Below are 144179 nucleotides of genomic sequence, written 5' to 3'. Positions count from 1 at the left end.
GTCAGCACAGGTAACATGAAGCCACAACAGAGTTTTATGTTGTTTTACTGCAGACAGCGGGTCAGCACAGCTCTGTTGTATGCTTTATTTAATACAGTCAAAATGCCCATACAGGTCATACTGAAGCTGGACCTGTGATATACCAGCCTTTAAGAGAAAAAACAAACTAAAGAAACAGAAAACAGAACTCAACTAATAAATTAGCAGCCTGATATTACTGATCAATACTGGACTGATAGAGATATTTGATGATAGCTGCAAGATTACTGTCATGACAAAAAACAGACCATGTGTGTCCGTGGTAGTCACCTTAAATCTCAGTAAAATGGTATTCATTGTTACTGTCATCTAGTGCCTGAGCTTACTTGTTAAAGCTGATACTATATTTGAGAGTTAAAAACTGTATCAGCTGATATTTAGACATCAACACATTTAACTTATAATAACTGGTTTCTGGACCACTTCAGCAAACACAACACTGGCATATCATCATTCAGTTAATATGGTGAAAAAAAACTGTTAAATCTTTGCACAACCAACAAAAGAAGAGAACTTTCAATTTTCGGCGTGTTTCTGGCCACCTGATGAATAGAATACTGTTTCTCCTTTTAGCAGCACACCTGCCATTGATGCCTGTAATCACAGTTGTCAATAACTCCTCTAGGACTGACATTTTCAAGCTGCATTGATATCTTTCACCACTTTTGGTGGCAAAAGCAAAGCATGAATCCAAAACTGACATGTGAGCATCCACCAACACCATGATCATGACCCCGCATTTGCAGTCTGGTAGCTGATTACCAAGTGAAAAACAAAAGCATCTCTCTTTAGCTGCTACATACTTTTTCGATGTTCACCAGCTCCTTGCTAATTTCTTTTGTCTGCTGTTTGGTGTTGGCCTGGTTGGTACAGAGAGCTTATAAAAGCTTTTTCCCTGAAAACACATGCATGCTCTTTCTGGAAACAAAGCTGATGGGAGCCATGAGGAGGAAATGAAAGACTGTAAAACCAAACCAGAGAGCTGAAAGACGCTACAATAGTCCACAGGTGATAATTTGTAATATGAAGTTCCTTGTTAATGCTGAAAAATGTTCATTATTGCTACTTTAAATGTGTATTTTTGTGCTACAGGGGACATTTGACATCAGCCACTGCTCAGAAGAAGATTGCTTATAAATTGCTTTAAAAATCTACCCAAATTTTGCAGTTTCTTGTTGGTTTTTGGTAAACTCTGTATGGCAGTACTGATATGGGTGATTTTTTCCGTCAAGCTATACCATCGTCTCTGATACTAATGCTCCGCTGATGACTGGTGGGGGTGCATTGTACTTGTCTAGGCATTAGTCTGTATATATTATCAGTATGTATGTGTTGTACAGCACCTGTAAAAATCTTGAAACGTCCCTGAAAGATGCTTTCCAAAAACCTTTCCTCATAGCTGCTTAGAGTGTTTTTTTATCTTTATGGTGTAGTTATGGCCACGACTACTGATTCTCCAGTGACAAAACCTTACAGACACGTGTATATGTACTACATTTATACTGCATTTCATTTTACACTTCACTTTGAACATTTTAATGGATGAATAAACATCAGAACAGTTTTATAATGCTTTTATTTTACTTTTCAGTACTGGATAGTAGATAGAACATATCCCGTATCCCTTTGAAGATCATCTTCACCTGCATATGGTACATTTGTAGTGTTGAAGGAGGACAGGTGTGAAAATAGGTTCTGTTTAAAGCTTCAGACTGACAACAGTCGTGCATTATAACTGTAAATCAGGAAACCTCAAGCAAAGTCCCAGTCTGCAGTCTGATCATTTACATTCAGGCACGTACAACCAACTACACAATATGAAGTTCTGTCCTTCTCTCTCATGCTATACTGTCATTTACATACTTAGAAGATTTTTTTAGACTGACAACTTAACCTAGCTCTAATATTAAGTAGTAAATAAACAGAACACCACTGATGGTCATTTCGCCGCATTAGCTTACGAGACTTCTTCACGTAGCTGAAGTGTTGACATTCTCCAGCTCTGCCTTTCTGCTCCACACCGAGCATGATTCCTCTATTAAACTGAAAAGAAGATTGAAATTAGACCTAAAGCGCTCAATAAAGCAGACAGACGCACGCGTTACGTGTCAGATGTACACTGCCACATACAGATATCACACACGTCAGCAGCAAAGTTCACTCTTCAGTCTAGACATGTGGGCAGCATAATGACAGGGGAAGGCAGAGGGAAAGTGGCAGAGTGAGAAAAAGAGGGTCGGAGACAGAGCCGGAGATAATGAGAGTTAAAAAAGGCAGTGAGACGGTGGCAAACACAGAAGGAGGGAGAGGTGAGCAGACAAAGGTGGGTGGGAATGGACAGATAGGGTGGAAGGTGAGCTCTCAGAGTCTGTGTGACCTACGGCTGAACAGGTGTGTGTGTGTGTGTGTGTGTGTGTGTGTGTGTGTGTGGGGGGGGGGGGGGGGGGGGGGGGCAGACCTGTGAACTTTTGTCAGACCAGAGTGAAGACTGAGGGTTTCAACAAAAAAATAACTTCAACACAATATACAGTGGGTACGGAAAGTATTCAGACGCCTTGAAATTCTTCACTCTCTGTGTCATTGCAGCCATTTGCCAAAATCAAAGAAGTTCATTTTATTTCTCATTAATGTACACTCAGCACCCCATCTTGACAGAAAAAAACAGAAATGAAGAAATTTTTGCAAATTTATTAAAAAAGAAAAACTGAAATATCACATGGTCAGAAGTATTCAGACCCTTTGCAGCGACATTCATATTTAACTCACATGCTGTCCATTCTTCTGATCCTCCTCGAGATGGTTCTGCTTCTTTATTGGAGTCCAGCTGTGTTTAATTAAACTGATTGGACTTGATTAGGAAAGACACACACCTGTCTATATAAGACCTTACAGCTCACAGTGCATGTCAGAGCAAATGAGAATCATGAGGTGGAAGGAACTGCCCAAGGAGCTCAGAGACAGAATTTTGGCAAGGCACAGATCTGCCCAAGGTTAAAAAAGAATTTCTGCAGCACTCAAGGTTCCTAAGAGCACAGTGGCCTCCATAATCCTCAAATGGAAGAAGTTTGGGACGACCACAACTCTTCCTAGACCTGGCCGTCCAGCCAAACTGAGCAATGGTGGGAGAAGAGCCTTGGTGAGAGAGGTAAAGAAGAACCCAAAGATCACTGTGGCTGAGCTCCAGAGATGCAGTCGGGAGATAGGAGAAAGTTCCACAAAGTCAACTATCACTGCAGCCCTCCACCAGTCGGGGCTTTATGGCAGAGTGGCCCGACGGAAACCTCTCCTCAGTGCAAGACACATGAAAGCCCACATAGAGTTTGTCAAAAAAAACACATGAAGGACTCCCAGACTATGAGGAATAAGATTTTCTGGTCTGATGAGACCAAGATTGAACTTTTTGGTGTTAATTCTAAGCGGTATGTGTGGAGAAAACCAGGCACTGCTCATCACCTGCCCAATACAATCCCTACAGTGAAACATGGTGGTGGGAGCATCATGTTGGGGGGGTGTTTTTCAGCTGCAGGGACAGGACGACTGGTTGCAATTGAAGGAAGGATGAATGCGGCCAAGTACAGAGATATCCTGGAGGTAAACCTCTTCCAGAGTGCTCAGGACCTCAGACTGGGCCGAAGGTTCACCTTTCAACAGGACAATGACCCTAAGCACACAGCTAAAATAACAAAGGAGTGGCTTCAAAACAACTCTGTGACCGTTCTTGACTGGCCCAGCCAGAGCCCTGACCTAAACCCAATTGAGCATCTCTGCAGAGACCTCAGAATGTCTGTCCACCAACGTTCACCATCCAACCTGACAGAACTGGAGAGGATCTGCAAAGAAGAATGGCAGAGGATCCCCAAATCCAGGTGTGAAAAACTTGTTGGGTCATTTTCCAAGAAGACTCATGGCTGTACTAGCTGAAAAGTGTGCTTCTACTCAATACTGAGCACAGGGTCTGAATACTTCTGACCATGTGATATTTCAGTTTTTCTTTTTTAATGAATTTGCAAAAATTTCTACATTTCTGTTTTTTCTGTCAAGATGGGGTGCTGAGTGTACATTAATGAGAAATAAAATGAACTTCTTTGATTTTGGCAAATGGCTGCAATGACACAGAGAGTGAAGAATTTCAAGGCGTCTGAATACTTTCCGTACCCACTGTAACTATTGACTTCACCAACATGTTGATTTTTCATTTCCTATTAAATCAGTAATACTTCCCTGAGCCTAAAGGTTAATAACAACATTATTATTCTGTAAAGGAACATGGCTGAGCTATGTGATGATCGGCGTACGTTTGTCCATCCGTCTGTCTGTATCTGCTAGCAACATTACTTAAAAATGGACTAACGGATTTGGATGAAATTTTCAGGGTAGGTCAGAAATGACACAAGGACCAAATGATTAGATTTTGGCAGTGATGTGGCCTATAGTCTGGATCCACAGATTTGTTAAAAAATTTCTGTATTGCAAGATAGCGGCACAGCAGCCTTAGTAGAGTACAGTGCTCTGAGTGCTTTTCTTGTTAAAATTGTTCTTTAACTGACAAACTAAATTGTGCATGTTCAAAACATCAGATCCTGAAGATAAGTAGCAGAAAAACAATATGAGTCTTTGTTCTGCCCCAAATAAGTTTGTTTTTAACACTTGTGTTCAGGCACAGTACCGATTGTGTTTTTAGTCCTACACACCTTTGTTGTAATTAGTGGTATGATAGTACATGTATTGGCCCCAAATGATGCTACAGGTACTGTCAAAAGTGGGTTTTTTAAATTTATTTACACTCAAATGTGATGCACTTTTTAAGCAGTTTTTCTTCCTGCTGGTTTTAAAGTTTGAAAGTAATTATTAGTGGTGTCAAATTAGTGCATTAATTACGATTAATTAATTATAAGCTTATTTGGTGCATTATGTTTTTTAATCGCGTCAATCTAATTTTTAATCTCTAGCTGTACTATTACTGTATGGCAGTTGCCTTTCTATAAAATCCATTTTATGTGTCGGCCTACTTGTGCTTGAGTTGTTGGGGGTGGAAAGCAAAGGTCAGTCACCCCCTGAAGTGGACATTGATTGGGTGTCACTTTGTTTGGGTTTGTTTAGCATAAACTGATTGGCTCCCATTGAAGTTGGGAGGGTCAGGTGAGGGGCAGAGAGGAGACGTGAAAATGGAAGAGCATGTGAGAGTTGTTGGTCCAATGAATGGAAAATTTACATTTAAAAAACACCTCGACGGCACCATTGATAAAGGTAGAGTGTTATGCCACCTTTGTAAGAAGGAGTTTGCTTACCACCAAAGTAGCTCAAGTTTAGCCTACCACATCAATGCAAAGCATCCAGTCGTGAGTGCAGCCGCAGCTAACGTTAGCAGCGAAGATTTTAGCAGTTTAGCGACCCATAGCACAGCTCTTTGCCAAACTGAACTCCTGGAGAACACCCCACGTATGAGTAAGTCTGCAACAGACAGGCTGACAAATGTCCTTGCCAAGTGGATAGTGATGAACTGCAGGCCGATAAACATAGTGGAAGACGAGGGGTTAACAGAGGTGTTGCAAACTGCATGCAGTGGAGGAGTGGCCCAACTTTGTTGCAATAACCGGAGATCACTGGACCTCAGCTGGCAACCACAGCTATTTGAGGGTAACAGGACACTTTATTGATGGTGAGTGGAACCTCAACTCATTTGCACTGACCATCATGAAAACAGAAACCAGGCACTTCGCTGATAAATGCGCCGAACAGTTTCTCAAAGTGGCAAATGACTGGGGAATTGAAAACAAAATATCCACTATCGGTACAGGCAGCAAACATACGAGCACATCGCCTGCAATGCTCACATTCTCAAGAGGATCATCACGGTCTGCCTCGATGGTAGTGGGTTTGCTAGTGTACTAGCCAAGTGCCGCAATATTGTTGGACATTTTAAACAAAGCCCTGCAAGTACCACAGATCTTAACCAGCAACAACCAGCCCTTGGAAAAAAGAGCGAGCAACTTATACAGGACGTACCGACCAGGTGGAATTCGACTCTCGCCATGGTTTCACGCCTCCTACGCAACCGAGAAGCTGTCCAGGCTACGTTGGACCAACAGAACAACCACAGATTGGTCATGCCAACCGAAGTTGAGTGGGGGAAACTGCAGAGGCTGGAGGTCCTGCTTGAACCATGCAGGTAAGCCAAAATAAACACCTGTCCACTTCAATGAAGTAAACCACTGTCACATGTGTAATACAAAAATAATGAACATTAGGTAGCTTCTTTTAAGGACAATTATATTGAAAATCAGTTACACTTTTGTTTAAATATCCAGCTAAGTTAATTTTGCAAACCCATCCACCTCTGCAGGTATGTGACTGAGCTGCTGGGTGGTGAGGCCTACGTCTCATTTTATTTCTACTTATATGTATGTATGTTGTTAATCAATTAAAGTATTTAAAAACATATATGTGAATGTTTGGGATTCGGTGGGGGGTTTGGGGGGGGTCTTTGACGACGCCCCCCCCCACACACACACACACAACGTGAAATGTTTAAATCTAAGTCCTGAATATAAATATCATCACAAAGTGTGAGTCTATATCATTTTGCTAAACTTTCAGATCCAAATTTAATGTTAAAACAGGCAGCCAGGGGTGAAGACACATTCCCATGTATATATGCATTTGGCCATTTAAAAACCTGTACCTGAAACATGTTCATGATCAAAACTTTTTGACTCATAAAAATATTAATTTCATGTCCAATTTACCTTCTTTTCCTCCTATGTCCAATTCTTCAACCCTCACTATGTAACATATCTCACAACGGTAGCATAAACTCAACAAAAACCTCCTCTTTCTCGCTTTTCCTGATCGCAAATGACTCGACTTGTCGCACACCGTCCAGAGATTTCACTCAGTAAAAATAACATGCTTTTCTGTGAGTAGCCGAGAGCGGGTCATGACCCGGGCGCGTGATCAAGATTCGGCGTTTCGAAGAAAAAGTAAGTCGAGCCCTTTTTTGTTGCTTTTTACAAGAAAAATAGAGCGCCACTGTGGCTCACACTGTTCAGAATGACTGCGCCATCCAGCAAAACGATGCGCCAATGGCGCTGTGGTGATCCAACACGGTCTCACGGGGATTCGTGAAACTGTCACGTCAGTTTTTGTTTCGGTTTCACGAATCCCCGTGAGACCGGGCTGGATTACCACAGCGGGTTTCGCTCATGGTGAGCGGCACGAAAAACATGACGACATCGTGTTGGTGCGCACGAAACCGAAACAAAAACTGACGTGACAGTTTCACGAATCCCCGTGAGACCGGGCTGGGTGATCGGCTAGCGCAAGCCTAGTTCATGTATTAATTTATTCATTCAGGTGTGGACCAGTCTGGAGAACATGCTCCAAGCAGCAGAGCCCAGAAGAGTAGCTACTCTCCAGCCCTCCACAGAGGATGATGAACCAGCTCAAAAGAAGAGGAGGAGCGCTCTCCTACTGGGGTCTGATTCTGACTCAGAAGAAGATGGAATGGAGTCTGGAGAGCTGCGGCACTACAGAGCAGAACCCAGCATCAGTACTGATGACTGTCCCCTTCAGTGGTGGTATGCTCACTCAGGAGCCTATGAACAGCTGTCAGCCCTAGCATGCAAGTACTTGGCCTCCCCGGCAACATCCGTACCTTGTGAGAGACTGTTTAGCCTCGCAGGCCACATAGTGCAACAGAAAAGGGCCGCCTTGCTCCCAGAAAATGTGACCAAACTGGTCTGTCTGAGCGACTGGCTGAGGAGGAAATAAGAGGCATGAGGTCAGCATAGCTGCCATGTCCTCTGTAGCCTACTAGAAGTGATAGCTTGTTTTTTTCAGCACTTTATTTTGTGATGATGAGCACTGTTATTTTTGATGTGCTAACTTACAGCACTGGGATTGATCGGTCTGCTTCATTTATTTTATATTATCTGAAATAGAGGAAAAGCAAAAAGTTCTGTGTTCAATACTTGAACTGCTCACAAAAATGTTCTGTTTCTGGATGTGTTGACTAACATCACTTTATATGGACATGATGTTTTATTTTTATTTTATAATTATTTGGAGATTGGCAAAAGAACACAGCAATTCCCTCTAGTGGTCAAAACTTAAGATTTCAGGCAGCACTTTGGACTAGTCTGAAATACAGTGGAACGTAAATGGTTAGAACTACACCTGTTCAAGTCTGTTAAAAACAATAAATAACTATGTAAAGCTACTTTTTTGTTATGTATTAATCTTTTGATCTGCCACAATAATGTAATGAATTTAAATGGAAATGCTTTAATTTGAGGGCTTTTCTCAGCAATCTTTAGGTGAGATTAAAAAAAGAGATTAATTAGATTAATTAATTACAGGTCATGATTAATTAATCTCTCCTTTTTTAATCTATTGACAGCACTAGTAATTATACAGATGTACTGCACTTTTTCTGACATTAACTGAAGAGTGAAAACTATTGATGGCATTATTTTTCCCTTCACTTGTAATTTCTGAAACTTTTGCAGTCCAACATCTGTCCTCATTCACTACCCCATACTGAAAAGACACTGAAGTTTACAGTTAGCAGCAAACTAACATTTTTGAAAAGTTAACATTCACTTCCTGACAGTTTTAGAGTCACACAACAAACTGTCCAAGTAGTGCATAAGCCATGGATGATTTTTGCTTCCAGAACATTTTTTTGAGGACTTTTTGGACACTCAAATAAAATGCCTGAGAATAAATATTGTGCACCTATTTCTGGCCAAAGCCCTAAGCACAAGGGTCAGCATTTATTTTGGAAATAGAATGCAACATCCTTGAAGCACAAACTTGAAGTCCTTCCAAACATGTTTATTGAAAGGTTTGTGAGAGTTCAGGCTTTTAAAAAATATGTCTCATAATATATTTCTAGCTATTTTTTTCTATCAAACAACTTCACATTTCTTTATTCCATTTGCTTCTTTGCAGCGGAAAAAATATGCACTTATGATAGAGGTGTGTGGAAGGCTGAATACAGGATTAGCGCTTCCCGTCATCTTTGTCACTAACAGTTTAACGAATTGTTAATCATCACATGCTGAGATGTGAGTCCGGCAGGCAAATCAAGTCCACAAATACGTCTATCTGGATCAATCGTCTTCACCACACTTTCATGCAGGTTGACTCTTGATCCAGAGAGACAGAAGGACAAACAATCAGACAGAGAATCAGCTCAGTACAGCCCGTCTTAGAGAGCGAGACATGAAGAAGTACATATACAGTCAGTGAAAGAAACATTTTGACATTTAGCAGATGTAGAGTCATGTAACCATGGCATCGAAGCAATTAAATAGAGACAATGTTTGTGGTTATCTGCACTGCTACGAACACTTTTCTCTCTGATTGAAGTTCAATGCAGCCACTGTCTGTAAGTAGCTCTACTGTAGTTAATAAACTCCCACAGAAAGAGAAAGTTGAGCAGAAGATGGAAGTCCATTGATTTAACGTGATAGAGCGCACGGAGAATATGCCGAAAGAAAAAGAGCAGGAGAAAAGTGCATTTGCTCCCAGACGAAAGCCAGCTTATAGCTTGTACGCACAATTTAACCCGGCTTATCTCTGCAGGCTTTGCATCTCTCAAACACACACACATACACACACACTCACACAGACACACACACGTATATCACACTTCTATTTACATGGAACACCACAACAGGTTCTGGTTGTGGTTAATGTTAGAGTCATTTCTACATCTAACTCCCCTCAAGCAAGGAAAGTAAAGCAGTAATAGTGTGTTATGGGAGAGCGATAAGGGTGAGAGACAGAGTGAGGGAGGGAGAGACAGAGAGAAAACAGAGAAAACAGAGAGAGAGGGAGCAGAGAGGACGACATAGTGCTGCATTGCAGTAGCAGAGCCAACAAATGTTCATAGTTTGTGAAGCCGGGGCCCTGTTAGGCTGTGACGATCCTATCTGAGTTATCGAAAAGGTCCTTTCCCTCTGAAGATAATCGTGTATGACCCAGTGGAGGAAGAAGGACACTTGGTCAGACACATTATGGCCCTTTTATCAGCCTATAAGTCTGCCGTCGTATCTCAATGTCATTTATCTTTCCCTTCACTCCAGAGAATAATAATGCACGGGCAGTAGGGGAACGAGGAGACGTGCGTTTATGTGCTTTATGGGCTATCTGTCGCTCCGAGTGCTGCGTTCGCTTCCAACAACGATGAAATGTGTTTTAATCTCTTCAGGCGCACTTTAAACGTTAGACGTGATGACGGTAACTTTATTTGTATCGTACTCATTGACAAACAAAGTTTACAGAGTGCCGAAGAAAGGGAGGAAAAAAAGGATACACAGTCAAGGTTAGATGAGTAAAGAAGAAAACAAGGGGAAGAAACAAAGATCGTAGATTACAATGGGCTCCGTGTTATTCCAGAGGAAACGCTGACAATGCTGAGACCTCTCCATCCTGTGTCTGGACAACCACTGATGTACTGCTGAGACATTCAGGAGGGAGATGTGTTTACTAAAAAACAGCATCACTGGCAGCTATTTTAAAAAAAGTCAAATCACAAGTATTCTTTCTAATCTAGACCAACTTATTGCTGCATTGCTGAGAGAGAGAGAGAGAGAGAGAGAGAGAGAGAGAGAGAGAGAGAGAGAGAGAGAGAGAGAGAGGAGACAGACAGGGAGGGAGGTGGAGAGAAGGGCATAGCTGTGGGGACACTGCTGCATCCAGCCAGCCAGTCATTCAGCCAGCACAGGCAGACAGACAGACAGTCAGTAGTCAGGCTATGGCTGTCAGTCAGTAGCTGCTGCAGAGTGGCGCAGTGCCACACTCTCTCTCCCCGTCTGTGCTGCTTTCTCAATGCTCACTCTGTCTTTCCTCTCCCCAACATCCATCCTTTCTCTTAAGCTGTCCGTCCTCTGTCCAGCTCTCTCCATGCCCTCGTACCCTCTTAAAACTCCAAACCACTTTTCTTTTATACACTCCTGCCCTTCACCTTCTTCCATATTCATATCCTTTCCTGCTGCTCTCCTCCCTTTTCCACACTTGCACTCCTCCTTTCCTCTGTAGATCTCCTTTCATCTTCTCCACCAAACATTTTCTCCTCTTCTTCTCATTGCTATTCTGTCCTTGTAATCTTCCCAGTTCCCGTCAAAACTCCTCATCTCCTCCTGTCTCATCTCCCCTCTTCCACTCCTCATTTCCTGCGCCGATACAGTCATCTGAATGCCTCTTTGTTGTAGTCCTAATAATCAAACTGAGTTGCCATTTCGTTTTTTGTCATTTTTCCTTCCGTTTTGTCAGCTTACAACAGCCAACTGTCTATTTCATCCATGCTTTTCACCACTCTTGTGGCAATTGTTGTGTTGCCATTTTTCTTGCTTTTGGCACAGTTGGAAGGAGAGATTCTAGGTGCACCTGCTTCTGGAAGTTAAGGTTTGATTTATTTCTTCATTGAAATTGTAAAGTGAGTCATAGTTGTAGCACTTCCAAAGCTTGGATGGATATTAAACTAAACTGTCTGAATCCTTTGCACAAAAGATGAGCAACTGTGTTAGAAAATATCTGGTTCCTTGAGGCAGTAATTGCGTTTCATCTACCTGTTTAATTCAAATGTACAAAGGAGATAAGTGTCACAATATTATGCAAAGTTATTATCTTTGACTGGGGAAGTCAGTTGCTACCCTGATGACAAGAAAAATGGTGGAAGAAGAACACATTGGATCTGTTTTTACCAACTGAGAGACTGAAACTGTAAAACTTCTGACATGCACCATGTTTTCTACATTATTTTTAACTGTCTGAGATTCGACTGGAGCTAACAAAACTTGCTATGTGGTCTTTTTCTGCAACAGCTGAATGGCACCAAACAGTAGACTTGGCACCATCAACTGTTTATGAGTATGAATAAAATCAATATTCACAGTAGTGGATGGACATGGGCATTGATGCACATTTCTTCTCCGATTTTAAAAACATTGATTTTCTCTACTACAAAAGTTGTCAAACTGACTGACAAAGTTGTTGCATCCAGGAATGATTCAACGCAAAGTAACACTGAGGAGATTGCTTAACCCTTTGATGCCCAACATGGGTCAAAAGTCACCCAAATTCAATGGAAAATGGGCATCTCCTGACCTACACTCTGCATCAAAGGGTCAAAAATATATACCAGTGAGAAAAGAGGAAGGCCTTCCCCACAACTCTGCAGGAATGTTGATGATAAATTAACGTTAAGTGATTAATGATTCTGTTATAAAACATTAGAAAACTGCCAAAATGTCCATTAGAGTTTCAGTAGAGGCCATGGCTACATATTCAAATTACTTACTTTGTTCAACTAATAATCCAAACCCAAAGACCAAAGCAGCAGAGCTTCATACATGAGGAACAGAAAGAAATACACATTTTCGCTTCACAAAGGACTGACATTGATTCCCAAAACTGGTGAACTTTAATTTTCTGTTGACTGGTTTATTTAAATCATTGCTAAAATATATCTGAAATGTGGACAGTAAGTTAGAAGTCTAAAGTCAGGTCCCTCCTCCCTCTTTTGTCTCCTCCCAATCATTTTCTGTTCGTCTCTTTTTTGTTGAGCTTCATTCTTCTGCGACCTTCTCTCCCTCCTTTATCCCATCATCTTCCTCTTGCCTCTCCACAAAACTCCTCTCGTCTTCTTTCCACATTATTTTCTTTTCATCTCATCTCCCCTCCACTCCTCCCTCTCATCCCTCTCCACATTATTCTGTTGAAAAAACTCCTCATTTGCCCGCTCGTCTCTCATACCCTGTTATTCTGTCCTTTCGCTCTCCTCGTCTTTCCATTCCCCTTTTTTCCCACCTCATGTCCCTTCTGCATCTCTCCTTTTTTTCTCCTTCCCTGCCCTCCTCTTCAGAGAGCCGCTCTCATCTCGTGTGCTGAAACACTCTCGTTTCTCCTCTCCCAGGGCAGGGATCAACCACAGCCCATTTCACACATGACAGAGTGTGCTGTATGCCAGTGATGTATGTATGCTGCTAGAGGTGGCGCTACTGATGGGTAGCAATGGAGATAGGGTAATGAGCAGGGAGCCCTGTATGTGCACGCAAAGTGTGTGGGAGTGTGTGAGTGTGTGTGACTCAATGACAGGAGGCTGACTGGAGTCTATCTGAATTTCAATTCTCTATGCCAAATAAACGCATTGAAATTCCACTCATACATTTAGAAATATTCAACAAAAAAAGAATCTGGAATATAACTCTCCGTTCTGACTGAATTGAAAACACCAGACAGAGCAAGCTGATATGCTCATTTACCTCATGCCAGCAAGAAAGAGGAGAAGTGAGTACGGAGTCATGAAGCTGTATGAGAGGAGAAGCAAACCAAGAGGAGAAAAAGGAAAAAGAGAGGGAGAGAAAACACAGCATTTCTTATAGAGGGCAGGAGGTGAAGACAGAATGGGAGACAGGTTACACCGCTCAATCACACATGAATCAAATGGATCAGTTCTGCTACAGGGCGGAAAAAAAACACCTTTGTGTGAGAGCAAGTTCAGTAGTTGGAGAAATGTGAGCGTGTTTTGAGAGTGCATGCAGTCAGTGTCGAACTTTAAGATTGATTCTGTTCCTCTGTTGAGTGCAAAGACAAAGTCTTTGTGTTGCAGCCTAACCACACAGTGAGAGAGGCGAGCAGTTATTTGACAGTGCCGAGAATTCACTCAGGTCTTTTTACAGTGGAGGAGTCCTTGAGCTTGAGCTCATCTGTACGCTGCAGCACGTAACCAAACTAGCTGAAAGGACTGGATTTCTGCTGGCTGAACTATGTGCTCTCTGTGCAGTTCCACAAGACATGAGCACATTCACATTATTATTATTCGATGAGCATGGGTCCTAGAAGCAAACTGTATTTGGACCTCAGGCTTGTAAATGTAGTACAAGTGTAGCTACTTGTACTCACTTTCAGACTAGAGCAATATTCATTTTTCATAAGCAGCAATGGCTCATTATTACCTTCCAAAAATCTGAATATTTAGAAGCAGAAAGGTTAACCGATACACAGTGCAACACTGGTACAAGGGTCAGAGATTTGGTTTCAAAATGTTTTACAACTACAAAACTGATGTTAGAGTGAGAGAAACCCCGACTAAACAGATACGCAGTTTTGTAGTGTGTACAGAGCAGGGGTGTAACACCACATAAACATCAGGGTTTGATATGAATCTCTCCTCTGGAGTCATGGTTTGCTACATTTTCATGTATTCTTCAGTTATTTTTGTCAGGTTTTTTTTTTAAAAGTGAACATTCCAGAGTAAATGCTACAGTCTGTGCACAGTTTGTTCATTAAGACGTGTGTCATACTGAGAACTAACATAAATTAACCATTAAGGACAGCAGCACAGTTTCAGCTTAAGAAAAGCACAATGAAGTCTTTTTGCCAACACTGATGACACAGTCATGTTGTTTGAATAATTTTTTCTGGAACTTGCAGTGGAAAAAAACATCAGCTTTCAACCATACCAGCATGCTATGACAACAACGGACAAACTGTGAAAACATGGAACTAGCACTCTAGAACATGAGTTCTGTCAGTGCTAGTACATTGATATAGACTCTTGAGAGTAATTATTTGGCAAACAGAAGGTACTGAACCTCCTTCTTAACTGCAGTTCTGCACCGAACAGCTCAGGACAAATATACACTACCGTTCAAAAGTTTGGGGTCACTTAGAAATGTCCTTATTTTTGAAAGAAAGGCATTTTTCTATGAAGATAGCATTAAATGAATGATAAATTCAGTCTAGGCATTGTTAATGTGGTAAATGACTGTTCTAGCGGGAACCAGCTGATTTTTAATGGAATATCTCCATAGGGGTACAGAGGAACATTTCCAGCAACCATCACTCCTGTGTTCTAATGCTACACTGTGTTAGCTAATGGTGTTGAAAGGCCATAGACTGTATATGAGTAAAAGGCAAGTTTTTGACAAGTTTTTGATGGAAAAAAGTTCACTTTTTTCCGTCAGAAAGTAACATACATAAGCGTAATTTTGGAAACTTGATAGGCCATTTGTCAAAAACGAGCCTAGTTTATTATCTTTTCATATGTTTCTATTGTTAAGGCAATCATCAAAGTGTAATATAATGTCCTTTGATTAATCAATAAAAGAATTTGAATCTCTAGATGATTTGTTACACATTATTACTCCTTCGCTGATTTTTACTGATATAAAGATGGACGTAGCATCTGGCTCCAGAATTGAAGCCAACCCGGAAATGTCAAAAACTTGCAATATCACGCCGTCCGCTAGGGTTGGCTCCAAAAAGCTTTTTCTCCATAGATCCCAATTCATTTTTGGAAAAAATAAAATTTAATAGACTGATGTTCTACAGCTCAGGATTTTTTTCCTGTTAGTTTTCATGGTTAAAATGAGAGATCAGGTGGCCGATCTTAAAATACTGAATTTTAAATAAATCGTTAAAGTTGGCGGAGCCAGGGGGCGTGGCTATACTTGATAGACAGTCTTGTCTGGAATGATTGACAGATCCTTTAGGGCGAGGCTTTCAGCAGTCTGGCTTCAGTCTGGCCCGCCCATAGACTGGTCCTGCCCCTAGTTGTTCTCCGGTCCAGCCTGTTTAATGACGCTTTTTACGTCACTGGCTCCAAAATATCCAAAATGACAACCAGGAAGTAGCAAAATCCGGGCTTCATTTTCTCGGCGTTGAAACCAACAGGTGACGTCACGGTTAGTTCACGCCTGTGAAAGACTAATTGATGATTAGAAAACCCTTGTGCAGTTATGTTAGCACATGAATAGAACTGTGAGTTTGTATTGAAAACATGACATTGTCTGGGTGACCCCAAACTTTTATCTAGTTCCGTCTTTTTTTAAAATTAACTTATATTTAATTTTACCTTATATTTATTCTTAACTTTTTTTTTACCATTACCCTCATTTTTGCACTGTGAATGGATGTGAGAAACATCATTCCGTTTAACTCTGTACTACGTATATTGCTGAATGACAATAAAGCTGAAATTGAACTTTTGAACGGTAGTGTAAATACTGTTATACTATGAGCAGAATAGGGTTGGACCCGAATATCCGAATATTCAGTCATTGTGATGGTATCTGAATATTAATTTTGTGATCCGAATACTTGGACCTACCAACTCTGACGTCACGCTTCACTTCGCCTGTGTTAGTCAACAGAAGAGAAAAGCTGAAGATGGAGATATCCTTGCTAACGCTACTGCTGTCAGACTCTGATGATGAACACCCTGAGAAACAAGATCAGAGTTCTCAAAAGTGCTTCACACCCCCCAGCCGACGAGCTGAACATTCGGATATTTGTCATTAATTGGGACCAAATATCTGGACCATTCCTACTGCAGACATGGTGTTAGACACTGCTGCGAAGCCGACACAAGGGAAAGAGAAACAGCGACGAAAGTGTTACAAGAGTAGAAGAAACAGCTACAGAACAAATAAAAGCATCAGTGAGGCTGCAACAAAACTGACAGTGAAGATTGAGCTATAAACCAATCTGACGCGACATTAAAATAACTGACAGGTTAAGTGTGTAATATCGATCCTCTCCTTACGTTGCATTGTTCTGCTGAGAACCCTTGGGTGAGTTCATTCGTGTACATGCTATTCTGACACGTACCCTGGACGGCAGCAGTGCCCCCCAGCAGGATAAATCGCCCCACTACACTGTGAGAAGTACTTGCGGAACACGACAAAGAGCCCAAGGTGCTGACCCGGCCTCTAAACTCCCAAGATCCCAATTTAATCAAGCATTTACAGGACGCACAGTAACAAGCTCGATCCACAGGGGTCCCACCCTGTAACCCACAGGACCCAAAGGATCCAGCTTCCCAGTGCCACAAAACACAGGAAACCCCCGAGGTCAGAGCTCTTCAGGCAGCACAAGAGGGATTTACAGGATATTAGGCGGGTGGTTCTAATGCAGTGGCTGATCGACGTAAGCACTTAGCACTAATAATAATCCTCAGAGTTGTCTTTCAGAATATTTAAGTGTGTCGTCAAGTGTTCATAATGTTTGTTTTATGTGTTTATGTAAAATAACAGTCTGCAGCAGTGTGCCCAAGACAAAGTGCCCCTAGTGGGGCAGTGAAGTTTAATTTACTGATAAGAGTCAGTGGCACAGATACAAAGCCACTACAGCTAGAAAACCTATACAAGAAATGGAGTTATACTACAAAATGTCAAGATGCAGCTACAAAAATAACAAACCTGCAGATCCATCAAAAATTATCAGTGAATTCATCAAAATCTGTATGACTAATGAAACCTTCAAATACATGTGTGTCATATTTTTAAGTTGCATCTGCAGTCAAATCTTAAAACCTGCTGATATCACCAAGAATCAAGAGCATGTAACACGATTAATCAAAATACAGTCGAAGAAAATCAGTTGTTTTTTATTTAATGAGCAAAAACTTCTGCGTTCTCTAAGTTTGGATGATAACTTCATAGAACTCACGAGGCTTGTGCTGATTTGCCAAAGAAATACAGCTCCAGCTGAAGTGGAACCGCCTGCCAGGTGATTATTTATCTTTTCAAACAGTTGAACCACAACCAACGATGTATTTGGATGGTATTTTTCAGCAAGCATTTGTAGTCTTTACAGCAGAGCTACTATAAACAGTCGACTGAGAAGGCAGATTTAAATATATGAGCGCCACAGACGGGCCTGTCTATGCTCTGAAGATACTGAGGGTGTGATCACAGCAGTAGGTTCGGGTTGGCCCATTCCCAGCAAAACCAGGGATTGTAAACAAAAACACGGCAGCTCACAAATAACATGTCTACTGTGGTGCTATATCATATCAATTTAACAGCCAGTAGGGATGGAAGATAAGGCTGAATTTAATGATCATGTCTATTTTCCACAGGCAAATTACATGTTTCAAATGTTTTAAAATCCAATATCTTTCAAAATTAAAATTGCGGCATTTCAGTGCCTCACGCTGCAGCATAGCGCAGTACAGCAATGCAGCTACACTTCTCACATTTTAATATGTGTTGCCATTACTCTTCATTAAGTCCTGAATCGTTTTATCATCGGCAGACTCTTTGCAGCCTCGGGTGAGTGAATAAACCGAGATAATGTGTAAATGTTGTGATTTTGAGGTAATTTTCCTAAATTCTTCCTTTCCCATTCAGCTTGGATGGAAATCCAATTAAATCAGGGTCCACCAGCATACAGAAGAGTTTTGGCATGTGAGCAGGCACCATGGGAAAAGAGGCCACCAGGCAGCAGGAAGAGCCAAGGTAAGAGGACGGAGTGGGACGGGTATCTTGAGCAGCACAGTTGCTCGTCGGGGCCCAGTGAGCCGCCATCTGTCCCGGGGCTGGGGTGGCCAGGCCAGGAGACAAGCTCCCCTGACAGCATGCTACCACCATATGCTGCTGGAGCATGTACATGCACAAACTGGCACGGCTGAGAATGGCATGGGATGGTATGGTATGGTCTGCACCAAACGGAGCTGACCTTATCTGCCACGGTCTGATTTGCATGAGAGAAAACAATGCGATGAGATGAGCCTGCTGCATGATCTATGCCGGTCCTCCAAGTAGCTTGGACTATAATGGGACTTTACTGTTGCATTTGTTATTGGGCCTTGACTGAATAATATTAAACCTTAAGTGAATATCTCAAGTTGTTAACTCAAACCTTTTTTTTCATACCGGCCTTGCTGCATTGGCTTCCTGTTAATTTTCAAATTATTGTCAATGTTTGAGCTTTGACACCACCAAGTATCAAGCATCTTAACCTCAAATAATCCCCAGTGGTTAGATCAGGTAGTAGTAGATGTTTGGTTGTTTCCAGAGCCTAATTAGTGACTGAAATCTGTTTTTCTGTTGCAGTGCAGTTCCCCAAACTCTGAATTTTCAAACCTGTTGAGATTGGGCTTGCTAAATCAGCCACTGCTTGTAATGATCTTCTTAAAACATTATTTTAGAATAAAAAATTTAATTTCTCTATGAACCTTAATTCGTCTCATTTATTTATTTTTGTTGTTATATGACCCTTTTGTGAAGCATTTTGTAGCCTGTACTGTCATGTATGTATAAATGTAACTGCCAAAGAAAAGTTTGAGGTTCATGCTGTCATATTTACAAAGAGCCTGAGGTATGTGACAATGAATAATGCTGTAATTTACAAGTTGCAGTGTTGTCTCACTGTTGGAATGTTTAAACTCAGACACAATGATACAGAAAAGTGTCTGTTGGGCTTATTGTTAGAATAAAGCATTAAATGCCCATGTGTACAGGGTGAAAAGCGGACGACAAACACTGGATGCTCTGTTCACAACAGGTCCTCAGCAGTCTGTGCAGAAAAACACATAATGCAGTCTTTACAGGATATTCAAATTACTTAAAAATTTGGTCTATGGCAATAAGTCAATAGATATTCCTGAGGTGTGTCATAGCAAGGGACAGGATTTTTCTGGCACTGCAGGTGGGTACAGAACTGCATTTGCTTTGATACTAAAGGGTTTTAATGGCAATGGGTCTACAGATGAACACATACCAGAGGTTGCTGAGGACAGAGAATGACTATCTGCCAATCACCAGTCATATGAAAGCAGAACTGGAGCATGAAACTGACAAAGCCACCAAATGGCTCAATCGTCAAAACACATCCAATGCAGAAGTTCTGCTAAAATAGTTTTATATCGTTCATTCAACTGCTGAGACCCTGCTGCTGTACATGCATAATAGCTTTGCAGGCTAAATTGGCAACTTTGCCAGAAAAACACGCACTCTCCTAGAAAACGTTGGCCTTCTGCAGCCGTGGCAACAATTTGAGGAAAGGAAATATGAACCATGACTTCCAAAAGCTCATGGCTGCTCTAAATCTTCAACAGAACACCACAGACGCCTCATCTGCAGAAGCCAAGTCCGAGCACACAACTGTGAAAGGCGTTTTTTTTTTTGAAGCAGCCATCTTGACTTGCCGCTGCTGGGAGCACAGGTGTGTTAATGACAGCTTCATTCCACCTACGAGGGGTCCTGCTTGGTACATTGCTGGTTCATTGCCATGACTTACTGGGACACTCACTGTAACTGAGTCATCATCCCACCTGTGTTTTTCCATGTGTTGCAAGTCAAAAAAACCTCCATAAAAAAGGTCTATTAGTAAGTACTGCGCTGACTTGGTAGATGTCACTCTAGAATAAAAACATGAAATATTTCTCTACATTGAAAGGTAATGAAATATTACTGTGTAAAATTACATATAGAATAATTACATGTATAATATATACACCCCCTGTCAAATGTTTTGAGACGGGTTCTAATTTATTTGAATGAGAAAGTGTCTCAAAACTTTTGATGGGGGGTGTAAATATGGGTTTCTAGCCTCTCAAGATATGTAACAGTGCTAGAAAATTATCAGCGATTTTGAAGGCGTACAGAGCTGAAATGTTTCCACTGAAATAGAAGGCACACACCAGGAGTTTGCCAATTAGCAATTAGAAAGGTTAATCAGCCAGTCACATATGGCAGAAAACTTGACTGCACTCTTTGGACTAAAGCCACGGAAGCTTCACTCAACTGGAGCCTGTCAGCTTCTAAAACAGTAAGAAGAAAAGCTGCTAAAGTGAAAATATTTTCAGTGTGACTGGGGTGTGGCTCCACTGCAACAGGGTTAAAGCTCGAGGGGGGCGTGAAGCATTTATTTTCTGCCCTGTGTCAGTGGTGATGTGAAAGAACTGTCTGTCACAAGACAGAACAAGAACTTTCTGCTCAAAATGCCCCACACTCCACCAGATCCATCAAATGGCTACTACCATGCATACAGTGAAGCATGAAGCACTGTGCTGTGGGGATGTTCCTCAGTAGCAGAGAGCAGAAGACTGGCCATAGCTGAGGAACATACAAAAACAGCCAAATACAGAGATCCTTGAGGAAAAACGTGCAGAACTGCACATGGCCAAGATTTACATTTTAACACAGCAGCGGCAATCAAGACAGAGTCCAGCTCTCTCATAAGAATGTGAGAATAATCTGATGTTTAAGAAGAACTGATGTGCAGAAAGGTGAGGAAGAGGTACAGAGACATGCAGACAGCTAACATAGACATGAGGGAAGCAGGGTAAACAGATACAGAGAGACAGATGGACACACAAACAGCTAGACTAGATGGAGAGTTCTGGAGGCAGGTAGACAAACAAACAGATCAGAGGAGGTGACTGCCAGGTAACCAGACTGCTCGGCCTTATGATCTGCAGACGTCACACACAGTGTGAGACAGGAAGACTGCCTCCTTCCTGCTCTGCAGCACTGCCACTGCTGATATACACACCAATAACAAATCCCTCCCTCCCTCCTCCATTATATCGGTCTTCTTTATGTCCCATACATCAGAGTGCTTTATTTCAACTTTTGCCACGGTGCATTTTCCTCCTCTCATGTTTTATTCTGCTTCCTAAATGGCACGATGTTTTAACACACAATGTGAAATATCAAACAAGGACATACAGTATACATTAACCCCCTCGCCTTTACCACTTTCACTACCCATCTCTGTCTTTTATTGTCCCCAATCTATTTTTATGTCTTGCTTTTCAGGGCAAAAGCAGCATTTCACCCCAGTCCAGAGGAACATGTTAAAAGTTTCATCAGCATCCTTCTTTCTCTTCCGTATTAAAACCCAACTGCTGCAGCCCTGTAGGGGTAAACAGAACTTGACAGATTACACACTAGAAGATTAACAACTAACAGTCGGATCTACTCAAGAGGCAAGTGCCCATGATTTACTGTGTCGTGGCTGTCAAGGACAGGAAGATATGAGCGTATAAGTGAGGATGAAATGAAAAACAAAGATAAAAGAAAGAAAATGAAAACAATACAAATCTTTTCAATTTCTCATCAGCTTCTTTGAAACTCTGGCGTTTCTGATCACTGTGTTGCTATAGGAGCATATTTTTATGAGCGGGTTGTCACTTTGATTGTGAGAATGCATATAAACCTGCCTGAGCGTGCATTTAAACAACACACATTCCTGCCAATGGTTTCATTGTATCCACAGCTGGCTCACAATAAAGCAACAAGAAAGGAGGAGAAATATGCCAGCGAAGCTAAAACTGAATATTGATGTAAATGGTGCACATTACAGGGCATCATGATGGACAAGTTGTGAACCTTTGTGGCATTCGTTACCCCGCCCTCTCTATTTCTCATTGCATCACTTCTACTGTCAACTATATTTATGTCATCCAATATTTTAAAAACTACTTTCGACCCCTTCTATCCATAGACTATCAATTCAGAAAAGGAAACAATTCCACAGAAAAGAAAATGTAAGAAAGGCCAACAAAAGCGGGATCCCTCCCATGCACCATTATAATGCGTACAGAACAGAGGAACAGTGAAATGACAGTACGGACAATCAGGATGACAAAATGACAAACAAGATTGTAAACAAACACAAATATATTCTTGTCTGTCTTCAATCCGGGCTTTAAAAAGAAAAACAAAATCACACGATGCATGTTTGAGTGAGAAACTGTGAATGTAAACCTAATTTTTATTTAGTCTGCAAGAAAATGACTGGTTCAACTTGTGAAATGTGTTTTTCAGCGGCAGGCTGAACAATGATCAGGATTTTAACCCTATGAGCTGTTGTCAGGTTGCTGTCACTACCTTTACTTTTAAGGTCTTATCTGGGCCATTATAAGGATGAGCCAAACAGACACAATCAAAAGCTATCCAGATCTTCCATCACTACCATATTTGCAGATTTCAGCCTTTCAATCAAGGATGAAAACATTTTGTATACTGATTTTTTTAATAAGCTGTTCTTACATAGCCTAGCCGCACTAGACCTGGCTCTTAAGACACAAGGGTCTAGGGAAGCTCGACAGGGAGGGAGGCGGGCTAAAAGGTTGTCTTTCAAATCACTCTGCAGCAATTGGGTAGGTATACAACCAATCAGCACAACGAATAAGCTGACGTAGTTCCTAGAGCACCGGATTGTGGCTAAGTCCCATTAGCTTCCCAACCAGCGGAGCCAACTGGTATATTAAGGATTTGCCATATCCCGTCGGCATAAGTCCAGATACGTCTTTCTTCTCAATGAAACACTTAAGTGCCGTCCTTTGTTTATCTTTCAAGTTGAATTTTAGCTTCAAATCTTTAAGGGCTGTGGCCAAAGCCGAGTCGAAAGATAACTGTTTATTGTGCGCCGGTTGTTTCTGTCAGAATCGTCACGCCTCTGTCGTCACGCCCGCCTTCTGACTCTACACTTCATGGTGATTGGTCCGGCCAGTTTTAGGAGCATCCAGCCTCGAGCCTTATGGAGGGTAACTAGACCCACCCTGGCAGAGAATTAAATTCGTTGCCGTGGGTTGTCTAGCGCGGCTAGGCTAGTTCTTACATTTATTTCACCGTAAATGCAGGCAGCAGAAATATTTTTAATGATTGTGCAGAGGAGATTCCCTGGAATCCTGGAATTACTCCTGAGCAGTTTTTGTGGTGTGTCGTGGTACATTGACCTGCTGAGGGTGGAAACTGGCATCAAGGACTGCTGCTGCTATGGGAGGTTAGGGAGACTGCATGACAGGACTCAACATTTCCCAGCAGAATGTTGCATTAGAACAGGATGATCGCTGTTGTTCACGTCATCTCCCAGTGGTCATAATGTTGTGGCTGATCAGTGTACGCTAATATTATTTCAGTGACTTCATGGTATAATTTCAGCAAAAGTAATTGGTTGGAGATGGAGGCTATGACTATATTTACATTTAATGTAAATGTCTAAACTATTTTCTCTCATTCTGTACTTTATTGCACTGACAAACAAAACAGCCTAGTTGGAAAAGTCGAGACAGGCTTTGTTTGATTTAGAAGAAGAAATACCTTAAAGCTGCTGTCCGGAGTTTGAATCGCAGCGTCTCCCAAAACACTGTTGGTCCCTCCCTCTGATTTCGCCCCTTTATTTGTGCACGCGCGCAGTACCTGAGGAGTTCCCGGAGTGCTGCAGCATCTTGCCTGTTTTGCTGTTTTCCACTCTTCTACATTTAGTACATTTAGTAAATAATAAAGGAATTACGTTAGAATGCTGTATTGAGTCTAACTTGTCCTAATACCAAAATGACATGAATCTGCTAGGACGAACGAGTAAAGTTTCAATATGTGATTACACTCGTGTATCCCTCTCGATGACGTTGTTTATCAAACTTAGTGCATTTACGCGTGTATATGTGTTACATTGTTTATTTATTTCTATCGAGAGTTCAGAATTGCATGACTCCTCTGACGAAGAGTATGTCCCAGACGCCCCAACATCTTCCTCCAGAGGTCGGGCATCTAAACGAAGCCGTCAGGCGGGCTATGGAGGCCGTGGTCGGGGAGCGAGGCGAGCACCCCGAGCCAAAAAACGTCCTGCAGTCTCTTGGCCTGACAAGCCGTGGGATTGGTAACTTTTCTGGAAGTTGCTGAGCCCTGATGCTCTCTCCTCCACAAGCAAAACAAATGTGCGCGCGGTTGCGTAGTGCGTAGCTCGCCCACCTCTGCATGGGCTTGCTTGCTGTGCGCGTAACCGTTGATTGACAGCATGACAAAGCTGAAGCTCGAACTTGATTGGTCGGCAGCGACCGGCGCTTTTTGGAATAACATGGGGGTCTATGAGAGGAAGGCGGAGCTCAGGAATAAATTTTCATATCGCGTTATACTAACTTTATATTATAGTATCGAACTAGACTAACACATTTAAGCTTTGTTAAAAAATGATACATAAATTGAAAACAAACAGATACTCCGGACAGCAGCTTTAAGAGCAACTCAAGTTCAAAGAAGGGTTGTAAAAACAGACGCAATGTGTTTCCTTTGGAATTAAGGGTTAATTAGTCATTGAAGCTCAAAAAGACTTTGTGTTTGGATGAATCATGATCAATCTCCTTTGAGTACATTTCTCCAGAAACTAAAAGAGGTGTTGACTAAATCCTGGCTTCAAAATGTTCAAAATGTGCCCCAAAATGTTCCCACATTGTGATCCTAGAGTAATGTAAAGTTATACTTCAGTAATCACTTCTAACTCTGATCTATATCAGGACAATCAGGAGTACCTGGCATGACTGCTGAGCAAATTACGAAGCAGCTTTGGATCGTTCCTCTAATTTTAGTCAAGATCCTGACAGTCATGTATGAAAAGTGATGTATGACAGATGGAGAGACAAACGGATCCTAATCCTCACACTGTGGAGGGGTAAGGTGAATTAGCTTCCATCTGCTGGATTAAAATGACTAACAATATGCACCAGCTAATGGCCATGCCACCTCATCACACCAACTGTATGTGTCTGCCACGTCACATCTGACATTCTGGTCAAAGATTTTACATTTTACTACATGCCAACAGTTGGGATCTGCTCTAAAACTATGGCTGCATCATTACAACAAGTTAGACTGTTTGACTGCCTGTGAGGATTTCTTCATCAGCAAAAAACTCCTCTGACTCAAACAGGCATAAAAACTTCCAAGGAAATTTGTCATTTCCTATCAGCTGCTACAATTTGATATATCATGATTTACATAATAATACTTGGATGAAAACTCAACTACAGAGAGAAACAGACTGAGAGCAAAATAGAAAGATAAGACGGAAAAAGAAGCTACAAAACAAAGACAAAGTCAGATGGTGAGTGTGTGTGTGTGTGTGTGTGTGTGTGTGTGTGTAAGGGATATTTCCAGAACATGTTGTATGTGCAGACAAAGATGTACACACACAGTTCCACGCGACAGATCGGCTTCTATAGTCCTTGGGATTTTACTGTGCACACGTCGCTGAAGAGCACACACCCCCCTGGTGGCACTAAGCTCATTTCAGCCTCACTGACAGATTTATGGCATTTCCATCACCTCATGTGTCTGAATGGAAGTGTGTGTGTGTGTGTGTGTGTGTGTGTGTGTGTGTGTGTGTGTGTGTGTGTGTGTGTGTGTGTGTGTGTGTGTGGTGTTCGACTTGACGCCCCAGAAAGTACTGTCACAGTTGGCCAGGTGCCAACTTCTGAACAGTTGGCAAGACAAGACTGCAGTGCTCTGCACAAACCAGTGACACACACAGACACACAGACACACAGACACACAGACACACACACACACACACACACACACACACACACACACACACACACACAATGCAGAGGTGATACAATTCTTGCTAAAGAATGGATGTTTCCCAGTGATGTAGTAAGTCTGCTGCATTGTTTTCAGGTCTTAGAAGCTACAACACGGTGAGTCACTGCTTAAGCCAGAGAGAGATTCAACATTTGGGAAAATTAGCTTTCATTGCGGCAGTGAGACGAGACGGTCAACATCATTCCCAAGCTGCATGTTTAAATATGAAACCTGGTGTCGAGAAGTGGGCTGGTGTATCCTGTGGGTGCTACAAATAATCGGCACAGTCGACTAAAACTGATGATCAAATGAAATGTCGGTTAGTTGGTGATGCCACTGTGAGTTTTTCTCGCTGAGTCAAAATGCTCTGACATGCAGGCATTACTACTTACTACACTGAAGTGCGTCAGTGCCTGATGTGAGTCACTTGGACCACCTTCTCACAGTCTGGGGACACTGTTGATCTCAGCACAGGAGAAGTGAAGGAACACTGACGATAGTTTCTGTCAGTGTACTGCACAGCCAACAGCCCACCAGGCCTAAGCAATATGTTTCATAAACTTTGTTACAGTGGCGCTGCCCGGCTGGAAAGCTCTCCAACAACAGCTAAACATTCACATTCCACCGGGTCCGTTAAGTTAGCTAAGATATTTTTGACCATGATGGGCCATTTTAATACCGTCCACATCAGCAGTTACTCAGAAATCTTACCTCAGCGAGCACAAACAGGTGGCATGTTCAGCTTATATGTGCTAAATCACACATCCTCGTGTCTCGTCGATACACTGAGGTATACTTCTTTAAAGACTTAAATGAGTGCACTGCAGGCTGATGAGGCGAAAGAACAATTCAGCCAACAACACAATAGAAATGTGAAATGTGAATCGCCTCCAATTCACTGTCATAATGACTCCAGAGTGCTGCTGACCGCACCACCCACCTGCCACCACCAAGTTAAGGATGTAAACACACCCAGACTCTTTGATAGGACAAGAAAGGAGAAAGGAACATGAAAAGAACAGGGAGAGAGAGACAGAGTGAGACTAGAAGAAAGGGAGTGAGTTAGTGCTATCCCTTGGTATTCACAAAGACTCCCAGCAATTAAAGCTGTGGATTCAGAGCCAGGGAAACTTCCTTGAAGGTCTTGGCAGTGGCTCTGAGGCTATTCCTCCTCCACTTCAACACACACACACACACACACACACACACACACACACACACACACACACACACACACACACACACACACACACACACACACACACACACACACACACCAGCCGGTAACCTGAACTAACCTCCAGCAGCCTCTACCGGCCCACAGTAACCAACCCGGTCTCACATTAACACACACAAAGCGATCCTACCCGGGCCTACATGAGCCTACACAAACCCACACCGACTGACTCATTACACAGCATTAGCAGACAGAAACGCACACATACACTTAATTTAGTTCAGCTGCCTAGTAACAGGTAGGATATTTTTACCTTTTGAATAATCTGTAAAAAAAGAAAAAAAAAAAGAAAATGTAGCTGTTTTTAGTCCTAATTGAATTTCACAGTCAAATTCGTTTAAAAAAGATTTATTTTAAATTGAGTAACTTTATTGATGATACATTAATTCAATTTCGTCAATTAATCACCGGCAGATTTAGAATGTAATTTAACATACGCTGATGGTAAGATAGAGCAAAACCTGAGTTCAACCTTGGGTTAGGAAAATGTTTAGAAAAAACCTCCAAAATGTAGATACTTCACATATGTAAGTCCATGTTAATGTAACATACACAATATTCTGAGACCAAAGATAATTTTTTTATCATTATGTATCATGTGCTGTATTACATAGCACACACACTGAGTTAAATCATTAGGTCACATGTATGGTAGCTAAAAAAATGGCTGGACTGCGTATAACATTTATTAGAAGCAAATATATTCTACAAACCTGGTCTTATTCCAAGTTTGGGGCCACATTTCCTATCAGTCATGACAGCAATTTACTCACCAACTTCACTGCCAGCACAGCACTTTGTGATGACATCTTTTCAGACGATAGGTTTCCATCCAAAAGTAGTGAAAATTTCAGTCCAATTTCCAGGAAATCTGCAAAAGAAAATGGGATCTACTGTGTGTTTCCATTTATGACTGTAAAGATGGTTTATTGAGATAAACTACCGGCCCAGATTGTCCAGGTTAGGTGCCAGGAAACCAGTCGAACCTCACAGGAAGGAAAACTGTGTGGAAATCATGGTTGATGTGAGTACGTTTACATCGCTCCACACAGACGCGATGTGTTCATCTGCCACAGTTCATCTCATCAGTGGAGTAGAAGTCTGAGTGACACAAAAGTCAAATGCTTCATGGATGTCATAATTAACTATAATATAAAACTCGTGCACCATTGCACTTTATGGGGTTTGTTAACCAATAAACCAATTATGACACCTCAGCCAAGCATTCTAGCATACAATAATTGTGTCTTGTTGAACAATAAATAACATGCATAAATAAACAAAAGTGACACGTTCTGGTACAAAGTTAAAGTTTGACGTCTGCACAGCTATTTTCAGTTATCACTGCTTAGACCTCTGCTCAGCCTGGCAATGGTCGGAGACATGAAGAGAATTAAGTGCAACAAGGATCTAAATAAAGTGACAGTGATGTGGTGGGCCCAGTAAAACAGCAGGAAACAGTAATGACACTGACTCCCTCCAGTAGTGACGGTGAACTTCTGTATCTAGCAAGCTAACCACTAATCCAGAGCTTCTCTATTTAACTTTACTTTAACCTTCTGTTCTGCTCACTGTTGCAGAAGCTGAATAAGAAGTTAATGTAAAGAGAAAGTAAAGTTCTATGAGCAAACAAGACTGCTAAAAGTCAGTTAAAAAGCACACTGTCTCATTTGCTTAGCTCAGTTGAAAGTTGGACAATAAGTCCCATTTATTCAGAAGGCACGTCTCTGATTCCTGTCTGGAAACCTTTGCTCTTTTGTGGAACAGTTTGCATTTGCAGTATCAGACTCTCCAGTCCCTCACTTGTCATCAATGAAACATGTTTACTTTTGGAAAATGACACAAATTTGTTCCCAAAACTTGAATTATATGCAGCACATTTGTAGTGATATTTTTTGTAATATTTCACCATTTTGCACTCCGGTCTGTCCAGATCTTTAAAAGCTCAATTCACAGCTTGCAGCAGAGTCATTAGAACACATCAGTAGTTTTCTAGGTAGTCTAAGGGTTTAAAGAGATGTTTGGGCAGCGTGGTTTAGCACAGGGATGACTAGCTAAGGAGAAGTCAGTGCTGCTTGATCCTGATCTAGTAGACCAGAGGTAATGGTAAAGCAGGTTAAGATGTGTGAGACTGGGCCACACATACACACTCGTGTTAATTTTGGCATCTGATGTGAAGTTTATATTTAGATCTACATGCACTTACTCACAAGACCACAAGATGTCACTTATATAATGTGTTGCCTACTGGTATGTGCAGGAGGGCATCTACTGGTAATATCATGAGCATGGTAACAGCTGATAACAGACATTTATTTGTCTTACAAATCGGGTGAAAGAAAAAAGGTGGAGGGTTTTGACGCTTTGTTTATAAAATATGATCATCCACTTTCTGTGAAGACATTTCACCAGCTCACATTTTGAATGGCTAGTTGTGGGCCTATGTCCACACAAAACACACATTTTCACACATGATTTTTGTTGTTTGTTGTTTACATGCCCCCCTCCATGAAATCTGCAACGGCACAACATCATCCAGTCTGTTACTGCAAGATTCCAGATTATGCATCCAGTGACTTTCTTGTATTTTACTACATTTCTGGCAAAATTTTACAACTTGCACATAATTGGGGAGCTGCTACAAAGAAACTTGGCCATAGGGAAGTCATTCTGACTCTTATTTTGATAACACAGACACACACAGAGGTGAACATACTTTACCATGGCAGTTGAGCTGAACCAATTTTATACTTCACTATTGAGAGTGGACTTGCAAATTTTCACACTTTCACGACTTGTTCTGTCAAATATGACGGCTTATAGTAGAACTAGGAATGAAAAGAGGGTAATTATCTGCTGCGAAGTGGCTGACACAGTATAGTAGGCCGAGGTAGCTCCTTCCAGCGAGGCACCGACGACAAGACAACCAGAGACAGCAATCATTTACTGGACAGTGAGTGGCAGAAGACAAATTCAGATGATTTGCAGTGAAAAAGCCTTGCAGCAGCAGACTCAAGGACACATCTGTTGGCATCTAACCAAACAGTTTCTATGACATGTGACCACAAAACATAAACTCTCCCCTTGTCTGTGTGACTACATGTAACCGCATAACACTGACAAAGGTCCAGTCTTGTAAGGTAAAAGAAGAGGATTGTTGTAACATTGCATCCTTCATTAAAACAGGGGTGTGTGATTCACTACAGAATGCCAACTGGCAGATTTTTGTTCCTGAGTTAAAACTCTTGCTCCTGTCCTGAGGGCAAGATGACGTCATCTGCTCATTTGCATTTCCGTGGCATCAGCAGTACCAGTTTGAGAGGGTCTGCAAGTTTCTTGGCATAATAACTTCTTGATGCCAACTAGAATTACATAAATATACATAAATGTATTGCATTACATAAACATGTCTTATCAGAGATCACATTTGTATGATGAATTCTGACCTGAAAAATATGCGTACCAAGAAACTCACATTTCTAAAACTTATACGCAGGGACTCAGAGCTTCCATTAAATACTTTTCATAACTTGCATACATAAATTTCTAATGGACGAATACATAAAAGATACAAGGGTACAAAGGAAAGTTAGCTGCACAAAGTGAACACAAAAGTCATGCCTGCTAACTTACTTTGTAGCCAGAGTTGTGGAGTGAACCTGCAGCACAGCTGGAGACAGAACTGGACTTGAAAGAATACAATATAAAGTACAGTACTGCCTGAAGATCAGTCATGACTTTGACTTCCGTACTAAAGCAATAACTAATTCGTTAAGGATGTTTATCATTGTGGATAAGCAACCATAGTCAGCCTAGAAAACAACAGTTTTAAGCATATGATCAAAGTGCTAGAGCTCCGCTACAGTGCAAACTAATGTATGCTTTTTAGTCAGTTTGTTGTGCATGACCTGGACAAACACGTACAAGCAGGACTTGTTCAGGAATTACCAACTGCACCCGTAGCTGCACTCACCATCAGTGGATGGACTTCCAGGGCTACAGAGAGCTGCTTAACAATAAGGAGGTGTGCGATTAGCCACAGCCACAGCTGATTAGCTAGAAGCAGCTAGAAGTTATCTAAAGCTACACTGAAAGATGTTGATTCGTGTTTATGTCTGCTTGTTCTGTCAATCACACCAATATGTAGCCTTAAGCAGAACCAAAAGGACACCTGTTGTGTCTGTCCTCCTCATGCTGTCGCAGTATGTGTTTAAAACACCAGGTATCGGTGAGAAAAGAAGATGGACAGGCAAAGAATATCTCTAGACACATAATGTAGTTATATGACTCCACACTGGAGAATGCTGGTTTTCTGCATTCTTAGTTTCTGGCAGAGAGCTCAGTTAGGCGGTATAAAACACTGACCATGCAGTCACCATGTCCACAGGTCAAGTCAGGTCAGGGATCTTTATTGCCATCTAATGAAAGCAAAAACACATCTAAAAAATGCTTTTAAATCTTATCCTATTCATGTATTTGATTTAACAAAGACATTTCCTTTGCGTATTTTCTCCTCACCCTGACTATTGCTCTCTATCACCAAGGAAATCTGAATGTGGATATTTCAGCTGGGTACGATAACACTGTACAGCTTAGTCTGCTTTTCAGTAGCTGGAATTAAGATCAAATCTTCCAATCATCACTCCATAAAATGAAATAACCATGTAAATAACACCAGCTCAGGTATAATGGATGCAGAAAATGACCTGATCATGTTCATCACAACAAAAGAAGTGCAAATGCAGATTAAAGTGAGCAGTGAGCACCAAAGCTTCCTATATGGTACCACTTCATTAAAAAGAGGCAACATGATCGGTCTCAATGTGCTACTTAAAAGGACACTGATGCTGCACATTAAAGCTGCAGTCGGAAGAAATCTGGAAAAGAGAAAACACACAATTTAAACATTTACTGCCCTCCTACTGCAGCTCCCCCCTCTGTTCTAAGCCCCTCGCACCACAGAAGCACAACAGCCAAGCTAAAAGTATATATTCATTTGTGACTTGAATTGGAATGTGATCGGTGTGAAGCCCTGTGATTGGCTAAAATGTCCTGCCACGGGCTAGATTTTCTAAACTCTGAAAACAGCCAGGAGGAGGCTCAGAAAATGGAGTTTCCTCTAAGACCACCTGAATGATGCTGAAAGGTTAGTATGGAATTTTCGATCAATAATTGCAAGAAAAATGGCAGATCCTCACTCGAGTCAAGTCGCGATGAGCACTGCATCTCAGCCTGTGAATGTTTCTGTTATTTAATGGATAATGCAGTTGCGTAATGTTTTGGGTGGCTCAGTAAAGAAGTACTGCGGGGCCACACTGGCACATAATCCACACAAAACCACAAATTGTCTGTCTTCAACCTAATGTCTTGTTCAGATTAAACCAACAGGTTTCTGAGCTAATTAGTGACTGGTGGTGGTGCTGGTAGTCAAATTTTCCTTGGACAGGGGCAGGGTAGGTGCTACCCTGGATCCCCTTCACCAGTTTTTTCTGATAAATCAAGTGATCCAGGAGGCTGTAGCTACAGTAGTCACATCTAACTTCCTGCAAGAAACCAAGTACAACTCCACAGTCCTCTTTCAAACATCAACAGAAAACCCAAACTGAATGTGCAGCGTTGAGATAAGTGCACAGTGAAAATCCTATAGAAAAATCTTACACTAACAAAAAAAAGTCAAAACATCAGCATCTGCAGCTTCACTTTTGGCCACAATATTATAAATATGTCTCTTGTCAGGGCTACTGCGCCTCAAAATAATTACAGTAATCACAATAATTTAATACTCAAATGTTCTTTCTTTGTGTAACCGCTAAGTGAAACAAGGTAGGATGTATAATTTCCTTTTATGGCCTTGAGTAGTTTTTTCATGTAGTCCTTGTGTCCTCAGTGCAGCTCAGCCCCTATCTAAGGCAGACTGTCTTAAACTTTTCCGGCCCATGAGCCAAATTTAATCATCTGAGTCTCGCCCTGGGACCCGGGCTCATTAAAATGCACTGGTAAACTCGTCATGTCACCGGAATCAGGTCGTCTCTCAGCTCCCGATTAAAGAGACCTCAGTTTTAGACTGAAGCCAGAAAGGCCCCCAGTCTCTGCGGTCTCCTGCTAAATTCCCTGCGAGTTCAGCTGGAGTTCACTCCACCTTGTGATTTTTTAAGTTGTAGCCTATGGCCTGCGCCGCCCCGTCACAGACTGCATCAATAATGCAGAGACCACAGCCTGCTAACATCTCAGCCTTTAGCAAAAGGTCTGCTCGACAACACGGCGCTCAAACAAAGGCGGGCTGCAGACGTCTCAGACTAGCACCACGAGAACAAGAGCACTAAAACCACGGCTATTTTAAGTACACACACACACACATACACACACACTGCAGACATACAAGTGGAAGTACGGCTGAAGAGACGAACACAATCTGCAGCTGTATAATACCCAGTTGTGCACACTCTCAGATAAGCACACACAGATGAATGGATAAGTGTGCGGTACGTACACACACATGCAGACATAATCAGGAGTGTGTGCAGAATGTGGCTCATGTAGCCAGTCTATTGAATTACCACACGAGAGCAGAGCAGCACTCAGCACAGCATTCCTCAGGAAGGGTACGTCCACCTCACACTCACACACACACAGTAAAATACACACCCTGCTGTATCTCATCATGAAGCTACTGGGAAACATCTCCAGCTGTCAGATGAATACATCTCAAACTATTCATGAATTGAGGACAATGCTGGTTTATTTTTCCCACTGACTGAGCGGTTATTGTTGAAACTATCTTTTTAATGTTTTCAATGAGATTCATAGTCTGCAGTGCTGTGAAATGCTTTGCATAAAAGAGCATGTAAATCTTTAATTTGAGTAAAATGGAAAAACCTCAGAAGTGGAGGTTTTCAGGGTAACTGCATCAATGTGAAATCAGTGTGTGTGTGTGTGTGTGTGTGTGTGTGTGTGTGTGTGTGTGTGTGTGTGTGTGTCTCATTCTCCAGTTCTTTCTCTCATGCAGGGGCTTTACTGAATTATTAAATTCCTACTTAGACTTTGTGGTTAAATGAAGCTATGCAAACAAGGACGAACTGTATTAAAAGCACTCTAGCAGTAAGTGAATGCACTGTTTGACAAAACTGTTTAAATGTCTTTGGTGAAACAGGCTTAAAGAGTAAAACAATATCAAATTGCTGTCTCCAGCACTTTTGGGTTGTTTCTAGGACTTCTTAACTACTTAATCAATGACTTAATACTGCACTTTGTGGACTACTGCTAATCAGTGTGGGAACTGCAGAGCTATTAGCCAAATGCTGGGGAGTTTCTCTCCTCTAAAGCTTGAGGGGCTGAGATCTCTGGCAAGTGGGCTCCCAAAGAAGCAAAAGGCAAGATAAATGAGGAGAGGGGAATGACTCCTGGTGGAGAAAGAAGTGTGTTTACTCACGATAACCATCATAATGATGGCAAAGCAACAGCAAGCGTGCCTTCCACCATGCGTGATGCAGTCCTCCTCAGGAACAAATAAGAACCAAATGTCCCACCTCCTCAGACTGTAACTGTAGAACCTGCCTCAGCCTGTGCAATCTGAAGAGTGCCAGAATAAGATTAGATGTATCATTTGCCAGGTTTTGTCAAAATCCAATTATTGGTATCTGAGATAATGCATGTTAGAATAAATACAGCAGCTATCCATATAGACTAGTTCATTTATTACAGAAAAGATAAAGCATCCAGCTCAGATGAAATAATCCCACCAGATTTCATCAAAATACCACCTGCATGGAAGAGAGATATCAAATGTGACAGAGAGACCAATAGTTCCTGAGCGCCTGCAGAAGAGCACTATAACCGCAAACTCAGAAATACTCAGGTCAGAAGAAATGTTTCATCAGACACCAAAAAAAAAACTCAAATCAGTATAAAAACGCACCTTCTTTTTCATGAATTTATTTACCTTGACATTTATACAGTACCTGTGAATACCTTCTCCATGTTACGTTCTGCTGGGAAGCCTTGGATCCTGGCATTAATGTAGATGTAACATTACCACCTATGAAAGCACAGAGCAGACCGAACACATCATCTCCAACGACAACAGCACTCCACCGATAACAATGCGTCTTGCCACACCATGAAAACTTCTTAAAAGCCCAAGGTGCTGACCCCGCATCCAAACTCCTCAGATCCCAGTCTGGTGAAGAATCCATAGCGTGCACTGAGCTGGGCAGAGGCCAAACACCACAGGACCCCCAACGTCCGGCGGTGTCCATGCACTGTCGAGTCAGAGCTGTTCTGGCATATGAACATATGAAGCAGAGTGAAGTTTATCTCCTGCTAGAAATGACAATCCCACACAAATGTTCTACTAAAGTCAGTTGGGGCGGGTATCGTTCACTACTTTTAAGGCAGATTCAAAATTATAAAGCCTCAGCCATTAGCATGGAAAGTGTCATCAAAATTGTAAATGGTTCTGATATAACCAGATCTTAGCCCGCCGACTTCAGGTCTGGTTACGGATGCGTGTGTTTTGGCGTCATTTTACGTTTAAAAACTGTATTTAATCATTTTAACTTTTACAAAAAAAAACTGCAAACATGGAAAAATGACTATTTTATCGTAAAATAAGGTGACGTCTTCAAATGTCTTGTTCTGTCTTACAAGTATCCATTGCAACAAAAGCACTCAGCAGGCTGTCTCAGGCTGCTCATTCCCCCACACGGCATTGCCAGAATTGCAGCATTTATTTATTGGTTATTGATGATCAGAAATCCCAGCAACATACAATGTAATCTTTTAACATAGATGTACCCACAAACAAAATGACTGCGCTGAGCACAGGTGTGTGTTCTGCATGTGTACGTTATGTACGGATACTGAATCCCCTCCACAATTTATGCCCTGTCCACACGTAGCCGGGTAAATCATAAAACGCATACATTTGTCTACCATTCGGCCCGTCATCAACACGTAAACGCAGCTTTTTGATTTTTCAAACGGAGGTTTGGAAAACTCCGGCCAAAGTGGAGATTTGGGAAAAACCCCGGGTATGCGTTTACGTGTGGACAGAAATAAGCAGAGTTTTAGGAGCGTAGGAGCGCAGACACGAGAGACGCTGCCGCTTCTGGGTGAAAGCTTATTCCGATTGGATAGCTTGACATATATTTACATTTATTTGGTTACGTGTGGATGGAGATTTTTGTAGAAACGGGGACGTGTGGCCGCAGATTTTTTCCTAAACGAAGAGGGGCAGATATTCAGTTTTAAAAACACCCGGCTACGTGTGGACATGGCTTTAATCAATTGTTCCTTGTGTGATTTCTGACAGATAAGTCTGCAGCGGTGGATTTGTAGTAGAATCACAATCGTGATCGTCAGCAGGCAGCTGACGTAGTGTTCACTTGTTGTCATGGTTACAGTGACGCTATCTCACAATGATACAATAATCTTTATCAAATCCATGGATCCAGACTACACACGTGGACAAAATTATTGGTACCCCTCAGTTAAAGAAGGAAAAACCCACAATTCTCACTGAAATCACTTGAAACTCACAAAAGTAACAATAAATAAAAATTTATTGAAAATTAAATAATCAAAAACAGCCATTACTTTTGAATTGTTGATTAACATAATTATTTAAAAAAACAAACTAATGAAACAGGCCTGGACAAAAATGATGGTACCTCTATAAAAGATTGAAAACTATTTGACCAGAGTGACATGATTAACTCAGGTGTGTCATTTAATTGACATCACAGGTGTTTCCAAACTCATAATCAGTCAGTCTGCCTATTTAAAGGGAGACAAGTAGTCACCCTGCTGTTTGGTGAAAAGGTGTGTACCACACTGAACATGGACAACAGAAAGCGAAGGAGAGAATTGTCCCAGGACATCCGAAAAAAAATGATAGACAAACATCTTAAAGGTAAAGGCTATAAGACCATCTCTAAACAGCTTGAAGTTCCTGTGACAACAGTGGCTCATATTATTCAGAAGTTCAAGACCCACGGGACAGTAGCCAACCTCCCTGGACGTGGCCGCAAGAGGAAAATTGATGACAAATTGAAGAGACGGATCGTTGGAATTGTATCCAAAGAGCCCACAGCAACCTCCAAAGAAATTAAAGGTGAACTCCAAGGCCAAGGTACATCAGTGTCAGATCGCACCATTCGTCGTTGTTTGAGCCAAAGTGGACTTCATGGGAGACGACCAAGGAGGACACCACTGCTGAAAAAAACTCATAAAAAAGCCAGACTGGAATTTGCAAAAATGCATGTTGACAAGCCACAAAGCTTCTGGGAGAATGTCCTTTGGACAGATGAGACCAAACTGGAGCTTTTTGGTAAGGCACATCAACTCTATGTTCATAGACTCAAAAACCAAGCATACGAAGAAAAGAACACTGTCCCTACGGTGAAACATGGAGGAGGCTCAGTAATGTTTTGGGGCTGCTTTGCTGCATCTGGCACAGGGTGTCTTGAAAGTGTGCAAGGTACGATGAAATCTGAAGACTATCAAGGCATTCTGGAGAGAAATGTGCTGCCTAGTGTCAGAAAGCTTGGTCTCAGTCGCAGGTCATGGGTCTTCCAACAGGACAACGATCCAAAACACACAGCCAAAAACACCCAAGAATGGCTGAGAGAAAAGCGTTGGACTATTCTAAAGTGGCCTTCTATGAGCCCAGATCTGAATCCCATTGAACATATGTGGAAGGAGCTGAAACATGCCATTTGGAGAAGACACCCATCAAACCTGAGACAACTGGAGCTGTTTGCTCATGAGGAGTGGGCCAAAATACCTGTTGACAGCTGCAGAACGCTCATTGACAAATACAGAAATCGTTTAATTGCAGTGATTGCCTCAAAAGGTTGTGCAACAAAATATTAAGTTATGGGTACCATCATTTTTGTCCAGCCCTATTTCATTAGTTTGTTTTTTTTAATAATTATGTTAATCAACAATTCAAAAGTGATGGCTGATTTTGATTATTTAATTTTCAATAAACTTTTATTTATTGTTACTTTTGTGAGTTTCAAGTGATTTCAGTGAGAATTGTGGGTTTTTCCTTCTTTAACTGAGGGGTACCAACAATTTTGTCCACGTGTGTATACGCCGCATCACTGCCAAAATCTAATCACTTGGTCCTTGTGTCATTTCTCACTTTCCCAGAAAATTTCATCTGTATCAATTATTCCGTTTGTTAATAATACTGCTAACAGACAGACAGACATATGCCGATCATCACATAAGTCTGCCGCGTTTCTTGGTGGATTAAATATTCAGTTTACTATCATATGTGAGAAAGAAGAGCATCAAAGTCTCATATCTGAGAAGCCAGAAACAGAACAGAAATATCTGATGAAAATCTGACTAAAAAGATTATTCAGTTATGAAAATATTTGCAGATTGAGCTTCTGATTAAACTGCCCAGTTCCAGAGCTAGTTTCAACACAAAACCCCTGGTACCATATCAGCCCTTCTATCAGCACCCAGCATCGACTCTGCTGCACTTACTGGCCTACCGATGACGCTCCACCATGTAATATTTCTGCTCAGAAAAAAACTATGCTTAAATCTAGCAAATTGTTTCCACAACCCATGAAATCTCCAGCAGAGATAAACAAAATCATGGCGTCAAACAGGCTGCAGCTTTGAAAACCTGAACAAAAATCCTGTATCTCTGAAAAGCTGCTCTGTGTTGAGGGAATGACTGAGATTAACTTTCACACAGGATACGCACCTCAACGCTGTGATTTCTGCAGGGTTAGGGCGGAAGAATATATCATGTTTTGGCAAATAACTTCTTTGATCAACTTATCATGGTATGCCAACTGGGGTTAAAAATAAAACCACGGCTTTTCTCAGAGGGTTTCACGCAGCACTTTGATCTTTCATTTGACTAGCACAACATTTTGGGATGTATTCAGTCAGAACTCAGCGAGCAGATTGGTTCTGGCCAAGACAAAATCTTGAAAACACTGAAATTGGAATAGAGATATTAAAAACGCTTTCCTTTCTTTGGCGAGAATGTGCAATGCACAATTTTTCAAAGGACATGCTGCATCTCAAACATAGATTTGTTTTTAAGGGTTGCCAAATTACTTTAAAGAAATTGTGGCATCAAGCTGTTTCTCAAAAACCTTTTCAAGTCGTTGCAGAGAAGATTAGACTGAGCTTGTAGCATAAATATAATGAACTTTTATTGATTAATTATACAGCAGCATGAAAAATCTATTTAAGACGATAATGTTGAAAAAGAAAACGGCTGCAAAGAGAAGAAAGTTGAGCAAACTGATTTAGTGTTTAAGGTGTTTCTCCGGGCAGCCGCTGAGGTTCTTCAGTCTGTTTTGCTTATAAACATACACCTTTAAACATACCACGCTTTTACATTATTTTCACTCTATAAAGTCACATACACACCACTTTCTGCAGGCACACAGTAACAGACAGCGTATTTGTACATACAATGACACACACTCCAATGAGCACAATCCAGACAAAGACACACACACACACACACACTCTGGTGCAGGCTGGCACTCGTTTTTGCCGTCTCGCGCCTTCGCTCCACCAACACAATACTGTCACATTTTGGCGTGTCACATGGACTCAGAGACAGACAAGGCTGCATTATCAACAACTGGCTGGGGCTCGCGTCCTGTGTGTGTGTGTGTGTGTGTGTGTGTGTGTGTGTGTGTGTGTGTGTGTGTGTGTGTGTGTGTGTGTGTGTGTGTGTGTGTGTGTGTGTGTGTGTGTGTGTGTGTTTGTGTGTGAGTTCAATGCTCAGACTGAAGTGTGTGTGTGTGTGTGTGTGTGTGTGTGTGTGTGAGAAAGCGAGCACTGTGAGAGTTCAGGTTAAGGCTGAGCCGTCAGCAGCAGACAAGCCCTGTCAAGTCTCCCTCCTCTGTCTAACACACACTCAGCCTCTCGCCTCGGGAGGTGAGAAGCCGCTAATTGGCAAAGGGCGAAACACACACGCTCGCAGTACACACACATGGATTGACGGTCAGTTACAGTTACACACACACACACACACACACACACACACACACACAGTCTAGTAAGAACAAAGAGACAGACAGAAATACAAACAGACAGATGGACGCAGAAGTCTGGCTCTGAGGCGCTCGTACAGTGTGTGTCTGCTTCACACATCTCAACCTGGTAGACGAGGAGACATAACTGGAGCTAATAATACACACTGTCTGCCCGCTGACTTTCCCCTCAACTTTGCCACTTCCTTATTATTTCATGACTTGATGGGTTTTATTCACTTATATATTAATAGACTCTACCTTCGCAGTTTAGCCTGCGCTTAGAGATGACCTTAAAAAAGGGAAACTTCGCCCTCTGTGTGATTTTTGGTTTAAATAAAGGCTGAATTAAACAAGAGACTGCAGTGCCTTAATTGCCCGTTATATCTGCCTTTTACACAAGCATATCATAAGGACTAGACTCTTCACTAGATAATAATTTCACATGTATCTTGCATGTTTTAATGCTGTTTAGACTGCATGGTGTTTAGATGAACTTGGAAAGAAAGAGTTGTTCACCATACTTGAAAGTCTGAATATCTACGGTGCATAAACATCAACCCCTTTGGACAGAATTAACAGAAAAATCCACAGCTGGGAGTGAACTATATCAGATATGAACAAAAACACATAGTAATGTTCTAACTGTGTCCCAGCAAAGAAACAAAACTATTTGTCTGTGAGACATCATCTAGTGTGTGGATGCAAAGGAGAATTTTATGCCAAAACTACAGCAGAGGAATATACATCCCTGGTAAAATCAGTCACAGATGAGAATATCTGCATGTCCCACCAAATCTGATGCCCTGACAAAGTCATGTTTGCAGCTTCATAACACAACACAACCTGCAACAGACCTCCTGATGGAACTTTAATCACATTTATGCTGTTTTTTAATCTATTATTATTAGCATTATCTAAATAATCTGTATGATTTTATGCGTACATATACACTACCATTCAAAAGTTAGGGGTTCACCCAGACAATTTCCTGTTTTCTATGAATATTTATTCATGTGCTAACATAACTGTACAAGGGTTTTCTAATCGTCAATGAGCCTTTCAACACCATTAGCTAGAACACAGGAGTGGTGGTTGCTGGAAATGTTCCTCTGTACCTCTATGGAGATATTCCATTAAAAATCAGCTGTTTCCGGCGCCCGGATAGCTCAACGTTGAGCAGGCGACACATGAACAGGGGCCAGTCCCCGACGCAATGGCCTGGGTTGAGTTCCCGCTCATGGCCATTTACTGCATTTCTTCCCCCCAACACTTCTCTCTCCTTTCCTGTCTGCCTCTACACTGTCCCTATGTAATAAAGCCAAAAGACCAAAAAAAAACTTAAAAAATAAAAATCAGCCGTTTCCAGCTAGAATAGTCAATTACCACATTAATAACGTCTAGACTGGATTCACTGAAAACAAAAAGTTTTTCTTTTAAAAATACGGACATTTCTTTTGAACGGTAGTATATGTATATAAATTGACATGTTGGACAGTTTAATGATAACTCAGCAAACTTCTGCTTATTGAGTGATACGCCTGAAAATGCAGAATGAAGAAGTGCTGTAAACAAACAAGACATGCGGATCTCTGTGGAATCAAACACATCACTATAAACTAAAGACTCATTTTTTTTAAACTTAGCTTAGTTTTATGCTGCTGTCTCCACCTCCCTCATCCCCACTCTCACCCCAGCCAGTTGAGGCAGATGGCCACCTTCACTGAGCCTGGTTCTGCTTTTTTTACCCTCCCTATTTTAGAGTTTTGTTGGGGTTTTTTTGTTCCTTCCCACCATCACTGACTGCTTGCTCATATGGAATCAATAGGCAATTTTGCATTGTTAGGTTCTCTGTTAAAAATCCATGCGGTCTGTATCTCACTGTGCTCAGCGCTGTGAGATGGCATGTGCTGTGAATTCACACTATATAAATAAAACTGAACTGAACTGCAGTGAAATTAGTGATTTTTTAAGTACTTTAGTTCATATGATTTTGAAATATTTCATGAATGTCATCCTAAAAATGTCAACCATTTAGCCCTGCCCAGCTAGACGCAGATGTGATACGACATCTGTGAAAATTTACCACAATTCAACAACCACAACCCGACCTCTCAGTAAATGTTAAAGCTGCCCTCTGGATTCCTCTTGTTAAAGTTTCTCTCACCAAATGCATTGTGGGTATCCTTAACGTCTGACAAACGTGTCATTAGTTACTTCATTTGTCGTGTATTTTGATTTTAAAACCTGTATTGTGTTCATCAGTGTCAGCGACCCTGTAGTCTCAAAATCCTTTTCTGTCTCATTTTCGCGACTCACTGCAGCACATTACAGCCATCACATGTTAATCATGGGAAAAACATGCAAAGGGCAGCACAAAAACTGGGGACCTACAATGTCCATGGCAAATTTTATTTCGACTCTAAAATAATTTTATATGTGACAGAATAGAATATGAAATCTAGTTGGTGTTGTTGAGAGCCTACAAGCCTTAAAGGCCTCTAAAAATACATTCTCCACTAGTTTAAAAGTATGAGTGACGAGGTTCCACATGAAAACAACATGGTCTACTTAAGGCTAAACATCTGTGGCCATTTCACATGAGAGATTTCTGTATTTGGGTTATTGCGTGTGTTCTACTTTAAAGTGTGCAAGGCTTGACGTAAACATGTTGTACTTACTGTCAAACTATCAGAATGTTGAATCATTTTACTCCGATTGCTGCTTCGTTGGTCATAAAAGATTCAAGATATGAGGAAAAACTTAACTATAAATCTAAAACTGTACATAGACTTAACTGAATGTCATCATGATGTAATTACCACAAATGTCAGCAGCAGAAAAAAACCTGTCAACAACTTGTTAACAGCATGCCCGGTGAAATGGCTTCATCCATTCAGTCAAAGAAATATCCTCCTGGTCCAGGAGTCTGGAGGTGCAAGTTTACTGTATGTGAATGCATTTGACTTCAGCACAGTGAATTAGTTTGAAATCATTCTCAGTTTCACGAAAATAAATTATGGATCTGAGCTTATTGGAACAGAAGCTGACAGAGCTTTAAATGCCTTTATATGCTGTACAAGAGTAAAGACAGCCATGGAGAATGCTGTACTGTCTGCCCAAACACTACCAGAAATAATGTATAGAAAAGGGTCAACATAGGCTCATCACTGTTATCGTTTAAAGACCTGTCTTTACATTCTTATCTTCAGTAGACTTGTGGAAAAGCATACATACATTATTTTATGGAATGAACCTTCATCTTATGCCTGGGGGCCAAACACACTGATCCTCCACTCCATTAAAACTACTGGCAGGTGAAGTGAACAGCATCGATCATGAGGACAGAAGGAGTCCAAGGACCAGACAGAATTCTCACTGTGCTTCACCCACCTCTAACCTAAGCAGAGGTCCAGTCATTCATACCTGAAAACACCTCTGCGATATCTGATAAGACACACACTACCGTTCAACAGTTTGGGGTCATCCAGAAAATTTCATGTTTTCCATGAAAACTCACACTTTTATCCATGTGCTAACATAACTGCACAAGGGTTTTCTAATCATCAATGAGCCTTTCATCACCATTAGCTAACACAATGTAGCATTAGAACACAGGAGTGATGGTTGCTGGAAATGTTCCTCTGAACCCCTATGGAGATATTCCATTAAAAATCAGCTGTTTACAGTTAGAATAGTCATTTACCACATTAACAATGTCTACACTGGATTTATCATTCATCTAATGTTATCTTCATAGAAAAAAATGTTTTTCTTTCAAAAATAAATGCATTTCTAAGTGACCCCAAACTTTTGAATGGTAGTGGACATCAACCAGCCACAACATTAAAACCACTGACCAGTGAAATTAATGACAGTGATCAGGACAAACCCCACCCTGCAAGTCACAGGACCCAAAGGATCCACAGCCAACACCCTGATCCCAGACAGCACAACAACAAGACACCCTCAGAGGTCCCATGCCCTTCAGCCAACATGACATCATGCAGCTAGTTTTGATGCTGTGGCTGATTGATGTTTTTTTTTCTGGATGGCTAAACTTCCCCACAGGATTTGCCTATCACAGTTTTAATACCTTAATTCATGACAGTCTTAACCACGACACCCTGACATGCTGGCAATATTTACCAGTTCATCATTATCCACGGGCGTCCTTTTACTGAACCCGACTTAACAAGCTTTACCTGAACAGCTCACCTCATCAGCGCTGCAGCAGAGGATAAAGATACAATAGCACCCACTCCAGCTTCCTACGCTGCTGCACTCCGCTGCCACAGCCAAGGACTCTGACACAGCATCTAAACTCCACAACGCACCAGGCTGGGTGTGTGTCAGGAGAGTGTGGAGTACGTACATGGGCGAAAGAGTGTGTGAATGGGATGGAGAGACAAGAACAATGGAACTTTAGAGAGGCAGAATGTGTGTGTGCATTCGGGAGGGTGGGGTCACAGACAGGTGAAAAACAATGATAAACAGCATGAAATAACAATACTTCAAAGCTTGGAGGACTCTTCCTCTTCGAGAGGTCCTAAACCTTCAGGACAAGCAGAGGCATGATAGGTTTGGAGGGGGCTTATGTGTACAGCCAGCCAGGCAAGGAACAAAGCTCACACTAAACATGTACTTGAATGTCTCTCTACCAGATTCACACTGGAAAAAAAAAAAACCTGCCCTTCATGCAGCTCACCAGAGAACAGGGCTCAGTAATGAAATTAATGTAAACCCGATCAGTGCGCAGGAAGACCAGAGCGCTGCTGCTGCACAGCATCACATATGGATCAACGTTTCATACTCTGCATCACATGGACTCTTGTGTACTGGATGCTGACTTCTGTGTTTCTTTAAATGAGAATGGGAGCCAACTTTTAGAACAATATAGAACTTATCACGGATGTGCACTGTTGGTTTAACCCTCATTATCCTCTGGATCTATAAGACCACCAGGGTGGGAGGGGGACATGTGCAGCCTGGTAGGTGTCTGAGGCCATGGCATTCCCAGAATATGTATTACTTCTGTACTGGGAAGAGTAAGAGGGTGGATATGGGTGTAGTGGATGTTTGTGTGCCCCACTGTGGTCCTCACCCCACCCACAGCTCTGCAGCAGCTCAGCTCAGCCCAGATGAGGCTACTCAGTGACAGCAACTCATCATCTGCAGTAAAAAGTTGGGCAGCCTCCTGGCCTAAAATCTGAGTGACAACTCGGGTTATCAGCTCTCTAATCTAGCTTCAGAGCTAGCCTCTTCATCAGTTCATACAGGACAAGACAGCTAACGACACAGCGGGCAAACTGAACAAACACACTTCATCTGTGTGTCAGCTCAGGGTGATAAATATGACGGCGGAGGTCACGGTCAGTGGGAGAGGAAGCGGTACCCCGCAGGGACAGAGACATAGCGGGCTGGTGCTGCTGTGGCCCCGGCGGATGGACGGGTGCCAGGGCTAGCCAGCCAGCCTGCCTGCCTGCTGCTAACTTAGCTCAGTTAGCTTAGCTCTGCTGTCTGGCGCAGCTTGGAAAGCGGCTCCAACTCCGCACAGCAACTTCCAGCGTCTGGCCCAAAGTCAGACCCCCACACCGGACAGCCCGACTGGCGTTTAACCGCAGCAGCTAGCATGAGCAGAACATTCCTCCAGCCGCCTACGACTAACAGCATTATGCATTTAAAAACACACCGGTGGACAGAAATAACTAAGAAAACGTCGCGAGCTTCCTACCTGTAAATGCAGTCGCTAACGTGCTAAGCCGCCGTGTCTGCTTGTTTAAAGTCTGTGATGTTGTGTTGCTAGACGTCAAGTCCAACTGCACTACAGTTGTTTCCAGGCTGGGAAGCAAAATAAAGCCCAGCTGTCCTACTGTACAGAACATGCTGACAGCCGGCCGCAGGGCGAGGCTTTGGCGACACCTGCAGGCCACAGGAGAAAGTGCAGCCAGAGTTCCCAAAGAGTGACTCCTCAGTGCTTCAGAGGTCACTCAGGTCAGGACCAGACCAGCTGCATCTTCAGCTCAGTGTCTTGCTGAAGGACTTTCCAGGAAGATCTTCTCACTTGTTCAATCTAGGACCAAACATACATCAAGAATTTCAGGCTGCAGCTAAACACAGAGAAATTAGACAAACAAAATAAAACCACAGCAATAAAAGCATTCTTTAAAATGCCTCTACGCATTTCTGGTTTTCAGAAGCTGTGATCCCACTTCCTCTTAATTCTAGATCATGGAAGATTTGGTTGCCAAATCTGCAGGGTCTTTGTGCAGACTGAGTCAGGAGCACTACAGGCTTAAACATTTTTAATACCATCTTTTTTTCCAAAAGGACTGAACAAACTGAGCACAAGAATGTGTTCTACTGTGGCAGCCAGCTGTTTTCATGCTTTGACAGTGGACGTTCTTCACTGGACACAGTACAGTCATTCTCTGTTCATCTCTACTGCCAGCAGCTCAGTGCAGCACGCTCCTTTAACGTCTTTATCCTCATCTTTAATTTGCAGTTTTATGCATTTTAGTGGTTTCAAACTGCTTCGTTGTTGCAAATGTTTTCATTAAGCCAGCTAAACCAGACTCAGGCTTATTTTGAAAAGTCTTTTCTCTAAAGGTTTAAATAGTTTTGCCAGTGTGCATGGAAACACTAGCTTGAACTGTTTTCTCCAGCATTCTGCCCCAAAGGTACCTCTTCACTGCTGCTGTTACCAGTTATGTGTGTGATTTATATTCAATTCAAAGAACTTTATTTTTCTGTTAGGAACTTCATTTGTGCCAGAGCATCTGTGCATATACTGTACATACAATTCATGTGCACGACAACATAACATACATAATAAACATAAGCAACATACTATACACACAACACATCCAACATACCAGAGATAATAGATAAAAAGACTGATAAAAAAATTCAGATTAAAAAAGCATATGTTATCCTTACGAAAGTGTGAGGTGCCAAATACATAAATAATTGAAAAGAAGTGGCAGTAAAATAAACAAAATAGCTCAATTCATAAGTCTGATGGATGTAAGCACGAAACTGGCTGTCATGGTGTTAAAAACGAGTGACCTGTATCTGAGGGGAGCAGACTGTAGTAGCTGTGCAGTGAGAGTGTGTCTGAGGCTATCTGTGCTCCTTTAAGTTTTGTCCTTCTGTTGTAGATGCTGATGAGTGGTTCTTGCTCCAGCCCAATTATATTACTGCTCATTATTATGATTTTATTTAGTGGATTGCGACGGATGGTGGGTGTTGAAGGTAATGACAATGAAACATAAAATTTACATCACATACTCACATGGGATGCTTAATTGCAGTTAATATCTGAAGTTTTCTTTTTTATGTCAAGATATGTACTTGTAAATGCACTGTCACTAAAACAAGACCGATAAATTATTTTATTATAGTAAGAAACATTTTCAGAATTTTTTCAAATCAATTTATCAAATGCACATTAAAAATCAGGCAACAAATCATCTTTGTACAAATTAACCTTACCTGGCTGAGGTTCTGTTAAATTCATCAGAGGGGAACCATTTTGAAACACTCATTTACTCTCATTGGACCATCTTGTATAATAAAAATTTAAGTGATAAAATCTGTCAAACAATAAAACTAACATGAATAAACAGATGGACATAGATACAGATGTATAGATACACAGCTCTGTCTGTGGATATATAACTCGTAGTGGAAACTAAGGTTTTTATTTGTAAAAATCTGAAATAAACAGGCTGATGTTATATTAATAAGGTGAATCTGTCACAAAAACTATTTTCCTTCAGAAGCAGAAATAAGCAGTCTACTGTAAGCCATATTACTTCCATAAATCACGCTTCTCCAGTGGCGAACACTCTGTAGTAATGTGGGTTAGAAAACTTCAAAGCAAAGCTTATTTATCACAAAAATTTATTTAAAATGTGTAAATACAACAATATATTACATAATATACTATTTAAAGCATGTGCAAATTGTAAAACCAAATGTGTGAGGATGGTTGAGAGCTACCGGTGACAGCATACTGCCTTCATATGAAAACTTGCCATACATTTAGAAAAATAATGCTGAACACTAGTGTTTTTCCCCAGTGTGTTGTCACAATGTGTGCAATCTAACAGGTTAACAACACATCCTTGATGAAGTTTACATACATTTCCCTGTGCTATTCCAGTTCCTAAACTGATTATGAAAGTGGATCCAATGCCCCCAAGCAATTTTGGCCATTTGCCCCAGAGCCAAAAGAGGAAATGGGGAGCTAATTTTCTGTGACTGGAACAGTGATTAACACCGTTTTGCCATGGTAACCATACTAAGCAGGCCTGGCAAAGTGCCGAACAAAAACCCCACCAGAGGAAACTCTTTTAGCATGTAATAACAATCATTAACCATCCTAATGTTGCTCTGAGCTGCCCTGATCATGACTAAATTAAGTACATCTGGACTGTTTGGAACGATTCTTGGAGGTTGCTGGGAAGTCAACACATGGTGCTGACAAAGGCCACTGTGCAGGTGGGCTCTGCATGATGAGGAGCCATCTCCATAGAAACTGCACCAGTACAGACGATTAGGAAAACCTTCTGAAATGAAGACAAGCCCAGAATAGTAATTTTAAAATTAAGTGACTCCAGAAAAACAGAATCCTGAAATCTCTCGTGGTCATTTTACAATCAGGAGTTAATGACAGAAAAGACTGCATCACATCAGGCTTGGAGACAAAAGGCGTCTTTGTCAGATTTCTACTATGTAACATGGCAAAAAAAAAGGCCACAGTGCTGCTTTTCCAAAAACAAAATCCTTGCAGCCATGTTACCAAACAACAGACAAAGGCATTCCTGTGTGACCAACTCCAAGTAATCCCCAATGCATCTCAGCTGGTTTCTGCTACAGTGAGACAGGGGCCATGGCAACAACAATGCTGCCTTGTGACATGACTCAGGGATAAAACAAATACCAGATCCAGAGTCAAAGGACAAAAATCATTAGCTCTCTGAAATGCCAGAGCAGTGCAGATTAATTGAGAGCCAGTCAGACTTAAATCATTCGGCTTCAAGCACAAACAGGCACAGTCACTTTTCATGGGCCTGCTGAGGACACCTTCTCCAGAGGTACGTGAGGCTGCATAGTCTCAGTCCACATCTCCAAATATGACAACTAGGAAGGATTTAAATCCGAGGTTGCTTTTATTTGATCCCTAGCAGTTTGTCTTTTCTTCTCTGCTGCTCTCATCTGTCCCATGATGAATAGTAGAGAGAAGAGCATCCACCCAAAACCAGGCAGCATGAGGAGGTGGCGTAGGACGGTAGATGGTGAATTCAAGGCAGTGCCTCACCGGTCAGCTGAATAACAAGATTTCCACTTGTTTCTGACTGGATGAGCAGCAAGCCAGCGTGTCTGCCTGCAGTGCTGGGCTTGAACTGGACGGGTAGCTTCAGATAGTGCTGTGATCTAATGAGCAGGGGAGAAAAATGGCGGTTAATAGACAATTAAATAGGCTTGAAAGGTTAGAACATGAATACATAAGACGTGCACTAGCCCAAATACACATGCTTCTCCTTTAAAAATGAAACTCAGGACTGAACTGCATGAGTCAAGACAGACTATGGGAAAAAAAAAAAAAAAAAAAGGACTAATCTTCAAACACTACTCCGTCTCTCTTCAGCTCTAATCATGTACACCAAAAGAGAATAAATGATCATCATGGTTACATTTATCAAATCTAGCAATTTTTTGACTTTGGATCTTTGACGTTGTGAGTGGCATTTATTTAAAAGTGTTTTCTAACGTCATATAGAATGCTCAGTAATGAAATGATCATGAGCTGCTGCCCTAATAACGGCATTAATTATTCATTTGCCTCCTTGACACAGACAAGCAGCAGACAATGGATGGAGGGATTAGCAAATTGAAAGTACAATTAATTTAAGGTCTGTGTATAAATTTTACATTAGATAAGAGGAGTAGCAAAACGGCACCGGCTATTTTCCAGTCGGTTTTGCTAATTGTGGATGCAGAAGGATTATAAAACTAAACGCTAACTACGATGGGACTGAAAAAATATTTCTGACTTTTGTAAAATAAATGGAGAACTTTTCAATACATAAAGGAGACCCTTAAACCACTGTTTTGTAAGATTTATGTGGAGCTACAAATTCCCCATTAATGCCATGACATGCTGGGAACACCACAGGGCCATCACATCAGCACACAGAGCAGCACTCACAACACACCTGCTGCAAAGCCGGGCCAGGTTCAGGCTGTGGCAACACATGACATACAGTGATAGGTCTGACACTGCTTTATTTTTATGGAGGAAGTCAGTAAATTTCATTATTTTTTTAATACCCCTCTTCATGTACATTGTTTTTCCCTTTTCAAAAATATGAAGCACACGTGCCCATTCTGAACACAGTCCCTTATCAGCACAGTACAACACAGCTGGTACCTGTGGCCAGGCAGCACTTCCCCAGGCCTTAGAGAGGCAAAACATTAGTGCTCCTCGAGGCCTCAAGTGTGTACCGTACATAGCAACATCATCCTCCAGGTCCCAATGTCTCACAAGACCTCCCACAGTGAGCATTCACAAGATATATCAGAGAACACGATTTGATTAAGTATCTAGTTACTTAGTGTCATGACACAAATATACACAAAATCCATAAAGTGGAAGTACAGTAAAAAAAGAACAAGTGGTAGGCAGGGATTATAAAGATGACTAAAAGTTTATAAAACTTCTGATTCATCTGGCTACAATCAAAAAACGAAGAGTTTGTGTTAGGGATAGCAACCATTGGACTCACCTCAGGGAGTATTTGGAATGCTTGATGTGGAAGGGCTCCCTAGGGTTTACAAATTTCAGCTGCAATTCAATTAAAGAAGCCACACATCAAATGTCAAATCCATGCAAAGCATAGTCACAAATGTTAGGTGCTGTTATTCCATTTATCAGTCAGTGCAAATACATTAATTCTGTCATGCAATTCCTTTTAGCAGTAGAGACTGATAGACACAGACAGAGCTAGTATCTGCTCTGTAAAACCTCAGGTCTGGAAGTTAACTTTTTATTTCTTTTTAACATACCGATCCTCTATATCTGAGATGACAAGGTCTCATCTCCACAGGCAAAAAAAAAAAACCCTAAAGAACTTTAAAATGATCCTTTATAGCCTTACTTCCTTACTTTACCTCTGACAGCCTTTTTTTCTGGACCAGACAGTGTTGCATATGTATAACTATATTTCAGTTTCTGCTGCAGTAAGCAAGAAAAAAAATCTTCACGTCTTCATGAAGATAAGGTATGCCTCACCTCATGCGTGTCAGACGAGTTGTTGCGGAAGCTGACCTTCAGAGTGCTGGACTCACCCACCCGTGTGGCTGGGAAGCTGTACAGATCCAGTGGAGAATGCACACCCCTCCGCACAGCCTCCTCCTGGCTGAGGATTACAAAAAGTACCGTTACAGCAGGAAGCACAACAGCCATAAAAATGATCTGACGATAGGACAACTTATGGTAAAAAACAGTCATCATATGAACCACATTACAATGAAATTCTACATCTTAAAGAATGTTAGTCATAAATAGTGTCATTTTTAATAAGAAAGGAGACGACTTAAACGGAGTGCTGTGTGTTTCAAATTGTTTTCTTTTGGTAAACAACCTAGTATCTACACAACAAATTTACAAACATTTATTACTTCTCTTACTCCATCACAAAGTACGATCAGCGTACGCTTGTCCGTCTGTTAATCTGTGTGCAACATTACTCAAAAATGGATGAATGGATTTGGATGAAATTTTCAGGGAAGGTCAGAAATGACAAAAGGATCAAGTGATAGTCTGGATCCACGGATTTGTTAAAGATTTCTGTATGACTGCGAGATAGCGGCATGGCATCACTTAAACTATGACAACAAGTGAACACTATGTCAGCTGCCTGCTGACGATCATGCAATTGTGATTCTATTAAAAATCCACCGCTGTGGACAACGAATGTTTTTAAAGATTTCATCTGTTGGAAATCATACAACGATTGAGCAGCCTTGGCAGAGTACAGCGCTCTCTGAGGGCTTCTCTTGTGTTTAATACGCATCTCTGACAGGCTCATATAGTCCTTTACGTGGCTGATTTTAACTCCAAAAAGCCCGATTGGGGTGATATTTTTAGCTTTATCTGGATTTACCTGGTTTTCACTGCTGAGGCATCGGCTCTCTTCCTGGTCTTCAATGGAGCCTCTGTCTTCACCAATGAACAGTCTCCCTCCTGTGGTCCTTCCATTGGTCCAGATCGGACACCCTTTAAAAACACAGACACTGCCTTAGGATTTGACCCCTGTAGTTGCTGCAGTGGATCAACACAACTTCTAAACAGACAGTTAACAAAACACTCCTGAAAATGAATGGCACCTAACATCTTCTCAAGTGTATCATGCACAATAGGTATTACTTTATTGGTGCTGGGGCACACTGAAACTTTCATATTTAGTTCCTCATCAAACTACCAAGTCAACACTTTAGTCAGAGATTAGACTTAAATACTGCTGAACAATTTGGCTTTCCACGCTAACAAAGCATCACAAGACAAAAAGACTACAAAAGCACCACCATCGCAGCCACTTAACCTACTTATGTGGCGCCATCTATCCAACCTCCCACTTGCTGTGTATGTATGCTCTTAAGTTAACTGGGTCTGACATGATACTTCACAATAAAAAGGGCACACACACACCAAGCTCCTTGCAGGCCCATCTCAGCAGGATGGATCTCCATCCCATCCCACAACCCACTGTTTTCATTTGTTAATTCTGTCACTAACACTACAAAGACACAGTCAGGACATTACCATGAATCCTGGGGGGGCTGGCAGTTTTGTTGTGTTGTTTTTTCCACTGACAATGGGGCACATTATATTGCTTTAAAGAGAGCATCTTCAGCAGTGAGCATTGGGCACACATATTTTGGACTGGGGCTGAACATCACTGCTTTACACATCTGTTAACGGTAGAACAATACATTTAAGTTGACCTAAATGCAGAGTTTTGTACATTGTTGCTTAGTTAAAGCTCAGTCAGTGGGCGCTAAAAGGAAAACACTGATGATCATATGGCTGTTGAAGAAGTAAAGGAAGCATAAACGCATAGAGACTTCTATGAAAGAGCACAGCGCTGCTATTTTCAGTTTTGGTTTTTGACACCAGACTCTCTAAAAAAGAAGCTGTTGGGGTAAGTGAAGTAATTTTTCTTTTCAAGAGTTGCAGACAGTACACACGTGGACAAAATTGTTGGTACCCCTCAGTTAAAGAAGGAAAAACCCACAATTCTCACTGAAATCACTTGAAACTCACAAAAGTAACAATAAATAAAAATTTATTGAAAATTAAATAATCAAAAACAGCCATTACTTTTGAATTGTTGATTAACATAATTATTTAAAAAAACAAACTAATGAAACAGGCCTGGACAAAAATGATGGTACCTCTATAAAAGATTGAAAACTATTTGACCAGAGTGACATGATTAACTCAGGTGTGTCATTTAATTGACATCACAGGTGTTTCCAAACTCATAATCAGTCAGTCTGCCTATTTAAAGGGAGACAAGTAGTCACCCTGCTGTTTGGTGAAAAGGTGTGTACCACACTGAACATGGACAACAGAAAGCGAAGGAGAGAATTGTCCCAGGACATCCGAAAAAAAATGATAGACAAACATCTTAAAGGTAAAGGCTATAAGACCATCTCTAAACAGCTTGAAGTTCCTGTGACAACAGTGGCTCATATTATTCAGAAGTTCAAGACCCACGGGACAGTAGCCAACCTCCCTGGACGTGGCCGCAAGAGGAAAATTGACGACAAATTGAAGAGACGGATCGTTGGAATTGTATCCAAAGAGCCCAGAGCAACCTCCAAAGAAATTAAAGGTGAACTCCAAGGCCAAGGTACATCAGTGTCAGATCGCACCATTCGTCGTTGTTTGAGCCAAAGTGGACTTCATGGGAGACGACCAAGGAGGACACCACTGCTGAAAAAAACTCATAAAAAAGCCAGACTGGAATTTGCAAAAATGCATGTTGACAAGCCACAAAGCTTCTGGGAGAATGTCCTTTGGACAGATGAGACCAAACTGGAGCTTTTTGGTAAGGCACATCAACTCTATGTTCATAGACTCAAAAACCAAGCATAGGAAGAAAAGAACACTGTCCCTACGGTGAAACATGGAGGAGGCTCAGTAATGTTTTGGGGCTGCTTTGCTGCATCTGGCACAGGGTGTCTTGAAAGTGTGCAAGGTACGATGAAATCTGAAGACTATCAAGGCATTCTGGAGAGAAATGTGCTGCCTAGTGTCAGAAAGCTTGGTCTCAGTCGCAGGTCATGGGTCTTCCAACAGGACAACGATCCAAAACACACAGCCAAAAACACCCAAGAATGGCTGAGAGAAAAGCGTTGGACTATTCTAAAGTGGCCTTCTATGAGCCCAGATCTGAATCCCATTGAACATATGTGGAAGGAGCTGAAACATGCCATTTGGAGAAGACACCCATCAAACCTGAGACAACTGGAGCTGTTTGCTCATGAGGAGTGGGCCAAAATACCTGTTGACAGCTGCAGAACGCTCACTGACAAATACAGAAATCGTTTAATTGCAGTGATTGCCTCAAAAGGTTGTGCAACAAAATATTAAGTTATGGGTACCATCATTTTTGTCCAGCCCTATTTCATTAGTTTGTTTTTTTAAATAATTATGTTAATCAACAATTCAAAAGTGATGGCTGATTTTGATTATTTAATTTTCAATAAATTTTTATTTATTGTTACTTTTGTGAGTTTCAAGTGATTTCAGTGAGAATTGTGGGTTTTTCCTTCTTTAACTGAGGGGTACCAACAATTTTGTCCACGTGTGTATGTAGTTTGTGCAAAGCTGTTCCATGATTCAAGTGAACAATGCATTTTCCAGAGGCACAACAATTCTTGTGCATTTGGTTTCCATATGACAGCCAAATCCCAGGTCAAGGTAAATCTGAAAACGACCAATAAATGAGTTCTCACAGTGCCACAGAGTTGGAAGCGGATTCTGGTTTTCTGCTGGGGCTCAGACACAGGATGGCACTCCAAGTCCCAGAACTGAGCATAGTCACCGCGGTCCCTAGGCAGGAAGGCAATGGGCATCTAGAAGGGGATAAAAAAGAAAGACGTTACAGCAAACAATCTGAGTTAGTTGAAGTCTGTCTCCAGTTGCTGATTTAATTCCTAAAACTCCTCTTTGAGTTTTTTCCATGCTAATCATTTCTTCATGCTTTAAAATGGATTAAATGTAAATCTACAGCACTGACTTCTTTAGAAAGACTAGACCTATTAAATCCAACACTCACTGCAGCTGGAGCACACCAGCTAACCTACAGCTCTGATCAAACACTGAACTACTCTGCACGGCACAAAGGCAAGCTGCAAGGTTAGAGTAATTCAGTCATACACAACTGAACTGGAAACCAATCCTGACAAAATTCTGATGTGAAAAGGTTAATGGGATTGGCTCCTGGAGTTTGTTACATACGAAACTCTGAAAATCTAAATTTGTGACCGTCACCATTACATGACAATTTCAAGGTAGACCTACTCAGCCATGGCGTAGACTGTTTATTCACAATCTGTCCTCCAACATATTTAAAAAAGAAAAAAAAAACATATTGACATGTCAACAAGGTAAACAAAAAACTGATTTTCACCAGAGGGGGTCTTAACTACAAACACGCATGTTATATTAACACATGTTCTTATAAATGCAGACTAAGATGGATTTCTGTTGCAAGGATTGCAACAAAACTTAAAAAAAAAAAAAAAAAACATATTTGGCTGCAGTAAACAATTATTTTAGCTCTCATTTAATTTTCCAATCATTTTTCTTTAGATATTATTTGGTGCATGAATTTGTTAAAAAAAAATTTTAATCATGTATAACAAAAAATATCAGCAAATACTAGTAACAGGTAAAGACATAAAAGATAAACAGTTAAACAATTAGAAAAATGCAACAAAGACTACAAATGTTGAAATAGTAATATAAAGCACATAATACATATTTTAAAATCCAGAAATAACATAAAAGCAGATCAATACAGATCTCTTATCAGTAAAACTTTTCTCAACACAAGTGTTTCAATGCCAGTGTTTTCTTTTCTAGTTTCCCACTCCGATCTCAAAATGGAAAGTATCATGAGATCACTCTCCCTGTAACCTACAACACTTGCAGTGAATCTTTGCCTTCCCTTCATAACGACCTGTCAAACCTGGTTCGATGTTCATGCCTACCTGCATCTTCTCGTGGGCTCCCAGGGTTCCTGAGACCCTGGAACATCTGAAAGCTGTGTAGGTGGCCCGGTAAACGTCTCCAGTGTTATCAACCCCCTGAGGAAAGAGAAAGGACCACAGTTTGAGTTGAACCACTGCACACAATGGCTAGTAGCAAACTATAACATTAAAACAGGAGCATCAAGAAAGTAAATATAACAAACTATATACCAAACGAGTCATAAGACAAAAGGATTTAACTGCACTTACAAAAAAACATTAAAAACAATCTGGAAAAACTACAAAAGCAGTGAAAGCATCTGTTCCCCGGAGTATGATGTTAAAGAAAAACAGTAAATGAAATGAACCAACAGACAGAACAAAGAGATAATGAAGAAAAAAGCACCTTGACATATGGGGGCGCAAATGATGAGAGGTACCACCTCACTTCTACTTCCCTATTCTGTACCTCCAGCTGGGCCTCTGAAGCACAGGAGAAGCAGAGTTTTAGTCTCCCACATTAATGAAGACACCATGTGCTGCCTAAAAGACCACAACTTAAAAACTCAACAGACTGGAAAATATTTGACACAAAGGATCCTTTGCTGTAACACTGTGAAGACTTGAGCACATTGTATTAATGTAGTTTTACGGGTAGTAAGAAAGCAGACTGTTTCCAGCCGTCAGCCACCTCCTTACCAGACGATTCCCCTGAGGGAGTGGTGGGGAAGATGATCGTCTTGTTGCTGATCTCCAGCAGGTCCGGAGGCATCTGGGGTGTTAGCAAAGGCTTGGTGAGCCTGGCCACAGGCAGCACAGGAGTAGCAGCTTGAGGAGGCAGGGCAGACAGAGTAGAATCTGCCGGGGCTGCAGACACATCCAGAGCTAGGTCCCGTCGTATCTGAACCCTTATAAACTGAAGCAGACAACACATTGCACTAACTGAGCGACGTTAAGTTCTCACAATCCAAGGTAGCATTTGTATAAACAACTGTACAGTGAGTATGTCCTCAGCATCCCCACCTTCTGTTGACCGTCACACTGAACATAAATCTGTCCGCTCCATGGCAGCAGGGCGGGTTTGGTTGCTAGGGAGGGGTTAGGGCTGACCAAAATCTGCAGGTGGCACCTTGATTTACAATAAAGAAGAAATCAGATACAATTGTGGCAATTAATGCCACCAAGTCACACAGACTGGGATTTCACTTTCTAGTACTGTTCTTCTAGTAAAGCAAATGATAATCATGCCAAAATTACAGACATGTACAGTAGATCCAGAAAGTATTCAGTTCATTTCATTGTTTGTGCCAATTGCTCAATAAATTCAATAATAAATGGAAGAAAATTGAACACTTTTGCCAAAGTTTTAGGGTTTTTTTTGCAGTTTTTACATCTGTCTCAATCTACATACCTCATAATAATTTGTCCCTAACATGAAGTGAATGTTGAACATTGTATATTCATTTTCACAGCATAATAAATGCGGATGAAAAAGAAAGGTAAACAGAAAGATACTCAGAAAACATCATCACCCAAAAATTTGAATTCTTGGTAGGCATTCACCTTTGTAAAAAAATTTTTTAATGCAACAACCAAGTTCATTCTTACTGCGGCTCGATGACTCCATGCTGTGGGGTGATGGTGAGGCAGTGAGCCGGCCAGGACAAATCAAAGTTGAGCTCTCTGGAAGTGCTGTTCCGGATCTGAACATGACTAGTGGTGGATGCACCAGCTTTAAATGACAAAAAAGATTCACTGGATGCGTCATCAACCGCACTCAAAATCAATTTCACACACAATAATACGCTTCTAAAATCTAGATTCGACTCACTGATGGTGGGAGCAGCAAGGACGAGCTGTTCTGGGTGGATGGTCCAGGACTCAGGCTGCCTGTGTAATGGTTCTGAAACCTGACGGAGGGGCATAATCTCCGTTCAAAAACTATACATCGTTCACATGAATCACTGAAAATCCTGTTAATCCGGTTGAAAAAGCACCACAATAATCAGCACTCACTGTTAGAAACCATCATGGCTGATAAGGAGGCCTTACAGTACCTTTAAGGAAGGCTCTGCCACTCTCAGTGCTGGACCCTGGGGACCCTTCACTGGCAGCACATCCAGAGACGCATTGCCGTTTGTTGAACTACTGAAAATTACATTCATTATTACATTATACTGATAACTACAGTGCTTTGTGTATTTTAACACAAAGAGCAGCAACATACAAACATAGTAGAGAACCTCAAGTCACATCATTGCTTTTTTTAGACGCTTTTACTGCAATAAAATGACTAATAAAATCAAAAAAAGTACATTGGATCAAGCAGTATGTACATTAGAAAAAACAACATATCAACATGAGGTTAGTGAAATTTGCTATGCATCACATTACCCATCTGTTTCTGAGTCGTGTCTGGTAGAGGGCAGAGGCAGCTCAGTACGCTCGCTCTCCTCACAGTCTCTGCTGTTTGCACTTCCCAGCAATGACACCACCACCTTACTCATGTTGCCATAGAAGATGTGAGCCTCATTGGGCCGCTGGGGAAGGTCGTAGGCTACAGAGAAGTGAAATCACATGTCAAATACATCAAAACTTTAAACAAATGTTTCAACAATCCTCTTAAATGACCTTCTGAAATCATATTTTGGGAATTTTATCTCTGCCTTTATATTGACCTTCCAGTGTCAGATGTGAGAATTTTTTAAAAAACTGAATATGCATCACTGCTGGCTGTGAGTTGTTAAATGGCAGTTTTCATGTTCCTTACAGCTATATTCATGCCTGATAAAACTGTTCCGGGATATATGGCATCTCAAATGCTCGGTACTTTAGGAAGTTCATGATCCTTGTGGTCCAGTTAAGCTGTCTGGTCACCCTGTCCCTTGCACAAAGTGGGAGCAGCTCCATGTCTATTTCCACATCTAATCAATTTCTGGCCATTTTTGCCACTTTCCACAGCTGTCTAGATTGGCAGAAACACTACATGTAAAAACTTCAATCAATGCGTTGTCATCTGGTACATGCCAATCAGTCAATCACACTTTTTTCATGTAGAAAATGCAGAAATGCTAACACAACGCAGGAAGACAGCTACTGTGACTATTATGAAAAGTGACAAGTGTGCTTATTTAGTTCTGAGTCAGACATTAGAGTAATGGAAAGCAGTGAAATGGGGCAACAGCTTTCAGCTTCCCTGAACTGACCAGAGGAGAGCTGGTTAACAGCTAAAGGTTAACTGCTGGATTACATTCGCTAAAAGGCTATAGAGGAACAAAACTAAATGTGAGAACGCTGTAGAATATTATTCTCACGACTATCTACTGAACGTTTGAACTACATTTTTAGAGAAGTTCTAAGCCGTTTAAGTGAAGATCTAAAAGGTTTTTGGTCCAGCATGATAATGGCATCTTACTCTCTGTAACATTTTCTTCTCCAAGGAACTTTTCATTGAAGTCTATGTTTTTCAGCACACTGTTCTCAGACAGAGCTTTCCGCACAACTTCTGGTTTGCTCTGAAGCAATCTGAAAGAACAAACACAACATTGTAAAGGGAAGAAAACAGCTTTCTCGCAAAACCCAAAGCCATCTGGAATCAGCTCCATGAACTTAATCAGCATTTTAATGATTCAGAAACAATGCATGTTCATCATCCGTCAGCATTTGCTTTACACAAACATTGCTTTGTGATAACAAAAATGGACATGAAAAAAGGCTTGGTTTAACTTTTTTTAGACTTGGCTGTGGAATTGAGAAAAGTACAACGAATTGCTCCTCTGAATAACACCAACAGTTTCAGCTCCTCTGCAGATGCACAGTTTCTTCTGAACCTGGAAAATTTTATATGAAGTAAAGCTGATTTATTAAAATACTGTTCTGGCCTGTGTTGAACAGAGCGGTACGTCAACGCTAAATGAAACCGACATTAATACGACTATTATCACTATTTTAAAACATGACTTTTTCACTACATCAAAGTTCGTATTAAATCTTTCCTGAGGACAGGTCAGGTTTATTTATCTATTAGCCACTACAAAGTCCCAGATAGCTAAAAAAAACAAAGATGAACATAAAACTAAATGTTGGGAGGTCTCACCTTCGGTACTGCTGCCTGGAGACCTCATCTCCACAGAACAGACAGACTGTAGCCAACAGGGCATCGGCTGACTCACACAGGTTCTGCTCTCTTTGGGTGGACTTCATCAGCACCGTGATCACCTGAAAACACAGACATTAGCCACAGGGTCATGTCCCAGCATATGCAGGGCAGGAAGGAGAAAAAAAATCTGAAAGAATCCATTAAACTTAAAATACTTCTTTAAAGAAAATTACCAGCTAAACTTTTCAAATTCATATTTCTAATTCTAAGTTATACGGGAATAGAGAAATTCATATCAGTAGCATTCGTCGGTACCATCTGATAGCTACCACATCTAGGATCTACGAAACTATTGCCTCGCATACAACTCTGCACTTTAACTCTATACTTTTGCACTCTGTTTTTGTCATTTAAATGCATTTTAAATATATTGTAATTGGTATGAATACACTCTTCTGCGTTACACTTTTGCATTTTGATAATTGTACTGTAAACCAACAACGTTGCACACATATTTGTAAATATTTTAATATTGATTTTGTGTTGTTTTGTTAATATAATGTGTTGTATATGCATTGTTTTAAATATGAATGTTTGTTTTTTATGGACCAAGGACTACAGATGGAAATTAGCATGATGCGAAATCTGGTGCAGCCATCTTTTTAATGTAACTACACGCTGTCCTTTTCTAAATAAACTAAACTAAAACTAAATTCACCCTCATACCTCTTGTGTCCTTTCCTTCAGTACAAACTGTGAAGGGGCGAGGCTGATGACAGAGGGCTCCAAGACCGATCGTGTCTGCACATCAGAGAAGGCCACAGCTTTGATGAAAGCTGCTCTAGAACCAGTGTTTCTCACACACAAACAAACTTTGCTGATGCGACCAGCAGCAATGTCGGTCAGTGTAGCCACGTAGCCATCTGCCTGTTTCCTCTGCTCCTCTAGGATGATGTTGCTGGTACCACCATAGCCAGACAGTGGAATCTGATGATTTAAAGTACAGAGACTGAATTAAGCTACAGCCAAAGCTCTGCAGAGATGGAGATAACACAGCAAAGAGACGGCAAAAAACACTAATGCATGAAAAAAAAGTCGATCTATAAAGAGTTGAAGAGACAACAGTGCAAAGTAATTGACGATTTCAGAGAAAGAAGTCACAGCAGGTCTGTAACGGCCACATCCTCACAGTGAATTTGATCCCTGGTTGTGAAGGCCGAACTCCAGACTGTTTGATCTCCAGCTTGGCCAACATGCAGGCCACCCTGGTGGGAGCAAAGAGCAGATGGACGGTAACATCCTCTTTGGGACGAATGGACAGTTCTCCATGTCGGGTCAATCGCTCTTCAGGACTGAACATACTCTGGAGCTGAGGAACAAACAAGTTCATATATTTAAAACACTAAACAATAAAAGCTTAACACTTACAGAGAAACATTTACCTGTATGAAAAACAGTATTTAATACAAGCAAGTGCAAAAAAGATACCAGTCCAGTAATCTAAACAACATGGGGATTCAAACATTTTCTGCAGATTTATGAAACTCAAACTCTACACATGGTTCCAACAAGGATGTCAATTTAGAAAAACACAATGTTAGAATACTTTGAACAAGAAAGAACACATGATGGCCTGTTTGTTAGTTTTTGAATCTGAACATATGAGTTTACCTGAAAACAGTCCTGGTCTTGACCACGAATGAGCAAGCGCAGCTGCTGTGTAGCGTTGGTCGAGTTGTTCCTTAGAACCAGCTTCTGTTGGCTGCAAAACAATTTTGTTGGTTCTGTGTTATGTGAATGCAGGACACAGGACTTCTGAGGTCAACTTTATATCTTTGACAAACTTTGCTTAACAGCTGTTTTCAAAATGAGAGTCATTATGCTTAAGTCCCAATTTATGCAGAATGGCCGAGTCATACTTCAGTCTGGTTAAAACCTAAAAGGATGCATCGATTCTCAGGGGATTTAGATTTCTTACTGCTGTCTGTTCTTTACCTTCCTTCAATGACTATAAATAAATTGGGCATTATGTTGAAATAGCTTCTGAGGAATAACACTCCCTGTAGACACCCTCGTCCCTTCTCATGAATAACATTATACAAGCCTTAATAGAATAAGATGCACCACTGGGCCTTGAGTTTTTTATTGATCACATTCCAATGAATAATTGATACCAAGAAAGAGTTTTTTTTCAGTAACCAAGTACCAATGGAATTAATGAAAACTGAAAAGTTGCTTACACAGCTCGTCCCAAGGTGACCCCTCCCCAGGCTACGAACTGTTTATTAGAGAGGATTGGTGGGACGTCATTGGTGAGAACAGGGCAGAAGACAGCAGCAGCAGGAAGTGCATGTTTTCCAGAATCCTCAGGGATTACTTCTCCTTTCAGTATTACTTCATACTGTGGCCCTGATGGTAGCACTAAGATGGTGAGAAGGCTGTAAAACAGCAACAAAATGCATTCCTGTGTGTTTAGATGCTCACCGCACACATGCCATAATTTTGGACATGCACAAAAAAAACCAGCCTATTCAACACAAATGTATTTAGAGCTGTAGATGGTACACATAATTATGTTGTTGTTATTCCAGTGTTATTCAGAATGGATTCAATTACTTTGAATATAAAAGACACAAGGTCACAAATAATTACAATATATTTGCTTTCATCCCTCAACATTGCTGTCACAGCTGCACTTCTCTTTCAGAAGTCTAGAAACCTGGTTACAGAAATCCATTTGTTTTATCATGGTATTTTTAATTCTTTAACCCAATCACAGAATTAAATTTCAGGTTCTTATTCAGGGGGCTTTAATTAAATCTGGATGTTGCAGAAAATTCACTATAGTCTCTTAAGAACTCCAGTGCAATTAATTTAAATACAAGAAAATATTTATACCTTTCTCTATGTTTCCTGTTGCCCTGTGCTTTGAAAGACACCACAATGCCTTGCTCCTCTCCCACTCCCAGGAACAGTTCATCAGGTGTCACAGAAAAACTGTTCTCAGCATCACTGCTCTGTAAACAGCAAAGGAACAAGTGTTTTGAAGGTTGCAGAGGCATCACGGAGGTAGAGAAGAAATAGACAAAAAAGAGAGATGGAGTGCAGGAAATGAAAATGAAGTGGGTGAGACAAGAAAGGAGAGACCACAGCAGAAAAGGGCAAGGAAAAGGGAGAAACGGATTAAACAAAGTTAGAAATAAGTAAGAGAAGAAGACAGAAAAAAGGTGAAAAAATTGAAAAAACAGAAGCAAAATATCAATGGATCCCTGCTGTATGTGCCAAGTTCCGGGCTCAAAATGTCACAGAGGCTTATCCAAACCCCAAATCTAATAAGAAAAGTAAAGGTCAGAATTACCTTGAGTTTTAGCTGCACGTCAATGTTTCCTGCATTCTTTAATGGCAACGTCTGTTGACTAGATTTACCCAGTGGAGCAGACAGGCTAACAGTCTAGACAAAAGAAGCACAAATAACAGTTCGCTGACAATTCTATAAAAGCCAGAAAAAGCTTGACCAAGTGAGAAATTTACCATGCTGATAAAAGGTTATTATTACCTTAAAGTTTAACAAAAATGAGAGGTCTAACTGTTCTAAAACAGATTTAATTAATCAGTGTACACTCAGTCAGTTTGAGAGCTTTGCTACCTGCAGATCTTTAGGAGCATGGACTCTTGCAGTTCCAGACCTGGCTCTGAGAGGAATACTCCTGATCACATGACTCGGACCAGGGCAGTCCACTTCGATGTCCACTCGAGCACTGTACTCGTCAGCTGGTCCAAGCTCCCCTAGTAAGTCCAAACAAAGATTTAGCATCACAGAAAACGCCTCTTGTTGGGATTTGTGTTGTAACTTTGTTTCATCTGAAAAACAATCTAATCTGATAATGCTTAGAATATTATGGGTTGGGTGACCTATAAAAAAATGTAACACATTTTTGTATTTAGACATGACTGATTACCTGAAGAGGCTGTGTACTTCTGAGGGGCCTTGAAATGAACCCAGACCATGAAGCTTTCTGGATTCTGGGGGAAAAGGAAAAAAAAAAAAATCAAAATCACACATACAGTTTTAGTCAGAAACTACTTTCTACCTTACTGTTGCAACTGTGTCAGCAAGCCTTAATGGAAATGTGAATTTAAAAAAAAAAAAAACAGCATGAATGAAATGACTAAAGGACTGAGATGCTGAGTATTGCTGTAATGATTTTGGCAAGTCTCACCTCGCCGTAGCTGGCATGCATCACATGATTCATGACCAAAGGAGAGGACACTGGGGTCATGTGTCCAGCCTGCTGTGCGCCCTCAGATGTCATGGTAACAGGGTGTTTAGAGAAGGTGAAGCACCGCCATGCTGTAGCATTCTGGAGAAATAAAGAGTATAATTTGAACCACACAGTTTGTCATGCTGATCCCTGCAAAGATGAGGAGCTGTTAAAAATCCATCTCTGTGCCACCATAAAAAAATAAAACACTCAAGCGTACTTGGAGCAAAATCATTTGTAAGAAAAGCATATTAGACGTTGAACTAAATACACTGAATGACTTATAAATAATTACTTTTCATAATGTAAAAACAGTAGCAAAGTTCAGTCACAGAAGCTGCACTTAAACACAGCAACACCTGTGTTTTATGCTTCACACAAATCTATCATGTAGAGCCCATACAGCTGCCACTGGAGGTCACTGTATTACCGTTATAGATAACAGTGAATGTGAGTGTAGGTCTGAGAATAGGAAGAAATGTCCTAAAAATGTTGTCAAAATATGCTATGTTGACTCACTGCACTGATGACCAGACGGATGGGTACTGTGGCATGAGTCCTGTTGAGCACTTTTACAGGAAGAGATTTAGAGCTGCCTCCTGGAAGGTCTCCAAAATCCAAACAGCCAGATGTGGAAACGTCAATCTGAAAAGCAAATGAATTTTTTATCCTGTCTTACATACTGTGCTACAGATTCAATTATATTTATACGCAATTTACTGACAAAGAATAGACAACTTCACACCTATATTACCTCAAACGCTTTCTCATTAAGTTTCAACTCTTAAGTATTTGACTTAGCCTCAGTTTTTATGCATCTTTGGTCATAAGTGTGATCCGGAGCCTCTCACCTCTAGAGAAGGGTTCTCAGCTATGGCGACAAGTGCTACCCTTCTGGCAAAGATGTTAGCCCTGGCAGTCATCTCTGTCTCAGCAGCTGCAGGCCAAGAGTAAACACTGAGGATGCACTGGTAGACACCAGCCTGGGGAGGGATGAACAACACTTTCTGCTCCTCTGTACTCTTGGGGCCAATGATAGTCTTGTTCTTCACCATCAGCCACTGATAAGGCAAACTGTCCACCTGTAGGGATTGGCATGGAAGATTAAAGCATAGATTAAAACCATATGCTGAGTGATAAGTGAATTTGTGTTTGTAGTTATGTCTGTTAAATCATTTTCTGGGCAGTGAGTCATTTTTTCCATCACATAATGGCATTATGAGCTACTGTGTATCAAAGATGACATCTGCTTTGGCACATGTAACTCTCTGTTCACCTTCTCTCCATCAATGGAAAGGCTGGTGACAGTGATTGACACTTGCTGCCATCTCTCAGAAGGGTTAAAGAGGCTGAGGGAGGTCTGCGAGGCGATGCCCACACAGCAGGCATGAGGGAACCGAAGTTCCTCTGGCACCACCACTTGGCCTGAGGATGAAAGTGGATGAGTAGAAAAGGCAAGTACTGTACTACGTAAGTAAAGAGATGGAGAGGCTAAGATTTGAAGGCCATACTTGACTGCAACAATTTAAAAAACGCTTCTTGTAATTTTCTGCAGTGCACAAGAAAATGATTATCTCCCCGTTTAAACACAGTGCTGCCCACAGACATGATTAGTTAATGAAGAACACCAGCCTAACAATGATGTGACCTCACAACATTTTTAAAGTTTCATCATTTGTTTCTGAATTTAGGAGTATATACAGCATACTGGAATGGGTGAAGGGAGGCAACTTTCATAGGAACACTAAAAAACACTGTTACCTCTCAGTTCCTCAAGACCATTTGTCCCCATTGGCTCCACACCATACTGACTGTAGGGTTTCCCCATCATTCCTACTTCCTGTTGGCTCTGATGTGGTCTGGGAAGGTGATGGGAACCAGCAGCCCCAGACATTCCTGGAGGACCTGAATTGGGGTGAAGGTGTCTCACTGTTACATCATTGTTTGGTATGCCTGAAAAGAATGGGGTAAAAGAAGGAGAAACCACAAGGGGAGGAATAAAGTATTTAACCATGCGGTACCAACATATTTATGAATAGTGGTATTCTACTATTTTGCTAGACATACACCAGCACTTTCATTTAGGAAAGTATAAACCAAAAGACATGCCTGTGGAGGTCACACTGTAGAGACCATTTCCTGTGGCTCCCACATGATAAACACCAGGATGTAGCTGTGCTTCAGGTCCTAAATACTGCTGAGGCAGCTGAGAGTTAAAGAGGGAGCGTCCAGCAAGGAGGGACTGTATATCTCCTTGGGTGGGAATCATTCCAGGACACTGAGACTTAAAACTAGGGATGGGCACATAGTGAAGTGCGTCCGCTGAGTAGGGCGGAAGCATGCCGAGGCCACCAGCATACACGGACGACGACACTGAGCTAGCGGTGCCCCACTGCTGGGAGCTCAGGGGAGCTGCAGAGTTGCTATTCTGCTGAATGTTCAGATTGCTGCAATAGCCCGAGTCCACTTTAGTGAGTTGCCTTATATTGGACTCGGAGAGGTGCCGGTGGTTTTTGCAACCTGCTGAAAGGTCACCAGTTCTGTCTCCAGTGCAGTGGTAGTTACATTCACTCTGACTGCGGGTACAGCTCAGAGCAGAACCACTACGGGGCTCTGGGCTTTCACTCTGCTGCGCTGGTAGTGGGTCCAGACTTTTAGAATACTGTGGTTGAACCTGATCAAGGTTTTTAGGCCGGCCAAGAACATCCAGGTTAGACTGTTCATCAAGTTCCACAGGTGGGGTCGGACTGAATCTGATGATGGTGGTGCTCAGTGCCATGGTACGGTTATTCTGTGGGCAGTAAAACAACACAGCACATTAAATACCAAACTTCTGATTAATACAATTCATCAACGATAGTACAACTGACACTGAAAATAAAAATGAGCTAATTCATCTGTCCAGGTCATTGGAAGTATAGACTCCTCAAAAAGTATTCACACTTCAAAAATTGTAGCATTGGAAGTTGACCTTGTGAAAGAACACATTTCAAATATTTTACATATAATGCTTTATTGACAGTAATGAGGCTGTTGGGGCTGCACAACATTTAAACTTCATCAGAATCCAATTTTGGTTTTCCACAAATAAGTCTATATGATTGACTGTACTAATTAAGTTTAATTCAGTAAAATGCATACACTGCTCATACAATACAGTTCATGTTGACAAAATGACTAAATTTTAACTGAGTTAATCTTACAAAATAACAGCTTATTCACTCTTTTCGCCTAACTTTTGGTGACATGCCTGTCTGAATCACATGCACAGCAGTAACTTAGTGGAAGACTGAAGACTGACTAGTTAACTTTTACTGTAGCTTGTGTGTGAGATGTTCAGGGGATGAGTAGAATTATTGTCATTTTGCCTGAAATCATGGAGCCCTAATAGCTATGCAGGATCATTTAACAGACCAGTTAGTATTTCAGTTTCACTGCTGTTACATAAAGCATGCTCCACTTTGTCCTACTGTACCTTTTGCCTCTCAGGTGTAGGTACAACAGTGCCATCATGCATTGAGATGTATGTAAGCCTACTGAGACTGGGACTGGAACAAGTAGACTGAGGGGAGAGTTCAAGACCTGGACGTCTGTCAGCCAGACCTCCACTGGATGACGAAGGTGAAAATGCACTGGAAAGACAAGACAACATAAAAACATTGAGTAATAAATAGTAAATAAATAATGGCTATGGTGCAAACATCCAGATCTGTACAAAATTACGCCACACTAGACAATAAGGTAAATGCTTAGGACTAATGTAACATTTTATCAGTTTGGGGTGAAATTAAGCAAAAGTCACAAAAAATTACTACTTCGTGACAATCACTAATGTTTTATATATTTATTTAGAGAAATCATGTGTGATACGATACCCTTCAGCACTGGGAACAGAGGTCTGACTTGGAGAGGAGTGGGTAAGAGGAGAGGTGGACGGTCTGAAGCTACACTGTGTCTCCTCCGCATATGGCTCAGAAAAACCTTTCTGCAGTTCTAAGAAACAAAAGGAAAATGTGAACATACAGGTTCATTTTGATATCTCAATGTTCATCCAGGGAGAAATCCTTACTCACAAACTGCATTATGGTGGCTAAGGACTACTGTAGCTGGTTGATCTTAGGTCTGGTTCTACTCACCAGATACAGGGTGTAGTGGAGGTTGGACGTTTTGACACAAGCCAGTGTTCTTCTCCACTGAGCTATGAGGTAGTGGAGCCACAGGGCTATTCCTAGGCAGTGGTTTCTTCTCTGGAGAATCACCGGGTCTGTCCTGCTGCTGGTGGTCTGCATTAGTCAGCCTCTGGGTCAAGGGAGAGGAACTCTTAAGGCCAGGGAGGCCTGACTGCCCTTTCCTCCAGCCTGGGGTGGTTGGGGATAAGTTTTTATCAGTTTTATGTGAGGTTTCTGAAGAGCTAATACTGGATGCTTGTGGATTCATTTCGCCTAGCCTGATTCCATTTTCTTCAGAGGTCCCACCAAAGGAACCAGAAGTACTGGTTGACGAAGCACAAGTTTTATCACAAGATCCCGTTGTGTCTGCAGGAGGCTTGTGTGCGGAAGATTGCCCAGAGCCCACAGACCTTCTGGCAGAGCTGAAAGAAGGATGAGGATGAGGAATAGAGCTCCTTTTTGAGTCAGCCCTGTTAGGTGACAATGCACCAGAAAGCCGCATTGGAGCTGAGCTTTGGTTTGTCAGTGTCATCTCTCCTTCTCCGTCTTTCTCCTTAGCTTTGGTACTTGTAGGAACCTGTTGAGTCTCACTGTCCACTTGCTGAGCTGCGTTCCCCTGTTTCTCAGGATATCCTGTGTAAGGGTTCCTCTGAGAGCTGCTGAGATTGTCAACCCAACCACTCAAGTCAAAGGTAGTGTTTGCCCCATAGGAATCACTGCTGCCAGACACATCAGTCTTTTTCAGGTATTTCTCCATGTCAAAGGCACTCATCTCTCCAACACATGTGCTTCTCTGCAGTGTGTCTAAAACAGTGCCCTTATTTGGCTCAGATAGGACCTATGTAGAAAGCAAAACAGTGTTTCATCACAAATAAAGGCTTAAGTACTTTGAGTTTCCATTAATAAATACACTGTTAACATAAAGTTTTACAGAGAGACTGTATACAAGGAAGTATTAACATGTTTTTCTTAGTGGTAATAACAAAAGTTAGGAAAGGATTAATACACTGCATAAGGAACGAATGTGAGACCAGAGTTTAAGTTCTAATGATAGAATATAAGATGCAACTTTTGTGAACACACTAAGCCAATATGCTGTGAAGGGAAAAAACATACAAAACTATTTTTCATTACACAAAAAAAGTGAAGTTTTACCTGTTCAGCTGAAGTGGGACCAACAAGTTTTGCAGACGCTGGACGATTCCTCACCTTACTCTTCTTTGACAGCTCCATGATCATGGCGGCTAACTGTGATGGGTCAGTGCTGATGGATGCATTAGCAATGGCTGAAGAAATTGTACTGATGCTAAGCATCAGATTACTGGTATTAATGTCAGGGGACACACAGCTTTGGTTAGCCAGGGATGATTCAGAGCCTGAGCCTCCACTGCTGTCAGGTAGTGCAGCACTAACAGTATGGTTCTAAAGAGAAAAAATAGGCTTCTGTCATTAAACCATAAAGTCGTGTATGTAACCCCACATCAAAATATTCAGATGTGAAGGATCTGTGTACCTCTTGTTGACAAGGTACTGGATCAGTGTCCTCTTTTGGTGGCATTCTTTCAGATGGAGCTTCAAGGGTTTTGTCGAGGTCCTCTACAACAAAATTATCAGCAGCAGTCGGTCAGAAAAGTACAGCATTTCAAAATAACAAAAGCAAAGTAATAGGTACTGCTTGATGAGCCGAAAAAAAAAGATTCTTCAGCAGCAGCAATTGTGCAAACACACCTGGATTGAGTGTTTTGTCTGCTTCACTGAGTTCCATGGTTTCACTGTGAGGAGAGTTTTCTCTAAACTCTGAGGAGTGAATCAGGGGAAACGGTTCCCTCTTCTCTGGAGAGGTAATAATGTAGCCAAAGGATGGCTGGAGAAACACAGAATAGGATTCTAATTTAATACACATTACAGTTCTTCCTCAGAATGACTTTGAAAGCTTAAGCAAAAGGCACAAATGAATGAAAACTTACTGTTACGCCATTACATTTAGACAATTACAAATTGTGAAAAAATGAGCTGCAATATAATTCTGCAATATTTTTTTCTGGACCGTCTTGAGCAAATGAAAACTGTTACCCATTAGCAGTCAGTGGCATAACATTATATCAGATCATTAATTCAAGTCAAATCTCCAATTCTATGCAAAAGTGAACTCTTATTAACCTTAAAGCCTGTCAAACAGACAGAGAAAGTACATTTTAAATTCCTTTAAAGTAGTTTCACTGACCCGTTTAACCGCATCCACTTCATCATTGATGCCCAAACAGCCCAGGGCTTCAGAGCGTTGCCCAAAAAACTGCCCTAAGGAGAGTCGCAGGTAGCTCTCATCTCCCTGCTTAAACTCTGACGAGACCTGGGAAGCCCTCATTAAGATGGTGCCGTTGGCGGGGAGCTTCCAGAATGAGTCACCCTGAAAGGTGCTGTTGCTGCTGGCTGGTTCAATCTTCTCCTCCTGTGTGAAAAGCAGTACTCAAAATAAGCCACCAGAGGTCATGCTTTATACTAAACTGTGCAGCTGAGGCTTTTGGGCATCTGTCATTCTCTTCTATAATACAGCAATAGCCCACTGCAGTAAGTAATATGATATCACTAGAATATTTATTGTGTATGACTTCAACCATGACCCAGCCGACTGAAGGTCTTTATCCATTCAAAAATCAGGACAGTCAGTGCTTTATACCTGCATGAACTGGTGCTCCTTTTCAAATTCTTCTTGATCCTTCACTATCTTTTCAATAGCATCACCTGCACAGAAGGAAATATGATCTACAATCCCCAAAGTTGTCTGTTCACATACAAAAAAATACGACAATACAAAAATCTAACATCACTATATCTTGTTCACACAGTCTCACAGTATTGCAGAGCTGTAGAATTGTACATACTGGCAGAAACAAAGTCCTCTGTCTCAAACTGGCTAGCATTCTCCAATGCCTTCCCATTCATTTCTTTCTCAAAGGAGGAGTAATATGCCAGGTCTGTCACCCACTGCCCAGCCTCATTCTGGTACACCACACCATGAGTGGTACTGGCACCTGAAGAGACAATCCGTGTTGTTAACATAACGCACATATCAATATGTATCAGGTTTGAAAACTGGGGTAACTTGTGATGTAAACATCACAAGCAAAGACCTTGTTGAAACTCCAGCTCCAGGTTGTCAGGGCAGTGGTTCCACCCATCATCAGAATCTTCTTGTTCCTGGAGAAGGCTCTGGGAGAAATACTTTGCTTCCAGGGAAGTGGAAAGGGGATTGTTGTCATCCTCACTGGTACCGTCTGAGGCCTCAGCGGCAGTCACATCACCACAGGGTCCTCCTCTCAAGCCTAAGGAGGGCCTCGCACCATCAGGCTCGTCTACTCCATCATCATCATCATCATCATCGTTGTCATCACACCCTGGAAGCAGCACCTGAGGCACGATTTGTTGACAAAGGCATGAAGACTACATTATAATCACAGACTAGACTGGGAATAAAAGACAGACGTAGCAATTTCATCCGCTGGTTTGTGGACTACCGCTATGAAGCCTTCAGTTTGGCATTCAGCTGTCACAGTTTTGTTCTTTTGAAGTGAAACATAACGAGAAAGGTGTGGACCTGACTAAGAAAGTGAGGATATTACACACACTGATAAAATAGTGAGCAATCAATCACAAAAGAGCCACAACCTCAAAGTGGCCGAAACTCTGAACAAATTTCTAGCACTGATGCGTATAAATAGAGTCGGGAAATCCCTGACTTTCACCTACTCCCCTGTTATCCCTTTTACCTGGGAGAGATGAAAACTCCCCTGGGTGCCTTGAAGGTTAGAAGTGGTTACATTTGCTGAATCCTGAAACCTCCTCAGTCCAGCTCTACTTCTCAGGTAGACTGAGTCCAACAGTCGGTCAACTGTAGGCCCAGAGTCTGTGCTCTCCATGGCATCCTGCCATTCAAGACAAGACCCCATTAAAAAATAAGACCTTAAAAACTCAACCTTTGGCACCTTAGCCTTCACAGCTTTTAAAAAGTTGGAGTGAACCCTGTCTGCTTTGTACTATGACCAGGTGACACATTTTATTGTTTTTACAATAATGCTTTCTGACCACGTAGCAATCATATAAATATACGGAACTTAATTAAATATTCTTTCAACAATCAATCATTTTGAGTACCATAATGAATTATTTTGTATTATATTACAAATTCACAATTACACAATCAAAATGAGAAGGGAAGACAATGCAGTTACCAGGGTAAGATGAGAGAATTATTTACATTACTACAGGCTAAAGACTTTAGTCTATACACCATCTAAAAATATATGCACAGCATAGCCTGAATAAAATGTCCACTACCTGGTCATTTATAGTTACACTGCATTTGTCCCACATCTTTACTCACCAGTACCTCCTGTCGGTCCATTACCATGCTCCAGTTAACAGGAGAAAGTCTCTGAGATCCATCAGATGTTCCCAAAGAGGAGCTGGCCTCCCCTGTTCCAACAGGACCAACCCGGTCCCCCATCTGTACAATGTGCAGAGGAGAAACCCATGAATGGATCGTATTCCACAAATGGACTGCTTATCACATAGAAGTCGATGTCAAACAATGAACCAGTCAGACACAGTGACGGATGCATTATGTAAAAGTAGCACAAAATATCAACTCAGAGATGCAAAACGTCCAAAAAAAAAAAAAATCTAACTCACAGAATTTTAGTTTAAAATGTTCAAGGTACACTGACACACATAGAAATTATGTCATAATGCACAGGACACAAATTAGAATTAAATAAAAAATATATATACGCAATTAGTGTTTCATCCAAACATAACTCCGATCAAAATCCCAATGACAGCATGAATGCATTTTTTTTCACAACTGATATTTTGTCTCATTATAGCAGCAGGTGTATCTATAATATCAGTGAGCACAATATTTAATATTAATGTAGTATTTTGCACAAGGCAAGTGTCCTGGCACTGCTACCAGGCTCAAAGTAATCAATTTTTAAAATGATTGATTATATTTGTGTGTGATAAGTCCAAATGTTTGTAATGACCAATGTCAACAGGAACTGGGGTTGGTCCCAGCTTTTGTTGCTTCTCTAATGTGATTTAAAGGTCCTGTACGTCTGACCTGTTTAGGTTAAAAATGGGCAGAGCTATGCAGAATTTAGATAAGTTCATCACAGTGCAGGTGTGGATGAGAGTTAGACCCTCCAGAAAAATGCAATTATGCGATCGCATGAATTCCCGCATTCATCACCAAAATGCCACTGATTATGCAGGGGTCAATTATTTCCCAAAAGGCCGCATAATCCCCGCAAAACAGCGCATAATTCCCGCAAGAATCTCACATTTCCACGGACAAAAAAAAAAAAAAAAAAAAAGAGAAATATGCGGGTCCCGCTTGATTTCACAATTTCTGCATAAAATGAGAAAACTATAACCAATATAAATGGAGTTGTGAGTGAGTTTTTATGTGACGCCCGGCCTGACATCAGCTCGCGCATTCACACACACTGGAAGCACAAGCTGATGCGGAGCGCGGCGCCAGTGTTGCCAACTTAGCGACTTTCTCACAAAATCTAGCGACTTTCCAAAGCGTCCTAGTGACTTTTTTTTGTCAAAAGCAACTAGCGACAAATCTAGCGACTTTTCTGCCGTTTTGGAGACTGACAGGAAAACTCAGATCATTCTGCAGTTACTGTTTTCAACGAGCAGCAGGTGCTGCTGTGAGCTTCTCCCCCTCCCAAAGCACAGGTTGTCAGTCCAGTAACCTGCAGCAGTCCCAGTGTCTGATTACAGGACACATCCCTCCGCGGCCAGACGGCAGGTGAATCGCGCATATTTTTACATATTTCACAACTATTCGCATACTTTGTAACTTTCCGCAATTTCCCCGCATAAAATGGCATAAAAACCCCGCATATTTATTCGCATAATCAAGGATTTTAGCCCGCATAATCAAGGATTTTTGTCCGTGTTTTTCTGGAGGGGCTAGAGAGTGAGAAAAGTGTTATTTGACAGACAATAACCAAAAACGTCACATTTGACTGAGGCGCCACAGCACCTGACAGACTTTGTACTATATGTGATCCAGCAGAATCATGTTTGAATTGTTATCAAACCTTTCTTTATTGTATTTATGTTTCATGACTAATAATGAAGTTTGCCATGTCTCATTAAGGACAATACCACACCATCACTGTTTTTACAATCTTCACAATCACATGCCAGGTATACATTTCTGAAAAAGAGCAGATTACTGAGCCGAGTGTGGACTTGCATATTTAAGGATACCCACAACAAGTCAGTAACATCCACCTTAAAGATCACATCACCTACATATACAGATTTCTAGAATCGTATTTTCGAGGTCAGGTAGAATATGATTACATGCTTTAGATAGGTTTCATTCACTGTACATTGCAGCCTTAATATTTGTCTAAAACTGTCTGAGCTCATGTTTCTTAAAGACGCAGATCCCAAAAAAGTCCTGGGTAGTCTGATTGGTCAGCTAGGCCAACAAAAGCAAGGCTACATTGGTTATTTGCCATGACCCCATATCTATGAGTACAGACACAGAGATGTGCTCTAGCAGGAACTGCTCTAATGAGGAAATGCTTATTCTATGTTTGATGGTGTGCCAAACTACCTGTTGGACAGGAATTGCGTAAATGTGTGACATAGAGCCACCAATAAGTAACTAAAAAAACAATCCTAAACTACATTGCACATGATTTTAATAGTGTACTGAAAAGACAGAATAGTGATTTTGACTTTTACAGTACTTAAGTTTTTGGAGGCACATTTAATTGACTGTATAATTTGTTTTTAAATGTGTCAATAGTTTATAACTAGCCATGAGTATTGTTACCCAACTAGCGAACTAGCAGTTAATGCTAACCCATTACCATGTTGTCTCACAAAAAGGAAAACTACAATAAGTTTTAGAATCCATCAAACTGTTGGGAATAATGATTTGATCTTAAGGTGCTGACTAGATCTTACCTCAGTATGTCTGGTAAGGCTGTTCCTTCCATGTCCAAGCAGATTATTCAGATCATCATCCTCATCTTCACCAGCAGCACTGCTACCCACAATCCCCAGGCCACGAAGGGCATCATAAGTGGTCTGGATGTTAGTCGCTGGAAGGGGAATGGTTGAAACTCCTCCATCATTTCCACTTTCCTCACTGCCACTGCTCCCATCTCCACCTCCTCCATCACCTGGTGTTAGACAGTGACACAGAAGAAATCAGTGGTCATCCATTAGGGACAGGCAGTTTGTTTCTCATCTCCACATGTACGAGCTGCAATAAAAATGTCATGTTAGTGTCATTTTATGGTTTTGTCAGTGATAACAAGCATTCAAGTAAGAAAGCATTAAAAACTACAACAGCAACAAAGAAATATTGCAGAGAAAACACTTGTTAAAGCTGCATACTACACCTGTGACCGGAGGGTTGATGACTTGTCCCTCAGCAGATCGTCTGTGTTCAATCCCAGACAGAAATGGACCACCGTGGCCACTGGAACCCTCGTCATCTGAACTGCCTCCTTCTAAGCCAGGTCTGAAACTTGGACGATTACTTTCTCCGACCTGTGCCAACATTTAGATACAAACACACAGAGAAACACAAACTGCATTAAGGACAACTCTATTCTACAGTACAGTTTAACAAAGATGGTGAGGCAACAGAATACTGGGAGCTTAAAAGAACAATATCTTTTGTATTTCTGACCAGCTGTCTAGACATGCTTGGCAGCAGCCGTGTCCTAGAAGCATTACTGGTCCTTCTTGCAGATTCCAACTCATCCTCGGTGTCCTCGTCACTGGCTGGACAGGAGTCCATTCCTGTAGCAGCCAGGCGCACATCAGGCATCTGGAAGTCCTCCTGAAGAAAATGCAAAAGAGTGAATTAAATGTTACAAAAAACATATAGCAGTGAAAAATATTTTCACTGGTTCCTGGGGTCAAACTAGTGATTCACTAGCCTAGCCATGCTACACCCATGTTTCTGACGGCACAAGGGTCTAGGGAAGCTCGACAGGGAGGGAGGCGGGCTAAAAGGTTGTCTATCAAATCCCTCTGCAGCAATTGGGTAGGTATACAACCAATCAAACGAATAGGCTGACGTAGTTCCGAGAGCACCGGCGGATTGTGGCTAAGTCCCATTAGCTTCCCAACCAGCGGAGCCAACTGGTATATTAAGGATTTGCCATATCCCGTCGGCATAAGTCCAAATACGTCTTTCTTCTCAACGAAACACTTCAGTGCCGTCCTTTGTTTATCTTTCAAGTTGAATTTTAGCTTCAAATCTTTAAGGGCTGTGGCCAAAGCCGAGTCGAAAGATAACTGTTTATTGTGCGCCGGTTGTTTCTGTCAGAATCGTCACGCCTCTGTCGTCACGCCCGCCTTCTGACTCTACACTTCATGGTGATTGGTCCGGCCAGTTTTAGGAGCATCCAGCCTCGAGCCTTATGGAGGGTAACTAGACCCACCCTGGCAGAGAATTAAATTCGTTGCCGTGGGTTGTCTAGCGCAGCTAGGCTAGTGATTCACAGAAGTACTGACAGAATTCTACAAGTAATATCAAATTGAAGTTGAAGCGATCAAGTTCTCTTGCCAATGCCTTGTAAGGTCACATTTCTAAAAATTAAACTTTATTTTTTCCAAAGAGGAACTTCATATGTATGCTTTTCTACACATCAGATAAAAACGACAGACAGCCAAAAGTAACAACAGCACACAAATACTCACCTGATCATAATGATCAAGAAACTGGTGTCTATAAGGTTCAGGCTCAGCAGAACTAGGGTTTGATTGGTCATCAGCAGCACCCGGCGCTTCCTATGAAAGATACAGTGTTTTTATGTAGCTCTGACTCAAACAGATTGAGATAACAAAAGTGTATTGTATTATTTAAACTCAAACAATTTTCAAAATTGCAGAAGCTTGCTAGTGCTAATAAAGAGTGAGTAAAAATGAGAGTACAGCATATAGCAGTGGTTGGCAATTGGAGGCCCGCAAGCCAAAACTGGCCCGTCAGCAATAATATCTGGCCCGCCAGATGACTTTGAAAATTTGATTTATTTTTTCAATGTTTGAGATTATTAAAAATGAAGAATCGATCGCACCCATATACCGTGTTTCCACCCGCTGGCTCCAGGAGCTAAAAACCAGTTTGCGTTTCCACTGGCAAGGAGCCACGCCAGTCCGTCACCGCAACACGAAACTCTCGTGGTCGGCTGCTGCCGGGCATTTCCACGTTCGCGATACTGGTCGGACACGGTTGTACCATCTAGATTTCACTGAGCAACAGTGTGTGCAAAACGTGTGTGTCTCGGGAGTCATTTTTAATACATCTGTGATCAGAATTGAGACGTGTGTCCCAAGCAGCAGCGATCAGCTGTAGAAGCTCCGCTGCTCACGGAAACACCCCCCCGGTCGTGGCATCGGAGCGCACCCCCACAGGTTGGCCCGCTGTTCAATTGTTTACACAAATTTTGGCCCAAAGCCACATCTAATTGCCGACCCCTGGGATATAGGTTTAATCCCAAAGGAGACTTACTGTTGCAGGAATCTCCTGGCCCTCAACTCTGCCTCTCTGCATGGCAGGAGGGACCAGTTTATTGAAGTACAGCTCCAGCTCATCATCAGGCAGGTTGTTTAAATCAATGTCATCATCTGGTGAATAAACACACACATTTAAACCATGCATCACAAACAACATTTCTGTTTATTGTCTTTATTCAACATGAAAACATGAATGATGTGTAAAGTATGCCAAGCATAATGGAGAGCTAAAAATGATGAATGAGTGAACTTCATCTACTGTAGATGATGAAGGATGGGTAGATGAAGATGAGCTATACCTGTGATATCACTGTTCATGCTGTCCACAGACATGAGCTTCTCATTTGCCAGGAAGCTTGAGTTACTGCCACTAAAATGATCACTGTCCACTCCGTCACTCTGGACATGATTGTCCTCAGCTGTAGCTGGGAAGACCCGAGATGGCTCAATGGACTAAACAAGAAACAGGAATGGAACAAAAAGGCCCATTAGCAAATTTGTTGCATAAAAAGGTAGTTTGACTAAAAATACATTCCAAATTTAAGATAATCCTGTAAAGTACACAGGGAACAAGTGGTGATGATAGCATTTCTAGACATTACATAGATGAGAAAACCTAAAACACTCACTGTTCTAAAAAAAATAATTATTGTGGGTGGAGACAGAATTAAGCAAGACATATGATACAAAGAAGAAGAAAGAAGAAGAACTGACAACAAATCAATTTCAATCAATTTTAAAAGAAATACAAAGCTGGTTCAATCAATATTAAGGAGAAATACAAAGCTGGTACCTTTATATCTGTACTATCCTTATGTCCAAACTGGGCAAAGGTCAGAAGTCCTGTTGACAGATCTGTTATGAGAGACACCAAAGATGTCCATTAGCATCACTGAAACACAGGTATTTTCAGAAAGCAGACTTGCAGAAAATGTGTCTTGATTCAGATTCCTTATTTTTTTACTCAAAGAGTCCAAATATTTGCCCAGGTAGGGTTAAACCATGCCATCCTTAACAATGCTTGCAGTTAACAATGGGGTTTACAGAGAGCCATGTTCAGCAGTAGTCATTCATTCAACCTTTATTTATACAGGATGGCTATTTTTATAGAAACAAAGTGGTCCAAATGAGCATGGACACACTGCACAAACAGGACAATAAAAGCAAAAAAAAAAAAAAAAACATCCATTGAGGCACACATTCAAACTTAAGGAATCAAGATAGAGATAATTATGAAGTATCTTAGGAAAAAAAAAAAAATCGGCAACCAACATATACATTAAAATCAAACATAAAAACGTCAACTAAGCCAAGCAACAATTAATTTTTATAGCAAAGAGAGCTAAAATATTGTAGTAAAAGATAAAGAGTTCTACCTTGACAACTAGACAGCAGCAGGAGCATTTACCTGTTCCAAGTTCTGTGGGCCGGCCGTTGACTGAGCCTGCTTGGGTGGGAAGAAGGCCGACCATGGAGCCTTGGTTTCTGGATGTACTCTCATCCAGATTAATCTTCACCAGCATGTCTGAAAACGGTGGGCTGCAATGAAGTCATCTGCATTGTCCCTGTGGTGCATACAAGGATGGAGACAATTAGAGCAATGGAGGGGTATAAAAATATTCTTTTAGTACTGTAAAGGCATTTTCAATTAAAAACCAGTCTCCTCAATCACAAATTTGTATTAACTGGTTTACAGTCTGTAAACGTAACATTTCTATAGTTTTATATAATGCAAATCCACAAAACTATTAGGATCCCCTTTGTACAAATATATACAACAAATGACTATGTATAAAAAAAAAAAAAGTGAGGCTGTTAAAGATACATGACGTATTTGGACACAGCTGTGTTTAAAGTCACATGATTACGGTCAAAAATACTACTCGCTAATACACTGATAAATATTAAGATCACAATTAATTTTAGGGGAAAAAATATTTGAATGCAACTTTCACACTCAGAATAACATTACAGTGGTAGGGTACCGCTAATGTATAAACTTTTGCATCACAGTGAGACTTTAGATAAAGTTTTTCTTCATTAAATACTGAAGGGACAATATACGGTAAATTAATTTAACCCAAAACACCTCACTTGTTTAACATCTACTTATGGATAGGCACTACAATTTACTGCTGTCCCTTTCCTCCTCACCTGCTGGCCACAGTAGACGCTAGTTGGGCTGCACAATTAATCGAATTTTGATCGCGATCATGATTTTGGCTGCACAATTAAATTACCTGATCGTTGGGCGATATTTACATTTAAAATGCGGGCTCTGGTGCATATCTTATCAAATGCCTTGTCAACCAGTAGTCAGCCAACCACCAGGAGGCGAACACATGGTTAAGGCTTCATTAAGCTACCTAAATACCAAGCGAGCATACCTGCAGCAGCAGCCTCAAATCACTCAGTGGACCTGGGCTGATTGAAAGTAAGTCATGTCGAGAGAAGAAGTACAGCAGCATTTGGAGACGAGGAGCAGCATGGTGAGGAGCTGGTGCCTCGAAACGGATCAACATCCATCGTTTGGACTTGTTTCGGATTCAGGGCAAGTGACGTTAAACAAGAACAAGTCATATGTAAAGAGTGTAGCAGAATTGTGTCTGCCCTGCACAGTAACACAATTAATCTGTTTAACAATCTGAAAAAACATCACAAACAAAATACAAGGAATGCATGAAGGCTAAAGCTAACGTTGAATCACAAAATCCCCTTCTGTGTCCACCGGCAACCCAGACAACCATTACAGTGATCCTGCATCGAGCAATACCGTATCCAGCTACCTCCCAAAGACACAAGAGATAACGGACGCAATATCGTTTATTTGGCCAAAGACGTGTCCAATAAATACAGCGAGCAACGAGGGCTTCAGAAAAATGGTCAGCACACTGGACAATAAATATGTGATGCCCTCGTGCAATTATTTCTTCAAAGTGGCGTTATCTACACTGTATGAAAATGTCGGGGGAAATAGAGAGGGAAATCACAAACTGTCGAATTCTTTGCACTGAAAACGCTTCATATATTGTTTGCTTAAAAGTAGCACAATAAAAATACAGATATTTCCCCTAACATGATGAACAATCGTGATTAATAATTGTGATTACAATATTGATTAAAATAATCGTGATCCCCTCGTCGAATCACCACCTTATCGCGGCGGAGGGGTTTGAGTGTCCTGGTGATCCTGGGAGCTATGTTGTCGGGGCATAAGTCCCTGGTAGGGTCTCCCAAGGCAAACTGGTCCTGAGTGAGAGACCAGACTAAAAGCGATTCAGAAGACCTTGATGATAACAGACAAAGGTGAAGCCGCTACCTCGCCCGGGTTAGGGAAACCGGGGCCTTCCCCTGGAGCCAGGCCTTGGGGGGGGGAGCTCGCAAGAGAGCCATCTGGTGGCGAGCCTTGGTCCCCGTGGGGCCGTCAGGCACAGCCCGAAGAAGTAACACGGGGCCACAGCCCAGTAGGCCCACCACCTGCAGGGCAGGAAGTCGGGGTCGGGTGCTATGTCGACGGGCAGTAGCAGGAGCGGCGCCTGGGCATGCCGCCCCTAGTGCGTAGATGGTTCTGGGGATGTGGATCGTCACCTCACTGGCGGGGAAGGAACCTGAGCTGGTGCGAGAGGTGGAGCGATACCGGCTAGATATAGTTGGGCTCACTTCCACGCACAGCAAGGGTTCTGGAACCAGAATCCTGGAGAGGGGTTGGACTCTCTCCTACTCCGGAGTTGCCCAAAGTGAGAGGCACGGGTGTGTAGATACTCACAAACCCCCGGCTGAGCGCCACTTTGTTGGAGTTCTCCCTGGAGAACGAGAGGGTCACCACTCTGCGACTTCGTGTTGCAGAGGGGAAAACTCTGACTGTTGTCTGTACTTATGCACCGAACAGCAGTTCGGAGTATTCGCCTTCTTGGAGTCTCTGGATGGTGTCCTGGAAGGGGTACCGCCCGGCGATTCCATAGTTTCTCTTGGGAGACTCAATGCTCACATGGGCAACGATGGAGGAACCTGGAGGGGGTGATTGGAGGAACAGCCTGCCCCATCTGAACCCGAGTGTGTTTGTTATTAGTCATGGTTTGGCCATAACAAACACCATGTTCGAGCATAAGGTTGCTCATAAGTGTACTTGGTACCAGAGCACCTGAGGCCAAAGGTCGATGATCGACTTTATAGTCATATCGTCAGACCTGCGGCCGTATGTTTTGGACACTCGGGTGAAGAGAGGTGCAGAGCTGTCAACTGATCACCACCTGGTGGCAAGTTGGATCTGATGGCGGGGAAGACTGCCGGACAGACCTGGTAAACCCAAACGTGTAGTGCGGGTGAACGGGAACGTCTGGCGGAGGACCCTGTCCGTAGGGTTTTTAACTCCCACCTCCGGAAGAGTTTCTCCTGCATTCCGGGGGAGGTTGGGGACATAGAGTCTGAGTGGTCCATGTTCAAAACCTCCATTGCAGAAGCAGCTGCTAGGAGCTGTGGTCTGAAGGTCACTGGTGCCTGTCGTGGCGGCAATCCAAGGACCCGCTGGTGGACACCAGCGGTGAGGGAGGCTGTCAGGCTGAAAAAGGAGACTTTTCGAGCCTGGTTGGCTCGGGGGTCTCCCGAAGCAGCTGAAAGGTACCGGTTGGCCAAAAGGGCAGCAGCTGTGGCGGTTGTGGAAGCTAAAACTCGGGTGTGGGAGGAGTTCGGGGAGGCCATGGAGAAGGACTTTCGGTCGGCCTCGGGGAAGTTCTGGCAAACCGTTCGACGCCTCAGGAAGGGGAGGCAGGGCTTCGCTCAGGCTGTGTACAGTCGGAGTGGAGGACTGTTGACCCGTACTGGGGATGTCGTCGAGCGGTGGAAAGAGCACTTCGAGGAACTCCTGAACATGGTAAACACGTCCTCTATGGAGGAGGCAGAGCCTGAAGACTCGGGGGATCTTCATCCATACCCGTGGCAGAGGTCGCCGAGGTAATTAAGAAGCTCCTCGGTGTGGACGAGATTCGCCCTGAGATGCTGAAGGTTCTGGACATTGTTGGACTGTCCTGGTTGACACGTCTATACAATGTCGCGTGGGCATCGGGTACAGTGCCTGTGGAGTGGCAGACTGGGGTGGTGGTCCCTATTTTCAAAAAGGGTTACCGGAGAGTGTGTGCCAACTACCGTGGTATCATACTTCTCAGCCTCCCCGGGAAAGTTTACTCTAGGGTGCTGGAAGGGAGGATCTGACTGATAGTCGAACCTCGGATTCAGGAGGAGCAATGCGGATTCCGTCCCAGTCGTGGAACAGCGGGAACAGCGGGACCAGCTCTTTACCCTTGCAGAGCTGCTGAGGGGGTCATGGGAGTATGACCTGCCAGTCTACATGTGTTTTGTGGATCTGGAGAAGGCCTATGACCGTGTCCCTCGAGGGGCTTTGAGGGGGGCACTGGGGGAGTATGGGGTCCCGGGCTCATTGCTATGAGCCGTTCGGTCCCTGTACAACCAAAGTGAGAGCTGTGTCCCCATACTCGGCACTAAGTCAGACACGTTTCCGGTGGGTGTTGGACTCCGCCAGGGCTGCCCCTTGTCTCCAATCCTGTTTGTGGTTTTCATGGACAGGATTTCAAGGCGCAGTCGTGGTGGGGAGGGTTTTCGGTTTGGGAGCCTCGGGATCTCATCTCTGCTTTTTGCGGATGATGTGGTTTTATTGGCGTCCTCAGACCGTGACCTTCAGCACGCACTGGAGCGGTTTGCAGCCGAGTGTGAAGCGGCAGGGATGCGGATCAGCACCTCCAAGTCCGAGGCCATGGTTCTCTGTCGGAAACCGGTGCATTGCTCCCTCCGGGTTGGGGGGGAGTTGCTTCCCCAAGTGAAGGAGTTTAAGTATCTCGGGATCTTGTTCACGAGTGATGGGAAAATGGAGCGAGAGATGGACAGGCGGATTGGTGCGGCGTCAGCAGTAATGCGGGCATTGTACTGGTCCGCCGTGGTGAAGAGGGGGCTGAGCCGTAAGGCGAAGCTTTCGATTTACCAGTCCATCTACGTTCCAACCCTCACCTATGGTCATGAGCTTTGGGTAGTGACCGAAAGACAAGATCGCGGATACAAGCGGCCGAAATGAGCTTCCTCCGTAGGGTGGCTGGACTCAGCCTTAGAGATAGGGTGAGGAGCTCAGGCATCCGGAGGGAGCTCAGAGTAGAGTCGCTGCTCCTTCGCATCGAAAGGAGCCAGTTGAGGTGGTTTGGCATCTGATTCGGATGCCTCCCAGGGAGACTTCCTTTGGAGTTTCCGAACGTCCGTCTGGGAGGAGACCCCGGGGTAGACCAGAAACTCGCTGGAGGATTATATATTCCCGTCTGGCCTGGAACGCCTCGGGATCCCCCAGGAAAGCGGAAAGTGTCGCTGGGGAGGGACGTCTGGAACGACTGCTTCGCCTGCTGCTCCGTGACCTGGCCCCGGATAAGCGGAAGAAAATGGATGGATGGACGGACGGACGGATAATCGAGACTATCATTTTGACCATAATCGTGCAGCCCTAGACGCTAGCTACATACACTATGCACAGACAAGCTTTTTGTATTTCTAACCGAGTTACTGCAGTGCAGAAAACTTAGACAGGTACGAAACAAAAAATATTTGGAAAATAATTAATAAAAGGCCCCAAATGTCACTTTTACTGTAATTTATCCACTCTAGAGCATCAATGAGCCGACACCTTTTTTATCAGTGGCATCCTATACATGCTCTATGGGATTTAACGCAGATCAGTGAACTGGTGAAGCCTCTCGAGACTGATTTTCTTCAAGCAAAAAACGTTTGTTCAGCAGGTGGTCGTATGCTTTGGATCATTGCTCAGCTAAAAGATCAATTTCTGTCACTTTGATTCTTTTTTTGTCTTCCAAGGTTTGCATTTCCAAAATTCCTTTCACACTGAAAATTCATGATTCATCAATAAATACAACGAAATGACACGCTGAAGAGAAAACAACCCAAGGCTCCACCTCCATACTTTACTATGTCCTTAATGCAGTCTAGTTGGAATTATTTCCTTTCTTTCTGTACATCTTCGTTTGCAAATTATTTCTAGACGTCCGATTCTCTGAACTCATTAATGATTTTCCATATCATCCTCAATCTTTACGTATGCAAACTAGTAGAAAATGTACATCAAATACCAGTTTATGTAACATTTTAGAAAAACAATTTTAGTAATCTGACGGAAGAAATATTAAGGATTGTCTTGCCTCTTCTATAAGAGGTTAAAGATCTGTGTGAAAGTGCAGAAAAGGAATGTGTGCAGGTGCCCTTGAAGACAGAGGTACATCCCTATGCCAGATAAGACTGAGTTTAGAGCCATCTTACCATGTCAGAGGAAAGAGAAACTATCCAGAAAACAGAGAACTTACATACAGCAAAACACCATGATACAAGTGTATAAATGCTGTCATTCCTCATGTTTACGAGCTCCTCTCCCATAACATGGTGTTGTGTGAGATTCTATGAGATTCTGAATGAAGAGACACTAACTTTAAGGTCCTCGTTTGAGCTTGATTCTTTTTAGTCAGCAGAATATATGGAAACTGGTTCCAAGTAGTACCACCACTGACCAAAATCAACAATGCTGAGAATCAGAATGTAAAAGAAAGCTTTTGCTTTTGACATAATTCCTAGAAAACATTTCAAATTGTAAATCTGCAGTGTAAATCACATGTATGTACTCACAAGTCATCTTTGAAGCTTAGGGCAACTTAGGCTGTTGCTCTCCAACAGATGACTGTGGGTTGGTCTGCTGCAGCTCTCTGGCCTCCAGGTATGACGCCTCAACAGAATCTCCTCTGTGAATCAAGCACATAGCATACAGTTGATTGTTATCATACTAAACATCTCTGGATCTTTGCCGAAAGTCCAAAATTAAATACAGCAGCTGAATATGTGCTGAGAACAAATCTCCATGGCCCTCTATCTAGCTAAAACTTTTGTGAGAAAAGTCAGATCTCCAATAGCAACTTCCCTTTAACAAAAACATATTCATACACGGTTCTTTATTTGACCGGCATGTTTTGCAATACTGTATTGCTAACTATGTGTTGTAGATAATTTATTTCTATGTCCAGTAGCATTTAAATGCAAAAACTACAAAAAAAAATAGAGTGGGGAAAAAAACAGAACAGCCACTGTGAGGAATCAGAGAATGATGATGCATAAGTTTTTCTACAATAAGTCACATCTGTCCAAACCAACAGCAAGCGCCCACCTGTTGTCAGACCCAGGTCTAATTTTAGCAACTGTAGAAGCAGCCACTGGCAGTCCCGGGCCTGAACCCAATGTCACATTCCCCAGCGTGGCACGGCCGCTGGTGCTGTCCAGGGATTTGCAGAGGAAACTTGGGAAGGGTTCATCCTCCAGCTTGTAAAAACTGTCTGCCATGTTTTGAATGGAGTAGGGTGACTGCCAAATGTGGCTTGATTTTAGTTCAGGTGAACACCATCTGTAAATCTAAGAAAAAGTAGACAGTGGAGAAGGAGAAATCCAGTGCAGATTAGCATCACTTTGAGAACCCAAAACGCCTCCAATAACTTCTTCACAGGACAATGGCACAGAAAGAACAGTTTAATCCGTGTTTCTATTTAGAGTTTCAGCTGGTAATACCCCCTCACAACTCTGAAAAATTGTGATAAAAGTACTATAATATGAGTATTTTAATATATGTTGTCCCGCTGGAATACGGTTTAGCTTATTAACAAACCTGATAACACTTAAGTAGCTACTTAAGCTAGGCTAGCTAACTTTTAAGGCTAACTAGCTACTTGCTAAAACAAGAGGGTTTGCCCAAACTCACAGGCATGCTCCAAATTTGAAGCTACTCCACTAACTTCGGTGATTAAGTTATTGAGAAGTGTTGCAAAAGTTGAGTTACAGAGATAAGTTAACATGTGAACCCTGCTGTGGCAAACTCGGCTCTTCCAAGACTGTTTTATTCCAACAAGAGCATTGAATTATAACGTAAACGGTAGTTGGACTTCAACTCACATTCAACACTGCAGAAGCGGGCCGAGACTTCTGTTTTGCTCCAACCTGACCTTAGTCGATGAAAACTGGTTCACAGCGTTGTAACGTGGTTACGTTCCGAATGTAACTTTCCACACACCAGTGCTTTTCATTTTACTTCTAAATCTGAAATATCAAACAAACCATGCAACAGTTCGGAGCAGCAAGCAGCGCCCAGAAAGCACAGGAAGCCCGCCTCAACGTCATATTAGGGGGCGGGACTTAAGCAATTCACAAAACTGTGATTGGTCAACCAAAGTGAGAGAGAGGAAATCGACTACCATGATAGGATGGGAATTCTGTCATTTGCGGGACTTAGTCACTTGGGACACTTTGGAAAACAGCTCATTCATGTATCTGTAGGGTGCTTGTCCTGAAGATGAATCAAAGAAGGGGATGCTCATTTTTATACAACAGCCATAATCTGATAATGACAATATAAATTCTAACAAAACATTAACAGTGTAACTTTAAACATGGAAAAAGAAGCTATTTCAAATGAGATGCCTCATCAAAGTTAAGAAAAATATATTTTTTCTTATATATGGACAGCCAGAGATGTAGAGCATTAGAGCATGTGACAGTATGCAACTGGACAAGTGTGGAGTTCATTTTATCATGTGTTTGCCAAGCAGCTGCAAGATTGCCTTGGTTAGCAGACAGCTGCCTGCTGAGAGAGGCCATCCCATGCATTCCATTTTTTGAGCGAGCCACAAAATGAAATTTTATCCTGCTTGTCAAAATAGACGACATACCATTTTCCCCTAATTTTAGAGTAACTTGCACCATATTCTCCTGTTATCCTTAACTGATCCCTACAATGAAATCTATTGTATTCACAAAGGAATTGTAGAATTATCAGGGATTAATTGACTTGCTTTGTGACATTTCAGCAGGTCAGTTGTTCATACCAAAAACAAGGACTGAGCAGAGCAATAGGCCCCACAATCCAGTTGATGATCAATTTCCAAGGAATCTGCCCCTAATAGTCAGAATAGTATAATCACAAAGCGTAAAGAATAAGACTGATGCTTTAAAAAGACAAACTCAGGATTTAAAACGGCTGTGGATCCGTTTCAACAGAACGTGTGTATGATGATGAATCATGTGTTACTTCCATAGAGCACTTGCATCACATGCTAGTCAGTCAGTCATTGATGAATGTTTCCAGGTCATGTGTGTGTGAGGGGAAAATAGTACAAAAATAACATTCTTTTAATATCTCATTGCTGAATCTGACTTCCACCAAATCAAAATGTTAACCTTTACGAGGCAACAGCAACAGTGAACATATCCTCTGCTGGCACAAATAGCGAAGGCAACCTGGGAAAAAAACATGACTATTTTGTCTAATTTAACAGTTGATACAGTATGACCTTTTTTCATGTCATACATTACTTTGAGTCTAAGCATTAAAAATGCAGCATTTATTACTCACAGATTAGCATACACAAATATAAAAATGGCTTTCTGTCCATATATTACATCCTCATGTCTTCCAGTACCTTTTGTAAGTTATGCACTGAAAACAAAACAGAGAAAAATGTGGTTCTTTATTAAAAATGAATGGCAATTTTGTTGCTCTGATCCAACCTTTAACTATACAGTTAAAAAAAAGACAAATAATCATTGCCCTTCAGCCTCTGGTAAGGGCAGCAGTGATCTTGAGGAGAGTCTGTGAGGAAGAGCCTGTGGCTGAGGCTGAATGGGCTCAGCATCACAGTGCTCTATGAGGGAGGAGGGAGGCAGCAGGTGACCATACCTGGTCCCTGCTCTGGGAGGGTCCAGAGGTGGAAAGAAATACCTGAAGCAATGGAAGAAAAAAAAAAAGAGACAAAGACAAGGAAAGGAGAGGAAAAGAAGACAACAAAAGGAATATAGAAGGAAATGAGAAATTAAAAAGAAAAAGAATGCAGGCATGCTGTAAAAACTAAAAATGGAGAAGAGGATGGCATGCACAGTAGTGAAAACGGTTTATTTTTCAAAAGCATATGTGCAGTCAAAGCAGTGTCAAAAAAACATGATGGAATCAAAACAAGGTGGAAGCTGCTAAGTACAGAAGCATGCCAAAAATGAAGATATCAATCACACACACAATCTTGCATTTCAAACGCACCGACACAAGAGCAAATGTTAGCTGATGCAGAAGAGACATTAGTAATATGCAGGATGCTGGTATATCTTTGGAGAGGTCAGCTGGTGGAGGGGAGGAGCAAAGGGAGCCCTCTTGCCAATCCTGCATGCAACAAGCAGTACAATACCACATTACTTTAACAAACCCCACTTCACACTCATTTTTGTCAACAGGTAACTGTAATACAACAAAACCTGCGCGTTAAACAATTTTAAAACTTGAATAAGAAATTTAGGTTTGGTTGAGAAGTTCATTTTTCTATCACATAATTTCATACAATACATAAATTCTGTGTTACTCAGGTTAGAGATGACTTTAAAGTTAAGTCAAAAATATTAAAGGTAAAAACTGAGGTTGTGTTAAGTCTGAGGTTAATAGATTGAACATAAATACAGCCACATACTAACGCTGACAACTCAGTGTTAGCTCAAACCCTGTTTGTTTACTGGCACTTAGAATTTTTGCATCACAATACAAAACAATCCTATCCGCTCATCTATAACTGTAAAGGCAGCCTGTGTAACTTATGAACAGCAGCCACTGAGACTAAAAGTGAGAAAAAATGGGATAATGACAAACACTAATACACTGCAACAAGTATAGAGGAGTTATAAATCAGCAAATTCACCGAGACCAAATAAGGCTGCTCAAAATTGAATACTTACATTATATAAAGCAGAATGTGTTCACTCTTCATTCAAAAGCTACATGGTCTGCTTCTGTAAATGTAAATGGCTGTATTCATACTCACATTGTATGTGTTTACAGTTGGTTAATAAGGTTCATTCAAGCTGTCCTGCTCAGCAAAGAGTTTGGCAAAACTTGCTCAAGGATACATTCAAATTGAAAAGAGAAATGAAAAGACAAATGCTAAGGTTTGACTTCATTTCTTGTCTTAAAATGAAAATGCTCACAAAAGATGTTGGATGTTGTTGAGTAAAGCCATTCAAATATCTCAGTATTTACAAGCTGATCTTACTAAAAAAAAGTATCTCAAAAATAGCTCTAACAATTGAAATAAAAGCCACATATCAAATTCATACTAACAGTTTTATTTCACTTTTTAAACTAAGAAAACAGTTAGCCCTTACACTGACAATGCAATGTGGAAACACAAAATCGCTCTTTTAACATGCATCTTTACAAACCAAGAACAAGTCACTTATAAAAGGACACCACAGCACATCCGGCTCCACAGGCTCGATGCAGACAACCTGTATGCTGGAAGCCAGAAGCCAAGCTCTTTGCATGAGTGCGGCATTGGGTCAGTAAGAGTCCAACAAGTTTGTCAGTGAGCAGCTGCAGTCTCAGTCAGTGTGAGGCATAAAAAATGTTGTCAGTTCTGACTGGCTCTGGTCTGGGTGGGTGAGTGGCGTTAGACACACCACACCACCTACCTTCCTGCAGACATCCCATTCAGGGCATTCTGGGAGGTCTGAACAGAGGAGCCCACCACAGTGCTCATGGCTGTAGGCTGACCAGATGAACCTGTCAGCGGGCTGCCGTCTCCCTTCAGGATGCCTGTGCACTTCCAGTTGTCCATATAGTTAGCTGCAAGCAGACAGAAGGTAAAAGTTCATTTAATTTCCATGCAGAGGAAAATGATCGAAGAATTTGACTTGGGTCACATCTGAACTTTTCAGTTTCATAGGTTACCAATGAGTGTTCCTTCTGAACCACTTTAGGTGTAGTACCTACTATATGTGAGTGCTTACATATGGCTTTTCTGTGCTTCAGTGTCTGCTATGCCTGATCAGTGCATTTCCCTGAAGCACTGAATTCTCATGATAATGCATAATAATGACACTTGACACTAATTTCACAGAATTCACAGGATGTTACAATGAGCCACATGAATACCTGATTATGAAAGGAGTTACTGACAATAATAACCATGCAGAGAATTAGGATTATCACTCAACTCTGCAGCAGTTTGCAGTCTCTTTCAGCTCATAATTTTAGTTTTTTGGCCAAAGAACTCTACAGTTGTGGTTCACTTTCATAGAAACATTTTTATCTACTAAAAACAGATGTTTTAGTGAAAAGCTCAGACAAACCCACTCTGCACTACTGACCCAGAAGACACACACATGGACTAGCTGGGAAACAGCTATGGCCCAGATATTTTTCCTCAGACGTTGTGGAGACCAAAGCAGACAGAACATTATGTTTCCATTTGCCTAACTGTCAAAAACACAGCTCCAATTGAATGCTAAATGCCGGCCTGTATCAGCTAGACATGCAAGTAGGCAACTGCAGCTGGCATAATAACTTCATGCCACAGTTGCTCGTGTTTAGCTCGTTTCTACTGTCTCCTAGTGGCCAGAGAAATCAGTTCAGCAATGCATTCGAGTCACCATCTCTTTTACTTTAATGCATACAGCACAATGTTCACATAATCTATGTAGGCAGACCCATTTAAACACAAAAAAAACATGTTTTTCTTTAAGCCACTTTTTCTCTGTTAAGTCTCTTAGCAAGTGAAGGAAAGAAAGAAAAGTTCTGCATTCCCTTTGCTAAGAACTTTTAAAGACCATACAGAAAGAATAAAGATAAGACAGCAGGTAATAGACACAACATATCTGTGAATTGTAAACATGTTTTAAATATACTCATACAACAAAAAATATGATAAATTCACTCTATTGGTAATATGGTTTCTGAATTTGTGAAAAGCTGGAGTAATGGGCATGCTGTAGAGTGATCAAAAGGCAGGAGACAGAGTCTGATCTGGTGAAAACCACCAGTTACAGGCATCAGAAACTCACAGTTCTATGTGACTTTGCAAACTGCAGAAATCAGTTCTAACCTTGGGAACAATTCAGATTGGCTGCATGGTATGGATTACCTTTTAATCACTGAACAATTTAATCCATGACTAAATGAATTCACTAATATTACTGGCAGCAACAGCTGAGCCATGGCTGAAGAGCTTGGAACTGGATACTTGAGGGCATCTGGAAGTCACAGTACAAACAGTAAGCAGACAAAAGCAGACTTATAATGCTCGCCGCAGTGAAGCTAGCAGCCAGAGTCCAAGCAACAAAACAGAGAAACCTGAGAGGAAATGAAGCCACAGCAAATAAAGAGATGTTGCGAAGTTATAGGAAAGTCTGAGGAAGTAAGTCTGTGACCTGTGAATCTCCGCTGGGCACACAGTTTAAACAATGCAGAACTTGTTTCTGCTGCCTGTTTTCAGAATAGCAAATTATTAGTATTTTTTTAACCTTCTGGAAATTCACTTTGTCTATGGCAACTGTCAGATAAAATCAGCCACAAGAGAAAAGGTACGAAACAACTAAGTGCTCTACAACATCATCAGCAACAATCAACAGTAAACAACAAAATGCAAGTGACAGAAACCTTACCCTGCCTGGATTAGTTTGACAGAGCTATACTGGAATATATGAAGGACCTCTGAGCATGTAAAGTCAACACAGTCCACACCATACCTCCGTCATAATGGATTTATGTTCATGATAAAGGATCGCATGCCCTGTCACACTGTGTTGTTGACCTGCAAACTTGCCAGACATATTAAAAACTCTAATGAAGTATGTGTTTAAATCCCATGACAGTTTTTCATTAATCCTGATTTATTTATACCAATCAGTGAACCAGTTTGAACACTTACAGAACTAAGTTTATAAAACTCTTGGCTGAGTCTTGCAAACCCTTTCCTGTTTAGCTAGATGTTGCTTAGCAATACAAAACTACATGTAATAGAACAACTGATCATTGTTTGGCTGCATATGACACCTTGTCTAATATGACCATGATATATTCTTTACATATTTTGGACTTGCTAGCATCAAAATGATGCATGAAAGGAAACACCAAAGAGGCAAAAGTATCTCGACTGGCTGAAGCTTTGCTGCTGCACATCTACATGGACACACCACAGACAACCACTAGTCTTCACCCTGTGTAAGAATGTCAGGCTTGTTTATACAGCTGTACCTCCAAATTCATCATTCTAAACTGACTGATTCTGTCTTTCAACACCTGGTAAGACTCTGTTCACCCACCGTAACGCAAACCAGTATTTTACACAGTGCACTAAAGCAGTTATAAGTACAGCTGTCACCAAAATAAAAGGAAGACAAATGAGCAGGCATCAGCTGTAGCCAACAATAGTGTCCCACCTTTCCAGAGGCGAACACAGCCATCATCCCCAGAGGAGGCCAGCAGGGTGCTAGTGATGTTCCAGCTCACACGCCACACCTGGGAATTGTGGTTGTCAAACTGAGCCACTATTTGCACCTCAAACTTGGTGGGTCCTGTAGAGGTGCTCTCCTTCCTGACACAAGATATAAGAATAGTTTTGAGTTCCATTTTCATTTCTGTCACTTTTAATTGTGTTTGTTTCCTTTGTAAAGTAGAAACAGTAAAAGTAAACCTGAAAAAACTCCACATTTGGAACATATGGGTTGAATTCAGAAACAAAACACGCAGTATTACAGTGGCTACACGCCGGTCTGTGCACTGTGTGTCATTCATGTAACTTTGACAATAAAGAAAGAAAAAAATGAATGAGTCACCTCATAGGAACAAGCTTAAATATTCTGACATCTTTTGTTGCAATGGCGAGCACATGGAAAGATCGTCCAAGATTTGGAGCAAATGCGATGTCATGGACTGCATCCGTGACGGTCATCAGTGTTTCTGCTTTACCGTATTTCCTTTGAAACATCAAGAAAAGGCATGCATTAAAAACACCTGATTTTTTTATTAATACAGTCGCATAAAAATCCCAAAAAGGAAATACCTACCGTGTGTTTTCATTATACTCATAGATCTGAACTTTCCCACCGTACGTCACATTGCTGTCGTCACTTCCCACAGCAAACATTGGAGGGTGGGCACGGGAGCTGGGTGGCGGGGAGATAGAACACGATTACACTGACAGGTACTTTAATGTCAAGGGATCATCGGACATGCTGCTGGAAGGCCATAGCTCATAGTTCTAAACTTCAGCAGTAGAAAACCGTCCATATAAAGAGGTCAAGTTACAGAATGTCATGAACTCAACACAGGCTGACCAGAAACTCCTCAAAGAAGCAACAAATTCTAACAGAATGGTTCACTGTAAAAATGTTTAATCTGAATATCTCCTGAAAAGGTCAAAGTAACTCGTCCTTGCAAGAATTTTTTGTCACATCCTGCTACTTCAATCTATAGAAATTACTGTTGCTGAAGAAAGCAGCTGTACAGTGATTCATATAGTGTATTGTTGTTACATCACTAAGCAATACTTTTTATGTTCCACGCCACAAACTGGAGCTAAAAGCTTTAATTTACAAATGAATACTAACAAGTTGAGAAGTGCAGAACAAGGTATATTAAACCTTGCTATTCTGAGACATAAGTGTAGGAGAAGCACATGACCACTATCATGTCAGACGGGGCAACGGCAGCTTTATGGCCATTACAGCAGGAAGAAAGCATTACAATATTTCCAATGCAACAGGCCTTTTTCACAGCAGACATCTGGACATGTTGTATGAGGAAAAGCAGTTATCAAGTGCTGTTCTAGACAGCTTGAAAAGTTTCCAACCTCCTACTTGAGAAAAATAACTAAGCTGTTCAAGAAATCAGAGCTCTGACTGGAAAACTCAGGCCAATTTTAGGCATCCTAGCTTCATTGAAAAAAATGCTGTGATGTCACTAAATAAAACCGCTTCCCCAGAGGTGAATCCTTCTTCAGAGACACCAGTAAAAGACAAAGGCTATCTGAAATATGTAACGTTAACTACACAAACTGTTGACATTCCATAATTTTTAAAGAAAATAAATTACACAAATGTGATTTGTTTATTGCAATGAGAGACACAATACAGCTAGTACTGGAAATGTAGAAGAACTGACTATGCTCTTTACATTTCATGTCACAACAGTTTGTGATATAAAATTAAGTCCAACCTGGAGGGGTTCCAAGAGATGCAGCTGCAGCTGAGCTTGCAGGAGATCTCATGCTGCAGGGACCACTGACTCAAGTTCATCACATCGGGAGCCTCGTAGATCCTCACCACTCCGTCTGCAGAGCAGGTGGTCAGCATCAGACCCATGTGTTTCGGGGCAAATTTCACATCAGTCACTGATGTTCTACTGTCCACTAGAGTGGTTCTCTTTATCTAAAAACAGAGGAACAAGAAGCATTTAGTTCAAATCTAGTATCACACCAACAACCCTGCTAGTTAAACAACATGCTACAGTCGTGCTAACCCAGTGGCTTAGTCCTCTCTGTTTGTCATTAGATTCCCCTACAATCTCCTCCCAGACAGCAGCTGTTCTGTCAAAGGAGCAGGAAGCAAGAACCTGCCCAAATTCAGGATGAGCCCAGGTCACTCTCCACACTGATCCACTGTGTGTCTGCACAGAAGAAATAGGAGTTTTGTCAAATCAGTGAACACAAGACAAGAGATTTCAAGCTGTACCCACAACAGTAAATGCATTGTATGAATCCACAAGAGTACAGTAGTAAATAAAGAGGAAAGGAAAATATAAAAATATCAAATCCTGTTATGTAAAGATAGCAAAAGGCTTACAACAAAACATTTTACCAGGAAAGCCTTCAGCAATTAGTTTGAAATGATTAGCAAGTGTTCTACCTTCCAGCTGGCTGTGCAGTGCCACTCTCCGTTTTCACTTTTGTCCCAAACCTGAGAGGAATAAATCAAATCAGGTTACTTCCACTCATCCATCACCAAATATTGTAGGCGTTTTACATTTGAAACAGTGGGAAGAAATATTTCTACTGTTCCAGTACACGTTGACACATTTGTTAAATTAGTAAAGCACAAAATAACGGTTCTAATCCTTCAGAAAATGTCTAAATATTTTAGATACAGCAGATGCCTCCACGCTTTTTGCTGCTCTTCCGACAAATTCTGCAGTGTTTACATCAAATACAGCCAAGCTAGCATGTATGCTACGAGCACAGTTGCTAACAAACGAGCTGGATTCAAGTACAACTATCTTGCGCCAACAGCATAGGAGACAGATTTGGAAAACAACCTCATGCCAAATGTGTCAACAGCTGCCAAGAAAATAAGACAGTAAGTTCAGCAGTGAGCTACGAGTGTATATAACGTGGATAATGCTCACAAGCTAGCTGGGACAGCTAACGTTAACATAATCAAACTGGGATGTGTAACTCACCTTAACGCTTTGGTCACTGGAGCAAGTTGCCATTCTCCGGCCGTGGAAATCATAGGACACATCGTGAATTAGATCTTTATGATCTGCTGCGATGCTACGCGCTACAAACATGATTAGATCCACAAGAAGACAGCAACACTAGCTAAACGGCTTAACTAGCAGGCCTGTCATGTGTCTACTTGTGGCTATATGTGTGTGTTTGGCGGGTCCTCGCAGTGTGAGCAGGGAGTGTGTGCAGTGACCGGTGTTGACCACAGAGGGGCGCTTTCACACAGATTTAATGTGCCCTGAGACTGAACATTCAGTCAGACCATGTTTTACTTTGACATACTTTAATATACGATAGAATATATTGAAACCCATCATGCTGAAAAAGAAATGCAACCAGAATATATTTTTAAAGTCCAAAAACACATTGCTACCGAATCGAAGAGTCGCAAATAACATGTTAGAACATTTCTGCGCCTCCTTCGGTCTCTAGGGTTGCCAGGTTTGAAAGAATATTACGCTACCGACACTCGCGTTGAACACTTTCAGAGTGCATGTCTGTGGAATAAACTATTTGTAAATATGCATTTAATAGTTTGTCCATGTGTTCCCACAGCAAACATTGGATATATATATATATATATATGCTTTCCATGAGCTATCATAATTCCAATATCCTAATTCCAATTCAATTTAGTGCACGGATAGATATTGATATACGTCGATGCACATTAACTGAACCCTGCTCAAGGCAGTAATTACGTGGAATCGTCTTTGTGGTAGGCCGTAATAAACACATAACTGGCAACCCGAATCAGTCAGCGTGCATACAGTATTGTGCAGCAGCAGCAGCAGCAGAAGCAGACTCCCCACAGGGATTCCTAGGGTTACATACAGTGCTGTTTAGATGGCTGACAGGAAAGAATAAGTTTGTGAACGGCCCTGCAAACACACTGAGATCATCCGGCAAGTGTCTCAGTTCACTATTTACGACACAATGGAGCAAGAATTTGAGGACATTGACTCGTCCGGGAGATGGCAAAACCTTTACAATGTAAGTCGGGACACTGGGCCTCTCGTGTTTCTATGACGATTGGTTGCTAACTTACTTAGCTAGCTAATTTGATAGCGTCCCGTTAGACACTTGTGCTAGTATTTGGTTACTTTTAGCATTACGGACGACTAGTTTATTTGTGTTTAGTTATACAGTTTTTCTCACTGCGTACATTGGTGTGCAGTTAGAGAAGACGAATGAGAAACTAGCAATTCGCGCTAGTAGTCGCTGACTTCCGTAGCTGGAAAACGTGCAGCGGAACAGTGTTCACAGTTTGAGCTCGGTTAGCTAATACCGGCTGACGCTAACAGACGTCAGCTGCAGTTTCTGAGAACTCATCAGGACTTCCAGTGAAAAGCGTACGTTTTACCACCAGCTGTCTCAGATAGCCCAGTAATTCGTTTATAATATTTCTCTTTCGACTTAACTTTGGCTGTTTCCCAGTAATTTGTAGCCACGAACTGAAGTGTATCAGGTAACTGGGGACGTTTTGTAGCTAACAGTTGAGCTGTTGAGAAGTTACAGAGAAACAATAAAATGTAAAGACAAACAGAAACAACTGTAAACAACCACTTTATACTGTGAAAGGGGATGTTCGTGTCCTCATAGCAGTCAAACAATCCGTTGGTTAATTTGAGGGAAATTTGTAGTTCATGAAGAAATAATTTCGTGAGATGTGACTTTGTAATTAATGTTAAAACACCAAGCCTCCAGTCCTGTTGAGAGCTGAAAAAACCCCATGAAATCTCAGTATTTGTCACTAGTCTAAGGGACTGTTTTTGTCATGTTTACATCCTATGTAGATTATGTGTTAAAGTCTGTTTTTTTCTGCAGCTGCTTTGCATATAATCAGTGAAACAGCTTCTCATTTACTGTCATGAAAAGAGGTCACCTGTATTCTCTTTTTGGCTGCACTCATACACACAGTAATGCTGCCTAGTAAAAACAACAGTCTATGGCCTTACAATATGCCAGTTTGACAAATGACAACAAAACAAATTGGATCAGTTTCAAAGACTGTTACAGAAAGGACTTATTATTAATGTGGTTAGTATCACTGGCCACCACTTCAGTCAATCAGAGGGTCCATGCATTCACCAGATTGTCACTCGATTCGTCTCGCATAGCTGCTGTCGACTTAACAAAGTGAGGCTTCCTAACTTCCTGTCTGTCTTCTTGTCTGCTACAGGAGATCCGCAACCAAGCAAGTGAATACCCTTACAGAGTGGCAAAGCTTCCAGTGAATCGAAATTTGAACCGCTACAGAGATGTCAGCCCATGTGAGTGTCATGACACTAATATTGGCAATTTGTATTACTGAGAATGACGTCTTTCTTAAGTGCCCTGTCATCTCTGATTTGCTTTTAGACGATCACAGTCGGGTAAAACTTGAAAACTGTGAAAATGACTACATCAATGCAAGTTTAGTCGCGGTGACAGAAGCCCAAAGAGCCTACATTCTTTCTCAGGTATGTAGGTTGTAGGACGAGGAGTGCACCTCAAGTGTGACCATCAGCACAAATATTTGTCATATAAATCTGTGGGCTACTTCCACAAAATTATACAGGCTTTCACTGCAGTGTTGTGTGCATTTTTAATTAAGACAGGATGGTGTTTTTCTTCTATGTTTCCTATTTTTGCATGGTCAGGGACCTTTAAGGAATACCTGTGGTCATTTCTGGTTGATGATTTGGGAGCAGTGTACCAAAGCTGTGATCATGCTTAACAGAGTGATTGAAAAAGGATCTGTAAGTACACACTAGCACCTGCTTATCTTCTACCTCTAAAGAGAGGCATGTCTTGATATTAATACTGTATAGCAGTAGTGTTCTTGCTAGACACCGCACAATGTTCACAGAAAGTCTTTGCCGTGACTTTGTGTGAAACTCATATTCACTTAGAATAAATCTCTCTGTGATTATGTAATAATTTACTGCATATATTAAAGTTTTGTTATATTTTTACTGTTTTTCTCTGTAGAAAAAAAATTATAGCATTTCATCTGAAATCAGTTATACAAGATGAAGAAAAACAGGAACTTCTTTGATGTAAGAGGCAGGACTCAGATAATATTTGGCATTGTGTCACAACTTTTGTTTAAAAACTAACTCAATCAAGTATCAAAATAGTTGCTCATTGTTTTCTAAGTTGAGTTTACACGTTTTTGTAGCCTTAATGTGCCAGGCTGGTAAGTGTATACAGTCAGTTTACAGTGAGTCTTTCTGAGTTGGCAGCAATTAAGTGTTTGATCAGCCCTGCAGCAGAGTGTGAAGGCTCTCTAAACATGCTCCGTGGTCATGGAGAGACTGAATTCATGACATGCATGGGTAAAACAATGTGACCACCCAGTGATGGATACCCAGTCCATATGAGTCTGTTACTGTGCACAATACTTTACACTTGCATCCAATACTGAGTTCAGTCATTTCTGTCTTAACAGGAAAAGTGTGCACAGTACTGGCCAACCACAGATGAGCTACAGATGTCTTTCACAGACACAGGGTTTGTTGTGAGGCTACTTTCAGAGGAGGACCAATCCCATTACACAATCAGAGTGCTGGAGCTGCAGAACACAAAGGTAAGCATGAGAAGGAATCAGTTGGATGACGTAACTATTTTAAAGTTAAAAGTTAGGCAGTATGTTCTAAGCGGAAAACTGCAGAATCATATTCTGTAAAATTTCAGTTCAGTACTGTTGGAAAATAAAATCACCTTTTTTCTTTGGTTGACTACCTGTGACAGACTTAATTTACGGAGAAATGTTCTGAACATTGCTTAACCAATGCTCCAGCACTGAAATCTGGTTTCAGCTGGATCAAAATGGTGTGATTTCACAGGGTGTGGGATGTTTTCCTAGTGACAGGTCAGCCCAGGCATGCAGAGTTGTCTATACAACCCTCCAGTAATGAGCGACTTTACGTATTTTCTGTCATAGACGGGCGAGTCGAGAGAGATTTACCACTTTCACTACACCACGTGGCCTGACTTTGGCGTTCCGGAGTCTCCTGCTTCCTTCCTCAACTTCCTCTTCAAGGTTCGGGAGTCCAGCTCGTTGGACCCGAAGCATGGTCCGTCAGTGGTGCACTGCAGTGCTGGGATTGGACGCTCAGGAACCTTTGCCTTGGTGGATACCTGCCTGGTCCTGGTGAGCAGGGGAGGGCAGCTACTAACAGCAACGAGTTAAAGCACAGCGTACAAATTCATGTTTTTGCAGGAGGGTAAAATAAGATGCTCATGCTATTATTTTACTGGCGTGCAGAGAGAGAAGTTGTGGCATGTTGGTATAAGACCTAAATGGATGAAACATTTTATAGAGGTTGATGCACTGAAGCAGAGAAGATTGATATGTGGAAATCTCCCTTTTTCCAGTGTTTCAGAAATAACTCTTAACTTCCTCCATTCAAATGTTAAATTACAAATTTTCTGTTTCTAATTTGCCTCATGGCTTGATAAGTAGCTTTTGTTCAAGATTATGTTTTTTCAGTATTTTTACCATTGCTGGAGAGAGCCTCAGAGTGTAGGGAAAGAGAGCAGACGAATAAGATGCAGTAAATGTAAGGGTATGCTGGAAATCAAACCGGGGACTCACTGGTTGAAGCAGCCTGGCTAGAAAGCAAGGTATAGAAGAACAAAAGGACCTAATTGGAGAAATAGAGTGAAACACACTGGGGTGGAACACATATTTGCATGTTTTACTTGTGTAAAACTAGTAATACAACAATGTAGAAATATTCAGTTACAAGTAAAAGTTCTGTTATCAAAATCCTAATTCTGTTAGTGTCAGAGTATATTCAGTGAGCCTACAGAGTCACACGGCTGATCTAAGGGGTCCAGAAATGGAGTAGAAAAGAAGAAAAATGTTCTTCTGCATTCATTTTTATATTTGAATTGGACTTGTCTCAAATCATTGCTTGTTTTTTGAAATATTAAGACATTAAACAGCTTTTTCTGCATGACTCATGAGGGGGTTTTCAAAAGCATTCAGGAACTTCTGCTGTGGCAAAAATTTCTCCACACACAGAATGGCCAAAGCAAACATTAAACAAATTGGTCCACATCAAAAGTTCAACAGTTGTGGTTTCACTCTGAATTTTATCCTCTTAAAAAACTTGAGAAATGGAAAAGCGGTTTGCCTTTGTTGTCCGAGCTTTAAAAAAAAAGCTTGTTAGAGTTGGTGAGCTGTTCGGTCACTGAAATCTGATCAACCTTCACCACCATGGTCTTGATAGAACAGATTAGCTGAATTTTAAATGTTCAAATCTTAATGAGCTATTAACAAACGTGTTTTATAGAAGGAGTCCTGAGTTTCTCAATATTGTAACAACAAAAGTTCACAAGAAATTGTGCGATCTGATGTAATTCAGTGTTTTGTTAAAACACTGCAATGGGCCTTGAGCTGTATTTTATTAATGTCTTATTCTGTTTCCAGATGGACAGGAGGGAGAACCCGTCATCAGTGGACATACAGAGGGTGCTCCTGGGCATGAGGGAATACCGCATGGGCTTGATCCAGACCCCCGACCAGCTCCGCTTCTCCTATATGGCCGTCATCGAGGGAGCCAAACTCATCCTGACGGACAACTCGGTGGCACAGGTAACTAGTTTCAAGGTTAAGGATTCAGACGGTGCTTGTAGGAGCCTAGGACTCTTACAAAATTATTCACACCTTGTTGATGAGCTCTTGGGAGAAACCACTTGAAGCTTTCAGTTGCATTTAAAAACTGTTATCAGGAATAAACAGAGGTGCCAAAGCCTGTGTGACATCATGTGCCTTAATAATGTCAGTAACGAATCAGCTGGCACATAAGGGGTTTATGATAAGGGTTTAAAACTGAAAGTTTAAAATGGTAAAATGCATTAGAGAAATTCCAAGCCTGAATTGTAATATACAAAATCTTTATTTTTCCTGCTGAGGAAGTAATGTTAAAATAGATTTTTGTGTCTGGCTGTGGGCTGTTAGAAACAGAGGCAAAATATGTATGAATTATATCATGGATGGATTCTGCAGGAGGCTCTTCAGTCATTTTTGTGGTGTCTCATGCCTCATTTATACCTGGAATTAACATGGGATCTTTGTCTGAATATGTTTTCTGGATACTGACATTTGGTCTACAGGTCTCTGCGTTCACTCTTAATATTAATGAATTCTTATTATCTTGATTCAACCTGTTATTAGATTTGATATCAATCTGCTCATTAGTTTAGCAGGGCTGGTGCACTAGTTAACAAGCATGATGCATCCCATGAAAAGGAAAGCAAGGCTGCAGGATGGAATCCATTTTTACTTCTATCTGTGACTGTTGTTAGACTTTCTCGATTGAGCAGTCCATGGACCGATCATGCTTTCTGTCGGGCATAGTGTATGATGGTTTGTGATTTATCCTTGGTATGCAGCGTTTCACACAACTCTGTTGTGAATAATGCAGGAAGATGTCATAGTAGCATTACACGAACAAGCGCTCTTTGTTTTTCTTCTGTGAAAGCAGACATCACTTTAACTAACTGTACTACTTATCGAGACATGCTACAGTTGACAAAAATGCTTTTACTACCTTGATTGCAACGCTATACTTTGAAAAGTTTACTGTGGCTGCAGAATCATGATGGTGCTTTTCTCACATACTGGAAGACACTCACATTACACAGAAAAACCTACTGGTCTAATCACCACCTTCCTGACAAGACATGCTGTCAGTCTGTGGCTTTTTAGCTTCACTAGTCTAAAAAACATAATAGCTGTGTTAATTAGTGTAAGTGTAAAGTGTTTATTGGCCTTGATAGACAGATGCAGCAGTGAAGGAAGTGCTCAGATAGGAACCAGAACCATTGAGTCACCTCCAGTAGACGAGAAGCTCATCAGCCCATAAGATGCCAGTGTGAGCTTTAGAAAACTTTTAATTAACCTAAATAGCGGATTTTCAAAACACTAGTTACTTATTTAACTTTTACATCCTTATCTGGTTCACAATATCTTACCCCACAATTTGTGGTACACTGTTTTATAATCTGTTTAAGATATGGTCAGTCATTGCATCTATTTGAATTAGCAAGTCTTAGTTTTAGACTCTTTTCAAATATATTTAAATGCAGTATTCATACACGTGAACATGCACACTTTGTCACAGCAGACATTTTGACTTCTCAAAGTAGAAGTAACGCAACTGATAAAATGAACAATGCCTCTGTTCTATTCAGGTGTGACAGTGAGCCAGCACACACAATAGCAGAACAATAAAGAAAGGAGCGAAATAGAATTTAGACATCATTTGTTTTAGTCATGACATTTATAGCAATGTTTTTCCTGCTGTGACACATCAAGCACCATGTGTGCTGTTAAGAAGGAAGCATGCAGCATTATCACAAGTTATAGTCGACAGCTGTTGCAAAAAAGCAGCTCTGAATTTTTATTAGTCCAAAAAAATAGTTTTTGAGACAGTCCAGTTCATAGCTCAAGTACTAAGAGAATCAAACGTTGTAGAGCTTGAAATGCAGCCACGGGTAGCCTCAAATGTGATGCTGTTATTATTAGTATAATCACAGGCTGTTGAATGATTGTGTTTTCTCATTTTCATTTATTTTTCCGTTACGTAGCTACTCGTACATGTTTTATACTGTAGCTAAAAGTCTGTAAGATCAAAGAAGAATTTGTTCTTTGAGTCCCCTTTTCGACCAGAAAGAACCAGCTGCTACTTCAGTATTGGTGCTTAGTTGTTTCAAATCTCGTGCCTTCTATGAACCGGTTCACTTTTGATTATGGTTATGGTTTTGATTATCATGATTTGGTCTGTTGAAAGGAGGCCGACAGAGAGAAGCTGCAGGATGAGACCGGTGAGCTGCAGAGTAGCGGTCCTGGTAACTGAACCTCATCGTCTAAGGCCAACAGCTAAAAAACATGCGCAAGAAAAATTGTTGGTAGCGTGTGTAAAACTGCCAAAAAAATCTGTGAAAAAGAAATCAATGCATTGAATTTCCACATCTGCAAAGTTGTAAAGTCACAGAACAATCAGCATTTTACCTTGAAATTCTGAAAATAGCTGCAGATTACCAGTACTCTTTAATTCACTGTGTAGACTTGTATTAATGATACAAAACATAATCAACTCATAAATTAGAATGTGTTAGCAAAGAGTTTTATTGGTTCTTCAAGAGGAATTTCAATGATTACCATAGAGTTCAGTAATATGATTAAATGGGACTTTGTGTAACAATGTGGGATATAAAGGTCTTGTAGTGAAATATTGCTGCTGCTTTTCTCAGGTTCCATCAGGCCTTCGTTACCAGCGGCTAACTGAATAGCAAACAATAGTCCCCGCCAACCTCTGATCACTGACCCTCTGCCTGGACCATGTTAGCTGGCGTAATGTTCTTGATATTGATGCAGGATTATTGTAGCTGGCAAAGTCATAGCAGGTTAACAACAGGGTGTTTAAGAAATAAAACCTACCAGGATCAGCATCGGTGGTCTGCACAGCGGCAACTCCAGCACAGTTGTGGCGTTCAGGACCCCGGTTGGAATCACGGAATGCAGCTGGTCAAAATGGGGACTCTTTTGGCTGAGCACTGCTGTGTCCAAGCTCCTTTTACTGGTCCGTGTAGTCATTTTTGAGCTTTTTAAGTTTGTTGAGTTAGTCGAGGCTCCAGTCATTCCCGGCTGCAGCCATCTCCAGCTGGATCATTTCGAACACCAGATTGGTCCGAGAGGCTCCCTGTAGCTTCGACTAAATTCTACTAAACTAAACTCACCAGACCACTTCTGCTTGGATTTGGTGTCCATATTTACGAGTTTTCAAAACACTAACACTAAACACTACTAGGCAAGGCAAGGCAAGGCAAATTTATTTATAGAGCACAATTCATACACAAGGCAATTCACAGTGCTTTACAATTTCATAAAATCACAATAGATAAAAGATAAATAGAGAAATAAAAACATTATTAATCACATTAAAAGCAAAGAGTGCAGATAAAATACTTTTAGTTGTAATATGCACAGTTAAACAGAACTGTTTTCAGCCCGGATTTAAACATTGCTACATCAGAGGCCTTTCTCAGATCTTCAGGAAGACTGTTCCAGACTCTAGCCGCATGAAACTGAAAGGAAGCCTCACCGTGTTTAGTCCTGACTCTGGGCTCCTCAAAGAGACCTCGTCCTGAACTTCTCAGAGTTCGAGATGGTTCATATGGAACTAACAAATCAGAGATATACTTTGGAGCTAGACCATGAAAAGACTTGTACACTAGCAGAGCTGTTTTAAAGTCTATTCTCTGAGCTACAGGAATCCAGTGCAGAGACCTGAGTACTGGAGTAATATGGTCATATTTCCTGGTTCTAGTCAGGATTCGAGCTGCAGCATTTTGGATGGATTGTAGCTGTCCTAAACCTTGTTTGGAGAGTCCAGTGAACAGACCGTTACCATAATCTAACCTACTGGAGACAAATGCATGGATCAGCCTCTCTAAGTCTGGTTTAGATATTATTCCTCTGATTTTTGTAATGTTTTTCAGATGGAAAAAGGCTGTAGATGTTATTGACTTAATGTGGCTGGTGAACTTCAGGTCCGAGTCCATAATTACTCCCAGATTTCTAACTTGATTTTTGGTTGTAGAGAGAGAGACTCTAGATAACTGATAACACTTTCTCTTTGCTGTTTTGGGCCAAAAACAATTATCTCAGTTTTATCTGAATTTAACTGGAGAAAGTTGTTTTGCATCCAAACACTGATCTGTTCGATACAGCGACAAAGTAAATCTACAGGTTCATGTTCTCCTGCAGTGAGTGACACATAGATCTGAGTGTCGTCTGCATAATTGTGGTAAGACACATTATTCATGGATATTAGCTGACCGAGAGGAAGCATGTACAGATTAAACAAAAGCGGTCCCAGGATCGACCCCTGGGGAACTCCACATGTCACAGGCATTTGGTCTGAGACAAAGTTACCAATTTCAACAGAGAAAGTTCTGTCCTCAAAGTAGGACCTGAACCAGTTTAGGGCAGTACCGGAGATTCCCACCCAGCTCTCTAACCTCTGTAATAAGATCCCATGATCCACTGTGTCAAAGGCAGCACTCAGGTCCAAAAGAACTAAGACTGTGGCTTTGCCAGCATCTGTGCTTAGACGGATGTCATTTGTTACTTTAATTAGAGCAGTCTCTGTGCTGTGAAGGGGCCTAAACCCTGACTGGAAAATATCAAAAATATTGTTAACTGATAGAAAGGTAGTGAGCTGCTGGTATATAACTTTTTCTAGGACTTTTCCTAAGAATGGTATATTTGATATTGGCCGGTCGTTGTTTAATACTGTGACATCAAGACTGTTGTTCTTTAGAAGAGGTTTGATGACAGCCATTTTCAAAGCCTTTGGAAAAGCTCCAGTCTGAAGAGAGATGTTAACTAAATGAGTGAGTTCAGGCAGTAAACTACTCAGTACAGACTTCAGGAATTTTGTGGGCATTTCATCAAGGGAGCAAGTACATGAACTCAGACCTGAAATCACCTCTTGGACTGTTCTGTCAGTGACAGGTATGAAATGTGTTAGCTCTGTGAGTCCATGTGGTTTCAGCATTGTCTTTTGTGTTTTTAAAGTGATAGCACTTTTAATGCCCTGGATTTTATCATTAAAAAATTTTGCAAACTCATTACACTTTGAAATTGAGTTTAGTTCTGATAGTAATGAAGTTGGAGGGTTTGTTAGTCTGTTTACTGTGGCAAACAAGACTCGTGAGTTGTTACTACAGTTTGTGATGATTTCAGAAAAATATCTCTCCCTTGCTCCACGCAAAGTCTGATTAAAGAGACGTAACATTCCTCTGTAAATGTCAAAATCATTTTTGAGGTTTGACTTTCGCCATTTTCTTTCTGCTCTTCAACACTCCTTCTTTTGAGCCCTAACAGAAACTTCATTTCTCCATGGCGCTTTTTGTCTATTTTTAACCTCTCTGACCTTAACAGGAGCAATGATGTTAAGCACATTTAGAACATTAGACTTGTAAATGCTCAGTAAATCATCAGCATTAGACGATGACACATTTTCAAATCTTATCATCTCTACAAACTGTTCACTAGTTTGATCATTAATGAGTCTTCTTTGAACAGCAGCTGGCTCAGCCGCAGGTTTCGGTGCAACAGACAGGTCAAAGAAAACACAGTAGTGGTCAGATAAACCAACATCAACAACATTCACATTTAAAATTGTTACTCCCTTTGCAATAATTACATCAAGTATGTGACCAAATGAGTGAGTACTTTGCGTGACAAACTGACTCAGTCCAAATGTTCCAAGGACAGCATGAAGCTCATTACTATGTTTGTCATTTGCTACGTCAACATGAACATTCATATCGCCTGTGATAACCAAACAGTCGAACTCAGCACATATAACCAAAAGCAGTTCAGTAAAATCATCAATAAAAGGAGTTTTTGGTGGTTTGTAAATAGTAATGTAAAGTACAGAAGACTGTTCCAGCTCCATTTTAAAAGCAACATATTCAAATGATGGAAAAAACCCAAAATTCAATCTGCGGGTGTGTAAATTATTCTTAAAGATTGCACAAACCCCTCCCCCGTCACGATTTCGTCGTATTTCAGACTCAAATAAAAAATTAGGGGGAGTGGCCTCAATCAGAATTGCATTTCCTGTGTTTTCGTTTAGCCAGGTCTCAGTTAAAAACACAAAATCAAGTTTATTAGTGGAGATAAAATCATTAATTAAAAACGATTTGTTTTTCAAAGATCTAACATTCAGTACTGCGTGTTTGACACTGGCTGGAGTTTTACTCAACACTATGTTTTTACATTGAATGGAGATTAAATTTCTTTTGTCAGACAGTCTGACTGTCTATTATTTAATCTGCGTGACTTAACTGTAGGTATAGATTTTGAAACAAACTCTTCCTCCCTGGACCCCCAGTTAACATTACATTGACATTGAGTGGTAGCAACGTAGAGGCCATTTATGTCCTAAACAGCAGCACGGCTGTTTAAAAATGGTGGTTCTGTGTTTTCACCGTTGATCGTCGGTCACCGTAACCCCGCCCCAGCCCCTGACATACACAATTCTTTACTCTGGCCCAGTAAAGAGTTGGTGTCTGAAAAGCACCAGTTTTGGAGCCTGGAGCCGGTGCTTAGTAGGTGGACACACAAAGAACTAGTGCTAAATCAGGCACTGGCTCCGAACTAGAACTGGAACCAATTTGGCTGAAAAAGGGCCTCATGAGTGTAGAGATACTGATAACCTTGGACCTACCAAAGTATTTTCTTAGTTTTAAGATTCAAACTTCATTTTTTTTGTAGTTTTACCAACCGATGCAGTTTTGTCTTCCTCTCTGTCATAAGTTGGCAGAAAGTTAATTTTTTTTGATGTCTCTCTGCTACTCATGTCCTCTAGCAGAACAAGCTGAGGGTGCTGTCAAGGGATGACTTGGAGCCAGATCTGCCCCCTCCACCACCCCCACCCAGACCTCACCTCAATGACAGCAGGCCCAATGGACCCTGCTCGGAAGCTCAGGACCCCTCAGGAGACCACCTGCTGGCAGGAGAGGCAGACAGCCAAGACCACAATGTGGTGAACTCTGGGCAGTAAGTACCAGTTCAGCACCTCTCTTTTTTTTTTTTTTTGAAGTTTTATATGTACACACGTGGACAAAATTGTTGGTACCCCTCAGTTAAAGAAGGAAAAACCCACAATTCTCACTGAAATCACTTGAAACTCACAAAAGTAACAATAAATAAAAATTTATTGAAAATTAAATAATCAAAATCAGCCATCACTTTTGAATTGTTGATTAACATAATTATTTAAAAAAACAAACTAATGAAATAGAGCTGGACAAAAATGATGGTACCCATAACTTAATATTTTGTTGCACAACCTTTTGAGGCAATCACTGCAATTAAACGATTTCTGTATTTGTCAATGAGCGTTCTGCAGCTGTCAACAGGTATTTTGGCCCACTCCTCATGAGCAAACAGCTCCAGTTGTCTCAGGTTTGATGGGTGTCTTCTCCAAATGGCATGTTTCAGCTCCTTCCACATATGTTCAATGGGATTCAGATCTGGGCTCATAGAAGGCCACTTTAGAATAGTCCAACGCTTTTCTCTCAGCCATTCTTGGGTGTTTTTGGCTGTGTGTTTTGGATCGTTGTCCTGTTGGAAGACCCATGACCTGCGACTGAGACCAAGCTTTCTGACACTAGGCAGCACATTTCTCTCCAGAATGCCTTGATAGTCTTCAGATTTCATCGTACCTTGCACACTTTCAAGACACCCTGTGCCAGATGCAGCAAAGCAGCCCCAAAACATTACTGAGCCTCCTCCATGTTTCACCGTAGGGACAGTGTTCTTTTCTTCGTATGCTTGGTTTTTGAGTCTATGAACATAGAGTTGATGTGCCTTACCAAAAAGCTCCAGTTTGGTCTCATCTGTCCAAAGGACATTCTCCCAGAAGCTTTGTGGCTTGTCAACATGCATTTTTGCAAATTCCAGTCTGGCTTTTTTATGAGTTTTTTTCAGCAGTGGTGTCCTCCTTGGTCGTCTCCCATGAAGTCCACTTTGGCTCAAACAACGACGAATGGTGCGATCTGACACTGATGTACCTTGGCCTTGGAGTTCACCTTTAATTTCTTTGGAGGTTGCTCTGGGCTCTTTGGATACAATTCCAACGATCCGTCTCTTCAATTTGTCATCAATTTTCCTCTTGCGGCCACGTCCAGGGAGGTTGGCTACTGTCCCGTGGGTCTTGAACTTCTGAATAATATGAGCCACTGTTGTCACAGGAACTTCAAGCTGTTTAGAGATGGTCTTATAGCCTTTACCTTTAAGATGTTTGTCTATCATTTTTTTTCGGATGTCCTGGGACAATTCTCTCCTTCGCTTTCTGTTGTCCATGTTCAGTGTGGTACACACCTTTTCACCAAACAGCAGGGTGACTACTTGTCTCCCTTTAAATAGGCAGACTGACTGATTATGAGTTTGGAAACACCTGTGATGTCAATTAAATGACACACCTGAGTTAATCATGTCACTCTGGTCAAATAGTTTTCAATCTTTTATAGAGGTACCATCATTTTTGTCCAGGCCTGTTTCATTAGTTTGTTTTTTTTAAATAATTATGTTAATCAACAATTCAAAAGTAATGGCTGTTTTTGATTATTTAATTTTCAATAAATTTTTATTTATTGTTACTTTTGTGAGTTTCAAGTGATTTCAGTGAGAATTGTGGGTTTTTCCTTCTTTAACTGAGGGGTACCAACAATTTTGTCCACGTGTGTAGAACCAAAATAGTTAATACACGAAACACAGGGAGGTCAAATATGAGCGTTGTCTAAGAGAAATGTAAATTCCAGTACAGGTGTTAGCTTCTTATTAAGTGCCAGCATCCAACAGGTAACAGTCCCATTTCTTCCAAAGTTCTTTCGTTTTGTCTCTTTGTAGACGAAAGCTAAAAGTCATGATTTCCATGGGGCGTATATGGTTGACAGGTATCATGAAAAGGTTGGGGGGTCTCTCTGTAACAAGCATTTGGTTCTGGCTTGGTTTGGTTGCAGCGCAGCAATATTTTTTGGAACTAAATATTTCTTTTACATGAAGCTTTAGAAGGGACGCAGAGGAACATGAAGAAGAATGCCACATCAATATTGATTGTCAATTCTGGAGAGGAGATGACTCAGATTTTCCCAGAAAGGTCTAATATATGGACATAGCCAGAATACACGAGCATGGTCTTCTTGCATTGATCTACACTCCCTCCAGCGCGGTAACTGAGTCTTAGTCATTTTAAATTTATGCTTTGGTGTTTTAGTAAAACATATCACTGGCTTCCAACAAAGGTCCCTCCAGGTCAGGGAGTTCATAGTGGAGCACTGAGACTTCCAGGCCTGCAACCAAGCCTCCTCAGGAATTTCCACCCTCATCATGCCCTTCTCCCAGCACTGACATGATCAGTCAAACCTTCTTTCAATGATACAATGGCATTTTATAATTTACCTATAGTCATTTTAGTGTTCTCCTCCTTGTAGGCGCCTATGAACGTCTGAATCAATTAATTTTGTCAGATTCAAAATCTGGAAAGGGAAAAAAAGAGAAGTTGGCTATAGACTTCACATCTTTGTTTCCATCTGCACTGTAAAATCTCATCTTGACTTCACATTTTGACCAGAGCGAAATCAGACTCTAGCCCTCCTCTCCGTTCTATAGTTATAGTTTTTTTTTTTTTTTGCTTGTGTGGTAATTCTGTGATCGTGAGCTTGAGATTTATGCAATTTTCTGACACTGTTGTTTGCAGACTACTTAACTTTAACTGTCTCTTATTTCAGTGTGAGAAAGCGACACCGTGAGGAGAGGATTGCCAGCACTGCACAGAGGGTCCAGCAGATGAAACAGAGACTGACGGATTCGGAGAGGAAACGAGAGAAGTGGCAGTACTGGAGGCCTGTTCTGCTCAAAGTCGGTGCCGGGACAGCCTTGGCTGTCGGCCTGCTGTGCTGGATATACTCCCAGTGAAACACTTTGGATCACTTAAAACTGATTACTATTTTGCACCGGTACCTGGGATTAGGTACTTCTTCTCTAGGTAGACTTAGATGGTAATATGTGTATAACTGAGGGTATTTATTTCTTAAGGTCAAAATGCGGGAGCGCTAGATCAAATGAGTGTGTGTATATTTTTCATGTAAGATCTTAACAAAAATAGTGACATCTCAGGATCTTGGTGCCAGCACGATGATTTAATTTCCTTTCCTTCTTGTCACTGTTGAATGAATGTACTGTATCATAGCAAAATGGCTTTGAAAGAAATGTACTAAAGGCGCAGTACTAAGAAAAAAACTCTGACAGGTTTATTTTTGCATTCTTTATTTGTAATGGTTAGATGTGTGTTGATCATCTGTGAACACATTTTACATTTTGCATTTCAGAATGATTTGTGTTGACTGTCCATCCTACCATAGATGTGTAGGAAAACTCCAGGGCGGAGAGGTCAACTATGGGTTGTTTTTGTTTTTGTTTTTTTTGATTGTTTGTTTTCATGTAATGAAATGCACGCATTTAGAGGTTTTCCAGAGCACCACTTGTTCTTCCATTCACATTTAGCAGGGCATCCCAATATGGCCAGATATATATTTTTGTGTGACTGGACACTTCATAGGGAGCTGCCTTGCCAATGTTTCAAACTCAGCTAGAATGTTAACCTTTAATTTTCTGTTATATGAGCACATTTTGTTTCTTGTTTTTTCTTTTCATAGCTTTTGGTTGTCACATGGATCATGCATACTGTCGGGTCCCTCCGATTAATGCATGTATTTACCCACTGGATGGGCTCGTGTATATGTTCAGGTTATCCCACTGTTGTTTTTGAGGAAACCAAAGCAAAGCTGTCCGTTTTAGAAAGGTAACAGCCAGGCAAGCTGTTAAAAGAGGAAACCCTTGTACTCCCGTTCTGTGGAATGTATCTTCTGTTGGATCTATGACAAAACTGACACGTGTGTGTGTGTGTGTGTGTGTGCGTGTGTGCGTGTGTGCGTGCGTGCGTGTCCCAAATTTGAACCCGTAGCATCACCCAATTGGCTTTCAATTGACTGGGACCAATGTAACGCTATAATGGTGCAATTTAGAAGATGGGACAGAGGACCCTGGAGTACATTCAAAGTCAGGAGAGAGTGATAGCAGTCACATCTGTACCCATTTATTTGCTGATTGACATAGTTTTTAATGTGCCTTGAAGTGAGTTACATCAAATAAATGTGTGTTCCAAGGTTTTCCAGCAGGATCAGTACAGAAGGAGGAATGTGTGAGTTGTTGTGTCCCTCAAAACATGATTAACAAGTTTGCACTGAATAGACCGACTTTGAGGTGTTGTACGATGAATTGTTAGTCGATTGCACACCAACTGTGTCATTAGCATGTACTGACTCCTGAAATGAAATGTTCAAATGGCTGTGGTTGGCTTTTGCTTTTTCTCATTTAGCCCAGAAGACGTATGTTTGACTGTAACATTTTATTCATTCTTATTTTCCACTTAAGATTTCAGGGGAGTTTTGTACACTGCTGAGCTGCAGTGACAAAATGACAGATGAGGTGTTTTCAGAAAAAAAGCTAAGAAAACATGAAATACTTCTTAAAAAATTAAACATTCATTTTTTTTAAACCAAATCCTGTTTGTGCTGTTCTTTTTTTTTTTTTTAAACTTGATGTTGGCAAAGCAGCTGTACAGGAAGGAAAGCCCACCCACAGCTCTCCCCAGCCCTCCACTGCTGTGCTGTTACAGTCATAATTTCATTCTGACCATGAACTCAATCAATGCAGCCAGACTGGAGGCCTCTCACTGTGGATTCCAGGAATTGATTCAATATTTCAAGAAGAAGCCCTGCTCGTATTGACTGCTTAGTAATTTAATTTTCTCTTGTCTGGAATGATGTGTAGAGAGGGGTAGGAAGTGCTGTATTTATTTTCTAAAGCTATTCATTTAAAAAAATATATGAAGATTCCTTTTCTTTCTAAAGAGCCATGAATATATGCATGCATGCTACAAGATAGGTGAGGTTAAATGAAATCTAAATTACCCTAATGTAAAATTGTCTGAGGTGACGGTAAAATAGTAGATGGAAGCATCAATTCTGACTCAAACTACAATTCACACTATTAAGGGTCCTTTGATGTTCGTCGCCGACCGTGACGGAATTAGGGCGACCAACAAAAGCCCTGAATAAAATTGTAAATATCTTTCAACAAAAAGAAAATAATAGTAAATTAAACGTGCACTATAATTAAGTATATCGCCAGTGACATCGATTTCCACATAAATAATTTAGTTTTTGATCTGAAATGTTGAGGTATTGGATTTACACGAAGGACTGTGTCAGGCACTAACGGAGACGTATTCCCGCTTGCTTTTCCGCCACAGTTTAAACTGGCAGCTGTTATGCTGTCAAGACAAGAAATTTGCTAGTGTGAGAGACGACAGAGGTCTAGAACTTTTAGATATAGCCCAAACAAGAAAGTATAGTTGTTTATTGCTCTTAACAGTGTCTCTTTACCAACCTGGCTAGCTGTTTTGTCTTAACCTGACTGGAGCTACTCGGCAATAATGTCTCTACCTCCAGAGAAAGCTTCCGAACTGAAGCAAATCATTCACAATCATCTGCTCAAGGTGAGCAAACTAGAAAGCTTTTAAATCAGCACATGGTGTAAACAGTGTCCATTTGCATGCCGTAATGCCTAAGTTAAATGGTTTATTAGGTACGCCTATGTTTATGACGAGGGGAAAGTTGTTGTGTCGCCAATGCTAACTGCGTTTCAAAGTAAAGCCAAATGATAGAATCAAGAATCTTGATTGTCATTGTGTTTCCACACAGCGAAACTGTGATTGATGACTCCCAGCTATATATAAAAAAATCTAAAAAGGCCCACTATGTACAATAGAATAAAAAATACTGAATGATAGCTATTTCCTTGTTGACAAAAGCACATATGAGAAATCACTTTTTACGATCTGGCGTCATTAAGCCGTGTCTGTTAGTAGGATCGACTGTGCTAGCTATATCGGTTATGTTTAAAGAATTCGTGACTACCCGCTGTAGGCTACTTAACTGTTATCCGCCTATACAAGCCAATGTGAGACCAACTGACCTCCACAGATCTGTTGGCAGATTGTACTGTAGATCACATGAGTAGAACATCCTGATGTCTGAAAAGCATGCTTAGCTATAATTTGTAGAAATTATGTACTGATATCGTTACAAGAGGAGGAAAGTAGTGAAAACCTTATTGGTGAAGCTCAGTTAACAGTGTTCTAAACCTGTGTTTCTTTGGATAAAACCTCCTGTAGGTCCACTGGTGTTGAAATATCTCTTGATGGGATTACTTTCTCATTTAGATTTGTCAGGGCCTTTTCTGATTCACTTTGAGTTTTAAGTTCCTTTGAACTGTCTTTATTTCTTTCAATAATGTTTTTACCTTTTCTAGCACTGTGTGGATTTTTTTAAACATCATTTTATTATTGGTCCTTCACTTCCTGTTGATTTCATGACTTGTGTTTTCTATCTTCAAACACTTTGCGAGTTGGATTTTGAAATGTGCTCTAAAAAAGATTATTAGTGTTGTTGTTGTTGTTGTTTTTATTATGATTATATAACAGGTATGGCTGTTGTTTGGGTGAAGAAAGAAATATCCGTGTCACTTTATCCCCTTTCTTGTTGTTAGATCGACATCCATGGGAAGATCCGAGAGGTGTTGGCTGAGACTGTGAGGGATGATAAAGACTCGACTCATCGGTCTCTGTCTGAAACAGATTTCCTACATGCTCTGCAGCGTAGAGGCATCATAGATGATGTGATGAAAGACCTCCATTTTACCCAGGTGGCCACTTTTACAGGAGTGTCAGATCTGTAAAGTTGATGAGTCTTGATGTAGGAGTTAATTTTAATTCAGTCAGTTCAAAACTTGAACAGCCTTTTTCTAAGCAGTTGATGTTATTGATAACAGCCCTTTTAATCGATTAAGAATGCAAAGAAAACTCACATTTTATTCTTTGTATCTGCTCTGTCAACATCTCTAAATTGGTAAATAATTCATTTTTTTCTGTCCTTGCTAGGAGACAGACACAAATGCAGAAACAGGATCTCCTCCAAAACCTGCTACTCACTTTATAGACAAAGATATTACTCAGCTGAAGAAAAGTAAGAAACATCATTTAACAGCCCAGACAAACTGACAGAATAGTACACCTATATTCTATCTCCAAAGCTGTGTCTGTTAAATAAAAGGCATTCTGTTTTTACTCTCAGCCAACATAGACCCATCAAGGCGGTACTTGTATCTCCAAATGCTTGGAGGTAAGGCCTTTCTGGAGCACCTACAGGAACCGGAGCCTTTTCCTGGTCAGGTGTGTTCAACATTTACACTCTACCTACATTTCCGCAACCAGAGGTTTCGATCAAAACCTGTGCCCTGTGCCTGCGAACCTGACCTGAAGGAGGGCTTCCTCTTAGAGATCCACAAGGATGGCATCGGTACGTCAAGCACCACTGCTGCTGTCTGTCAGAATTAACTGTTGTTAAACTGTTTAACCTAATTTTTAAATTACTTTTGGCTTTGCAGGAGAAGGCAGTAAGATGGCGGATGCGACTGCCATGCTGTCTATGTGTGATCCAGTTCACTTTGTGTTAATCAAGACAGACACCTCCAGTGAGACAACGCTGGTCTCGTCCTACTTCCTGGACTGGAGGACAGTTCTCACCTCACCCACTGGCAAGACGTGTTTTGCTGTAGAGCTGATGGGAGTCGGTGAGCAACAGTTATTCTGCTGATGTGATAGGTTCTAAAGAATTTTTATATAATCAAGAATTATGAATACAGCTCATTAGTGGAGCCTAGTATCACAGTTGTGTGTTACATAAAATATAATGTTACAAGCAAAACAATGACTTTTCCTCTTTGGAGAGACTGTTAAATCTTCTTAAATAAGTTGATCTATGACTTCGATTATTCACACATACAGTATTTGTAATAATTTTTGAGACACCATTCAAAAAAATGCACTATTGTGGAAACAGTTTGCAATTATCATAGTCTACATTGTGTGATTGTATGTATACTAGAGGATAAAGAGCTCATTTAGCTTTATTTATCATTTTCAGCTTTATCTATCATGCATTAAAAATACCATTAAAAGGGACAATATTTTATTTAAATTCTGTATTTGTCATCTTAGTTGAGTAAAAGCAGCCATTCTAAGAAATTATCCATTTCAAAATGTTGTGCATTGTGTCACTGCATTATAATTATTAATGCAGTTAAAAATGACTAAGCTATTTCAGTTAATTTATAAAAAGATCCTCTTGGAGCTTTCACCCTGAGGCTTATAAAGCTTTATCTTAGCCTATAATGGTAGTCCCTAATTACCTCAGCCAGGAGGTTATGTAATCACCGGAGTTTGTTTGTCTGTCTGTCTGTCTGTCTGTCTGTCTGTCTGTCTGTCTGTCCGTGTCTGTCTGTCTGTCTGTCCGTGTCTGTGTCTGTGTGTGTGTCTGTGTCTGTGTCTGTTTGTCTGTTAACAGCATAACTCAAACAGTAATGGACGGATTTTCACCAAATTTTTACAGGATGTCCGGAAGAGCAAAAGTAACAATCGATTAGATTTTGGAGGTGATCCGGATCACCGTCTCGATCCAGGATTTTTTTGAAGGTCGAAGGACGATAGACCTTTTCGCAATGACGTCAGAGTCTGGGACACGTGACCATACCTTCCTTAGCAACGCACGCCGCCATTAAAAGAGGGGGCAACAAAGTCCTTAGCAACCGCGATTTGACCGCCGAAACCGCGCAGTTTTGACCCGGAGAAAAATGTCTGCTGATTATTTCGGAAATCTTGAGCCAAAAGCCAAGCTACGGTATAAAGAAAAAATAGAACTGGTTGGTTTGCAGTTATGTCCGTACCAAATTCCTCTGGTTTCATGGGAAAACGACCCTACTAGGTGGCCAGATCTTCAATGGCACTCCATTTACGAGTACCTTATCAACAGCCCAGACATCCACACAATGGAGAAGATGAAGACTTATAAAAGCCTGGACTCATACGTTTTCTTTGAGGTATGCTTATATTTATATGTTTTTGTGCATACAGGTCAATGTCAGAATGATAAATGCCTTGTAAGATACGGCTACACCAGCTGCGCTATGCTAAGCTAATGTTAAGCTAACGGGGTGAGCCATTACACCTTTCAATTTCAAGTGGAAGTAGTGTATGTATATTAGTTAGATGTGCATTAGCAAAACTAAGACTCAGATACCTGTAAATGAGCTCTACCCACCCTTGGCCCAAGGGTATGAGGTGCTAACAATAATGAGGACAATGCTGCTGATTACAACATAGTAGTTAGCAGAACGAAAGGGAGGAGAGAAGGGAGACTTGTTTGTTCAGTATTGAGTTTAGGAATGTTTAAAAATAGCAGTGTGAGTAGAAAGACCCCTGACTTTTTGTGGGAAGCACAGCTAGCACTAGCCTAAGCTAAGTAGCTAGCCCTCAACATTTCAGATAATTATAGACATCATAAGCTGCAGTCAATTCCAGCCATTTTCAGTACAAAAAATTGCTAATATTCTATTTGTAAATAAAAATATGACGAGAAATACAGGGAATATTGGACGCGCATCGCGAGGTGCATTTCCTCGAAACGACCTATTCGTGGAGTATATACCGACTTCAAGACATGTTTTGGACAAAATAGTTTACTGGCTTGTTTCGTCTGGATGTCCAAGGTTGGATTATGGCCGTTTTTTTGTGGAATATTTTCATCTGTGTGTAATAATGAACCCTGAAATGTGAGTCGCGCTGTGTACGTTGAAGCCGTGAATAGAGAACGGATGGGTGGATATTCGTTGTTTGTCGGACAAATGTGTTTATATTACCCGCTGTGGTAATCACATCTGAAAGTGGTTTATACCGGCGGATTCATGATAATCTAAGCTTTCCATCGGCGTATAGTGTTTGTATAATCGCGTTTGCAGTTTCAGACATTTAGCAAATTGCTTATGCAAATCTCAAAGTGTACGGCCTAATCCCCCGCGGCAGGTTCGGGCTTCCCGTGCGAGTCGGGACCGACGAAACGAAGCGGCGGCGACGCGTACGGTACCGTCACACAGGCGCCCAACTCTACGTGCGTGCGGCGGAGCCGCGTGCAAAACACTGTGCTGTTACACTGTACATGCATGTTATGCTTTCTGCGCAAACTGTTGAAACTCAATACAATCCATCCATGACTTTTTGAGTTATGCTGTTAACAGACAGACAGATGGCCTGGCGGAGGTCTGCGCTCTCCGAGTGCTTTTCTAGTTGTTTATTTTATCGCACTGGCTGTTTATTTTATCGCACTGGTTGTTTATTTTATCGCACTGGTTGTTTATTTTATCGCACTGGTTGTTTATTTTATTGCACTGTCTGTTTATTTTGACGCACTGGTTGTTTATTTTATCGCACTGGCTGTTTGTTGCATCACACTGGCTGTTTATTTTATCGCACTGCTTGTTTATTTTGAGGCACTGGCTGTTTATTTTATCGCACTGGTTGTTTATTTTATCGCACTGGCTGTTTATTTTATGGCACTGGTTGTTTATTTTATCACACTGGTTGTTTATTTTTACGCACTGGCTGTTTATTTTATGGCACTGGTTGTTTATTTTGAGGCACTGGCTGTTTATTTTATCGCACTGGTTGTTTATTTTATCGCACTGGCTGTTTATTTTATCGCACTGGTTGTTTATTTTATCACACTGGTTGTTTATTTTTACGCACTGGCTGTTTATTTTATGGCACTGGTTGTTTATTTTGAGGCACTGGCTGTTTATTTTATCGCACTGGTTGTTTATTTTATTGCACTGGTTGTTTATTTTATCGCACTGGCTGTTTATTTTATCACACTGGCTGTTTATTTTATCACACTGGCTGTTTATTTTAATCGCACTGCTTGTTTATTTTATCGCACTGGTTGTTTATTTTATCGCACTGGCTGTTTATTTTATCGCACTGGCTGTTTATTTTATCACACTGGCTGTTTATTTTAATCGCACTGCTTGTTTATTTTATCGCACTGGCTGTTTATTTTATCGCACTGGCTGTTTATTTTATCACACTGGCTGTTTGTTGCATCGCATTGGCTGTTTATTTTATCACACTGGCTGTTTATTTTAATCGCACTGCTTGTTTATTTTATCACACTGGCTGTTTATTTTATCGCACTGCTTGTTTATTTTGACACACTGGCTGTTTATTTTGACACACTGGCTGTTTATTTTGACACACTGGCTGTTTATTTTGACACACTGGCTGTTTATCGCACTGGCTGTTTATCGTACAGGATGTTCATTTTAGATTAAAAATCTCTCCAGAATGTTTTGTTTTCAAAACAATCAGTCTCCTTTTACAACTTTTGCAAATTATTTATTCATATTTCTGTGTATGAGCAAATATAAGCTGCCAATACATTTGTGATAGAAGATTTAGAAACTGATATAATGTAGTTTTCAGCAGACATAGGAATCATTATTCACTGAACTTTTGACACTGAACCAACTTCTAACCACACCAAAGGCTTAAAGGCCCACAGGAGTCAAAACAACAGAAATCTATTGCAGAGGCTTGGATATAAAAGGTCATAATGCAGATATAATATGTGCTTTCTGAGCGTTAGCATTCATTACATATCCTCTAGTCTTATAGCTAAACATGTAGAATGGTATGACTGCACCTCAGCATTCTGCTATCAGGGGAACTATTCTCTGGCTTCTTAGCACTAATTAAACCATGACATGAATATGAATCATTTTGAACCATAAATCACATTAGAAGAAGGCAGATATTCACCCCTACAGGCCTGTCCAGGTGTTCAGAATTTACTGTGATATTTTTGATGTTTTATTGTTTCCATTCCATCCATCCATCCATCCATCTTCTTCCGCTTCATCCGAGGTCGGGTCGCGGGGGCAGCTCTCTCAGCAGTGATGTCCAGACCTCCCGATCCACGCACACCTCCTCCAAACTGTCTGGGGGATCCCGAGGCGTTCCCAGGCCAGCCGAGAGACATAGTCCCTCCAGCGTGTCCTAGGTCTTCCCCGGGGTCTCCTCCCAGTGGGACGTGCCTGGAACACCTCCCGAGGGAGGCGTCCAGGGGGCATCCGAAACAGATGCCCAAGCCACCTAAGCTGGCTCCTCTCAATGCGGAGGAGCAGCGGGTCTACTCCGAGCTCCTCCCGGGTGACCGAGCTCCTCACCCTATCTCTAAGGGAGCGCCCAGCCACCCTGCGGAGGAAACTCATTTCGGCCGCTTGTATCCGCGATCTTGTCCTTTCGGTCATGATCCAGTTTTCATGACCATAGGTGAGGGTGGGAACGTAGATCGACCGGTAAATCGAGAGCTTTGCCTTCTGACTCAGCTCCTTCTTCCCCACAACAGTCCGATACAACGCCCGCATCACTGCAGACGCTGCACCGATCCGTCTGTCAATCTCTCGCTCCATCCGCCCCCCACTCGTGAACAAGACCCCGAGATACCTGAACTCCTCCACTTGGGGGAGGGACACCCCACCGACCTGAAGGGGGCAAAGTACCTTTTTCCGGTCGAGAACCATGGCCTCGGATTTGGAGGAGCTGATCCCCATCCCGGCCGCTTCACACTCGGCTGCGAACCGCCCCAGTGCGCACTGAAGGTCCTGATTCGATGAAGCCAACAGGACAACGTCATCTGCAAACAGCAGAGACGAGATCCTGTGGTTCCCGAACCGGACTCCTTCCGGCCCCTGACTGCGCCTAGAAATTCTGTCCATAAAGATAACGAACAGAACCGGAGACAAAGGGCAGCCCTGGCGGAGACCGACGCGCACCGGGAACAGGTCCGACTTACTGCCGGCTATACGGACCAAACTCCTACTGTGGTCATACAGGGATCGGACCGCCCTTAACAAAGGGCCCCGAACCCCATATTCCCCCAGAACCCTCCACAAGACACCCCGAGGGACACGGTCAAACGCCTTCTCCAAGTCCACGAAACACATGTGGACTGGTTGGGCGAACTCCCATGAACCCTCGAGGATCTGCTGGAGGGTATAGAGCTGGTCCAGTGTTCCGCGACCAGGACGAAAACCACACTGCTCCTCCTGAATCCGAGGTTCGACTATCGGCCGGATTCTCCTCTCCAGTACCCTGGAATAGACTTTACCAGGGAGGCTGAGAAGTGTGATTCCCCTATAGTTGGAACACACCCTCCGGTCCCCCTTCTTATACAGAGGGACCACCGCCCCGGTCTGCCAGTCCAGAGGTACCGTCCCCGACCGCCACGCGATGCTGCAGAGACGTGTCAACCAGGACAGTCCCACAACATCCAGAGACTTCAGATACTCAGGACGGATCTCATCCACCCCCGGAGCCTTGCCACCGGGTAGCTTGTGAACCACCTCAGTGACTTCAGCCCGGGTGATGGGCGAGTCTCCCCCGGCATCATCAGTCTCTGCTTCCTCTCCGGAAGACGTGACGGCGGGATTGAGGAGATCCTCGAAGTATTCCTTCCACCGTCCGTCGTTGTTGGACGGTGTTGTTTCCATTCATTACGGTTAATTACCTCCGCCAGGAGGTAATGTAATCACTGCAGTTTGTTTGTCTGTCTGTCCGTGTGTGTGTCTGTGTCTGTTTGTCTGTTAACAGTATAACTCAAAAAGTCATGGACGGATTTTCACCAAATTTTTACAGGATGTCCGGAAGAGCAAAAGTAACAATCGATTAGATTTTGGAGGTGATCCGGATCACCGTCTGGATCCAGGATTTTTTTGAAGGTCGAAGGACAATTGCGAAGGATGGCCGCCAGGCCATCTCTCTCAATTGTACAGACAGAGGTCGCCGGATCGATCCCAGGCGACGGCCGAATTCCGCGCGGCCGGTTCGGCCTGCCCGAGTGAGTTGGGACCGACAAGTTTAAAATATCCAATAAATTTCGTTCCACTTCACAATTGTGTCCCACTTGTTGTTGATTCTTGACAAAAAATTAAAATTTTATATCTTTATGTTTGAAACCTGAAATGTGGCGAAAGGTTGAAAAGTTCAAGGGGGCCGAATACTTTCACAAGGCACTGTATATGCTCAAGTTCTGAGTTTGTGTGTCACCAGGAAGTGAATGCAAAGTTCCAGCTGGTGTTTTGACTGTGAGCCTGGAGCTGTACCCTCCTCTAACAGAGACTCTGAGCGCCGACATCATCAGCACACAGGTTTGCACACCAGAGTCTCTTTATCTGTCTGTCTGCTTCATTATTCATGAATCGGCTTAATGTGAACTAATAGTGAATCATTACAACAGAATTCCATTAATGCTGCGAAGAATCCATCGTCCTCAAAGTGTGATCCAAAGGCAGTGCTGTAATAGAAGCATCAAAGCGCTTTATTGAGGAACTGATGTCATGGTTTGATTCTCATTCAGCAATCGTTGGAGAGACAGAGGACGGCAGAGAAGGAGCGGCTCTTCCTGGTTTATGCCAAACAGTGGTGGAGGGAATTCCTGGAGATCAGACCATCACACCAGTCCAAACTGGTCAAGATCTTTGCGCAGGTTTGTCTGCGTTCTACAGTGGAAGAAAACATGATGGCACAGTTTTGCTTATATTCAAAGACATTTTTCTCTTCTTTAAAACCAGACTCTTGCCTCTTTTATTGCTGTGGAATGAAAAGCAGAGGGTTCACATGCACTGATTAGGAAGCTTGTTAGTAAAGCTTAACTGCTACTGATACACCAGTTTGTGTCATTAGGGGTTTAGGAGGGAAGATCTCCTACATTCCTGACTAGTTTATCAGACTGCTTATATTATCACGGTACCTCTGATTGTATGTCTGCACGCTCTGCAGGATGAGAATGGCGTAAACAGACCAGTGTGTTCCAATGTACGTGTTCTCCGGGCAGGACGCCTCCTGGAGAGCCCCCGACAGGCGGCCCGATTCGTCAGCCTGCTGGCCCATGAGAAGGCCCCAGTGGTGGGCGGAGGAGGCAAGCAGGAGCAGTGGTGCACGTTAATGGCTTTCCTCTGCAGAGGGAAGGTAAAGAGAAGTTTCCGGCTGCTTGTCAACCACAGCTGGAATGGGTTCATTTGGTGAAGACAATGCACTTCCTGTGCTGCTAGATTCCTATTATTCAGGACAGAGTCAGGTGAATGTCACTCAACTGGCTCAGTTTTTCTCCAGGTCTCTGAGAGTTCAGACCGAACATTCAAACTCACAGTAACGTTTTATAAAACTGTTTATATTTTGAAATCCCATAGATCTAAGGATAGAAATATAGTTTTGACCTTGAGCTACACTTTTTCTGACAAGTCAAGCAAGATGTCTCAAGAAGTGTCTACTGTGCTATTTCGTTGTGTGATTTAGTATATTGTTTGTGACACTGTTTTTAAGTAAGTGCAAGACAGACATCCAAACCGTCCATTTGCCCCCTCTCATCACAAGGCTGTACTTTACTTATTATAAGTAGAATATTTTCTTTGCCCTGTAAGACTTTGTAAACACTTTAAGACATATCTTACGGTGCTATAATGCTAATAAGGACAATCATTTCCGAGTTTAAGAGCGGGTGATACGATCACCAAAACAGTTCAGTTTGCAAAAACAACAAATGTTTGGTTCATAATGTGCTGTGTTCAAGTTACACATATGTGTCTTCAAGGATAACACTGTAAAAAAAAGCAACTACTAAAGAAGGTAAATTATAAAGTTCTTTATCAGTACAGTGCATAAAAACATGAGTTCCCATCTGCAGTCGGAAACTTAACTTAAATCGACAACACACTTTTGGCAGTTTGATACGACTCAATATCTTTCTTGCCATTATTATCAGATCATGCAGTTTTAGCTACTCCAGACTTGCTGCCAAATTGTCCACGATGAGACACACACAACCAACCAGTCAACCCAGTTAGACAACAGTTTTTTTTATCTGCATGATGTGACATCAGGAGTTGTTCTAACAAACAAGATTACAAGCAAAGTGAGCAGAAAATCTGTGGAACGTAAGCACAACAACAGGAAGAACTCAGCATGATAGGCTGCTTTGGTATCAACGTTGACACAGACTTTATTAATTGTGTGACCATTTTCCTTATTTGGCAGATTGAAAGCACAGTTTTTGTCTCAGGGATTTTATGATTTAAAAAATAATTGAATTGCTCAATCAAAAGAGAGCAAGGAGTACATTACCTTATGTTAAAAATATTCCAGTAGGTTTTACTGGGATTTGAATACAGATTTTAAAGAAGACTAGTATTAGATCAGTACTTGGTATCATGAGTGAAAAAGCTGACACTGGGCATCCCTAGTAGAAAGAACCATAAGTCATTTAGAGTGAATTAAATGATCGCTGCATTACAGAATAAACTGTGAAGACGTCATCCTCATACAACCTCTGCTGGCTCCTTCTGGCTACAATGTATGGTTCAAATCATGTCACAGCTTTCTGCTGTGTTGCCCTAAAAAGTAAAGTTTTGCTCCACAGTCAGAGAGCATCACATAAACTTGGTTCAGCTGTGTTTACACTAACTCCGTTTCTGAGTAAGGCTGACTGTGTCATTTCTGAGAAAGGAGGATTTGTTACATGGTGACTGACTGATGCATTTTCATCTCTCAACTAGATAGTGGGGAATTTCCCAGACCACCACAGGATAAATGTTCCCTGCCTCTCCTCTGTGAGCGGCTGGCAAGACAGACACAACACAACTCTCACAAAGTGGCCCTTGTCAGCTGTGATTTATGAGTTTCATTCCAGGGAAAATTAATTTAGCCTCATCAGTCCCCAGCCTGTTCCGATCCTGCCGTCCATATTAGCACTTCTGGGGAACATCTATCATTCTGACTTGCCCGTAGCCTGAGCCAGCACGCTGCAGCAGCAGTCTCCCGCTCAGCTCAGGTCTCTTTACCGGAAAAGTTGTATGAGTGAAATAAGAGTTGCTTACTGTCATGGACAATTTGATGACTGCAGAGCTTATTTCCTTTCCAGTGGACTTTTCTTGTGTGTGTTCAACACTTCTGAGAAAGGCTAACAGTGCAGCAACAACAGGATATTGTATTCTGTTGAAACAGACTGTTGCAGTGACATGATGAATTAGTCAAGGATGGTGTGAAAACAGCATTCGTTCTGCCAAAATATGGGAATGGGATAAGTCACAGACCATCATAGTATAAATGATGAATTTGTCCCAATAGAAAGGTCAAACTTACAAATATTCTTATAACGGCTTTTACAGATTTTTTTTGAGATTCTATTGTGGAATAAACACTGGAAATGAAGAAGCCAGCTGTCATACATCAGAAAGCTTGGGCTGAATTTGGATTGCAATAAAATATTTTAATCATGAAGTAATATTTTCAAGAGAACTGTTGTAAAATCATGGCAGTTACGCAGTAATATGTTGAGGTTAAAGTTGTAATATTTCAAGAATAAATTTGTATTGAGTTTTCAGGACAGAAGTTGCAATATTTAGAGGATAAAGTCATATTTTGTGAATAAAAACATACTAATTTGGGAATACAGTTACAGTAATTCAGGATTAAAGTTAAAAAATATGAATTTGACAGAATTTGTGAAGAATTTATTTTGGAAAAAAGTATCGATATACGGAAATAAAGTTGTAGTGGTTTGACAATAAAGTTGGAAAATCCTGGCAATAAAGTTATATTATTTTTTTAATAAAACTGTAGTATTTCTTCAATGAAATCATAATGTTTCAGGAATTAAGTCATGATGTTTCATGATCATTTTTTTCACTCTACACAGCCCCCAAGAACAACAGTAAATACTTAAACTTTGGCATCTGAATATAGGTCCAGTCACTTATAGTTGATATTTCATCGACATCTAATTATACTTTGAGAGTGGAGCTCACTCGAGGCTGTTTGTTTCAACAAGTCAACCAGGGCTGGAAGATCTGTTGTAACTTTGTTGCTCTAAAGAGGCATTTGGCTTAAACTGAACCACAAACAATCCTGTTGCTTTTAATATACATAAAACTTGACTCCCATGATGTCAGTATTGTGATTTTTACATATCGCTCTCCCCAGTAGATCTGAGCTCGCTGTCTGTCCTCCCCAGGGCGACTGTGAGGACCACGCCACCCTGCTGTGCAGCCTCCTGCTGGGCTTTGGCCTGGATGCATATGTGTGTGTGGGCACCAAAGCCAAAGGAGCTACACATGCCTGGGTGCTGACCCGCGGTACTGACGGGAGCATCACCTTTTGGGAGAGCCTGACAGCACACAGGTTCATTTTGTTCTTATTTTTGTATACCTAATAAGTATAACACACACACTGCTTGAAATTCTTTAGGCTCAAACTGTACCTTCCACATTGGTACTGTCTACATAGTAACATGCTGAACATAGACGGGAACGCATCCTGTTTTATCTTTGGATTGGACACTTTAAAGGTTGCAAAAGAAGAAAACTTATACTTTAGAAGAAAGTAATTTCTTAGAAAACCCTCTAAAATTTGATATATTTTTGGTTGTTTTGCAACTTTCAAAACCAAACATCATCTAAGAATCCATTCAGCCACAATGAGCTCTTTGTTTTTGTCTCAGATATTTCAGGATATCTCAGAATCCCTTCAAGGGATTTCAGTGAAATTAGGCATCAAGGCTTTGACCCAAGAACCAACTGATTACATTTTAGTGTTTTTCCATCGCTTCCAAACCACGAAGCCCAGCTTGATTTTTCACTAGATGGAATAAATGTCCTCACAGTGACATTCTTAGAGGATATGTGAATAATATTTAACTTTATTTTATATCTATAGTATATACTTGTTAGAAGATCATTTCAAGTTCTGCATTATGTGCCATGTTAATTGTGCCAAACAACAAATTAATGTTTGTAATGGAACTGATTTGGACTTTATGTATTTATTTATTTCCCAAATATGTGTGGTCAGATACCTGCACCGGGCCATAGATCCAGATGCCCCACCGCTGGCTCCTACACCCAAACCCTCATCCCCCTACCGCACTGTGGGCTGTGTCTTCAACCACCAGACCTTCCTGGCCAACTGCCAGCCCTCTGATGCTGTGGAGCTCTGTGTCTTTGACTTCCAGGTAGAAGCATAATGCACCTCATAGTTTCCCTCACCGCAGTCACAGGATGACTAAGGTGACAGCTGTCAGCCTTATTAAATAAGTGTCACTTATATTTCATGGTTCATTGCTGCATTTTTTAATTATTAGGACACTTTATTATTGGAAGAGTGCTCTGATGTATCATTATACTGTTTGTATTTGTTTTGGAATTGTGTTCACGTTTAGTGTTTGCTGAAATGAGATTCAGTATGGAAATCATCATTTAAGCTGCATATCAGATTGGCCGGCGAAGGAAATCTAATCAAATAAATAGTGATGATTTTAAGTCAGACAGAGGGCAAAGGTAGCCTGGAGCAGAGAGCTGTGGGCTCGCAGCTCGCTGGGTGATTGCCATCTTCAATCGCTGGACCAGCAGCCAGTTTGTGGGGAGGGAAATTGAATCTCTAACAGTTTCATTCATCAGCAGCCCTTGTCCTGTCATGTTGCCCTAAAGCAAGGCACAAAGCTCCAAGTGGACACAGAGGAGTTGGCCCAAGTGAATGGAAAAAATAAACCAAAATGACAGCATCACCTAAATGTCACTGTGTGTTTTTCCCGTCAGAATCAGTCACGGTGGAAAGCGATGAGTGAGGAGGCTCTGAAGTCTGTTTGTGCCCCAGGCTCCACCACCTCTCTGCCCCCTCTGCCCCCTCTCTGTGCCCCATCTCTGGATCCTGCTGCTGCCAGCAACCACCTGGAACTGGAGATGCGTTACCTGGTGTCAGAGCACAGGAAGGTACAACAAAGTGCTGCACTGGATGTGGCTGCTTGAGTGTTGGGCATTTTAAGATGATGGTTGAGAACAAAACCTGCTGAGAGGATGGTGACCAGTGACAACTATGCATTTCCACCTACCTGCTTCTATACGTGTTGATTGTTCATACACACACAAAAATTGTCAACATAATAAACAAAATACCACTAAAGTTTAGTAAATAAAGTAAATAAATCATGATGTACACGAGGCATGTGACTTAAACTTGATCTATGGTTTCTCAGAAGAGATTAAAAATGGCAGATCACTGCAATGTAACCTTCCTCAAAACACACAGATCCATTTATATTCTTTTTTATATACTTAATAAGTCATGTAACACACACACACTGCTTGAAACTTTATGGGATCAAGCTATAACTTCCCTGGTGGTACTCTCAAAATAGTAACAGTTGTGCATAAAGGGGAACACATCCTGCTCTTATCTTTGGATTGGACAGATTTAGTGTTCCAAAAGAAGAAAAGGCATAATTCAGAAAACAGTATTTTCCTAGAAAACCCTCAGCATTATCTTAGAAACTGTTTAGCTACAGTGAGCGTTTTGTTTTTGCCTCAGGTACCTCATTAGACACTCTTTGTGTGTTTGTCAGCAGGATGTCTGAGAATCCCTTTAAGGGATTTCCATGAAATTTCCAGACTTTGACCCAAAAGCCAGTTCATTATTGTTTCTGTTCCATTTTTACACACGTTAATAAACTGATTGGAAACACTGATAATTTTGAAAATACTAAAACAAACACACTAAAGTTTAGTAAATAAATAAATGCATCGTGGTGTATATGAGGCTTAAACATGGTCTATGGTCCCACAGAACAGATGAAAAACGCAGATTAACAGACATCTAGAAAACTGATATATTTGTGCTTTGATTGTAATGAGCTGTAATGTACACCAACATGGACTAATTCCTTACTGAGTAATTAATTTTCTATTGTAGATTTTGGTTAGAATTTGCACTGGAAAGAAGACTTCACTAATAGACCAAATATGCCAGCGTTTCTGGATGTTATGAGCTAAAAGTGAGCCGTCTGTCTTATCATCTTGCAATAATACCATATTCTGTATACACATGCTATATTATGAACTGCATTTGACCAACACATTCTACAAAATAGATGAGTGTGAACAAGTGTAGCTGGTTAATGTCAGGGAAGTAAGAAAATCTGTTTGTTTGTGCTTTTAATGAACTCACCCTTTAAAGTGCTATTAGCCAATTAGTCCATAGTTCAGTGTTGTGTCTTAACATGTAATTAGAACTACTGAGCTCTGAGGGCTTCTGTCTCCTCCAGGATCTGGATCTAGCGACAGTGTGGGACGACCACCTGTCCTACCTGCTGTCCTCAGCCCTGTCAGCCTATGAGCTGGAGCGCTGTACCGGCGTCTCCTGTGGCAACGAGGAGTTCCAGGACGCAGTGAGGAGGGCCGTACCAGATGGACACACTTTCAAAGGCTTTCCTATACACTTCCTGCACCGCAATGCTCGTAGAGCCTTTGCCACCTGCCTCAGGTGAGACAGTTCTAAACACAGTTTGAGGAGTGGGGCTGGAAGTGGGTTTGAAAATCCCAGTTTTTCAGACGGAAAAACTTCATGGTGGCCGTTTCTGTTTGAGGCTTCTTGCATTCCACTGAATACCATTATACTTGATGGAGCTTTTGGTTTGTGTGTTTTGCATCGTTCACGTCAGATAAAGAAGACTGCACATCATGTTCCTACAGCTGAACGTATATGAAAGAACAGTGGAAGTAGAATGTGGAACTTGTTGAGCTCCACACAGGTGATGGTGAAATGAGAGCAGTGAGTGAAGCTGTGCAAAAATATCAACAAATTCTGGAAGGCACTTGGTGCTTAGTGCCGTGATTGAAGCCTAAAGCGGCACGGCAAAACCACCACTTTGCCCAAATTTGCAAAATGCTTCAGACTGATCTGGACCAGCAGCAGTGTAGCGTCACAGATTTCTGAACTCTGACCTCTCTGTAGAGGACAGAAGAGACGAGAACGTCCCCATGGGGACCAGCAAATATGTTAGTTCTATATACAGGATGTCCCTAGAGTGTGGACACAAAGGTAGAAATACATATTGTCAAGAAATTACATTTTTAACAACATTTTATTAAGTATATTAACTTTATGATATATTGAATGTTATATATTCAATAATTAATCAAATATACATTACCAGTCAAAAGTTTGGACATACACCGCCGTCAAAAGTTTTAGGACACTGTCTCATTCAAATAAAGTAGAACCTGTCCTACAACTCTTTACAGGGGGTGTATTTCATCACATGGATGTGATCAGGGCAGGACTCTGATCATACATGTAAAGTTTCAGGCAGATTGGAGCATGTTCAGGACATTTACACAGCATTTGAAATTTCATGGCGAAGGATCAAAATTCCAGAGGCCGCCATGGACACGCCCTTTGACTTTGGAAAAAGATTTTAATAACTTTGGATCATTAAGGCCTCCTGTATGTACTGGCTGAATTTGAGGTGAATTGGAGTTTCCCCCTAGGAGGAGTTCGCTCTAGAAAAAAATGAAAAATGGGCAAAATCTGACATTCAACGCAAAATAGCTCACTTCCTGTTGGGTTTGGAATGTGGCTGTCACTGACTTTTTTGTTCAGCCTGATGTGCTGCATATGTGTACCAAATTTGGTAGATACACCCCCTGTCAAAAGTTGTAGGACAGGTTCTACTTTATTTGAATGAGAAAGTGTCCTAAAACTTTTGACAGGGGGTGTACCTTCTCACTCAGTGTTTTTTTTATTTCATTTTTTTCTGCATTATAGATTAATACTGAAGACATCAAAACTATAAAAGAATACTTATGGAATTATGTTGTAAACAAAAAGGTGTTCATCTTCAGTATTAATCTACAATAGAGAAAATAATACAGATACATAAAAAGCATTGAATGAGAAGGTGTGTTCAAACTTTTGACTGGTTGTGTGTATTTAATATAATAGCCATATTTAATCTGTGGAGGCAAAAAATGACAGATTTCCTGTATGCCCAGACTTTAGGGACACTCTGTAGCCTAACAGTGAACCAGCAGGAAATAAATGCTCGTTCACACATCTACTGTCAGCATCATTACGAGCCTCTTTGTTAGAACATGACAGAGTTAAACAGAAAGTGTTCTGCTGTGTCCTGAACTGGCAAGTTACCTTAGTTTGAAAGTGAACTCAAAACTCCCAGCATCCCTCTCCTGTCTCCATCGTAGATAGCTTCATAGTTTCTCTCTTCTTGTTTCTAAACACATAGCCCTCTGTGCCGTCTGTCTTAGTTTTTTAAGTGGCAGTACTTTGTGTTTCATGCTCTGTATTTCTTTCTGTTTCACATGCAGGTCTCCATTCTGTGAGGAGATAGTGTGTTGTCGTGGCGACCACGTGAGGCTGGCGGTCCGTGTTCGGGTGTTTGTATACCCTGAGAACGCATGCGCAGTGTGGCTAATGTTTGCATGTAAATACCGCTCTGTGCTCTGACCAACAGACGGGCGGTGTCCAAAAAACAATTCAGAAACTACCAGCTTGTGTTGCAGACTGACCCCAGACAATATTCTATATCTGCAGAATGAACCATATGGACACGGGGCTCTTATAAAAACAGCTGGAGACACACTGAGACTAAATCACATTTAATTTGTACAGAAGTGTTTGGGGCTCTCCTCTGATGCCTTTATTTTGTAGTCCACTATACTCATTGCTTGTACAGACAGTTACACTATTTATTTTTGCAAATAAAGAGAATTCTGTTCATCTTATTGTGCATTTTGTAGAAGTCTTATTGTGGACATCTTCATGTGCTTTTTGCTGTCATAAATGTTAACAGATTGTTTTTAGTTGCTTGAAATACTTTAATTTAGGTTTTAATTGCTAAAAAAACTCAATAATTCTGGAAAATTTAGTGCATATTACAGTGTTTTGCCGCTGTTTTTTCTTTTTTTTCCGCTTTAGTTAAATAATTATCACAGATGAGAAGCTTGACTTGCAGACAGAGGCACAAAACAAATGTCCATATCAGATAATACATGACACCTGGGCTTCACTAAGTAAACAAAATACATAGAATTAAGTCAAGTTGCAATCTACATCCTTGTCCATCCATATTTCTTTGTGTAGTGAAGATTTTGCAGTGTGTAAGTTAAGTGAGAGAAACAAAAATGACAGAAGGCAGTCCTCCAAATGTGGATGCTGCTACAACAAAGCTACAGATTTCACAACATGGAGGTTTCACACACCTCTGGAACGTAGCAGCACAGAAGTGTTTTTTTTTTTAAATCACTCAGGATTGCTGTCACCAACACAGTATCTGACCAAAGTGTAGTACAGTCACATCGCTTCTTCTTTTTCTGAGTTCTAGCACTGAATGCTGGCCAGAACGGTGTTTTTGAAGAACGTTATGATGTCACACTGAGGTTCACTTTTTTAATTGTGAAACATTTATGTCAAATGTTGTCGTAATTACCACATGAATTCTTAAGTTAGTATGTTTTTTGTGTGTGTGCATGTGTGATTTCCCGTTGACCTCTGACCACAAAGATTTAATCCATTCATGCTTGAGCTGAAGTGAATGTTTCAGCCAAATTTGAAGAAATTCCCTTCAGGCATTTGTGAGATCTCATGTTCACCAAAACGAGAAACTTAAAGGCATTAGAGGAGATGTAATTTCCTACAACCTTGAACGTAGCATGCGCACATACAACCTCTCCCTCACCCCCCTCTAACCTCCCCCCCTCTTAACATTTACGAAGAAACGCCCCCCTCCAGAAACTTGTGTAGGACTCGTGAAGTTGTCTTTTACGGCTGGGTCCCCCTGGATCTTTATCTGCCATTATTTAAAAAAAGATGAGCAAAACAAGTCGCCAGCTAACTACGAAGCTATACCAAAGCAACACATACAGAAAACACGTAAATCCAAGGCGTACGTAATCTACGTAACTAGGCCTGAGGCGGAAGATTTTTGATTGACAGGAAAGGGAGCAAAGCAAACGCCTCGGTCCGAGCGCGTTGATTGGCTGATGTTTTTCAGGTCCTGCCATGTCCACAGTTTTTTTTTTTTAATTCTTTTAGAGACCATACATACAAGTCCACTAAAGGTCAGTATATTCATTTTATGTGAATCAGACAAATTAAACAAAAAAAACATCCTCCATAATGCCTTTAATGACTGCAGCCCTGCAGCACGGAGGCAGACTGAAGCAGCTTTATCACATCAGATCACACATCATGCAGAAGGTGTATCAGGGCATCAGCATTTTATGTTTTATATTTATCATTTAACCAGATGGTAACAAATTTGCACCTCAGCTGTATGTTGTGGTCATTTCCTAAAATATAACACAGGTATGCTGCTATACAAACAGCAGTTAGCAATGACTGAATCCAAACAGAACCTTCAACTAATTACTTTAGAGTAAATCTGACATCTGTACTAGACAAGATAAGTGCAGGTGGTCTCTCACTGTGTCAGTTTACCGTTTCCATTCTGTGCCTAACAAAGTTAACTTTAATTCAAAACTATTGTAAATACATGTGTCTAATTCAGCGGTGGGTATTGTGATGATTACTCCGAATAATCCAAATATTATAAGCTACAGTAACATTAATAAGGGAAACTGGAACCCAAACTAAATCTGTTTTTGTATATTGACAGTGAAGAAAAGGGGAAATAAAATGCTTTTTTCTCTCTCTCTCTTTCCCCTACTGCCATAAATTAGAAATGTATAGCGCTGGCAGAGAGGAAATGAGCAATCCTCCCTAAACCTAGCTTAATAATGTCAAAGTAATTAAGTTTGTAGTTTTTCTCTTTGCATTGAGGGGTTTTTAAACTCAAATTCGTGTGTAAAATGAGCAGTATATGAAGATGTAATGCATGTTCCCAGCACTAGATGGTGTGTTAAGACAAATGTTGGCGTGTTGGATCCAGCTGTGGCTCTGTGTTCGGTGCAGCAGACCTGTACGCTTAAAGCTCATAGCAGCATCTTTGATTAGAGGCATTACTGAAGCCGTTTACCGCGTCCATTTCAACATTTCTCTCTCGTATAAAATGCATAAAATTAAATTCAACCAAAACAAATATTTAGTTTTTCATTTCAAAAATGCAGAATTTATCAAATTCATTGTAGGAAAAACTGAAGAATGTTATTTAATTCCATTTATGTTGCAAAATCTTAAAAAATATTTGTTAGTTTTTGTGCACAACCAAAAGCCACAGGAATGATTTTGTTCTGACTTGAGGGCTTTTGAAACCCCACAGGCAAATGCTGACTTCTAATTTGAGACCGACTGATTGTGAAATTGCTGAGAGGGCGAAGTGAGAGTTATTGTGCGGTTAGGAGGAGTCAGCTCAGAAAGTTTTGGTCTGATTGAAGTGTCCTTTTAATTGACACACAGAGGGTAGTTTTGTTGTTATGGAGTGCTGTGCTTTGCTCCTTTGTTTTTTGCCCCCTCCCCTCGGTTCCACTACTGTGCAGGGCTGTTTTGGAGCTGAACCGTGGAGGGGAATCGTTGACACGTCAGCCCAAACTTTGACAAGAAGCCTGTGAGGATGGCCAATTAATTCGATTTTTCCACTAGCTAATTTGCAATTCTGCATTTGCCCTAGAGTTGTTGAACACGAGGATCAGGAGGGAGGCTGAAAGAGCGAAATAGAGAGCTAATGAATAATTCCTCCCTTTTTCTGAATGTCACACACACACTCCACTCATTACTGTACAACACAGGAAGAATGTACAGCAAAGGAAATGTTTGATGCTGGGAACTCAGGTATGTTTTCAGCCCATATTAAACAGCAGCACTCAGGTGTAATTGACTAATAGGTCCTGTGGGACAGCAGCCACTCTATAAAACAGGAAGAGAAGAGAGGGGATGCTGGTTTGTAGCAAAGCTGAGCATAACAAAATCATCAGTCACACCTTGTATCTCAGCACTCCTGCTGACAGACTGTGTTTGCTTTAAGGTGAGACTTTCAGTTTGAACATTTCTATGTCACTGTATGTGTTAGTTCCATCTTTTGTACCGAGTCTCACATGTAAATGAAAATATTTGTCATGAATATTCACTGATTTTGTGGAATGACTCAAAAGTCAAACTGACCTATGAATGACTTTGCAGTCCTTATTTTGATAATAGTAAGACACTGGATGACGGTAGAAGAAATGTGCAGGAGGAAACTGTACCTGTCAGTTTGAATTGTCAGAAACACACTTTCTTTTTCACACATTTCAAACATCCTGCTCTTCTGAGGAGACACAAGCTGATAATGAGTATCTTCCGTCTGTAGATGTTTCACCTGCACTTCATAGGTATTGTCAATAACCGCATCATCAGGCGTTATAATGGTGCTGATTGGGAGAATGTATTGTACCTTGCAGCCATCTTTAGCACATTACTGTTTATTACGCCTGGCAGTCAAATAGGAACTTATTGAGAAAAGATACATAAAAACACTTTTGAAAGATTTGAATAAATTTAAAATGATTAATTTGGAAAGCATCTATTTTAGGTATTGATGTGATTTATGGCATATTAACAGACGTTTACACTGAAGCAATCGGTCAGCAGTCACTTGTTTCACGTTCTGAGGATTCTGGTTAGGTTTGGTTTAGTTTGTTTTGTCTTCTGGAAATTAAGTTTGTAAACCCTTCTTCTTCATCAGATGTTTTTTTTTTTTTTTAAATAAAATATCACATAAAACTTGAGGAGATGAACCAGAGGATGAATCTGAGTGAAATGACTGACATTTTCAGTTTCTAGTACAATGTCTCTATAACTAGAGATGGGCAGATATCCATGTCCCCCTTCACAATAATTTGGAAATGCTTTGCTGATCTTTTTCTGTTTAGTGCCATCATCAGCTTAGTATTTTAACAATTCCAAAATTTCCTTCCACTAATGCTAACTAAAATGAACTTCAGTCACATTCTCTGCAGCTGTACTTTGTGTTTAGTGCTGATTCACAAATGTTAGCTGGCTCACGTGTCAAACTAAGATGGGAAACATAGTATAAATTACACAGATAAATCAACATTATAAAGTGATGTCTCAGTCAGGCGCAAAACCTGCAGTTCCTCAAATGGCTACTTGAGACAGGTTTGAAAAGCAAATCAGTCCCTGTAAACCCCCGTGTTAAAATGCTCAATATTACAGCAGACACAAAAAAAGCACTCAGAGAGCAGTACTAAGGCTGCTCCGTCGTATGACTATCAACGGAGGAAATCTTTAAAAAAATTTGTGATCCGCAATGTTGGATTTGTAGCAGGATCACAATCATGTGATCGACAGCAGTCAGCTGACGTAGTGTTCACTGGTTGTCATGGTTACAGTGATGTGAATGATGCAGAAATGTTTAACAAAACCATGGATCCAGACTATAAGCTGCATCACTGCTAAAATCTAATCACTTGGTCCTTGTGTCATTTCTGACCTTCCCTGAAAATTTAATCCAAATCCGTTGATCTGTTTTTGAGTAATGTTGCAAACAGACAGACAGACAAGCCAAATAGGCAAATAGTCACATTCCTGAGCAGAGTAAAAAACATTTTCACAATCTGGTATGAAAAAGTACTACATCTCTTTAACTAATTTTCCTGTTTAATACAACTGCACAGGGGTAATATTTCTTATAGAACTCGCCTGTTTAAATTTTTGGTCCACCTCAGCTCCACTTCCACTGCTTTGCTCCTTTTTGGTTAGTTGGGACTCAGTCACTGGCCAGGAGTCACCACACTGAGCTTCAAACCTGCTGCTCAGGAAAACTACAGGTGACACCTAGGAGGGTTTGTCCATCTTTGCGTACACTCTGTCATTTTTGCATGGTGGCTTGAACATTTAGCTTAAAGCATGACTGTGCAACTTTAGTCAAACTGTGGCAGCAAATGAAAGCTGTGGGACAACGCTAAATGCAAAGTACTACTGTGACTGCAACTGGAAAATACTGAGCACATGCTGCCACAGTATATTCCCTGTCTGGTAGCATTTATGTTATTTGCTATCTTTAGCTAAGGTGAGTTGACTTAAGCTGATGGTAAAATCAGAGCAGTATAACCTCTGGCAGAAAAACCCCAGTGTGTGTACTTCAAATGCTCGTTTGTGACAGAGGGAATGCCTTTATTCTTCTACTTAAGGTTACACAGTATCAGTTTAAAGGTTGCCTTACCTGAGGCCAAATTAACAACTAGGCAAGTTAGGGTATCCATATTCAAACAGTTTTATTTTCAGCAGTTAAAAATGAAGAGTTTAACATTTTAAAAAATGGAGAAACCAGTAAAAATATACATTTGAAATGATAGAACAGGTGAACTTTTTCCTTGTGTCAGCTGGAGAGTACGGGTTGCTGGGTGACTGAGGAAAAGATGAAATGTGCAGCTCAGCGATAAATATTTGACTCTAGCGTCCTTATAAATTTAACCTGGCCCCACTTACAGTATGTAATGCCACTCAGAACTGCAGGTATAGCTGTGAACAGTAAATTTTGCTGACTGTTTAATATAAACCCAGATTTTTTACTAATGCAAATAATTCTAAAGATAGCATACAGTTGTGTCACAGGCTGTTTCGATCAAAGAAAGGACATCTGCACTGACCATCCAAACCAGAAACACTACATGCATGCACAGCCTTACCCTATACTACCTGTATGTTACTACCACTATTCCTCTGTACACACAGAGCTCAGGTGTATCTGAGCTTTGCCGTTTCCTCTGGTTTCAGAGAGTGAGTTCCCAACGCTGGTCTCCTAGTTGCAAAACCACCTCATTATTTTGTTGTCGCGAGACGAACCTAATTCAATGTACAGGCCTTGGGCTCTGTTCATGTTTGTCAAGTAAATGAGAAGACTAATGGCGCATCTCCTTATCATTGGTGTTTTTCAATTGTGGTAATACATCTAGTGACAGACTGATGTATCAACTAATTACCGTATTTTAGCCATTAAAAGAAAGAAGTGTTTAGATGTTGAGCTTGGCGGTGATTTTACTGTGTGTGTGTGTGTGTGTGTGTGTGTGTGTGTGTGTGTGTGTGTGTGTGTGTGTGTGTGCGCGCTAATGTTGCTATTTTCCATGTCTGATAGACACGGGTGCTAATTATTTAAAACTATTAAAATATTAGAATGGATGTTTCTGTTGTGACAGGAATTGTAAGAACCACATATTCCTTGTTTTACCTCCAGATATGGAGATTACATGATTATTAAAAAATTTCATTTTGATTGTGTGCACTTTTTTCTTCTTCTGGAGACACCCACACTCCTGCTGCTTCTACAGAAATGACTTGGAGCTAATAGTAGTCATTAGGGTGTACCTGTAACCCGTATCTGTTCCATTATTATATTCCTCAGAATATTTCCCTGCCACCCATGCCACAGTCTCTGCGCCTCTCGTTCTCTTGTCTTATTTCTATTTTTGAAATGTAAAAATTCCTGCAGGGGGTAAAAGAAGGAGGGGGAGTGAGAGAAAGAGAGAGAGAGCGAGGAGCAGTGGGCATTGGAGAGAAATGCGTTGCATGGCCTGGAGCCTAACGAGTAATAAAGTCATTAATTCAGCTGATTAAGTTGGCCTTTGGGTTAAAGAAAAATCATATCCGTCTCCCTTTGAGATGTGACTGGGGAAGCACAGAAGAGGGAGAAGCCAGCTAATTAGTGGTGGAAAACAGGAGGGGGGCCAAAGAGGGAGATGGGAGATGGAGGGAGAGGCAGAAAGAAAAAGAAACTGTGTGTGTGTGTGATAGGGAGGAGGAGGGGGAGGGCAGATAGGTGTTTCGACTGAACTACTAATGAGGCATGTTTGGGGTGAGGGAGTGACAAGCTCATCAAAACGCCCGCTTGCCAAGGAAGCCGTCCCTCTCAAACAGTTTGCCCGGCTACCTTTGAGCCCGACGCTGCCACTTAATGATGTGAAACAAGAGAGAGAGGGAGAAGTTGGGGTGAAATGTCAGTTTACTTGCAGTTTAATGAGCTTGTTGTTGGATGCAGAAGAATAAAGCGGAGGGAAAAGAGCAACAGGAGATGCAGGCAGAATCTGCCGCCCCCTCATCCCCCTCATCTGAGTGATGACAACATGAACTTAGAAAACTACGGTGTGAAAAACAGTTTTCAAATTTGAATCTCAATGTGATACATTTCTTCATGATCGATCAATAAACAGATATTAGATTAAATTGTAATTGAAATGGCAGTATGTGGTTTATCTTGATCCCTCTCTTTGTCTGTGAATTTGTGTTTTATGTGGACACAAGTTATGAAAACTGGTTATACATGTTAGAGGATTATTCATAGGTTTCCCACAAAACAGCCACAGAAACCAAACAATCAAATCGCTTTATGTGCAAAGAGACTGTAGTTTCAAATTCTGTGCTTTTCTGTTTGGTGTGTGTGTGTGTGTGTGTGTGTGTGTGTGTGTGTGTGTGTGTGTGTGTGTGTGTGTGTGTGTGTGTGTGTGTGTGTGTGTGTGTGTGTGTGTGTTGAAATGACATTCTTTATAATTGTGAGCTGTTGTGTTTGTTTGTTTTACTTTTGTTTCTACCGTCTCTGTTATTTTTCAGGAAGTTTGGACCTGAATGTCAGGCAGATTGGTCAGGTTAAGGTTCCTTTCTTTAAATCTGGATCTGCAAGATTGATATGAGAAAAGCAAAGGATGGCAGCCTTCCTGTTTCAGATGGATCTAAAATTCTGTTTATCAGGTCGTGAGCCAACAGCTCTAAGCTTTCCCAGCTTTTCTTATCAATAGAATCGCCATCATCAGAAAACATTAGTCTGCAAACAACACAAGATCTAGAAACAGTGAAAGAAAACACCACCAGATGTTAGATGTCCTGCTCTGTAACTCAGGTAAGGTTTCTAAACTTCAACTTCTGTATTTTGTCCTTCCCCACAATAACAGCAACACAGTAAACAGTTCATAAATAAAAATTCTAAACTTCCAATGGGATTAATGTCTAAAACATTAAACAAAAAGCCTTTTGTACAGCCTTCTTTTCTGCCAGTTGAGTGAACTACATGGCTGTTCATTAGTGCTTGTTGTTTGCAGAAAAGTAGCATGAAACAATCCTTTCTTTATTTTTTCACTTAGGCTTTAAAATGAACTGTAAAACAAAAAGCAGTCGGAGAGCACAGTGCTCCAACAAGGCTGCTCAGTTGTTGTGTCATTTCTGATGGCTGAAATTTTGAAAAAAAAACTGTTGCAGAAGCCACGGTAATATAAAATGTGGATATTTAATATAGATGTACCACAAACAAAACGACCTTGCACTGAACACAGGTATGTGTTCTGCATGTGTACGTTATGTACGGATACTGAATCACGTGACCTAAATATGTAGCAAGTGGCGGGTATTGATGGGACTCAGAAACACCTCCACAATTTAATCAACTGTTCCTTGCATCATTCATGATGGATTAGTCCAGGGCTAGCCCGAATAGCAGTTTCTGGGCTCCGGATATTCGGGCCAGATTAATAATGAATATCCGAATAGTCATTTTGGTTCGTAACATCCGAATATTCAGATCTCAAAATAAATATTTGGATACTACCGTCACAAGCGAATATTTGGGTATTCGGATATTTGGGTTCAGCCCTAGATCAGTCCCGATTAGTCCACAGCAGTGGATTTGTAGTAGGATCACAATCATGTGATCATCAGCAGGCAGCTGACGTAGTGTTCACTTGTTGTCATGGTTACAGTGAAGCTGTGCTGTTATCTTGCAATGACACAGAAATCCTAAAAAAATCCATGGATCCAGATTATAAGTCACATCGCTGCTAAAATCTAATCACTTGGTCCTTGTGTCATTTCTCACCTTCCCTGAAAATTTCATCTAAATTCGTTTTTGAGTAAAGTTGCAAACGGACAGACAGACAGACAAACATATGCTAATCGTCACATTACTCCACCGTTCCTTTTTTGGAGTAATAAAAGGTACAGCAAAGATTAAGGTCAACTAGTGCCAGCATTTAGCAGATAAAAACATTAGAGCCAGCGAACATTACTGAATACAATCTAGCTCCTAAACACAACAGAAAACAACAACAGTACAGTACAAAGCCAAAGTAACAGACATCAAGCTCAACTAATGAATGAAATAAAACAGGAAGTGCTCCCAGCATTATGTTCCTGACTAAATAAAGGGAATGTGAAAATTTCCCCCTGGATGATTAAACCAGCGTATGCATGCCTAAAGGAACATCTCTGCACACAAACAATCTTCCCATTACGTCTGTAGCTAGCTGCTGCATCTCTGTTACACAAAAACCCATCATCATTTTACCTCCCCTGTCAGCCAGCAGAGGCAGCACATCAGACAAAGTATTGGTGCTCGTCTCTCGGGGAGCCGCTGACCCCTGCATGACTTCAGTCCAACTCTTAGATTGTTTTTCTGTTGTGTGCATGAAGCAGCAGAGACATAGAGCTGCTCTGTGAGCCGGTGGCAGGAGGCACGCCTTTAATACAGGCCTGGATTACAGCCAACGTTAGCAGGGAGGAATAGGACCAATGATGATGCCTTAAAAACTGGGATTATTCCATTTCTTTTATCTCTGCATGACTCATTTAGCAATTACTGCTGATTATGAGCTTTGAACAGGTTTTATGAATACGGTTATGCTTTGAAAACAATCTAGACTTATAAAAGGGGAGGAAATGTATGAGGAGACTGATGAGGATTTATGAATTTCTGCCACTGTGACAACTTCAGGTCTACCGTGTCTGGAGATGAAGTGAGATCTGTGAAGCGTGTTCAGAAAAAAAGTGTAGTTTTAATACACAAAGCTTGAATAATACATAAGAAAGACAATTCTGCTTGTAGCAACTGAAAAATCCACCCTTAAAGAGACAGTTTACCAAAAACACTCAATATTCAGTTACGTAGTATTTTATCAACCTTTACATTACAAGCAAATATACATATTATATATTTACTGTGGTTTCCCACTCATGAGCTTGGTGATAACAAAATCAAGAATGTTTTAATTGTTTTTTTGTTTTAAATTAAATTCTGCAACTGTACACCATTCTATGTAATCTTATATTCGTCATGACATTTATGCTGTCGTAGTTTGTGTTCAGGTGTGAGTGGTGATACTTGCCTATATTTGAGGCTATAGTTGGTGGTGGAGTTGTTTTTATGCTACAATGTGCTTCTGATATTCTGCTCTACATAAAAGGTTTTATATGCAAAGGCTAAATGAAATTGCAACCAGAACACTTCAAAAGTTGCCTGAGAATCATTGTGTTTTCCAGGTTTCTTTAGCATCAAAGTCATTCGGTGATCACTGCGTTCACTGGCAAGGAGCAAAAACTAAAAAAACTGTTTCTGTCCACAGCTCATCAGGCTATCACTGACTCACCTACAATATCTATAAATAGCAGTATTTTACACATAAATACACCTTTCCACATCCCAACACTTGTTCACATATGATAAGATGCTAACATTTGCCCTAAGAATTCATTTTTTTAAATTATTTTAATTTTGTCTTGTTTATATTCTAATCTATTAATATCATTTTATTGTATTTGTTACTTCAGTTGTGTGAAGGACACATTTCTTTACTCAGGGTAACCGCTGTGTTTCTGCCGTGTACATGACAATAACGTTATTGAATCTTGGAAGGAAGCTGTAATTCTGCATTCATTTTCCAAAATATGGACATATTTTAAAACTGTTGCCTCCTA

The 144179-nt window shown here is 41.2% G+C and overlaps 5 protein-coding genes across 11 annotated transcripts in view; 2 read left to right on the top strand and 3 right to left on the bottom strand.

Annotated features, from left to right (window-relative positions):
• LOC110954774 (low-density lipoprotein receptor class A domain-containing protein 4) overlaps positions 1-46296 on the bottom strand; it is a 284512-nt gene extending 238216 nt beyond the window's left edge. For 2 of the 4 annotated variants that reach the window (XM_051956436.1, XM_022199457.2), the window contains exons 1-2: positions 46135-46296; positions 28155-28252 (exon numbers count right to left, since the gene is read on the bottom strand). The gene's annotated coding sequence lies outside the window, so the exon portion shown is untranslated. The remainder of the gene's footprint in view (positions 1-28154; positions 28253-46134) is intronic. The other 2 variants (XM_051956437.1, XM_022199459.2) reach the window with 1 other exon arrangement.
• A 1992-nt stretch (positions 46297-48288) lies between these two features.
• Positions 48289-87268, bottom strand: cep192 (centrosomal protein 192). The gene is given in 53 exon segments (XM_051956411.1): positions 48289-49841; positions 51194-51252; positions 51700-51826; positions 52574-52686; positions 55434-55553; positions 56694-56789; positions 57079-57155; positions 57372-57588; positions 57696-57801; positions 58281-58404; positions 58504-58582; positions 58730-58820; positions 59067-59229; positions 60088-60197; positions 60769-60890; positions 61498-61758; positions 61961-62140; positions 62443-62533; positions 63012-63209; positions 63670-63788; positions 64130-64222; positions 64418-64557; positions 64731-64794; positions 64992-65132; positions 65553-65678; positions 65885-66115; positions 66310-66458; positions 66795-66938; positions 67143-67824; positions 68509-68665; positions 68909-69026; positions 69170-70040; positions 70358-70624; positions 70716-70798; positions 70931-71066; positions 71427-71651; positions 71880-71944; positions 72085-72234; positions 72334-72610; positions 72970-73125; positions 73584-73706; positions 76199-76416; positions 76639-76789; positions 76932-77084; positions 77951-78040; positions 78762-78877; positions 79066-79219; positions 79560-79621; positions 80175-80297; positions 80300-80331; positions 86450-86474; positions 86477-86562; positions 86982-87268. Coding segments are annotated over 53 exon segments (8367 nt in total). The 5' UTR covers positions 87155-87268; the 3' UTR covers positions 48289-49708.
• Positions 87269-87997: 729 nt separating this feature from the next.
• Positions 87998-97299, bottom strand: seh1l (SEH1-like (S. cerevisiae)). 3 transcript variants are annotated; one of them, XM_051956430.1, is made up of 9 exons: positions 97071-97298; positions 96521-96571; positions 96135-96281; positions 95832-96043; positions 94682-94780; positions 94451-94591; positions 94055-94209; positions 91307-91460; positions 87998-88148 (listed from the first exon to the last, which is right to left on the bottom strand). In XM_051956430.1, exons 1-9 carry the CDS (start codon positions 97179-97181, stop codon positions 88121-88123), a joined length of 1098 nt encoding a protein of 365 aa, XP_051812390.1. In that variant the 5' UTR covers positions 97182-97298; the 3' UTR covers positions 87998-88120. The 3 variants fall into 3 exon arrangements, with proteins under 3 accessions (XP_051812390.1, XP_022055148.1, XP_022055147.1); XM_022199456.2 differs by lacking the exon at positions 87998-88148 and adding an exon at positions 89310-89579 and having other exon boundaries at positions 97071-97299; XM_022199455.2 differs by lacking the exon at positions 87998-88148 and adding an exon at positions 89370-90011 and having other exon boundaries at positions 97071-97299.
• A 572-nt stretch (positions 97300-97871) lies between these two features.
• On the top strand, positions 97872-114259 carry ptpn2a (protein tyrosine phosphatase non-receptor type 2a). 2 transcript variants are annotated; one of them, XM_051956432.1, is made up of 9 exons: positions 97872-98112; positions 99302-99392; positions 99481-99581; positions 99762-99860; positions 100553-100690; positions 101048-101257; positions 102542-102706; positions 109503-109690; positions 112426-114259. In XM_051956432.1, the coding sequence occupies exons 1-9, from the start codon at positions 98056-98058 to the stop codon at positions 112610-112612; spliced, it is 1236 nt and encodes a 411-aa protein (XP_051812392.1). In that variant the 5' UTR covers positions 97872-98055; the 3' UTR covers positions 112613-114259. The 2 variants fall into 2 exon arrangements, with proteins under 2 accessions (XP_051812392.1, XP_051812391.1); XM_051956431.1 differs by having other exon boundaries at positions 109500-109690.
• A 729-nt stretch (positions 114260-114988) lies between these two features.
• Positions 114989-133273, top strand: cep76 (centrosomal protein 76). The gene is made up of 13 exons (XM_051956417.1): positions 114989-115256; positions 116309-116464; positions 116700-116784; positions 116893-117117; positions 117206-117391; positions 123759-123856; positions 124066-124194; positions 124488-124676; positions 127717-127883; positions 128553-128712; positions 129296-129469; positions 130798-131015; positions 132857-133273. Exons 1-13 carry the CDS (start codon positions 115194-115196, stop codon positions 132993-132995), a joined length of 1989 nt encoding a protein of 662 aa, XP_051812377.1. The 5' UTR covers positions 114989-115193; the 3' UTR covers positions 132996-133273.
• Positions 133274-144179: the final 10906 nt, after the last annotated feature.

Source organism: Acanthochromis polyacanthus, chromosome 12 (genome assembly GCF_021347895.1).
Source record: "Acanthochromis polyacanthus isolate Apoly-LR-REF ecotype Palm Island chromosome 12, KAUST_Apoly_ChrSc, whole genome shotgun sequence".
Taxonomy (NCBI): domain Eukaryota; kingdom Metazoa; phylum Chordata; class Actinopteri; family Pomacentridae; genus Acanthochromis; species Acanthochromis polyacanthus.
This window is presented reverse-complemented; position numbering and strand designations above follow the sequence as displayed.

Excerpts from the sequence above, each read along its gene's own strand:
- seh1l (XM_022199456.2), bottom strand. The coding sequence starts at position 97,181 with ATGTTTGTAGCGCGTAGCATCGCAGCAGATCATAAAGATCTAATTCAC. Across the intron at positions 94,781-95,831 it reads ATCTCTTGGAACCCCTCCAG|CTCCCGTGCCCACCCTCCAA; the intron begins GTTGGACTTAAT and ends CCCGCCACCCAG. Across the intron at positions 94,592-94,681 it reads GAGTATAATGAAAACACACG|GAAATACGGTAAAGCAGAAA; the intron begins GTAGGTATTTCC and ends GATGTTTCAAAG.
- ptpn2a (XM_051956431.1), top strand. The coding sequence starts at position 98,056 with ATGGAGCAAGAATTTGAGGACATTGACTCGTCCGGGAGATGGCAAAAC. Across the intron at positions 98,113-99,301 it reads GATGGCAAAACCTTTACAAT|GAGATCCGCAACCAAGCAAG; the intron begins GTAAGTCGGGAC and ends TGTCTGCTACAG. Across the intron at positions 100,691-101,047 it reads TGGAGCTGCAGAACACAAAG|ACGGGCGAGTCGAGAGAGAT; the intron begins GTAAGCATGAGA and ends TTTCTGTCATAG.
- cep76 (XM_051956417.1), top strand. The coding sequence starts at position 115,194 with ATGTCTCTACCTCCAGAGAAAGCTTCCGAACTGAAGCAAATCATTCAC. Across the intron at positions 116,465-116,699 it reads AAGACCTCCATTTTACCCAG|GAGACAGACACAAATGCAGA; the intron begins GTGGCCACTTTT and ends TGTCCTTGCTAG. Across the intron at positions 124,195-124,487 it reads TGGTCAAGATCTTTGCGCAG|GATGAGAATGGCGTAAACAG; the intron begins GTTTGTCTGCGT and ends CACGCTCTGCAG.